Here is a 106,845-nt window from a genome sequence, read left to right on the forward strand (position 1 = left end):
TCCTCTTCAGTGAATAACTGTCTTGATTACGCCACAAACACAGTCACAGCTTCACAGCAGCTTAGTTTTGTTTAACTTCTAAGTGCTTCACACAACAAATAAGGGAGTTGGTTTGCCTGGCTACAAATAAAGACAGTTACTTTTAATTCTCCCAAAATATACTGAGGTTGAACTGGCAGCTCGGGGGCACCCTGCTGACTATGGGGCCCCTATGCATCCACAGAGTCCGCATATAGCAAAAAACGGCCCTGGCTCTGTCTCATCATTTTATCAAACTTTCCTAAATTTAACTCAACAGTAACACCCTGAAGCAGCTGCGCTATAAATGAAGAATGCTTCATAGAAACTTTATGGAGCAACTTTTCAATTTTCTTTATCAATTCAGTGTATTAGAATACTGTCATAGTTATTTGTTAATATCATTATATGTCAATACTAGTACTTTATTATTTTATATAGATTTTTAAATCCCAAATTGAAAGTCCTCAATATGCCTGTATGTTGTTTATTTAATGTGAGTATGTAGTTTACTATCTGTGGTGTTCATTGCCTTTATGATGTTTAATATGGTGCTTTTTGTGTGTAGTTAAATGTTGTTGGTTAGGCTTGACTACATGTGAAGCTATTGCTAATAATAATAATAATAATAATAATAATAATAATTTAACACACATAGGAAGCAAAGAACACATAAAACCCCAGCAATAAACAAATACAAGTATAAACAAATCACATAATAATTAATAAAAATAGCACAACAGCTAAACAGAGTCAAAGCTAGAATCAGCCTTGAATGTAAAGCACTGTCAGAAAGTGACTAAAAGCACAGACACTTTGTCATTCTGCCTCTCACAAGGTTGCTAATGCACCCCATTAAAGCTGCCCAGACACCATTGAGCCAGGTAGCCTTAGATAATAACCATCAGTCAGAGCAGGAAGACACTGGCAGAAATGGTTATCACTGACAATGGTATCAGACCCATCAGTCATAATGCTAAAAAAGGTCCACAGTGCTGTGTTCAGTGACCTATTTGTTTTGTAAAAGTGCTGCAGGCCACCAGAGCATCCCAGAATGGCTGCTGACAACATTGTTGTCAAGACCTTGAAAAGTCCACTTCAAAGAGACGCATCTCCCTGGGGCAAACTCCTGTGAAACTAAAGCAAAATTAATTTTCTGAAAAATCTCTGCCGCACTTCAAAGAATACCAAAAAAGAGAGAGGTGATGTTTCCACTTCTGACTCCCTGACAATTAAGTGATCTGCATAGTGATCGTCTCATCTCATCAAGTCCAGTCTTTCTCATTTGTGGCCAGAGTTTTCACCAAGGCCTTTACTGTCTGCAACGCCTAATATCTATCTAACAATTTATATTATGATTAAACCATAAACCTCAAAAACTTTGCCATATTGTTGCCGTGTTTTAATCATTTATCAACTAAAGCAAATCTTTACAATAACTGTCCAATAATTACTCCTTTGCAATCAATCCAGAATTGGTATAATACAGAATATAATTGTCTATCAGAGTGAATCACAGTTTTATTTTACTAAGTACATCATAAGTACTCATCGACAGCTTTTACCGTTTTTAAACTATCAAGGCTTAAAGTTGAGCAGGTTTTTAGTCAAATTTCAAAAATGCAAAAAATTTCTCATAGGAATGAATGGGAAAGCCAGAACAAAAAATTGGGAGACATTTTCAACAATGGACTGCTCTGGCATACTTTCACCGAGAGACTTCATTTAAACTTTAAAATGTAGGTACTCTTGCCTTCTCTTCAGTGATTTACTTTACTCATCAACAGCGTTTACCGTTTTTAAACTATCAAGGCTTAAAGTTGAGCAGGTTTTTAGTCAAATTTCTGGGTTTATAATGGATGTGTATTGCGCGGAATGTTTGAGCTAGAGTGGATGACATCATCAGCTAGAGTGAGGAGCAGAGAGAAAAATCAGTGAAAAAATAAAACGTATTCGACTACCGTGGCCTCAAATGCCCCACTACAGACATGATTTATACATAGAAACGTAGGAAAATTTGTCTTCTCACTCACATTCGTCTGCTAAAGCTGTCAGCCTTATAGTTTTGGCGTAACACACAAAGATGCGCGAGCAACACCCATCCACAGCCTCATAGACTGCCATGTTAATTTGAAAAGAGAACTTTCCAGAAGGAGCAGGGAGCAGCTGTGCTTTCTCTCACTCCAGAGGCCAAAGTTTATAGAATTTTCGCCCGAGAATCGGCAAGGGAATGGTCCACGAGACGAGGATGCTCATGGTTATTTCGGCTTTTGGATACGCCACACCGTTTGGCCAGAAATCCTTCCTGTTCGAGGGGTGGTCTCAGCATTTTCTCTCGCTCTCTGTCAGCATTTCCAACTGACATTCTAACAGGTGCAGTAACTGCTCTGCTGATTAGGGCCGGCAGTTGGTCCTGGTTGCTTGGCAACCTCAAGCCTGCCTGAAGGAGGAGAGAGGGGAGGGGCTATTTACAAAATAAGAGTCCCTTCAAAATAAAAGACTAAATTAATAAGACTAATTAAATACATGCTAATTGCTAACATGCTAAGACCCCCCGGCAACAGCCCACTCGTCACTCTCAAAATTATTGCTGGAATTTTCTAGTTACATTTATTTTGTACCTTTAGTTACATGTTTTTTACAGAAAATTGAACAGTTTATCGTAAAACCATGGGGTCAGTTTACAGAAAATTGAACAGTTTATCGTAAAACCATGGGGTCAGAGGTCAAAGGAGCAGGATGGGTTCAGAGTGAGGGTGATCCAGAATGATGCAGGACAGCCAAAAGCCTCACACGATACACAAGCTTTATCTTAATGACATCCACTCTTATTTTATGTAGCGCTGCTGTCCATAAGAACCATGTATTTGCTTTTCATGAGCTCAGAAGCTTTGTGACGAAGCACGTTTCAGCTCATCCAAGAGGGTTTTTGATCAGTTTATTTAGCTTAATAAGTAGGAGATTTTTAACAGCTTATCGAGGATCGCTTAATCTTTTTGGTTTATCAGAAAAATCCAAATTCAACATCACCACATTTGAAAATACTGAAGCTAAACCAACTAAACTATGGCTGTGGTGGAGAAGAAACTGTAGTATTTGTACCTTGAATTTGTACTTAAAGTACTTGAGTATCAGTGGTGAGCAGTTCATTATTTGGTGACAAAGCAACATCTGTACGGATACTTCAGGGTCACCAAACGACTTAGTCAGTCAGATGATGTAAGGAGATGCCAGCCTTTTCTTTTTAATATTACTCATATTTCTAATCTCACGCTTCGTGTCGGATCCTGCAGGGTGCGCTGCACGCTCTCAGTGCACACACACACACACACACACACACACACACACACACACAGCCTGCCTCCGTGGCTTGGTTAAGCCGATGCTGCCAAGAACGCGCGTCACGTCTCGGGGAGCTGTCAGATCATCGACGCGCTTAGTGGTGCTGATGTGAAAAGTTAATTACATTTTACCAATCAAGGGTCAAGTGTGCGCTAACTGTAGAAACATGATACTGGTGTAAAGTTGAGAGATTACGCAATGACATTAATGACCGTCCAGCTAATTCCACTCCTTCTGTTTTGTAGCCTGCCACATGCGCATGTGGCGCAAAACGCTTATAGGCTGAACGCTGGGAGTTGGTCCCTTATTTCCAGAGCTGGTGCCTGGTAGTGACAACTGCAGATTCCCGTGTGTGTATGCGTGTGCGTGTGTGTGTGTGTGTGTGTGACTGAGCGACTGTGTGTGTGTGTGGGAGGAGGAGTGAGCGTCGGATCGGTGGCGGTGTGGAGAGATGGAAGCGGAGAAGGCGGATGCAGATAAGACTCGCTCTCACTGTCCCCAAGACTGAGGTCGCAGATAAATCGTCTCCTCTCGGATATTTTCTCGTTTTTTTTTTTTTTTCTCCCTTTCATGTATTTTTCCTGCCAATGTACTATGATCACCGTCGTGCTCGCGGGCACCACCCCTCCAAACGCACCCATCTATCTCTGAGCTGTCAATCATATCACGCCGGGATTTCTACATGTGAGTGCATGGCGCGCCGGGCAGGGCGGATCTGCTCACGGGGTGAAAAAACGCCGGTTAATATGGATGAAAGGTCAACCGTCATCTCAGCGTTTCAATCACTCTGATTAGGTAAGGCGATGTGAAGCTTGAGGATGCACGGGAAATTGAATGCAATGGGGATGGTGCGCGCATCTGCGCTTGCATAGGATGTCCGTTGCTACGGGGCGTTAATAGGCCCTCTTATCAGTTATTGTAAGTCTCTTTACCGGGCTTTGTAACCCACATATCCCCCCCTCTGAATCCCGACAGCGACACTGTCCTATAGCGTTGCCCAGACCACAGAGCAGGAAAGATGATGTGCGAGGTGATGCCGACCATCAGTGAGGGAGACTCGGCCGGTCCTTCGAGAGGCACCGGCGGCGTCCCGAACGGCTCGGAACAGGAGGCCAACTTCGAGCAGCTGATGGTCAACATGCTGGACGAGAGGGATAAACTGCTGGAGTCCCTCAGGGAGACTCAGGAGACCCTCATTCAGTCTCAGACTAAGCTGCAGGGGGCGCTGCACGAGAGGGACGTGCTCCAGCGGCAGATCAACGCCGCGCTGCCTCAGGTGAGCAGCAGTCGGCCTCAGGAGGGGAGGGGAGGGGAGGATGGGAGGAAGGGAGAGGGGGGGGTATCAGACTGTGGTGTTAGGTGAGATGGATAAGATCTTGTCTAAGGGAGCAGCAACCATCGAGGTACAATACTGAATTGGACACCTGTCTTCACTGTAGAACAGTTTGAAGAGATGATCATGCAACCTTTGGTACGACTAGCTGGGAAGAGTGGGCACCTGCAGGGCCCCAGGACTTTATGGCCTGAAAAACTCCAGCTTCAGCTACTGTGTACCACCTGGTCTGTTAAAACGTAATTGAACGTGTGCCATGAAATGGCATTATACGAGCACTAAGGTGTCATAATCTAATTTGAACACCTTCATTATTTCCTGCTTATATCCCCTGTTTATCCACACTTGCATTAATAGGCGTTGAGCACCTTCCTTTGCCCCAGGGACAACTCACGGGTTAATGCGGCCATAGCGGTACTGATCTGGAGCAAATTAAATTCCACCATCCCTTGTTTTTTCATGGATAATGGTGCAAGTGGGTTCAACCATGGCGACGAATCTAAAGGTCTTAACCAGAAAGAAGCTGAATATGATTGTTTAATTAACAAAAAGGAGTATTTCCTCCGCTGGGGAACCTCTCCAACAGTCAGGCTATCACCATGAGAATAACTGTGAAGATGATGGGGATGTACATGCATATAATAAGTGGCAGCGTGCCAAAATGTAGGATGTGAATGTCTAGTAAGTAGAAAGGTAATGCAGTGGGTGGAGATGTTTGAAGGAGGTAGATGGAGTTAGGGTGGTCGAGAGTTTGCTAGAAGAATGTTGACTGATGTCTGGGCCCTGCTGGTCAGAGAAGAGGGCAGTCACTGAAACAGCCTCACCTCTGTATGCGGTGACCTGCCTGTCAGTGGTAATGTGTGCGTACGGAAGTATCTTTGACATCTGTGTGTGTTTAAGTGTGTGTATCCGAAAGAGAAAGAGAGAGGGAGCCGGATAAGGGCTGTTGCAGTTCACCCAGCATGAAGACAATGAAGCCTCAGCACATAAAGCTGTGTTACCCTCTGACCCTCTGGTCTAAATGCGGTGGCATGATGTCACAGTACGGCGTGTGTGTGTGTGTGTGTGTGTGTGTGTGTGTGTGTGTGTGTGCTGCTGACGATGACAGCCTCACTGCAGCCTCTTGTGAAAGAAACATGGCCGCTTGCTAGTGTACATGGCCCTGGGCTGCTTGCTTCCACACATGCATGCATGTCCCCAGTGTGTGTGTGTGTGTGTGTGTGTGTGCGTGTGTGTGTGTGTGTGTCATAGAGAGAGAGGAGAGAGTGGGAAGAGGCTGTCATGCTTGTTTTCTAATCCTGCTTGGTTCAGCGTAATGTTTTATGCTTGCAATAATACAAGTATTAGTTATACAGTCATAGACCTCAGGGACATTATGCAGACATTATGACTGGCGCGCACATGCATAAGCTGTCTCCCTCCCTCTCTCTCTTTCAAAACACTACATAAACTCATGCATGCTCACAACACAGCCGCGGTCTTTTCCACGCCGGCCACACAGCGGAGAGAGATGACGCAACGGACAGTACGTTAGTGAAGCAACACTGAGAAACGAGAAAACCTTCAGTCGGAATTGATTTCCACTCGGTTTTTCTTCGCTCACCTGAGGGATGACGATAGTCTGGCTTCCCTTTATGCGTCAGTAGGAAATTGCATCTTCTAATAATAATGAGGGGGAAGTGTGGAGAAAAAATAACATACTGTATCTGATATATCTCCAGTTTGGGTGTGATGAATACATTAGAGGAATGTTGGCGATGCTACTGACCCCGGCGTCCTACATGTGTCAGCGGTAATTAGGCGGACTCGCAGCTGCGCTCGACATGACCATGGCGTGGTGTGTTTATGCCCTCGACTACAGCACAAATATCACAGCTCCCTGTTTGCTTTTGCCGCCTTTTCCTTTTGCAGCCCTCCAGTCAGTAGTGTCTGTGATGCAGGCTCTGTGTATTTTTCTCTGTGAGTGTTCGGTTCTCTCTGCTCCTAAGGTGTAGACTGATGTATGAGTGTTGGCACAGCAGGAAGGCCTCTTTTTTTTTTTGCACAAATCCAACCACTCTTGTCTTCCCCGTTGCCTAACAAACATTTGTCTTCTTCACGGACTAGGTGTGTGCATGTGTGTGTGTGTTTGTGTTTTGTAATGTCTTCTGTAGGTTTCCGGGCTCCATGGGACTGGTCTGACCCAGAACTGTCAGATCTCTCCTCCACATAGACACAATGAAGCACACACACACACACACACACGCACACACACACGCATACAAACAAAGCGTGTGAGCGATTTCAAATCCAGTGCTCTTCAATGTCGTCATTGTTTCAAATAGATGAACTCACATCACCTTGGCATCAGCGTTCAAGTTTATGTTTGCATCAGCAGCGTCATAAAAATGGGACGACGTTGCCATTTCACGCATCAGCAGCGTCATAAAAATGGGACGACGTTGCCATTTCACCCCCCCACACACACACACACGCACACACACACACACACATACAGAGACTAGGATGGATATGTTCATTAGCTACAGAGAATAGAGTTTCAGATTAACATGTCAGCCCATTACAGTGCAGAATGCCTTTAATACAGCCCTCAGAGATGGCTGTGCCCATAGACAAATTAGGTTTTAAACACACACACACACACAGACTCGCACACAAGCTTATACACAAACACACGTACACACACTCCTGTCAAATATAATGTGTTGTGAGGTGAGTGTGTGTGTGTACATACAGTGTGTGTGTGTGTGTGACACAGAGAGAGCAGACAGTGAGTCAACACTGTCAAGCAAAGCAGGTCACTGCTGCTCTTCCTGTACTATAATTCCCTGTAACATATTTCTATTTTATTCAGTCATATTCTATTAAGAAGCCTTGTACAGTGACTTAGAGACCGGTGTGAATGGCTCACTCCAGTGGTATAGTGTTGTATCTATTGGGCATTTTGTGAGAGACAGGATTTTTTCTTCAGTTAAAAAATGAAAAGACATTTTGGGAAATAAGCTCATGTGCCTTCTTGCTGAGATTTAGATGAAAAGGTCGATACCACTACTGTGAGCGGATCTGAATCCAGGAGGCAATTAGCTTAGTTTAGCATAAAGACCGATGGCAGATGGGAAACAGCTAGCCTGGCTGTGTGTGTGTGTGTGTGTGTGTGTGTGTGTGTGTGTGTGTCTTTAATCCGCGCATGCACAGATAGAAATAAAGAAATGATCATTTGTTGTATGAAGCTGTTGATTACCATTTTTATTATCCGTCTTATGATTAACAGTTCTGCTTGTTTGTGGCACAGAGCCTCCATTAAATCTGTCTGTCAGGTTACACATGAAATAAACGAAGATGCGCCGTGTTAATTACTGAATTTAATAAGTGCTGGTGTGTTTTTGAAGCATGTCCAAAGCCAGCTGTTTCACCCTGCTTCCAGTCTTTAGGCCAAACTAGGGCTAACGGTGTCCCGGCATGAGCTCCATATGTAACACACCGACACACACACTTTCTCCCAAAATATCTAATTACTCCTCAGGCAGAACAACTCATTATGATGACTTAACTGTGAGGGGTACAGCTCGGCCTGTGAAAACAGTTGTATAAGTTCTGAAGTGATGTCATTAGGGTTATTTCAGCTTGGGCTTGAGTTGAGACTTCAGATTATTAACGCTGTGTTATTAAGGATGCCGGGTTTTAAAAAAGCTCGGGTGTTCATCGCATAGGAAGGATGTCAAGGTTTAATTGCATCGTGGAAATTTAGAAAACTTGATCCAGGGACTAAAAGCAAGAGATCTTGACATCTGCTACTTTGATATAAATCTTAGTCGACATGATTTCATTTTTATGAATGATTTTCTTCCGTCGCTTCATTGGCTGGTGACAGGATGATGTAAAGCGGGGGACGTTCACCAGCAGCTTCAACTGGAATCACCAAATGTTTTCTCATTTGAATTTCTCTGTGAGGATCAGTGTCCTTTACGACGGGATGTGTGTGTTCAACAGTGTATCTGAGTGTGTTGTTGTGATGTTTGGACACCTGTTCCAGTCAGACACAACACTGGCTATTTTTGCCAGAGAGAAACACACACACACACACACACACACACACCCCCTTTCCAAAACAACAACTGCCTCTTGTCCTAAATTCTGACCCCGCTGTCCACACGGAAACACATCTACACACACAAACACACACACACACACACACTTTTGTATGTTGTGTAGTTGTACTCGACCTCACGCGTGTCTTTGACCTGTCCTTTGACTTCTCGTTGCTTTACCCTCGTGCAGACACATAAACACAAACTCACGCGAGCATAGCTCGTGCACATACTGTACATTCACGCCGCCTCGATAAAGAGGCACGTGTAGTGTATGTTCATGTGTACGAGGCCTCTGCTCTCAGGTATCAGTGTTTGTAGGTTGGTGTGATCTACATGTTTTTTATTCTTCATTCCTCCCTTGATTGTTCCTTCTGTCTATCTCTTTTTTTTTCACACTCTTGCTCTGTCGATCTAACTCATCAATAACCCAGTAGTCAATTATCTGGTCCCTTAGACGCATCTTGTCCCCTCCTACTCCTGCGGCCGTGACCTTAGACGGCAGTACAACACGGTCCATATGGGAGGGAAGGTGACACAAATTGCTCATTGTTTAAAGCTCTGCAAAGCACCCCGTGTCTGTATGACAACAAAACAGTCAGAGAGGTCATTCCCTCATTTGGAGTTAGATATAATAACCTGACAGATCCATAGCCCCATTTCAGGCTGAATTTATCGTTCTTTATCGTGGCACAGTCCTTGTAGCTCTGCTTGTGTTTAGGTGATATTACAGAGCAACTTAGCAGCAGCTGAAAATCTTCTTTTTGCTGACATGCAGCAGTTTAACTTCTCACCTTGCTGCAGTGATGTATAAGTGTACTCCAGGGTGTGTCAGTACACTGTGACATCCCTTTTATGATCCCGGCCATGAGGAAGAGGACTTCATGAAGATAATGTATCAGTGTAGGCCTAATAAAGGACAAAGAAAGTGAACATAGACCTTAATCAAATCCCAGTGTTGCAATTAATAAATATACAAGCTTAATTCTGTATAGTTGGTTCAGCCAGAAGAGAGCAGAGCATTTCATACTACTTGATCCGAGGCCAGCAGGAGTGGGCCTTGCAGGCTTGGTTCTCAGCCATCTTTGTTACTGTACTAGAGGTGTGTTTTGCTTACAGGTACAAGTGTGCAAGGGAGTGCATGTCAAAGCTAATAGACCTTACAGCAGCAGAGGAAGGAAGAAAGGCTTGAAGGTCCCCCCCTCACAATGTGTGTGGAGGTGGCCTCAGCTTATCATGACACACACACACACACACACACACACTGCCTGTGTTTTCTTAAATGTCAGCATGCGCTGTCTACATGTTGTCCTGAGTGTGTGTGTGTGTGTGTGTGTGTGTGTGTGCAAGCGAGTTAGCATGCCCACGGCTAGTGTTTCTCACGCATGGATGGCCGAGGCAGATTTGTGCACCACGATAGGAGAATATTGAGGAGGGTGGGTGATGTGGTAATCAAATTACCACATCACATCGGTCCGCTGCTGAAGGCTAAATCTTGTGTTACGTGTTATGTAAGAACCAAATAGTGAAATTTGGGTTGATGTGAGAGGAAAGTGGAGCATGAAGTGAGCAGCTGAATGTCACCAAGAAACCCTGTGAGAGTGTCAGACAGAGAGAGAGAGAGAGAGAGGATGAGACTGAAAGAAACAGTCAGGGTAACGTTGTTCTTTACTGGTCCACATTCTTACCCTTTAACCTTTGCTCAACCCTTAGAAATTTACTTGGCTATTGCAAAGATGTTGCCAGTTGCATTGAAGGATGCCTAAACTATGAAAACCAAAAAACCCAAAGTTTTCTTTAATCTTGTTCCTTTGCCTCACCTTTCATTTTAATTGACCAGTCATGGAGCTTCTGCCCACATCCGTGGTCAGCCTCGACATTTTGCAAGAGAGAAAATAAACTTTAATAACCCCAGAAGTGAAGTGAGAAGCGAGTCTAATTAACAACATACCTCCCAGCAGCTGACTGACATCACACCTCTCTCTCTGTCTGTGTCTCTTTCTTATCCTCTCTCCCCCTCCTGCTGCATCATGACAGCTTTACATCATCTGTCAGTCTCTTCTCCTCCTCTCCTCTCCTTCGCCGTTCACTCCACAATCCTCCCCTTCTTCTTCCCGAGTATGGCATCCAGCCTTGATTCAAGAAACAAGCCAAAAAAGCTCCGACCAGGTCAGACCGGACCCTGGCACGAGCTCGTGCACAGCTTTCAGGCCCCTGAGCACTAATAGATTCTTAGTGTGCAAAGCTAGCTCCCCCACACTGCCATGCCACACCACGTCTTCAGCGCTCCATATCTTAGTAGCATCCATCCCTCGCTCCCTCCATCCCTCTGCCAGTACCATCTGGCTCCCAGCACCAGGCACATTTGGCTCAGCCGGGCGCCAATTTGTCCCCCTGGCTGCCTGGGAGAGAGAAGGAGAGTGAAGAAAGGGGGAGGAGTGGGGAAAGAAAGGCATATAGAGAGTAAGATTTAGTAAAGAGAGACAGAAAGATAGTAAGCCGAGAAAGAAAAAGAAAAATCAAGCGTACCTGATGGTCCCCAGCAGGGAGGACATGCTCTGGTAATGGGGAGAACCAACAGTCAGTGTGTATGTGTGTCTGAGGTCCCTCTGCCTGGTAATAAGAGCAGAGTGACTGGAGTCGCAGGACCACCAGAGGGGAAGGCAAGAGTAATGACGGAGGGAGGCAGGGAAGGACAGAATGAAAAAGAGGAGGAGGAGGAGGAGGAGGATCTGAGATGAAGTTTTCCAGCCAGCAGGTAAGCCCGCAGCGGCCCTGCCATGTCTAACAACTACACTATTGGAACTCTGTCAGTTCACTTTCCCTCCTGAAACTCCCTCAGAATATAAGATAAGGCATCGATGGTGGGCAGGAGGAGGTGTGGATGCTGGACTGGGGTCGGGGTGTTTCGGAAAAGTATGGGAGGTTCTCAATCGCCCACATGTGTAATGACACAAACGGAAAAAAAAAACAAAAAACAAGACACACAGTAATAGGGTCGACATCTTCTACACCCGAGTTCTTTCCCAGCAAGAGACTTAAGCAGCAGCAGCAGCAGCAACAGAGGCGGCGACATCAGAAGCTAAGTCCCCGGCTGGACCCTTAAAGGGATTTAAAGAACTTCAAAATGCTTCATCTGCTCCATGAAATACAGCTTGTCAGTGTCTCACAACATAGCACACACACCCCCCGCTGCTGACTGTCAATAACACCCACACACACACACACGCACACACACACACACACACACAGGCGCGTACACAGAGATTTGAGAGAGCGTGGCGATGCAAGTGAAATTCAGGATTTGAGTGGTAGGACAAATATTGCTAATGGCTCCTGTGACGCATATATTGATATGGATCTCTGTGTGTATGTGCATGTTATGTGAAAAGGCTACAGAACAGAATCAAATAAATCAAATGTGCATCTGTGAGTGACATTTACCCATAATAGAAAAAAAAATCTATTGCTATTTTATTGGTAGCCTTCAAGAACTGGCATGATTAAACAGCAAAAAAATATGTTTTTAATTCAAATGAGTACCCAATATAATGAGATAAAATAAAGCCTAAATCTCTACACACATTGTGGTTATGATAACATTACCTGTGATAATATTATCTTAGCATATAGAATATTAAACCATCAGGGGCAAACCTTAACGTTAAGTAGGCACTTATGTTGTAATCATGGATACAATAATAACATTAGTAACAAGTAGTGAACAAGTGAACATCCAAACAATTCAACGTTACTATTCCAAAACTGATTTTCCTAGAACTCAGAAGATGTTGTTCTCCCTTTTTTAAAAAAAAACAAAACAAAACCCATAGATCTGCGATTTTCTTTTGCAGCAGCACAAACCGTTAACACAACGCTGACAAGTTATGAAGACCCAGCAGATTCAGAGCAACAACACTTGCAACAGTTTGGAGTTGTTGTTTTTCTGTCCATAGCTGCTAGATGCTCCATATGCTCCACCAGCTAGTTGCTATAACTTTGTCAGCTGTCTGCTTTGGTGCCGGGCAGGTTGTGTACAGAGAGTTTAACTGGAAATAGCTGCAAAACTGAAACTGAAGAGAGACCCAACCAAAACAGTAACATCGGCAGCTTTAAAACTAGTAAAAAATCAGTAACTAAACATGTGAAAATGTTTTGTAGAGATGAAAACTGATGAGATCGCATAATAATTATCTGTTGGACTGTGACGATGAGTGACACTTTTCATTGTTAATATCCAAAATATTGTTGAGTGCAGCTTTAACCCTTTAACATAAACTACAGAGCCGTGAAGTTTGGGTAATAATTCATGTTCACTTCTGTTTTTTCTTCCAAATAAGTCACATCATCTTCGTTTTAAAGGCACGCATACTGACTGCATATTTAAGTAAAACGTTCATTGATTGGTCGACACTTAAAAAGGAGACCCTGGCTATAAAAACATAGAATCTGATCATTCGATTGTCGAGTACTCAGTTCGTTAATCCGGGTAAACAGGGTTAGATAGAGGCGTTGATATCTTGCGGAACAAAATGATCTAAGTGATGAATTGCCCACACCAAGTCAGCACTTCCTGATATTGTAAGTGTCCAACTGGGCTGATACATCACACACACACACACACACACACACACACACACACACACACATGCAGTCAAACTTGGATGTGTCTCACAGAGAAAGATTTATGTGCTGATGTGAATGAGATGTTAGCCAGCTCAGAGCACTATCATGGCTGGCCAGACACTTGTGTTGTGAGTATGGGCTTTGATGAATACATGTTGACATACAGCAACTTTACACTAACCGAACAGACGCTACCTGAGGCTGATTCGAAACAGCGCGAGTTCACTAAGTACGAGCCAGAGAAACTAATAAGATATTTTTGGAGCATGTGCATCCGCAGAAAGCTCTTAGATCAAATCAAGACTTGTTTATTGAGCGCCACTTACGAACATGCCTCGGTTCTCAGCTGCAGTCTGTTATTCATTTACTTCCAGCTCCATTCACAGACACGTGGGTTGGTGCAGACACTCAGATGTGTGTGTTTTTGCGCACTCGCATTCGAGCTCTTTCCCTGTTTCAGTGTGTGGTGAAGCTGTTCTGATCTGTTTGCATCATCTTTGGTCTAATTAGTTTTTGTGCATCTTTGTTTTTTTTGTCCATAAAGACCTGTTGTTTAAAAATCACTCTGTGACACACTTGAGTTGACTCAGTGAAAATCCAATACGCGTATTGAAATTACAGACGCGCTGATCTGTTCTCGCTCATCAAAGTCCCTTTCCCTCTTCCTCAGTCTCTCCCTGACTCTATCTCCTGTGCTCCCTCACTCTGTCTTATCAGCGCTGATGGCTTTAAGCATGTGTGCTGAGAGGTCTATTAGTTAGCTATCGTTCTGTCAGATAATGCTTCATATCTCTCCACCGGTTCACTGTACTTACAGCTTTGCTCTGGCTGCATGAGGTGGAAGGAAAGCACAGCTGCTAGGATGTCAGATTGGGGGCACGAGCTTCTACAATCTTTGATTGATTTCAGCCTCTTGGTGTTAGATTGATAAGACGAAGCTGGATTCATCTTAAAAAGTCGTTTTATTAAGGAGTTTGTGGAAGTGTATGTACTAATATGTTGTTTAGCAATTGACCTAAATCAGCTCATTAAGCTACGAGGTCTGGCGTGTCTTAATACGTCTATAGTAGTGTGAGAACATTTTGTCTAAATGAGTGCTTATGGGTGTTTGTGTGTGTGTGTGTGTGTTGTACTGTTTCACTGGTGCCGAGGAAACATTTGTTTTATGATTGCGTTGTAAAGTCCATGTAGTACATCCAATTACAACGCTAATAGCCTGCACTGCTCCCGCATATTGTAATTGTATGAATAACGGAGACACACTCGCTGTCGTCTCCGTGGCCAGCGCTGTCTGTCGATGATGAAGGTCAGTAAGCATTGTGGTGCCCCATTAGAATAATGGGGGCTGTGACGTGGTCTGCCCCAGTACGAGAAGTACATCATTCACACTTAGCTGGTTTCCTCTCTCTCTCTCTCTCTCTCTCTCTCTCTCTCTCTCTCTCTCTCTCTCCCTTCCTGTGTGCCCTACACCGCCTTGCTTCTTGCCCTCAATTGCACACTCCAATAGCCTTTTCATTTACTCTAGCAGACACACACACACACACACACACACACACTTAAACACAGTCACACCAGATGCCTTTTAAATGTTTTTGAACACCTTGAATTTGGTTTAAAACTCAATGTACTCAAAGTAAAAACACCCTAGCAGTAGAGGATGTGAACAAAGAACAAAGTTCACTGAGTAACGCTCGCTTCTGACTACTTAATTGGAAAAGGCCTGCAGCATATGCAATTGGGAATGGCCTAGATTTGCATAACTATAATTAGGCACCTGTAGTCAACAGCATTCTGTTTGACTTAAGACTGATGGTAGCTCTGTCTGTTTGCTGTTAACATGCAGCACATTGGCTCTGCCAGGGCGTCTTCAATGGGAGTTCTTTGCAGTTTCTAGATGCATTTTACTATACTAGACTATACTATACAATACTAGACTAGACTAGACTATACTATACTAGACTAGACTAGACTAGACTAGACTAGACTAGACTATACAATACTATACGATACTAGACTATACTATACAATACTAGACTATACTATACTATACTAGACTAGACTAGACTAGACTATACAATACTATACTATACCATACCATACCATACCATACTATTCTATACAATACTAGACTAGACTAGACTATACTATACTATACTATACTATACTATACTAGACTAGACTAGACTAGACTAGACTATACTATACTATACTATACTATACTAGACTAGACTAGACTAGACTAGACTAGACTAGACTATACTATACTATACTATACTAGACTAGACTAGACTATATTATACTATACTAGACTAGACTATACTAGACTAGACTAGACTAGACTATACTATACTATACTATACTATACTATACTAGACTAGACTAGACTAGACTATACTATACTATACTATACTATACTATACTAGACTAGACTAGACTATACTATACTATACTATACTATACTATACTATACTATACTAGACTAGACTAGACTAGACTAGACTATACTATACTATACTATACTATACTATACTAGACTAGACTAGACTAGACTAGACTAGACTAGACTATACTATACTATACTATACTAGACTAGACTAGACTATATTATACTATACTAGACTATACTATACTAGACTAGACTAGACTAGACTAGACTATATTATACTATACTAGACTAGACTATACTAGACTAGACTAGATTAGACTAGACTTGACTACACTAGACTATATTATACTATACTAGACTATACTATACTAGACTAGACTAGACTAGACTAGACTAGACTAGACTAAACTTAACTAGACTAGACTATATTATACTATACTAGACTAGACTAAACTAGACTAGACTAGACTAGACTAGACTAGACTAGACTAGACTATACTGTACACCACAGAGATGAGAGAGGCAGTCTCAGCTCCATACAGAGAAAGTTTTACTCCATTCTTAAATAAATGTAGTGTTCTGCCAGTTAGTATCTACAGTTTAAATTGGTTCACAAATATTTAATGTATGTTTAATGCAAACTTAGAAATAATTGATGGAATGATGTGACTCAAGCTCCCATTTATAGGCTCTGAACATGAACATGATATAATTTTCCTGCAAATAAAAAAAGGGGGGGTTCTGAGGAGTTTTGGAAAGCTCTCAGATCCTAATGGGGCTCTGCATTTAATAAAGTTGGTGCTTTATTAAATGCAGGTGCACAAGAAAGGGCAACCACTTAAGTGCGTGCATGTAAAATATTGTGCTAGTATAATTTATGAGACACATATACACAGTGTGTTGTCTGCCACGTTTTCATTAGAGGTGTGTAAAACACAGAAACGCTGTATTCTCCTGGATAATTTTACATGTCACGGCTGTAGAAGATTTAAAACAGGCTTCATCACTGTAAATGGGCAAAATGATCCCAGTATATTTAAAGATGAATGTTCTATGAAGAGTAATGTTTAGCTTCAAGCATCATTTGAAGCCCTATGATTGGATTGCTCTCTCAACCAAAATAGTGGACTCGAAAGCCTCAAAGACTTTGTGACTTCATGGTGTCTGAAATAACTCCACTCTGTTAAAAACTGTATAGGTCATTTCTAAAATTATCCCACAAGAACTTTCCAGTCCTGTTGTTCATTTTCCTTTCTGAATGTTAATAATTCTCGTAATTTACCACGAGTTCACATTTGACTTGCTTTGTTAACCAGAGTTGTGTTTAATTATAGAATTAGGTGAGTCAGTCTCACAGTGCCAAACAGCACCGCATGCATAACCTTGACACAGTAATGGATTTATACACTTGCCACTTACTCCTGATTGCCACACATGACAGCTGTGAGCTGACAGCTTTTGAGATTTCATAGGGGAAACATAAAAATTAGATTAAAATTTTAATTGCAACTACTGTGAACAATGCTGTGGTAACTACAGGAGGAGGAGTGGGCATGCACTCATCCCCTCTGCTCAAGTTTAGTGAGGGTTTCTAAAAGCCCCCGCGGAAAGCTGTTTTAATTTTGACACCATAAAGCATGTGTCGGGGCGGTGTTTAGTTGGTGGAGCAGCCGCCCCATGTGCGAAGGCTCAGTCCAGGATTCGACTCTTTCTCCATCTCTCTCTCCCCACATTCCTGTCACTCTTCAGCTGTCTCTATCAAAATAAAAGCCTGAAAAAGGCCAAAAAAATAATCTAATGTCCTCTTACAAATGAAAGAAGGAATGAAGGAAGTCAATAAGAGATGGATAGAGAGTGATAGAGAGGAAGTGCTTGTAGTTGAGTTACATAAAGGTCATATATGAAGCTCCTCAGCTTGCATCTGACAGCCCCCTCCCTTCACTTCCGCCGCAATCCACCAGTATTCCTCTCCATCCTGTGCCTCTCCAGTTTCAGTCACATCCTTTTGTCATTGTGATCTGTTCATTTTTGCCTTCTCCTATCTTCTGATCCTCCATTTCCTCTCCCCATGTCTCCGTCTCTCAGCCCTCTCTGAGCGACTGCTGGCATGTCAGCATCTTGTGTCAGCAACGTCTTCTCTTCTCTTCTCTTCTCTTCTCTTCTCTTCTCTTCTCTTCTCCCTGGAGGGAGTGTACACATCACACACACTCGTACACACACACACACACACAGACACGCACACACACACACAGACACACACAGATCTGTGCTTTAATTGGTCCAGATTGGCTGTGGACTTTCTGCCTGGGCAGTGGGTGCATTGTAGCATGTAGCACCCCCTCCACCCCCACCACACACACACACACACACACACACACACACACACACACACAGCACTTTTTTTTTCCTCACAGTGAAAGAATTCGATTCGATATTGCTTTTCCTATTGTCTTTCTTTTAAGCACACATTGTCGTCTGCAGTCTGTTGTTGTGTAACTCTATACTGTTTCCATGGCTGCCAAATTACAGTAATAGACCTCCCTGCTCATAAACAACTCAACATATTGAAGAGCGAGGGTAAGTGATAATAAGAGCATACAGAAAGCAGGATATACTGTAACAGTGATACTGTATATATTTTTAGTTTGCTTTTATGATTGTTGCAATATTGATGTCATCATTTGAGAAGGCCTGTATTTAACAGAGGCCCTGCACACTGATCCATCATTTATGTTTATTATTCCTGCTGCTTGAACAAGCCATCCATCTCTACAGCCAGTTACAGATTAACAGTTAATGCAGCACAACTGCATTCGCTCTTGATTGGCAAACCTCCATAAACAGCTGCTTAAATCCTTCCAGTCTGAGACTGATTTAGAGCATTCGAACTGACACACCCTGGGGGGAAAGCCTCCACAGTTTCTGCAAGCATGAGAGTAGTTCATGCTTTATTTCCATTCATGAAAACGAGCCGTTAAGTAAGCGTTAAACGGCCGCGGTCACTGCTTGCAATGTCAAATGTATGTAGGGCATTTATTATTACCGCAAGATCATCTAAATTGGTCATCGGGGTTATTTTTATTCCCGTCATCTGCAAAAACTCCTTCTTCTCCTGCCCTGCCTGTCTCGAATGACATTTCATACCTACGGTGCGTCGTTGTTATCATACTACACAGACACACATGCTACACACAACACCCCGGTGGGAACAGATCCAGTTGGAGCTTGTTTAATGCTGACCCAACGGAATATGTATCCGTCCCTCCAGTGTTCCCCTCTCACCCCGAGGGCACATCGCCAATGAGTCCCACAGGCACCGACATACATCCACACATACATCCATCGATATATCCTGCAGCCCTTCTGTCTGTGCTTTTTACCTACTCGCCATCTCAGCTTGTCAGACAGTCGGACTCCATGCATGCTTCGTGTGTGTTTGTGTGTGTGTGTGTTTGTGTGTTTACATGCAGACTCAGGGTTTTCGCTCTCCTCCTCACCTCTAGCCCTGCAAATTCAGTCTCCATGGAAACGGGGGGAGGGGGGCGAGAGAGAGGGGATGATGTTGACTTCCTGACACCTTCTGTCCCGTGGGACGCCAACTGTCAGCAACTCTGAATGTTTGTGTGTCTCTGCACATGCGTGTGTGTGTGTGTGCATATTTCCTCACATGTGATTAACATGATGTGTAAACGTGACCTGGATGTGTCCTGGGATGAGACGAAGTTGCGAGTAGCTACAATATGAAAGACTATTTGTCTCTCTCTCTGTATGTGTTGGCTTGTGCAGCTTCAACCTTCATGACTGCTTCTTATCAGCTGCCAAAGCTGAGCCGCTCAGTGTGTTAGTGGGTCTGGCTGAAGGACTATGTGGAGGAATCCCCTGTTCACAGGGACTAGATGATGAAAGCAGTGATGGACCAGGACCGAGCAAACAGGAAGAAGCTAGTGTGGATACTGTCCCGCGTGTTTCATGCTCTGTTTATTTTGTTCTATCACCTTAGGCTAGGCAGTTAAATCACAATGTGTAGAGCAATCCTGTAATGCAAAAGTAGAACAATATGTGATTTCTAATCCTCTATACAAACAGCCAGACACTGTCAGGCAGCGTGTGGAACAGGACGTTAACTAAATCTACTAAAAGCCAGAATCTTATTTTAATAATCAATCATTAAAGTCGTTTTTATCTGTTGGTTTTTCTTTGATAGTAAGCTGAATATTTTAGATATATCTACCAGACAAAACTAGCTATTTAAATGTCAAACAGACTGTGGGAACCTGTGATGTGTGAGGCAACATTGTTCCACGTCAGTCTTAACATGGAAAGATAGGAGATACGACACCACAGTTTGAGAAACTGCCGCTGGGGGCGAGGGTACAGATCAAGAATAGCTGGTACAGGACATGTCAGAGATGTCATCTTCAGTAAAGATGATAGAAAATCAAAATGAAGCTAAATGTATACGCTGTCAAAAACTAGCGGCTTCAAGAGGAAACAAGATCCATCGCCTGGAAAGATGCCAAAGGATTTATTAACTACTGAACATGCACATATTCAGTTCGAGAGGATCTTGTAGGTCAATTTGAAGAACTACAACTAGCAATTACTTTCATCTGATGACTGATAATCATTTTTGAAAGTCTTGTTTTTGTTTCACCAAAAGTTAAATTCAATTTACTCTCATATGAGACGATAAAAACAGAGAGTTTGATTTTTAGATACACGGTTTTAAGAAATAGTTGCTGATTCATCTCGCAGATAGAATAATTGATTATAGAAACTAATGGTTTCAGTTATGCAAGTCATCGTGGTATGGATTTCAGATTTCACCTCACTTTTTTTTCACGTTCCTGCAAATGAACTTCAGGTGAAAAAGGACAGAAGAGTGAGAACAGAAATCCAACACAGGAAGTGAGGACGGGTAACAGGAGAAATGAAGGGAAGGAACGGATACATGGGAAGAAATATCATGAAGGAATGACGGGAGGAAGATCTGAACGCACTGCAGGAAATAAAGGATAGGAACACTGTGGGGGGGATAAAGAAATATAGAAGTTTGAAGATGTTTGAGCTGCTGCTGGATTCATTAAACTAGCCGTGGGCTCTGCATCCCTACCTACCACACCCCAGCGTTGCCATGGATATTAGGCCTTCGCAGCACAGCTGTGTGTGTGTGTGTGTTGGTTAGAGGTGTGCCAGGATGACATCATACAGTAGCTTACTGAGAAGGTCTACTGCAGGCACATGGCACCTACAATATTTATAGAGCCTCAGAACAGATGAGCTCACTCAGTCACTCAGTGTGACACGCACACACACACACACACACACACAAAAAGAGCAAAGAAGTAGCAGAGAAGTTACTCACGCAACCGTGCCACACCCACTCACATAAATATTTCCTCCTCTCTCCTCTTTTTTTTTCCACCGGCTGGCCTTGAAGAGTGCACCGCATACAAGCACAGACATCGCAAGGCATGCAGGAATAATTAAACCACGGTCCTGACACAGTTCAGGATTATTGTTAGTATGAAAATATATGAAAGCACTCATACACACACTGTGACATGAAAAAAGCCGCCGCTGTATGAGTCATACGAGGAGGGAATGGTACTTTGTGAGGGATTAAAGCAGAGGAAAAATAAGGGACTGCTACAGTAAACACACACACACAAACACAGTATAGGCACACACACACACACACGGACACACATTAAATGACCCCATTCCTCCCCAAACATGTTCTTATTATACACACAGGATTTAAATCCTCATATCCCAAAATAAACAAAATCATTTCTCAGTAGAGCAAATACTGTACATCAGTGTAACAGCAAAGTATGATTGAGAGTGACCAGTGTGTGTGTGTGTGTGTGTGTGTGTATGTGTGTGTGTGAGTTTGAGTTACAAGGCTGGAGTGCCCGAGAAAGAAAAATCACATTTCATAAATAAATCATCCATGGCCTTGTGATGGCTGTACGAACACACACACACACACACATTCCTACATCACTAGCAGTGGACACAGGATGCAATCCTTCATACCATGGCCATCGTAGTACAGACCAGATTAGAGACAAATCATTTTTTTAAAAGAGCTGTGTGCTGCTTCCTCGGTGTGTGTTTACTGTTTCCTGTTACAGAACGACAACAAACATCCGCCGAGGTGTTTACCCACAAACGCGAAATGAAGTTCGGGCAACTAGATTTTCGTTAAAGCGTTATATTCCACATCAAACAACACTATGACTTGTAGAAATGTGTGTGTGTGTGGGTCTGTGTGTTTGGAGCTCTTGCTCAGATTTCAATTTAACACTCGCTACATTGTTTTAACATGTGTATCTGAATAAACAAGTGACTCTACATGGGGCCGGTGCGTCATATCCGTGTGCGTGTGTGTGTGTGTGTGTGTGTGTGTGTGTGTGTGTGTGTGTGTGTGTGTGTGTGTGTGTGTGTGTGTGTGTTTTCTGAGCTATGAAAAGAAAAGCTGAGTATTTTAGGAACCTGCATGAGAGAAAGTATTTCGTGATACATTCTCCACGCTCCTCTCTCTCTCTCTCTCTCTCTCATCCTCTCTCACTCCTCTCAAACTCCCTCTAACTCTCTCTCCTCTCTCCTCACTCGCCTCTCTCACTCTTTTCCTTCACTCTTTCACTCCCAAAGGCGATGATGTTGAATGAGCAGTTTTGTTTTTTTTTTCTTTTCCACCGGCTGGATGAGGACTCGAGATGAGGAGGGGGACCCACAGTAGAATCGATGAAGTGATGAAGTGTAGAAGTCAGATAGAGAGACGTAAATTTATGGATGGAGGTGGGGAAAAGGAATAAGGCAGGTTATTTAGCATTAAACCGACAAATCAATTGTAACAAACCAGCACCTATCACACCCCGATGAGCAGGTGCGGAGTGAGAAAATATGTTTTCACACAAAATAGCAGTCTGTGACATGTTTGTGTGACTTGTGGTGTGAATATATACAGTGATATAGATGCTACACCATGAAGTAAAGCAGAATCTCTACAACAAACTAGACTTTTATACGGGAGTGTGAAGATATTAGCTGCCTCCGGCGGATGCGCCACAAAGATATCTACGCGTGCGTCTTTTCTTTTGAGTGTTGAATCTGTTTATCCATTTTATCGTGAAGCAGACTGATCGCGATCTCATATAGTGCACTTAAAACGTCAACTGGAGCAGACGAACGAAGAATGAAATGGACAGATTTACTCCATTTTAAACCCAGTGCACCGCGGTTTATGTTCATTGTAACAAAGCACCAAAAGTGACACCTCTCAGCCTGGATTTGGTTTGGAAAAATGATGCCACTCCTACTGATAGTGTAATAATAGCGTCCCTGCAGAGAACAGAGAAATCTTGTTTACACACTGTGGAGAATGCTGCTTTAAAAAGCAGCTCACCAAATATTTGTTTTGTTCTGTATACTAATTAGTCTTATTCGAGTATAATAACATGAGTTTCAAATGTTTTACCAGTCAATCTACTGCTTGTTATGATTTGGTTTTTTAAATGTGAGTATTAATTAATATATATATATATATATATATACAAGTGTTACAATAAAAGACCTTACATTTATACGTGTACAGTAGAAATATATATTCCAATAATTAGTGTAAAACATCTGTGCATCCCTGACGCGAGATCAAACTCAAGGGTATTGGAGTCCCACGGGATGTGTAGACTGTGTAATGGTGGAGACTTTAATCCTTTAACCCAGCAGAACGTGCCGAAGAGGAGGCCGTGCTGAATTAATTTGTTGCTGATCTCAAGCGTTTACTCACAATTACCATGAGAAAATTACACACATGTATATTAAAGGAAACTTTTCCTCGCCACCGTACCGAGTGGCGAGTGAAGAGTCTCGACCTGAGATAACGTCTGTTATGATGTGGTGCTATATCAAATAATTGGATATGAACTGGAATATTCTTAAAATCATGTCAGCTCTCTCACTAATGTGAAAATTACAGCTTAGTACCAGTGGTGCTTTTATATTTAGAAGGACGGAGACTGCTGGAGAAGGACAGGACAGCAGTGTGACGCCGAGAGGGGCTTGTCATGCCTCTGTCATTACAGTTACAGTTATTGTAGACTTACTGTAGACACACACACACACAAGTTACAGTTATTGTAGACTTACTGTAGACACACACACACACACACACTCACTCCCTCTCAGTGGTGTAGAGTTACATCCTGCCACTGCAGTTCGCACTCTGTGAAGGGCAAGAGCAGCCTTCACGACCTCCACAAACACACACACACACACACACACACAAACACACACACACACACACCTAGGCTGCCCGTTACTCACGATTTTAGCCACATGAAGGATTTGAGAGACGAGAGATTATTGAAACTGATGCTGGATGGATGGAGCAGTTCATTTACTTTGAATATGAGGAGTAATATTAATACAGATGTCTTTGATGCCATCTCCTGCTTTCCTCTAGATACACTTTCATCTGCAAAGCAGAGCATCTGGGACGGACAGAGTGTGTGTGTGTGTGTGTGTGTGTGTGTGTGGTCTCCAGTGTGTGTGTGTCTGTGTACAGTAGGGGTGTATATATTAATGTAACGAGCCAGACTTGTGTGTATCATGGATTGCTTAAGCATTGCTTTTCATGTCGACTTTCTGTTTATTCTGAATAATCAGAATATGATTAACATATTTTAACCTCTGCATGGATAGAAACAGTTTCCCCGGCTGCATGTGCAGCTCACATGTGAGCGTGTATACAATCAGTGTCTGTTGTTTGCGATGATTGTGTGCATTGCGGTAGCAATAGGCTTCCCTCCGGGCTGACCAGGAGCTTGAGGATGAGGAGGAGGAGGAGGAGGACACGGTGAAGGAGAGATGGAGGGAGGTAAGCAGCGCGTTCCAACTGAGTGATGAGGACAGCGGGAGAGATAGACTGAGCTGACACAGGTGCTTTAGACAGGAGGGGCAGGAGGGAGGAGGTGACAGAGGAGACTGAGGGGGGGGAAAGAGGAGAGCAGAAGGAGGAGCAAGAGAATGAGGTGATGAGGAAGGTGGTGACCTAGAAGGATGGATACATCTGCCCAGAGTGATTGTGTCTGATATCTGGGTGGGGAAGCAGCAATATGTGAAGATAAAAAATAAATCCCAGTTTCCAAAGGTGACAGAAGGATCCGAAAATTAAAACTGAAATTATTGATTTGAGCCATTTTTATTCTTGTTAGTGGCACAGTGGGGACAGGAATGCTGGTCAGTCATCTAGATGGTCCACCACTTTGGTTCAGACTCAAACATCTTGACAAATATTATCCATAACATTTTGTATAAACCCCAGAATCAAGCCCACAAACTCCGACTGTTCCTCTAGCGGCAGCACAAGGTTTATTGTTTTTCGTGGAGTAACTATTGAATGGATTATCCTGAAATGTTTCCCTCTTATTAAATTCACCATATTTTCTTTTTTTTGTGTGTGTCCAATACTTTGATGACCAGATATAACATGTACATGCAGATCTAATAACATTCACATCATCCAGTTTAGTGGGAAACAAGACAGTGAACGCCTCGTTAAAACAGTTGTTTTTGGACAAATGTGATGGACGTTTTCCATTTTTTATTTCATCTTCCACTTTTTCACATTCTTTAGAATTGATTGTGAAAAAAACTGATGGATTAATATTGATATTTAATATATCTTGCAGTTGCAATCCCTAAAAAAGGTCATTTACACTTTTGCTGATTTGCAGGTGACAGTGTGTAATTTGAATATCCCAATGAAAACATATAGCTGCAATAGGTGCTGAGGCACCAAAAGACAAGAATTATGTTTTATTACTTATTAGTACATGTACTATTTTTGTATTTTTGTGATTTGTGGCGCAAATGCAGCCACATTGTAGTCTCGGTTCACTTTCCAGTTCCACAGTAGGGTTAGCGTAAGACATTAATAATAAAGAAACGTATTAATTCATCTGTGGTTGTTTGTACAACAGTGGAGGTGTCAGGACGGCTGGACTACCCTCTGCTCCGTGTTATGCTACGATGTAAAATGGCTGCTTTCCCCCGTCGAGGGAAGGTTCAGCTGAGATTAGCAACGCTTGAGAAAAATAGGGGAAGGGAGGAAAAAAAAAGCAAAGGAGGGGAAAAAAGGATGAGAGAGCAAGCATGGAGGAGCTGGAGTGGATAGAGTGTGAAAGAAGTAATCAAGTGGCAGCAGCAAGAGAGGGGAGAGACTAAGGTAGCAAGAAGGAGAGGAAACTGTAAGACTGCCAGATAAAAAAAAAAATTTCTTTTTAAAAAGCCAGAGGTCTCTTCTCCGGCTGCAGAAAATCCTGCTTCCAATGTGTCGAGTTTTTGGAGTTTTTGTCAGCACTGCTGATGTTCATGTGTGTTTTGTGGTGTGTTTGTTTTTTATTCTACTATACTTATTACCATGCATGAAGTCTTAGCAGTGTGTGCAATTAGTATCTCTCTCTGTAAACAACTATCTATCTATATATATATATTTTTTTTGCATGTTTCTGTGCAAAGATATAAACATGTTGGTTTGGTTTGCTGCTACTTTGTGTGAGTACCTCGTGTTTCCAGTAGGGGTCTCTGTCTCACCACTAACCTCAGCAGTGACCAGCGTGTTGGTCTGCTCAGTGGATGTAAAACTAAAGGCTGGAGCCGGCAGTTATTTGCTGTAAGTTAATAGTGGAAGTCACCACAATCACTGAGGAATGTTTTTATGCGTGGGGACTCACTGTTTCATCTCCCTCTTGTGTGAACCCTGTTTCCTTGACAACCAGGTGCAAGCAAGTAGACCTGCAGACAGAAACCATTTTCTTTTTTCTTTTTTTTTTAACTGACTGAACATTGAGTATTAGTGAGTGGGTGAGCCCAGTGAGTGATGAAGCAATGCACAACAGGATGGATGAGAAATTTATGAATCAATAGACGAGAACACAGCAGAATGAAATTAATGAACAGTAAAATTAAGCTGTGAGTGATTAAATCCTGCTCACACCTTTTTGAGCTGAGGTGTGTCTTTGCAGAATTAGAGTGAGTCAAGTATGTTAACAAGTATAAATGCATTATGTTGACAAAGTTAAATATATAACTAAATATAAATACAAGAGCTGGACAATAAACTACCTCTATAGGCAAGATTGTGTACCATGCATGTGCATGAGTTTTTCTTATTTAGAGGTGCACATATTGAGAGCGTGTGTGATGTTTATAGTCTGTGCTCCAGTTATTCTTATAATTCTCTTGATCTGGAATACGTTTGGGCAGATAGGTGAGTCGATGAGGGGGCTTCATGACAGTTTCTCCACATTTGATGTTGTTAGTCTGTGATTTTCTTTACCGTAACTAAACATCAGTGCAGGAAAACAGACTAAAGTTATAACAGCGAATCATGAAATCAGGGTTAAAGGACAGCATTCTGAAGTTTTAGGGCTTGAAAATAGAGAAATGGTCAAAGTCAAAGTAACAGTGGTTGAGATATCTTGACTTTTCTGAGCTTCAAAAAGCTTAGATCCAACAGTTTTCATGATGCTTCAAGGAGTGTTTTGTTGGACCCTCTCCGTCTGGTCAACACCTTTATATTTCAGACTCTGGACAAAGAATCGTCACTCAGGGTTATTTTCTTAGACTTGACGAAGCTCTTTCAGAACCACAGAAGAGATTATACAACTTTACCACGTAAAATCAGTGCTGCTTAATAATGACGCTGCTACTTTAGATAGTGAAAGGACTCAGTGGCTTCATTTTCAACTTATCTTAAACAATCAGGTGTGATTTTGGTGACGCTTTAACCGTGTCACGGCACCAGAAAAGAAATGAATACTCACAAGTCAGATGACACCTATTGTAGTGCAGACAATGCTAACAATATGATGATAAAAAAACGCACTTGATATTCTTTTCCCCGTATGAAAGCAGCGGAAGGTGTTTCAGACTCTAGTCGAGTGCACGCTCTGTGAAATCCAACTGAGAGAGGAGGGACGAAACAGGCTGCCATTTATAAATAGAAAGAATCAGCATGCACAATGTCATGCTGGAGGAAAATGGGTCTCTTGAATTTGTGTCGAGTAAGCAGTGACTGGAGTGTTTTTTTTTCTCTTCCTAAGGAGGAAATAGAGCGTTTAATCTCATGCTAATTCTTGGCATTAGTTCCAAATGTGACTTTAAAAAAACTCCCTCAGAGCGCCTGAACTTCCACGTGAGCTTGTGCATGCATGTGAGTATATACGTGGAGAACAGGTGGCCTGAGCCCCCTGCAGCCTCTTCCTTCCAGCTGATCTTCCTTCAGCTGATCACTATGTGTCTCCTCCTCCTCCTCCTCTTTCTATTTCTCTCTGATCAGAATCGTCCATGTTTGCTCTCCCGCCCCCTTCTTTCCTCCCTCTCTCTCCCTCTCTCTCTCTCCCTCCCTCTCTCTCCTTACCCCTCATCCCCGATGTCTCTCGTCCCGCCTGCACTTAGAGCAGGCTGACTGGCGGAGTGTTGTTGTCCCTGACGGAGGGCAGAGGGAGCAGCACAGGAATCTCAGTGTCGACCACGACTCAGAGGACCCCGCCTCCACCCCGACCCCCTTTCCACCTTCACTGCCCTCTCCTCCTATCACTCCTCTTTCCTTCTCTCTCTTTTTTTTTATGGGGGGTCTGTTTGAGGGATCTGATATGTTTAGCCTTCACCATGAACCCAACAGTGAAGATCCACCTTCAGAATGGGACCCACTTTAACACCTACATGTACCAGGTAGGGACTCAGCTACCCGTACACTTTGTGGATATTCCCGGTGAAGGATTGTTTTCCAGCTCAAATAACTCTCTCTGTGGTCTCCACGTGTCCTTGCCTGAGTATTGATTTCAGTGCTGATGACTCTTTTCTAGGGCTGAGATATGGCCTCCTCTCCTCTCCACCTCTTCCTCCCCTCCCTCCCTCCTTTTTTTCACCACCGTGTCTCAATCAAACTGCGAAAAGAATGATTAATGCTTCGCAGCGATGCAAATTGCATATTGGTTTTTTTAGAAATGTGGGCGCGCCCTCCTCCTCCAGTGGAGGCTTTTCCAGCGGCTGATGTGGCATCATTGCATGTTTTCAACTCCCCCAATTGTCCAAGAAAATAAAGAAGATAAATATCTGTCATGCACCGATGAGGAGTTCTCTCTTCCCTTCAGCGATGGCAGCGTGTTTATTACAGCGTGAGTGCAAGAGGTGGACTCTCTCTCTCTCTCTCTCTCTGATGCACAACAAAAAACTCTTTGTGTTTCTCCTTTCATCCGAGCAGAGGAAGTATTCCCCCTCTCTTCCTTTCCTTTCTGCCTTTGTCCCTCTTTCTGGTGCAGTATTTGTTTCGCTTTAATGAAGAAAACTGGGATACATGAATGGATGCTATTCCTGGCTCAGGCCTTCTTCAGTGGGCAGACAGGGGAGGGGAGGGGGAAAGTTTAGATATGTGCAAGGATTCGACAACTTTTGTTTGCTGAAGCATAAGAAAAGGATATTTTGCAAACCCGAGTGAGAGAGACACAGTTGATGTGTCAGCTGTCGCTGTAAAAAAATGCTTTTGCTGCGTCAATCAACTTTTTGGCCTCTGATCAGGGTATTAAATGACTTTTGATTTGCATGTTTTCACAGTGATGGGTTATTGGGGGCGGGTTTATTGCCAGGTTTCATTTGAAAAACTGGTTAGAACTCTTCTAGATTTACTTCTGCTTGGGGGTTTCACACAGAAATCCCAGCTTTTCCAAGGTGTTCAGGGATTTACCGAGCTGTATTGACGCGGGGCGTATTTGCTGTTGTGTTATCAGCGTTCCAGAAGTGAGTCCAGAGCTGGCGCGGCTTCTGTCAGTCTTGGCGTTATCCCTAATGTGATTCACTTAGGCTGATTTGCTCATGACTCACAGTAATTATTCAGAAGCCTAATTTGAATACATCTGTCTCAGCCTTGAAGAAGAATGGGAAATGTGTGTCTGCTCTTTCCATGTTCTGCACTCAAGCTTTTGGAAAAGTTTGCAGTCAGCTGTGACATCATCGTACAGAGGGACGATCTGTGTTTGTGTTTCTAGCGCGTGCACCCACGTGGATGTGCGTACTGATTTGAACGCTCGTGCAAAGTTTGGATGCCGCTCGAACACTTCCCTTTCCCTAATGAGCCGTCGGCATGGAAACGGCTGCAGTGTGCCCTGTGGCGTCATGGCAACAGATTACTCAATGCCTTCTTAGGGCCAACACCCAGGCAAGGTGTTGTGGTGGTGGTGGTGATGGCGTTTGTCACATTTTCTTGTGTGTGCGTTGACTAAGATTTGTCAGAGGAAGGTCGAGTCCACCTCCATCCTCCACTCTCTCTCTCTGCAGTGGTAAAGAGTTACAGAGCTGTGATATCTGAGTCTCCCCGAGGACTCACTCATTCTCCAGTCCCCGACTCTCTCCGCATTCATCTTCAGTGTGGCACTCCTAAGTGAATTACCACGATTTACATCGGAGTTAATTTAGTGTCTTTTGGTGGCGCGCAGAGTGGAGCAGAGTGATTATATACGATCTCTGATGAGGTGTTTTCTTCTGCTCTGCTTCTTCGCAGCAAATGATTATTTCTGTGGGTGTCCTGGAGATGCTGGATCTTTTCAGGGTTTGCACTGTACGGTTTGTGCCACATTCCCACAAAATCACCCAAATAACCGCTTTTTTATCCTGATTTCTGGGTCTGTTTACAGAATAGACATGCAGTTCTTTCAGTCACACTTTGCTGTGATGCACAATTTCACTGACTGCCCTTTTAAATGTTTATGTGAGCGCGTGTTCACAGATGTAAAACACCGTTGGAGCATCCTCATATTGGCACAAATGATACCGCACATCACATCCCTAACCTGTGAGTCACAGGACGTGTGAATGAGTTAACAGTCTTGTTTACAGTATGCATCTCTTTTTCTTCCTCTTCCTCCCACCGACTGACGTTTGCAGACAGGATGCCCCGCCTCACTGTTGTCATCGATTTATATTTGTTTTGGCTTCAATCTCTCTCGTCTTGTTAATCTACCCACACGCAGCAGAAGTTACCATAAAGTTAAAGAGGCTATTTGTTGTTCAGTGCATTCATCATTTTAAATCTACGCTACTGTATGTGTAATATCTGACACATCCCTGGAGTTGTCAAAGGAGTGTGGATTTATACAAAAAACCCTTTTTGCCTTGTCTGAACCTACTTTTCTATTTTCACCCCAAAAGACCTGCAGAGAAGAAATGAAAGAACATGTTCCACTGTGCCGAGAGTTATACTTTAAGCTAAGAGAGCTAAGAGAAGGGAAGGAAAAAGGAAATATTGCATTCCAAACACAACAGGTTGTCTGCTTGTATTGCAAAACAGTGAACAACTCGTAAACAACATTTAGTCAGTTTCCGAAGAGAAACAGAAAAATAGGTCAGGAAAAAAATAAATAAATATGAGCTCCACTAGTGTTTTGTTAGTACAGCAGTGTTTAAGTGTGATTATGTGGCGTTTAAACGCTAAAACACCTCATAGATAAATCTCTTTTCAGTGGACACTGCAAGTCATGCATTGTTACTGAAATCAACCCTCTTAAAATCAGAAGATATTGGCAGTAACAAATCATGTCATGGCGCTATCAGGAGGATATTTTGTTCTTTCTCTTTTTCTATTGTGCGTCTCTCAGACGCTGTCTTATAATAGAGACGACGATGACAGCTTTCATAGCAACACTCTGAAATGGAGAGGGACTCTCTGGGATTGATGGATTCATAAATAGCTGATCATAGTCGGGATGTTTCGACAGAAGAAATATGATCGGAGATAAGACACACAACACAGAACAGGACGCAGCCAGCCAGCCACACACGAGCGCATGCAAACAACCGCCGGTGACAGACATCTTTCAAAAGATCCAAAATTAAAAGATTCAATTCAGATTCCGGCGGGATCGGACTTTAAAGAAGAGTTCGGGTTCGCTGCTTGCTGTCGGTAACACACAGAAGTACCACGCTTTAAAAGACCTAAACGATTCCTGAAATATCATTTGTAATTCATCCTATTGATAAAACGCAACGTGCTGGAAGGAAGCTCGTCAGTCCTGGGATCCGATATGTTGACTAAGAGTTTTATCTTGTGGAACTCGTGAAGAAGGAATGTAAAACACTGAGGCATCAGTCGGATACATGCAAAGGAATGCAGCTTTTAGTACCATGAAAACTGTTGCAGTGAGTGAACTGAGTGAAGTGTACTTACTAGTCAGTCATTTAACTGACTGACCAAAAAGTTATCACATCATCCGCGATGAATGCTAAAGCACCTGCCTTCCATGAACTCATACACACACACACACACACACACACACACACATACTGTATTGCCATCAGAAGGTCCGGAAGTATTTTTGTTTTACTATGGATATCCACACACTCAGTTTGCTGCATACAGCTCATATTCTTTATCATGTAGTGAGTGAGGGGACAGTTCAGGTTTCATGTGTGTGTGTTGTAGGTGAACAGCTGACCTCTTACAGACACACACACACACAAGGACAAGCACACTCAACTATAAGCACACTCTCATTAAACCTTATATATATATATTTTTGGATTGCATGTATGTGAGAGAGACTTTTTTTTTTATCTGACTGCACTCCACTCTCTTCCCCTCGCTCTCTGCACACACACACACACACACACACACACACACACACACACACAGCATTTCCATCCTTTAATCCCAAACTGCTTAAGGAAGCGAAGGGGGAGAAATCCCTTTACAATGTCTGGGCTCAGCAGTGTTTGGTAACTACTTGCTATCTCACATTGTGGTTGGAGGCAGAAGAACAGCGTTTCCTCCAGACGCCCAGAACCTTTTCTCCGCTCTACACGATATACTCTCTGACAGATGTCGAGGTTGTGTTGTCAAATAGCTGCGTCTGTATCTGACTTTTGTGTGAAGTTGAATAAACATCCTGGGATCTTTTGCATGGTGTGTGTGTGTGTGTGGAGCTGCCACAGGAAGGCGTTAGATAGATCTTCATGAGAAATTAAATAGAACTTTTTTTGTTTTTGTCTAGACAGTGATGTGCTATATTTTATATATAGCACTTCTCTGTTCTATTATATAATATTCCCAACATGTGTTTCATACCTTCATCTATTCTTAGTTATTTGTCAGCACATGCTTCTCACATTTGTTTTTGTTTCTGAGCGCTGAAGCGGTTTGTGGGGCGATACGGAGAGGAGCTTCGGAAAAAGGCTGAAGGGATGAGGAGACGAAGCGGAAAGCGTGAGAGGTGGCCACGATCTGAAAGAGACAGCGAGCTTAAACATCTGTTGGTGGATTTGGGCTGAGCTCCTGTCTATTGGTGCGCCCCTGTGGAATAAGGGAAAGTAAAATGAACATGCTGACCCATTTTTCCTCCCAGCGCTCCTTCCTTTTCTCCCCTCACCAGTTGCTCCCTTCCACCCCAGGGACTTGTTTTTCTTTTTTTGCATGCAGCGTGATGTGCGGGGTGAACAGATAAGTTTGTTTGTTTGTTTGTCTAAGATCTGAATTACGTGATTCAGATTATTATTCACTCAGTTCGGCTGCTGTGTGCGTGTTTTGCCTGTCCCACTTGATGTAATGTTGTTTTTATATTCATACATTTACTCCAGTACAATTTTGAGGTACTTCTACTTAAGTATTTTTACTTTATGCCAATTTTGAGGTACTTCTACTTAAGTATTTTTACTTTATGCTACTTTACATTTCTACTCCACCACATTTCAGATGCATTTGTACTTTTTATTACATTTGTCTTAGATTATATTAGTTATCCTCAGATTTATTTATAATAAAAGATTATTCCAACTATGTATAATTATAATATATAATTATAGGTTACGCTACCCAGCAGTACATAAAGTAATTAAAATGATACAATACAACATTATTTGGAAGTGGACTTTTACTTGTAATAGAGTATTTTTACACTTTAGTATTGCTACATTGACTTAAAGTTGAGTATTTTTACACTTTAGTATTGCTACATTGACTTAAAGTTCTTCTTCCTCCTCTGTCTATAGTAAAGTAAAACATTTTTACGGTTTACAGGACAAACGTTAAAAGTGCAGACATTCAGATTGCTCCTCCGATTGAAACATTATGTGTAAAGCTAGTGGACGCATTACTGCGAAGTGAAAGTCAAAAAGTTCAATCAAATGTTGGAATGTCCAGATCACATTTTGTATATTCGGATTTCTTTTTAGTATCCTGCAGCTGCATACTTGTACACTAGTCTACACTAGTCAGTGTGTGTCCTATGTTCCGGATAACCATTGGCTGTTACAACCAGTTTACCACTGTTAAACTGGAGGCCAAAATATGTCTCATACACGGCATATACAGAACCTAAAACGTATGGTTACAGACACAAAGGTGTATTAAAACACATTTTCAACTAGGCCTGACACAAAATGCATTGTTATCTTTGCTATGGCAAATATATATATGAAGTGTTCGATTTTAAAGAAGCGATTCATGCCCAGCGTTTGTTCGAGTCATCAGTGAGAAATGTGAGACCAAGAGTGCAGTGTCATGGCTTGCAGGGAGTACCAGGACTTCAAAAAATGTGTGTGTGTGTGTGTGTGTGTGTGTGTGCATCTGTGTTTGTGTTTGAGAGAAGCAAAGAGAGCGTGAGCCTCTGGATATTGTTTTGGACTAAAGCCATGCTTACAGGAGATGCCAACAAAGCACCAAGTGACGTTAAAACATGCGTGCACACACACACACACACACACACACACACACACAGCAAACAGCAAACAAAACAAACAGCCACCTAATCCCTGCTCCTGTGTGATCAAACCACACTTAATATTAGAAATGAACTTCCAGAAGAAAGTGTGTGAGTCACAGGCTCGTCCTCTGCTGTGCACGGTGACGTCAGGTTCTCGCCCTTTGTAAATCTAATCGATGGCGGGCAGAATTAGTATGAAGCCGGGAGAGTGGGAAATGCCCTCTGACATAAGAATTGACTGCTTAGATATCAGCAAGACAAATCATGAAATATTGGTCGTACAAGAAGAATAAAAGCACTTTTCTTCCACTGATGTGAAGAGACTTGTGTGAGGACCAATTTTACACTTCTATAATTCATCTGAGCGGGGCAGAATTTGGAGACCTTATAATCTCGGACCAGAGCAGGTGAAACTTATCATTCTCAGCAAAAGACACCTGACATTGGATTTGGATCAGGACATTTTTTTTTAAAGTTATCTTGCAGTGCTGGATGGTAAGGGCCTGCTGCTGATCTCTAGCCAGGTACTGCAGTTTGTCACAGAAAAGCCTCTCATTATATTTTAAAACACACTCTTAAAGGTCACTTGCTTTTTGAAATTAACAGTGTCGTAATATCTTTACAGACCTTTGACCGCTGTGATTTTAAAGGACCGGTTCACCCCAAAATGAAAAATCGCACGGCGAGATGCCGTTAAAGTTTATATACTGTAAAAACCAAACACACAGCAGAATAGCGCTGCAGTTCCATCACATCGTTCTCCCGAACTAATAAAGTTAATGGAGCCATCGCTTTACAGCTCCAAAAGAGCATAAAATGTCCATCAAATGTGCAATATGTGGTTGTTTGCAGAGCTGTGAACTGTGACACTATCTTGAAGTGTGTGGGAGATGGCTGCGATGAAACATGGAAACGGCACGCTCAACAGTACAGAAGTACATTTTTGTATTTTTTCATCGAACATGCCAGAGATATAACGAGGCCATGCTTAAAGGAATAGCACAACATTTGGGGGAAATATACGCGTTCACTTTCTTGCCAGATTGTTTGTATTCAATCTAAATATGATGGTACAAGCGAGTAACCATTGACTCTGGCCAAAAGTAAGCAGCACTTCATTTTACATGTTTTTAATTAGGGAGCTTTGGAGGTGCTGGTAGGAGGATTTTGGACAGAGTCAGGCTCAGCTAATTGGCTGCTGGCTTTAGCTTCATATTTAGTGTACAAGAACGTGAATAAGGATGATTTCCAAAATGGTTTTTTCGACTGACATGGAAACGTGGACAAAATGTCTTGTTCTGCTGCATTGTGGCCATAACGCCTCTGAGCTTTTTCTCACGTCTGCTCAGTACAACTTTGTTATGTTACTGCGACGTCAAAAGTACATATGATATTAACAAGGATAGTCAATAGCATCTGAGATCTGCATCTGTATTCTATGCTGTACAACATGACTGAATGTTAGTCTGGAAATTGCTCGAAACCTGGCATTTCTGACAGACTGAGTGAATTTTCAACAATCCAGAAACCACTGTGGTCCAACTGCAAGCCGTTCATTGGTTGACTTTTCAAAATGTGGGGCTATAAAGGATATCAGGAGAGCCGCAAGTGCTTGAAAGCTTCAGTGAAGTGCGTGCGCCATCTGTCAACATTGAGGAGTGTGAAGAAAGAAACATCAATAAATCAAATGGCTCTTAAGTGAAATACACTTTTCACACGCCGCTAAGAATTCATTTCAAGTAATCTATACTCGCGTTAATAATGAAAAGTCTTTGGGAAATGGATTTTATGGATGTATTGATTGTTGTGTTGAGTAAGGTGACCCTGTTTGTCCTGAAACTACAATCACAGGAGTTCAGAATGTTTTCAAAAGATGAGTTTAGACATTCGTTTAACCTCTTTTTTGCATTAGTCTTCATGGATTTGGCATATTATTTCAACTGGACCTTTGTCAAGGGATAATGTCCAATGAACCAGAGGTGTCCCACGTAACTCCCCATTGTCCATTAATTCCTATAATGGACATGCCAAAGGTGCTTATGCTGCTTATACCATAGTCACATGCCCAAGAAACACATTTATATTTTCATGTTTCAAATTAAAAATCTAAAGTTTTTCTTGAGGTTCTTATGCAGTGAAACTGAGTAAATAGGACAAACCTTAGATCCAGCTTGGCAACATGTGATATTTCTAGTCTAGCCTTCAGCTCAGCTGTGAGCAAGTAAGGACTTACGTTACGACGTTTCAAAGTCAGAAACGTTGCGTACATTTGACAAACTGTAAATATAATTTGACAGTATGTCTAACAACAGGAATAGCTATCCAGCCATGTCAAATCAATATCAAAGGGCATTTTTTCAAGATATATGTTCCATGTCTTTGAAAACCATATATGTCACTGTGACAAATTTCACAATGACAAATATGTGGCAGCATTTACTCTGGTGCTTGAGTCTTTCAGGGCAGGTGACCTTCAATTTACATTTCTTTTCTTGTCCAAGGTATTTATTTCCAACATTTTTTCTGTAAATGTATCTTCCAAATTCTGCAACTCAATAGTCAATATAATGCAAACATGAAGAAGACATCCCAAAAATGTGTCAAACTGTTTTTCATCAGGATAGCAAACAAGTTGAGTATCTATCCAATGATGTTAAAGATTTAAAAAGAAAATATGTTAACAGTGAATTATATTTGTACACACAAGTTTAATTAATTCATTCATTTTTATTATTTAATCAGTACCTTGTAGATCCTCCGTGAGAGCCTCTTGTCTTGCTTCCAGGTAGAGTTTGGGGATTTCCCTCGAACCTTTGATACAATACAGCTGTAGCTTTCATTGAATCGCTGACACACGTTTCCTATTGCTGGATGGATCCGTTCCAACTCGTTGTACAACTACAGGTGAAAAATGTATGAGATTTATTCAGTATCCGAGTCCAAGCTACATGTAACTTTTCATGCCATAAAACCCTTGAAATTAACTGTCATTACTTTAATTACATTATATGGATAAGAATCCCAGCTATCACTTTTTGATGCATTTTCACTTACCACAGCCGGTGTAGGGTATTTCTTGACGGTTTCCTCCACAGTCATGCCATCTGCTATCTCCTTTTGCCACCATGCAAAGGTTTGCTGCATACGGTCTTGTGTAGTCATGGGGTCTGGATGCATCTTCTGGTACTGGCTATGTAACATCTTCACGTGAGCATCAATGGAGGATGGATCCTCACCAAGAACACTTGACGCCTAAAGAGAATTCAAATACACATGCGACTCAAACCAGGAACCATTATGAAATGTTTGTTACTGTTAATGCACACCAAGAAACCGAGAGAACAAGCTGTGGCTGTCTGGGACGAGATGTCAGCCAAGACCTTCTGCTGGTCTTGACTACAACACTGCTGGAGCTACTTAGTAGGTCCTATATCAGGAATTAATGCACAACCTGCAGCCAATCAGAATCAAGTTAATACACTGCGTATGTGTCTCAGCATCAGCAAGCATCCACATCTTGCTCAAAATGCTGTTTCCTCACTTCTTTTTGTACTTGCTACTGTATTTCCATGGCATTGCGGTGGCCACAGTCGCTCAGCTGAGGTTGTGTTTATGCAGATCAGATAGCACAGTGCCATTTGGGGCACTTCCACACACTCAGAGCGCCTCTTATCACAGGCTGGCAGAAAGCACTTCCCTCGGACAACAAGTTTTCTCCTAAGAGAAGCCAGCCTGAACTGCTCGTTATTTAAACCTGCCCCAACAGCTGATAAAGGGAGCAGCAGTGTGAGCATCCTGTGCTGCTCTGCGCCACCAAAATTGTAAAAAAAAACTGGTCAGCCACGCCCGCATGTACTGTAGCTGCATATGTGCTCAGTATCACAGAGGTAAAGAGCCTTATGTTGATCAGTAACACAGCATTAACCTCTGTATGGGTGTGTGTTGTGTGTTGTGTAGGAGTTTGCCACCCTGACGAAGGAGCTGAACATATGCCGGGAGCAGCTGCTGGAGAAAGAGGAGGAAATATCGGAGCTGAAAGCTGAAAGGAACAACACTAGGGTACGTGTGTGTGTGTGTGTGTGTGTGTGTGTGTGTGTGTGTGTGTGTGTGTGTGTGTGTGTGTGTTTGAGTGCATGCATGTGCATACATAATTGCAAGTGTGTGGTGATGCTGATGAAAACAAACAATGTTTCTAAGCTTGAAATTAGTATTCTCTTTGGTCTTGTATGCATGTGTGTGTGTGTGTGTGTGTGTGTGTGTGTGTGTGTGTTTGCTGTAGCTGCTGTTGGAGCACCTGGAGTGTCTGGTGTCTCGTCACGAACGCAGTCTGAGGATGACAGTGGTGAAGAGACAGGCACCCCCACCATCTGGAGTCTCCAGCGAGGTGGAGGTCCTCAAAGCCCTGAAGTCGCTATTTGAACACCACAAGGCTCTGGATGAAAAGGTGGACACACACACACACACACACACACACACACACACACACACACACACACACACACACACACACACATAAGGGCTGCAGTCTGGTCACAGACAGTCACGACTTGATATTTCCATCAGTCCCGTCACACACACCACTTTGCCCTGCCCTCCTTCACTAATTAACTTTGATCAATTACGTTTTGTTGGTTGTTTTCTCAGTGTTTAGCTTTTAATGAACCTTCCTGATTTTCAAAGTAAAAGTTCTCAGTTGAAGGGAAGACATTGTTGCTGAAAGAAGTAAAAGCAAAAAAGTGGTAATTATCAATAAATTAAGACAGAAAATGGGAGTTAAAGTTAAAAACAGGGACAAATTCCTAATAAAATATGAGAATATACTTATACAATTAGAAATAATAAAACTCTTTGCTCTGTTGAGGTAAATGAAATGCTCTTATTTTGTCCTCTGGACTTTGTCTTGATGTGTGTGTGTGTTCCTGGTGTGTTCTTGTCAGGTACGTGAAAGGCTCCGGGTGGCTCTGGAAAGGGTGGCCACCCTGGAGGGACAGCTAGCAACTACCACGCAAGAGGTGAGGTGTGTGAATGTGTGTGTATAAGTGTGTGTGTATAAGTGTGCAGGTGTGTGTTTCTATGTGTAGTTATTGGTAAGTGAAACATCTGTTCGGTCCCTAGCAGACATCTGTTGAAGCCTCAAGTCTGATCTGATATATGCTTCAAGTGTCACGCCGGGTGAGAGGCTCTGTACCCTCAGCCCTCTGTTCATGCACACACACACACACACATACATATATTTAAATATGTCATAAAAGAAATAATTTCAAGATAAAATTATGCTAAATGTTCATAGCAGGTTTCAAGTCAAAGCTTGTAAAGTTGCTCTGATCACACAGTTTTATAAGAGGAGCAGACCCTCCCTCATTTATCCTGAGTCTCTAGTTATGTAAAATACGGTAGAGCATGTTGTCTGAAGCATGCCGGCAGCCTGAGAGCTTCCCTTTTGAGTTTTGTTCTAAGATTCACTGAGGGGAAAAGAAAAGACAGTAAATGTGTGAGTTAGTTCATTGTTCTTTTTTTATTTCTTTTCTTTTCTTTTTTAATCTACATTTCAGTTGAACACGGTGAGACAAAGGAAGGACGGTGACTCAGTGGAGCGAACAGATGGATCCAAGCCTACATGGAAGGTCTTCCTGGCTGTGTGATTGTTTTTCTGCTCTGTGCTTCATCTTACGTCTGCCTGTAGTATCCGTCTGTCTGTCTGTCTTTGTCTCTTAGTTCGGACTTTCTTTCACATACGCACGCACACAGTTATCGGAGCTAAATGTAGCATGAATCCCCCCCTTTCACCTTTCTGGTAGTTCGGATAACATTAAAGCTCTCGCTCTCTATTCAAGCACTGTCTTCTATGGTTTGAGGCCGGCCCTGAAACAAGCACACATTATGTAACTGTGTCTGGGTCCGTCCACAGGGAGTAACAAACCTGCCTGCGATTAAACAGCACAGCCTGTTTGTATCTCAGATGGAAATCGCCTTCCACTGTACCGGTCTGGGCAGATGAGGATGAGCAGTACAAGATCCAATTACTTTGGCTCATATTACTCTGGCTTAAGGATAGAGGAGAGCCAAAAAGAAGTGTCAGTACACAGAAGTTTTATTTAAAGGAATAATTAAATGTGAAAATCAATAAGTTGCCATGAAAAGGGGATGAGAGCAAGAAGACTGTATCAAAGCACAGCCACAGACAGAAAAGATGAAGCGACTATTTCTAGAGAGCATTAGGAGGGACGAGTGTAGCCTAGATGTGCAAGCACACGCTTTGCCAGGACTTTTATCCATGAAAGCCGCTGCCCTGCTGACACTCACTGCCCCCGGATGTTACAACCAGCACTCCTTAGGGGATATTTTTAATTTAAAACACCATAAAACTATCATGACCGCATGTATGTTTTCAGCAGGAACCCTAAACCAAGACTATCTCAGAGCCATGTCATTTCTAAACGCTACACATCGTCAGTCAGATGGGGCTATTTTCCAAAGTCCATGGGAGTAGATCTAATGAGTTTATACGGCTAAACCGGAGTCATGCACAATTGCACAAATCACCAGGTGTCTTATTATTATACGGATTCACACCCGTTAGACCTGTTTCCCCCCAGTGTTTATGTTTCTGTAAGGCGTTCACGAGGAGGCAAAATTGGAACATGAGGGAGTGGAGGGGGTCCCACTAACTTTGGCTGCCCACTGTGTTGCCTGTCTGAGTATGTGTCCCTGATGGTTCGTTTAATTAAGGCCCTGGAATTAACTGCACTCTGAGCTGAAAAGAGAAGAGAAACAACATCAAAACAGCCTAATCTCATACAGCACACTCCTTTTTTATGTAGGCCATCCAACGATATCAGTTCTGCAACTCTCAATAGCCACAGCATGCAAATGTGTCTCTGAAATACATTTTGTGTGAGTCTATATAGATCCATTAATTGTGTGTGTCCACCCTACAGAGACTGCCCAACGGCTCCATAGACGCACACGACGATGGCGGCCGGGTGTCCGAGCTTCAGGAGCTGTTGGATCGGACCAATAAGGAGTTGGCCCAGAGCCGCGAGCACTCTGCCACCCTCAACGCCCGTTTGGCCGAGCTCGAGGCCGAGCTTACGAATGCACGCAGAGAACTGAGCCGCAGTGAGGAGCTGTCAATCAAACAACAGAGGGAACAGAGAGAGGTGAGGGAAAAAAACATGATCTATATTAATACATTACTATATAAAAACTCAAACTAAAGAACTATACATTGAGATATTCTTCTACAGAGAAACAGATGGTTAGGACACACCACACACACACACACAGTATTGTGTTGTGTTCTTGTGTTTTACACTAAAAAAGACTTGATTTGAAAGCGAGACATTGGAAAGGTGTTCAGCGTTACTCAGAAGTAACGCCTGCTTTCCTCGTTGATGCATTGTCACGTAACATGAACTCCATTGACAAGCCAGACGTGCTCAAACTCAGGCTCATCAAACTATGGCTTCATAGCAGACTAGTCCAGCTTTATTTGATGTGGTTGTACTTCATGATGAGTTCCTCCTCAGCACAAGACTGCCCGGGCTAAAGAGCCTCTCCATGGGCAAGGTTGTTGTGGTTGTTGAATTCAGACGCCGACATTAAATATGCAATAATTTCATTTTTTAAAGGAAGCTGCATCCTCCCCATTAAAAGTAAAAAACTGTGCATGAAAAGTTTGATTGACTTCTGTCCATCCATTAAATAACAATCAAACTAGTTCTTCGGTTAACTGTATTATGATTACTGAATTCAGGAACAGTAATGTGATTACAGTGTCTTGTAATGGGTTAGTAGATCCTTTATATTATTCATTAATTATATTAATGATATTATAATTTATATTATAAGGAACTTGGGCCTCATCATGCACATTGGTGCAGGCGTTTCTCTCCTGATTTCCCTGTTAGTGATGTTGATGTTGTTGCATCCGCAGAGAGAGGACATGGAAGAGAGGATAACAACGTTAGAGAAACGCTACCTGGCTGCTCAGCGGGAGACCACGCACATCCACGACCTCAACGACAAACTGGAGAATGAACTGGCCACCAAGGACTCACTGCACCGACAGGTAACACACGCACAACGGGTTGTTTTGTTGTTGTAAAGGGTTGTGCACAAGAGAGAGTAACTTGAAATGTGTTCCTGTACCTGCCTCCCTGCTCTGTTATTGAAGCCTTAAGGCTTAAGGATTATGAATGTGCTGTGTCATTATTCTGCTATGCTCAGGCCTCCTTAGGATGTGTTACAATCCTCAGATGTTGTTAAGTGACACCCTAAAAATGGCACATTTGTCTCGATGCAAGGTCACTTAATGTTCTCTTTCTGTCTCTCTTGCATCAATTTAATATTTCATGCGCCGATGTCGTCCGCCAATAAAGCTGGGACAGTAATAAAGTCAGAAAACCAAAAGTGTGACGATGTACAGTATGTAAGCCACTGAAGAATATTAAAGTCAGTGAGGGGGCGAGCATCCTACTCGAAGGTTCATGTGTAGTTCAGGGTGAATGTGGGTTCAGCTCCAGATAGGGAACATCCACCATTCGTGCCCATCTGTCGTGTCCTTGCAACTCGCTGGCTGCACTACACTGATTACACCTCTCTTGTGATCGCACTAACCTCGCCTCTTTTTTCGTTTTGTGTGTCTGTGTGTGTGTGTGTGTGTGTGTGTGTGTGTGTGTGTGTGTGTCAGAGCGAGGAGAAGGTGCGCCAGCTGCAAGAGATGCTGGAGATGGCAGAGCAGAGGCTGGCTCAGACCATGAGGAAGGCCGAGACGCTGCCAGAGGTGGAAGCTGAACTGGCACAGAGAGTGGCAGCACTTTCCAAGGTAACACACACACACACACAAATAGCAGATGATACTGATGCAACAAAACGAGAATCAGCGATTTAAATAGCGGACAGAATCAGATATACATATCAACACAGATTCAGAGCTCATGCATGGAGGCAGTTGTACTTATATGTAAGTGTCTCCCCCTACAGGCTGAGGAGCGGCATGGCAACGTGGAAGAGCGGCTCAGACAGCTGGAGTCACAACTGGAGGAGAAGAACCAAGAGCTAGGAAGGGTGTGTGTGCATATGTGTGCATATGTGTGTGTGTGGTGTGCACCAGCCCTGCAGGATTTCTCTGACCTCTCACTATATTGTGTGTGTTTGTGTACGGGGGGGTGGCTGGGCTGATGCTTCACAGTCGGACGCCTTGACTCTTGGCTCTGTGCTCCCTCATGCATACCCGCGCATACACAAGCACACAGGACAGACACACACACACATATGAGCTTTTCCGGTGCATCGTTGCATGAATTTGAACCAAATCCACATATTTTGCTGCAACACACGCCCCCTCCCCTCGCTATAAGACTGATTGGCTGCTATCTTTAGACTCTGAATAATTCACGCAAGGCTAATTTCTATCTCCTCGTGTGTGAGCTCATGACTATATTTAGTTAAAGGAGCTCTCCGAGGACGCAGATTTGTGTTTGTCTGCGTTAATTTGCTTTAATGATATTACTGTAGAATGCACATTAAGCACAACGCTCCCCATTGAAGAGAAGGCGTTTAACCCTTTTTCATCATCATGTAAATGACTGTAATTAAATCATTCTGGCTGCGAGATCCATTGTTGGCCAAGAAGACCTATATCTGGCAGCCAGTGATCTTGGGCTGAATACACACTTCATCCTTTTTAATCTATGCAGAGATGCTTGATTAGTTGCATAAATACACGCAAATGGAGTCTCTGTCAAAGAGAAAATTTGATGATCTCCCTTCTCTCTCTCTCTCTCCGCTCATCAGGCTCGTCAAAGAGAGAAAATGAACGAGGAGCACAACAAGCGTTTGTCTGACACGGTGGATCGTCTGCTCACCGAGTCCAACGAAAGACTGCAGCTCCATCTGAAGGAACGCATGGCTGCCCTGGAGGACAAGGCAAGGCCTTCATCTGAGCGGCGGCTCCTATTGCTGTTGTTATTGCCTTGCAGAACTGATGAATATACAGTAGCACATGTTCTGCCCGGACCAGCAGATTTGTTTTTGACACAGTTTCGTGATTTTCCCGTGTAGAACTCCCTCATCCAGGACCTCGAGAACTGCCAGAAACAGCTCGAAGAATTTCACCACACCAGGGTCAGTAAGACGTAAATGAATCAACTCCAATCACTGAAAGTGCACAATATCAGTAATTAAGTACACTTATGTAGTGCTTGTACTCCACTAAACTATTTCCATGTTATGCTACTTTATACTTTTATTCCACTGCAGAGGGAAATATTATATTTTTTTTATCCATTTGATTTGTTCACATCTGTAGTTAGAGGTTATTTAGAAACAACTGAGTTTATAAAATATACAGCAGGATTGTAGGTTAAGCTACCCAACAGTACACACATTGAGTATCTGACATTGGCTTAATTAAACCTTAAAACATAGTTAGACAATATGTGTTCAAGTATTCTGACACGAGAATAGATCTTCTCATCTTTCCCTCAACAAGAAAGCAAATGAGTGTTTCCAACACAAACCCATGAACTGCCCATGATGCCTCTCACTCCCTCAGGAACGGCTGATTGGAGAGATCGAGAAGTTGAGGAATGAGATCGACCATTTGAAACGTCGCAGCGGGGCGTTTGGAGACGGAACCCACCCTCGGTACGCACGGACTCACATACATACACGTCCTGTAACGTGGCACCGCGTTGATTGTTGATGTTTCTCTGCTCTGCGTGACCTCAGGTCTCACCTGGGGAGCTCCAGTGACCTTCGCTTCTCTGTGGTGGAGGGCCAAGACGGCCACTACAGCACAACTGTGATCAGGCGAGCGCAGAAGGGCCGACTGTCAGCGCTACGAGACGACCCAAACAAGGTGCTGATAACGTCTTTATCGGGGGCCGAAACAAGCTCACAGTTCCTCACATACACATACACTTAGCAGGAGGGCCAACTTGCAGATGACAAGGTCACGTGTGGACTGTTCTTCTAACGGCATACAGCTCCTTAACAATAAAGTTCATGTCTGCTTTGCTAATAAGTGTCAGTGCTTGGCTCACGTATGATGATCTTCATACCATTCTCTACTAACCTCTCTGTCTCTCTGTCTCTCTCTCACCTGCTGCCATGGACATGCTGTCTGATGTAAGTTCCCTGTTCATCCATTTCTTCTCATAACTGGCCACACACTCCCGCAAGTGTCATGTTTTTTATATTTTTTACATGTATGCATTTAATTAACGTAGCACGTCCTTGAGGTTAATTTATTTATAATGAAAACTGTTGCATGTTGCATCTAGCACATGGACTGTCAAACACACATTTTAAAGCTTGTGTGCTTGTTGTCTCCAGGTGTGCGCCGTGTTCGAACAGGACTACCCATCTCTGCGTGGGAGCGTCAGCCACCTCCTCGGCAGCGACATCGAGCCAGAGTCAGACCTGGATGATGACGTTAGCTCGGCCCTGCTTTCTCCCAGCGGCCAATCAGACGCTCAGACTCTCGCTCTCATGCTGCAGGAGCAGCTTGACGCTATCAACGAAGAGATAAGGTGCCAAAAATCGCAGGCACATTAGATTACAGCACATGACAGTTTCATGGTCCCCATGTGGGAAATTTTGGATCAGCGCAGCTGCAAGAAACAGGATACAGATAAGAAGAGAACAAAGTATTAAAGATAATACAACAAATAATTACAAGAGGAGGGACATTTTGAAGATGCCACAGCAAATAAAGCTGCCGCTGTTTCCTCTTGTTAATGCAATACACGAAGGCCTGTGGCCAGACAGGATGCACCGGGGCTGATAGTGGCGTTAGATATAGAGACGATGACATGTAGATAAGACTCCTCACTCTTTGGCTCTGTTTCCAGCTGGAAGAGGATGCTGTTTATTGCAGTTTACAGTAAACAAGGTTCTCTTGTGACACCTCAGAATATGCTTCTGGTGAGGAGATGCAAAATAGATGCTGATTATGCTGCAGAGGAGCCAGACTCCCTTGAAGTAATAAAAATAATGCTTGTGCTATAAATTGCATTTTTATATAATCCAATCTTTGCCAGGATCTTCGCATTGTTATGTTTTTACTCAATTGTAAATAATAGAGAAATAAATTCTGATTATCACGCAGAATAAACAAAGTTGTACTCTCTAATCACTAAGTGATTTTATCCAAGCTTTTAACTACATATAAAGACATTCATTCACAGTCATACACAGTGTGTATTGTTGTTTAATGGATGAGTATGTGTGTGTGCATGTTTGCGCCTGTGCAGGATGATCCAGGTGGAGAGAGAGTCAGCAGACCTCCGCTCGGACGAGATTGAATCTCGGGTGAACAGCGGCAGCATGGACGGACTCAACGTGACGCTTCGACCCCGAGCCCTGCCCACCTCCGCCACCGCACAGTCCCTGGCGTCATCCTCTTCCCCGCCCACCAGCGGCCACTCCACGCCTAAACACCACTCACGCAACGCCAGCCACCATCTAGGCATCATGACTCTGGTCAGTCACACACACACAAACAGCAGTATGTTCATCGTAAAACGCTGTATTTGTAACTGTGTGTTGTTTCGTCCGATAGCCAAGTGACTTGAGGAAACACCGCAGGAAAGTAGCAGTAAGTTTGCAGACACGACAACTAAAATTGTATTTTTGTTTTTTTGTCCTGCGGGTGAAAAAAGCTGAATTGCAATTTGTGACTCTTCTTCTAGTCTCCAGTGGAAGTGGACAAAGCTACCATCAAGTGTGAGACATCACCTCCCTCGTCCCCCCGTAGTTTACGGCTGGAAACCAATTTCGCCCAGTTCACAGGCAGTCTGGAGGATGGACGAGGGTAAACACACACACACACACACACACACACACACACACACAGATAGCACAGTGTAATAAATCAACACCAGTAGAGACTCAACTTCAACTTTGAATGGTGATGATTGTAGTGGCTCAAGTGGGATCTAAATAATGAATCTTTGCATTGCACAGCATCATATAACATATCACAGATTATCATTTCTTCTTGCAGCAAGCAGAAGAAAGGCATCAAGTCGTCTATCGGTCGATTGTTTGGGAAGAAGGAGAAGGGGGGTCGAATGGAGCAGACTGTAGGCAGAGACGGACAGCCTCTACCGGCCCTTTCAGGTCCACTTCAGTCCACTAAATACCCGTACACCCACACTGCTGCAGACTGTGTGAGATTATGTGTGATTAATGGGGATATAAATGAACGCTGTTTTGCTGTATTTCAGATTTTGAGATGGGTATCGGTGACACCATGACTCTGGGAAAACTGGGAACTCAGGCTGAGAGAGACCGCAGGATGAAGAAAAAGTAAAATCATTTCTCTCTCTGACTTTGTGTGTTGTTTCTCTCGCCCTTGTAATTTTAATATATTCACAAAGCATTTTCTATGGTAATTCTTCTTCCTTTCTTTGTCCGTTTCTAATTCCCTCGTTAGACACGAGCTTCTGGAAGACGCCAGGAAAAGAGGCCTGGCATTTGCCCAGTGGGACGGCCCTACTGTTGTCTCCTGGCTAGAGGTGCTCCCTTAATCTACTTTTATGTCAGCCAGCCATAAAGTTTAACAAAACCTCCCTGTGTGTTGCTGCCTTTATGTCAAACTGCTGCTTACATCCAGTCCAGTGATGTGAAATCAGACCATTACAGCCTGATCCGCACTCCCTTCGCCCTCCTATCTGACCTTTTATGGCGATAATGGAGGTAATGTTTGAATGTCTTGATGACTCTCACCAGCTGTGGGTGGGTATGCCGGCGTGGTATGTGGCAGCCTGCCGCGCCAACGTGAAGAGCGGAGCCATCATGTCAGCTCTTTCAGACACAGAGATCCAGCGGGAGATTGGCATTAGCAACCCTCTGCACCGACTCAAACTCCGCTTGGCCATCCAGGAGATGGTCTCCCTCACCAGCCCGTCGGCACCACTTACCTCCAGAACGGTAAAAAACTAAATACAGCAAACACACCTCCATGATCACACATACATGGCTTTCTTCATGCATGTCAGCGTGCATACACGACCTGCACCAAAATGTAATCCTGGATTGTATGAAGCTGAACACATTACCACACAAAAACCTCCTTCACTGTTGGGCTTAATGTTCACTCTGCACCTTGGGGTGATTGCCCCTCACTTATTTTTGTTTTCTGACCACAGTGTAGGTGTGGTTTATGCCTTTTCCACTGAGGTTGACTCGTCCTTTGCTGCTGCCATAAATTGCATGATGTTCTGTGGGAAAAACGACACACGAATAGTGCCAGATATAGCGACGAGCTACCTGCCTGAAATACACTCTCTCCCTTGGCGTCACTGAACACAATGTTTGTCTGTGTGTGTGTGTGTGTGTGTGTTTGTCTGCGTCCGTGTGTGTGTGTGTGCGTGTGTGCGGCGGGGGTCGCTACGTGTGAAAATACACACGAGTGCATTTTTGGATGTGTGTGTGCGCGTGTGTGTTTGGGTGTGTTTTCGTCCTCTGAGCAGTCCTCCGGAAATGTGTGGGTGACTCATGAAGAGATGGAGAACCTGGCTTCCTCCACTAAAGCGGTCAGTACCATCTGGGTGCTCCCCTCCCTTCCCCCCCCCCCACCCACCCACCAAACACTCTCTCACACTCACGACGTCCTCACCGCGACACACATATGTCATCTCCCCGAAGACCCCCTACATCACACATACTAACAGCAGTTTGTGCTCGTGCCTGCTATTTGTACGTGGGTGTCGGATGTGAGCGTCATAACCTGTGGTCATGTGGTCTGTGTGTACAGATAGCTGATATGATTGAAGGTTGACTGCAGAGAGAGAGCTGTGTGTGTGTGTGTGTGTGTGTGTGTGTGTGTGTGTGTGTGTGTGTGTTTGTTTCTGAATGTGCAATATGTGTGTCTCACTAACCTTGTATATTGTTTCTACCATGCTGCCACTCAGGACAATGAGGAGGGCAGCTGGGCACAGGTGAGAACTGCTAACATCTGTCTGCACACACTCTTTACTAACACACACACACACACACACACACACACACACACACACACACAAATAGGTGTTTTTGAATAAGCAGCCGTTTCACCTTCAATATGTTCTGTACACAGTAATTGGGAAAGTAGACACGGAGGCAAAGTAGGTGAGACACATAATATTCAGCAGGAACAAAAATGTTCTACAAGGAAACAGAAGAACTGGGTCATCTTTTCTGTAAAGTCACGTAGCTGCCGAGGGCTCAAGTGTCATGTTCTGAGCAACCGCAAACTAAATTCTGCTTGTTGTACTCGACTGTTTGGATAAAGACTAAAGACGAATGATGTAGATTTTATTACCGTTCATCAGCAACATAACCCATCATCTCATATTTGAGCAATTTGCGTCGTCATGGTCCTCCCTCACCATTGTTTTTACTTCATCTACCTGATTAGGCGTCTTCTCAGGACTGTGTGTGTGCAGTTTGATTGACATTTCTCTCACTCTCCTGCTACCTTTGTGGCGTCTATCGGAGGTGGGATAACTAATGCTTTGGTCATTTTTAAAAGGCCCTTTTCACAGCAGACATTTTGACCTCTGTTCACACCTGCTTTTTCCCCTATCGTGGCACGGCCATATGTTGTCTGTGGGCAAAAAAAAAGGTTTGGTGACCTCCTGTAATTCCCAGCTTAATTCTGCCCGACGTCAAACAGAGCCGAGGTCTAGTCAGAGAGAATGAAAACACCTGCAGGACCCTTAAAAATACGAGATGCTCGTGGAAACTCAAAACAAAATGTTTTTTTTAATGTTTGTTACAGAAACATATTTTGACTCAACTGTAAAACTAATTTCAAAACACTTACCTACATAATACCTGGCACATTTTTATTTAGTGACGAGTGCCTACGACACGAGTCAACTATTAATCTTCTGCGGGTTTCTTCCTACTTACTATTCATCTTCTGCCCTTTTTTGACGATTAATGCGGCCTACAGTGGTGAGAGGAGCCCAACATATTATATATCAAAACGTGCGTTTTCATCCCGAATCGAGATTTGCAAGTTTTATGCGAATTTTCACGAAAAACTGCAAAAAATTTCTCATAGGAATGAACGGGGGAAAAAAAATCATTTTCAACAATGAACTGCTCTGGCATACTTTCACTGGGAGACTTCATTTAAACTTTAAAATGTAGGTACTCTTGCCTTCTCTTCAGTGATTCACTACACTCATCGACAGCTTTTACCGTTTTTAAACTATCAAAGCTTAAAGTTGAGCAGGTTTTTACTCAAATTTCTGGGTTTATAATGGATGTGTATTGCGCGGAATGTTTGAGCTAGAGTGGATGACATCATCAGCTAGAGTGAGGAGCAGAGAGAAAAATCCGTGAAAAAATAAAACGTATTCGACTACCGTGGCCTCAAATGCCCCACTACAGACATGATTTATACATAGAAACGTAGGAAAATTTGTCTTCTCACTCACATTCGTCTGCTAAAGCTGTCAGCCTTATAGTTTTGGCGTAACACACAAAGATGCGCCACCAACACCCATCCACAGCCCTATAGACTGCCATGTTAAAAAGGCGGGAACATTTCTGGAGGAAAGCAGAAGTAACGCTTCTTTGAATCGCTCTAAAGGTCACATTTCTTCACTTTATCAACACAAAATAACTATGTACACGTTCAGGAAGGGCTCAGGATGCTCCCAGTGATTTCAGTTCAATGATTGGAAATACGGTTTGGCCAGAAATCCTTCCTGATCGAGGGGTGGTCTCAGCATTTTCTCTCTCTCTCTGTCAGCATTTCCAACGGACATTCTAACAGGTGCAGTAACTGCTCTGCTGATTAGGGCCGGCAGGCAGAAGCCCAGCGGCGGCCATTTTAGCAGTTATTGGCACTTAATTTGAACTTGTCTGTCTAAAATGACAGAGACAGAGACAGCAGAGCAGCTAGCGCGTTAGCTGTAAAGACATGCTAATTGCTAACATTAGCGGCCAATGCTAACATGCTAATGCTGACATGCTAAGACCCCCCAGCAACAGCCCACTCGTCACTCTCAAAATTTCTGCGGGAATTTATGTTTGTTACAGCACATATTTTAACTCAACTGTAAAACAAATTTCAAAACACTTACCTGGCACATTTTTAATGAATTATTAGCACCACAGATTAGTGGCACAGATTAGTATCATTACGTCCTCTTCTCCCTGTAGACTCTGGCGTACGGCGACATGAATCATGAGTGGATAGGGAACGAGTGGCTGCCCAGCCTCGGCCTGCCTCAGTACCGCTCCTACTTCATGGAGTGTCTGGTGGACGCACGCATGCTGGACCACCTGACCAAGAAGGACCTGAGGAGCCACCTCAAAATGGTGGACAGCTTTCATAGGTCGGTCTGTAAGCGAGGGCAAATAGCAAATCAGCCTCACCTGATCACAACGTTAGAACGTGAACGTGAGAAGACTAACGATGCTTGTTTGTCTTGTCATGTTTGTGTGTGTTTGTGTGTGTGTTTGCGTGTGTTCCAGGGCTAGTCTGCAGTATGGGATTATGTGCTTGAAGAGACTCAATTATGACAGAAAAGACCTGGAGCGCCGGAGAGAGGACAGCCAACACGACATGAAAGGTACACTTTACACACACCCTGGTACACACAGTGACCAAAAACACGCACTAGTTTACTAGTGCATCAGGCCAGAGTACCACCTAGTGGTTTCGCCTGATATTGTCAATTTGGCTTGAGCACTGAAACAGCTGCACCAAAGCCAACCGAAGCAGGCCTGCAATCTTATGATCCAAAGCTCCACATACCAAGAGTAGTACACACACACACACACACACACACACATGCACAAACACTTAGATCCAGTGAGCCCTCTCGCCCTTTTGACCTTGAGCTCTGCACATGAACTTGACTCAGCTGTCATGTCAAATCACAATCCTGTCCTGTTTATACACACACACACACACACACACACACACACACACACACACACCGCCTGTTCCAATTTGGAAAGCTGGCTGACAGCTGTGCTTTAAATGAACAAAGGGAGTGTGCCAGTGAGTTGACACTATGTGGACACGCACATTATCTCCTTCTCTCTCTCTCTCTCTGTTTCTTTCTCTTTCTAGCAACTCTCGGTCGAAATCGAGTCACATGTTTCTAACGCCGTGCTGAAGCACCATGAATCTGAGAGAATCTGAGCCGCTCTCTTTTCCTTTTTAGATGTGTTGGTGTGGACCAACGAGCAGGTGATCCACTGGGTCCTGTCCATCGGTTTGAGGGAGTATAGCGGCAACTTGTTGGAGAGCGGTGTCCACGGAGCGCTCATCTCTCTGGACGAGACCTTCGACTACAGCAGCCTAGCGCTCATCCTGCAGATCCCTATGCAGAACACACAGGTGGTTATAGAGGAGAAGACAACTGTTTACACTGAACTGAAGAAGATCAATAAGATTTACCCAGTCAACACTTACTTTCTTCCCCAGTACCTTAAGGTCATGGCAAGCCTTTGGCCTTTCTGCAAACACACCGTCTTCCAGCAAACACAGTTGTCTCTGGTTTTTATGAGCTTGGGTGACGCAGTGTTTTCTGTGCAGTCAGCATTTTCTACTTCTGCTCCTACTGCTGGATGCTTGGTGCCAACATTTACTCCTGCTTCATATTCTGTATCAATGTAAACTCTGATCAAAAACATGCTCTGTTGTCCTCACTTGAAAGACGTTCCCAGTTTCATTACAGATTACTTGAACAAAAAAATCATGAAGGTGACTCCTATCTGTCATTTTCGGGTATTTCCAGAGCTTTCATTGACTCGTTGCCATCAGACTCTGGTTGGTTAAGTCATACCTTCACCTGCTGACAGACGTTGTGTGCGTGCTTCTTTCTTTTCAGGCACGGCAGGTTCTGGAGAGAGAGTTTAACAACCTGTTAGCCTTGGGGACCGACCGTCGACTAGAGGAGGTGACGCCTCAAGCTGCCGCTTTGATCAAAAACAATACTGTTGAAAAATGACCAATCGCCTGACCTCGCTTTCCCCCCCCTCCCTGTAGAGTGGCGACGACAAGTCTTTTCGACGCTCTCCATCATGGCGCAAAAGGTTTCGGGCACGTGAGGGAGGGGCGGGTCTGGGCATGATGGCAGGCTCCATGGAAACCTTGCCTGCTGGCTTCCGCATGCCCTCCATGTCCATGCCGCCCTCTGTGAATTTGATGCCCAAAAAACAGCTGCAGCCTGAAGGTGTGGTACAATACTAACCAAACTCCTCTACCTCAGCTTCTGTATTTTTTTTGTGAGTATCTATGGGCTTCTTTCTGCTTGTCCTGACTGACTAACCGCATGCTGTGTCCTCTCTGTCTTGCTGTGCCCGAACCCCTCTCAAGCTCCTCCCCCGGCGCCCCCGAGACTCGACCCCTCGGCTGTGCGGACCTATTCATGCTAACTTCTCTCTGCTTACTAACAGGAGCGCTAATGCTGACAGGTAAGCTGACAGATCACTACCTGAAACTGCTGAACTTACAGGTCAGTGCGCTTTTAACCAGCATTGTCCAGCTGTGTGGCATGAGGAAGACATGTGGCACTAACTTTGCAGATGCGAGGTAATGTATTGATATGTGTATCTGGCTGATTTGAAGCCTTGTAGCTCGTGAATTATGTGTAAAAATGATGCTTGAAGTGACACACCCACACAGAGTTTTAGCGACTTATGAAAATTATCCATTTAGTTTTTCAGTTTCAGAGACAGATATTTTTCTCAGAAGTTGGTTGAGACCAAAAAAGAGTCAAAAAGTAGAGTGAGTATTGGACTTCATCCACAAAAACGAATGCAAATCGACACTTTCGTTGAACAGTTTCAATAGTGTATGAATGTTATTGTCAAGAAATCCCATGAAAAGACGGAAACCAACAATAAATTCAGCTATTCAACACATTGAACACTGACATTAAAACACATATATAAGCCATATCCTTAGTGACATGTTCCTTTGTTTTTATGAACATGAGCATTTTATTTTAATTGTCAATCACACACACACACACACACACACACATATATATATATATATATAGGCCCAAAATACGAATGCACAATGCGTATAAATCCACAACAGAAAATAGTCACTCCTGTAACTGTTTTAAGAAATTATTATATTTTTTATGGAGGTGAAACTATATATCATAGACTATATATTTGCAACCTGTTTTTACATCTTCAGTCATAATCAGACCGTGTAGGGAAGTTGATTATTGTTAATTGTGACATTTTCATGGAAATTGTTGATAATTGGAAAAATATTTCAAACACAGTGCTACTCGAGTACTCGAGTCCGGTCTCTCTCCGGTCTTGGACTCATTGGTATTTGCACTCTTCTAGTTGGTCTCGACCAACTTTTCTCCTTCAGAACAGTGACATCTGTGCTGCTTAACAGATGCCTGTTATTTGTTTGTATTTGTATTTTCCGTTGGCAGCCCAGGAGACACCAGGAACCATAATTCATTTTCATAATTTATTTTTATTTCTGCTGTTCACACAGTAGACAGTGGAGAGATGGGGGGGGGGAGAGATGTCTGTGAGTTTAAAATAGTTTAATAAATAAGTCCGTGTCATGAAGGGGACCTATTGTTAGGCCATAATAAAAAAGACTCAAAGGTGGTTGTGATTACAGTCGTGTCATTTCAATATCTGCTCGAGATATACAATTTAAGACAAATAAGTAGTCGACACGAAACTCTCTCTCTCTTACTCTCTTCCAGTGCATTCTCATTACCTATACGGACACATGCTTGCGGCCTTTTGAGAGTGATATGCCAAATCTGGAGAGGGAGTCCTGGGTGCCACTTGGGGGGTCTACGCCCCTTTGTTGTCCAGCCTCACCTCCCACCTTTCATCTCTCACTCCTCCTTCGGACACGTGCAATACAGAGGCCAACTCTGACCTTTGAACTCTTGAGAGTGCTCATTGGCTGCGCTCGCTGCTGTAAAAGGAGACTCATCCCTGTCTCTCCCAGTTTACCCCAGTGCTCCCAGTAGCCTTGTTGTTGTGGTGTTGTGCTCCTGCTCCCTTGGTCTCAAAGCTGTGGGTTCTTGTCCTGGTTCTAATCTCTCAACATGGCCAAGCCCAAACCAATCTTCCCGTGTCGTCACATCCCTGGGCACCATAAAAGTTGGTTAATGTGAAAAAAAAAAAAAACATATTTGAAGGCACGGTGGCAAGTCGTTGGTTTGGATTTGGGAGTGATGAATACTTGTATAAATGGCAGATCCCACTGCACATTGCCCCTCTACCGGTTATGCAAGGTATTACTCATTTATCGTCTCTGTACATAAAATGGATGACTTATGTTTTTTATATAAATATTATATATATGGAAATAATATAACATCATTTCGGTATGAAACCCAATGCCCTGTATTCGATAGTGATGTTCTCTCTCTCTCTCTTTCTCTTTCTTTCTCTTTCTCTCGGTGTCGGACTTTTGTGTGTCTTTGCTGTATGCGGTAAGTGTGTGAATCGTTAGTGGGAGTGTCTCACTAAGGAGGGGGTGTGTTTCTACGAGGACTCTTCACAGGTTCATGGGTCCAATTTCAGACTTCTCTTTTTGCCTCTTCTCCTCTTCTTCCCTTCCTTCCTCCTCCTCCTCTTGACACTAGTAGCTGTTACCTTCGCCTCTCCGCCTCCAGTATGACACTATGTAGCTAGAAAGAGAGAATCTTTTAATATGTGGAGTGAGTTGTGTGTGTGTGTGTGTGTGCGCCTGAGTGAGCAAATGAGTCTCTCTGCTCAAAGACTTGTTGAGAGGTTGCGTGTGAAAAGGCCGACCCCAGCCATGTGACCATGACGTTTTTCTTTTTCTGTGGATGGGTAGTGTGAACACCGTAGCTCCTCTCTGTTGATTCCTTACTTTCTCTCAAATCAAAACTGTAAACTGCTGTCAACATCAGCCAATAGATACAACACGTTAAAAAAAAGTGACGGACCCGGTCTTGATCGAACACCTCCCATTTAGTTGCCATGGAGAGTGCCAGCGAGCAGTCAGTACTCTTGGCTGACCAACTCCTCATCCAATGAGAACACAGCATATGAACCAGTGAAGTGCTGAATGGGTGTACAATCTTTTTTTTTTTTTAATTATTATTATTATTTTAATTATTATTTTTTATTTTACAGTTTTTCCAAGGTGTCTAAAAGGTGTAATGTGCTATGTGGCAGCTATGAGTACTGTGTCTTTATTCCAGGTGTGAAACAATGCTGACAAATCAAGATTTTATTATTTGGCTATTTAAAAAGTGAACTGTATTTATGACACTATATAGACATAAGTAAAGCTGTTTTTTAAAGATTTGGATGTTGTGTTCCTTTTTGAGGTTATTGCAGTTGAAATATCAGGATAATCACTATTACACGATGTATTGAAAATGGTCTTTATTGCAAGAATTGGACAGAAAATATCACTTTTCAGAACATCTACAAATACACAACAATCTTAGTTATAAAAGTCAAAAATAAGTTAGCAAAAAATAAAAAATAAAATGGCAAAACCACTCTGTAGAAAAAGGGAACGTATTTACATCACTAGCATTCATAACCAGTTTAAATTAAGCAGATCTTGGTCAAAACTGCCATGGTACATATTGGCCCCACAAATAAACTCAATGTTTTGTTTTTTTTTAAGCATAAAAACACACAAAAAAAGAATGAGAGAAGGTCAGGGAAAGGTTTCGAAAAGAGGAAAAACTTAAATTAAGTAAGGAGAAAACCAGGCTTTATCATTTCTCTGTGGCTTTGTCAGACAGAGCCTAACAGAGATCCACTCTAGTAACTACGTGTTGGGCTCATGCAGTAAAGTCCTTGAATCTCTAGTTAGACTAAGCTCCCGTGGCTCTGACAGAAAGGTCTGGACCACGGGATAAGGCAGGGAATAAAGAGAATAAGGCCTCATTCGGGAACAGGAGGAATTCAGTTTGGCTGACAGACCCATTGATCAGCAGATTTACAATTCAAATAAATCACTCATAATTTAGTATAAGACACTCAGATCAGTAGAGCTAAAAAAAATAAATTAAATCAGAATTTAGGACAGTTTCTCAGCCTGCTTTGCCAATTACCATTTTCCTTTTTGTCTGTGGCTCTCTGTGCACCTATGGGTCCGCAATGTGGAGGCTCTATTTGGGAATGTCCATCGGAAAGGCTACAGCTCCGTCCGCTGCAGTGATGCTGTCCACGATGGAGGTCAGGGCACGCATGTTCCCCTGCTCTGGAGAGTCAGCAGCACTCAGGAGATCTACAAAGAGACGCATTCAGTATCTGAGCGAGGGGTTCACTGATCTGTCTGTGCTGTCTAATGAGTCCGTGTGTGTGAACTGTACTCACCCTCGCTGCTGTAGCTCTGTGTGCACTGCTCGGGAGTGCTGCTCCACTCGGGGCTACTGCAGCAGGTGCTGCCCGAACTGGGCTCGCTTGACGATGACACCTGTTACCATGGAGATACACACACAGAAGTTGCTGTCAGTCACTCTGTGAAGTGCTGTGACACGGCACACCCCGCCCCACACAGAGACACGGCATGCCACACACACACACACACACACACTGTCACACTCACCAGCAATGACCCCCCGTCAGAAGCAGACATACATAATTAACACTATCTCAACAAGAGACACCAGACTTGTCCATCGGAAAATAAAGCTCAACATGAAAGATCTTGTAACAAACCGTTTCACAGAGATATTTTGGCACCTGTTTCAGGTTCTTCGTATCGTCTCTTTGAACCTTCAGACAGACTAAAGCTTTTTATATTCTGGCACCTTACAGAAAAACTGGATCATAATGTTTAAAATCTCTTTAAATAATTGCAAGACAATGACAAAAAGAGTATTGTTCTGTGCCCTAATACATAAATTGCTACAGAAGCGTATCTATCCAATTGAAACCTTAAGACTGAAGCAGACTTTTGGGTAAATCAGTTCATCAAAGTCAAACATTTTTCCAGTTTTTGTCTATCTAGTGTTTCTTTCTTTGCATCGCGTCTTTTCCCTGTTTGCCTTTTGGCTCTGTTCTCGGTATGTGACCTTCTACCTCTAATCATCCCTCTTCTGTCCTACTCACTCTGGGTTGGGTTGCGCTGGGTCGGTAGTGCAGTCCCTGCTGTCCAGTCTCAGTGTCCTGCTGGTTGAGGGAAGACACCAGGGCCTGCAGCCTTTCGATATACTGGATGGCACTCCGCAAGATCTCCACCTTGGGCAGCCTCTGGTTTGGGTTCATCAGGGTGCTCCTCTTCAGAGCATCAAAGGCCTCGTTCACCTTCTTCAGGCGCCTCTTCTCCCTCATTGTGGCCGCTCTCCGACGGTCCATGGTAACCGTCTTCCTTTTGCACAGCTTACAGGCCCAGGGAAGGCACTGGCCCGGGCAATGGGGCTCGGAGTGAGGCGACAGGCTGGACGGGGAGGCTTTGTCCTCTGTTCCTGTCACCCCAACTCCAACACCCCCAGTCAGATTCCCACACAAGCCCATCATGGAGTTTCTATCCTGGTAGGCACCTTGGTCATATGCCCCAGGCAGGCGAGAGGGGAAGTAGCTGTCCCCTCCCTCGTAGAAGCGCTGGTCAGGGAAGAAGTAAGGGTTGGTCTCGAAAAGCTCCATACTGGACAACGCTGTGGTCTGAAAGGGGGACAAAGATTCCTGCTTCCCCTGGAACTGCTCTACTGTATGTGGTCTTCAGTCCTGCGCCTGGAAGCGTGTGTGTCAGAGTGTAGGTGTGTGTGGCTGTCTTGCTTTGGTTTGTGATGAGTGGAAGACGTGTGGAGAACAACTGGTGTGGAGCAACTGTAGGCTGGCATTTAAACCCCTCTGCCTGCTGCAGGATCACAGGGTTAAATTTAGCACGAGCCCCCAGAAACCTGACACGACGTTTAGCTGTTGCTGCACATCTACACTTCACATCTCTGTTGGGCCTTGCTCTCTAGGGCTTTAAGGCCCATTTGTGTGTGTGTGTGTGTGTGTGTGTGTGTGCCCTCGTGTGTGTCTTAAGAGACCAGGATATGATCAAGTTGCCGTGGAAATGGGAGAGATAACCTCAGATCAAAGATGTCCGTCTTGATGAGCTAATCCCAGACTTGCGTCCCCCCCTCCATGACACCAAACGTAAAGTCCCCTGCCCTGCCATGGGGGGCGGAGGAGGGGAGTGGGCAGTAGGGACAGTCTGGAGACAGCTGTCACTTCGACCAGGAGCCAATGATACGCAATGACAACAAGTTGTTTGACTCTTAGTTTTGGATGGGAAGGAAATGAGGTCAGAGATTTGTTTACTGGATACTCGGTCACAGATAAACACAACTACTTCTTGGGTTCAGAATGAGCGTTCAAACTTGATCGATACTAAATATGTAACAGCTCAGTTGATGTGCAAGCTCACGCCATTGTTGGGTCTTGGGTTTTTTTCAGCACATTCATTCCTCCTGACTTTCCCTCTGAGATGATTGCACAGAGTGAAGCAAGTGACCTTCTGGGAGCTAAACTAGTCAGACAGGCCCGTACAGGAACCGACATAGTACAGTAAGTCAAGAACCAAAGTTCACACTGGCTCCCGTTACTCTCGGAAATGAAGGGACAATAATCAGACGCTCACACTGAGGCATGGCCTTCGTTGTCCTGACCTCTTCCAGTCAGTCACAGCGTTAGCTCAGCCACCGGGTGTTAATCCTTCCAGGACATGTTTCACCTCGTAGCTCACCGGCTAATTCTGACCGGCTTCCTCTAGCATGGACATAGAGCCAAAACACACACTTCTGAAGTGGCCTTGGATGACAGGCATAGTGTGGGATGTGTTATATCACCATCATAGTTTTATCACAGTAATATACATATACGGCAGGAAATATAATACCCCAATATGTAATAATATGTGGAGAGGGGCATACGCTGCCAATTACACATCAAGTTAAGAGAAATCTCACTGTGAAGCCCCAAACTGACCAAAGGCAGTAAAAGAGTCTGAAAATAGCATTACATAAATAAATACTATCTAAAATTGAGTGTAAAAAATAAAAAAATAAAGCTATTTATTTTCCTTTAATCTCTAATCAGTTGGTAAATAAATGAAAACTTCTGTGTGAATCATTCACCAGCTCATTTCCAACATTTCCAACCTTCTTTTTTTTAAAGATATTTATTTATATTGAAGTTTTTATATGTGTACCTTCACAAACAAGACACACAAAGGAACAGACATACAAAATCAGAACCCCTCATCTACTCCCACCCTCAACCCTGGTACAGTACACTTAAGATAAATAAGACAATAGCATGAGTTCACCTTCGTTTACATCTAAAAGGCAAAAAAATAAAATAAAATACAATCAAATACTGCATGAGGTCCCAAATAGTCAAAATCCTAGAAGTAGACAAAGTAGTAATGGGGAGCAGGTTATATACTGACATACTAGTTAAACCGATGTAGTGATGGTAGTAAGGACAAGGAAGAGCCTCACATCTTTTCAGACTTCTCTGGGTTTCTCCTCAAACTAATAAGATTTTTTCAGGTGTGCTGTAGGATGTTAATTCATTTCCAACCTTCTTTACGCTAATACAGATAATGAGATCAACACAGGAGAGCTGAGAGGGTTGCATGAAAACTGAACAGCCTTTTCTGCGAGCTACCGTGTACAGCTGTAGCATCACTAAGCTGTGCAATTAGAACATAAGTATGGAGGTATTAATACATGTTGGAAAACGTATATCTTGATTCGTCTGAATTAGGCACAGGTGCGGCAGCTCGGCACCCACTGTTAACTAGTCCCTAGCTGTCATTTGATGTAGAGCACAGTGCTCTATGTTTTTCTGTTCTTTGTGATACATACTTTCAGTCCTGTGAGTAATAACTTTCACTATCTTGGACTGATTTATCCAGCTCTCATGGCGTATTCTTTTTTCTTTTCCTAAGGGGATAGTTTACCAGCACGCCTGGACAGAACAGAGCGGCAGTCATTGTAATTAATTGCACTTGCCTTTTAGAGATCTCTAGTATCTTAATGACTCTTAATTAGTGTTCGACTAAAGGCCTGTGCACAGGGAGCCTAAATCTATGTAGAAACACAATAAAAAGTGTATCAACGGGCAAGATGGCCATACAGCATGTTGTCTGCTACAGGCGCCTAGTTAGACTGATTTACTCTTCTACTTATATTTACGTTCTCTTATGTGTTATTCCTGTACTTTACCTATTCATTCTTGACTTATGTTCCCCAATTTCAGGGTTTGAACAATAAAGTTACAATTACATTCACACCTTGATTATGAATTTCTTGAAATCTGTTTCCTATCCCATTCAGTGTAAGATGAAATGACTCGTTGATACAAACAGAGGGGTTATCTCTGGGATGGGGGGCAGTGGTCTGGATTGTGGTTTAGTCCCGGGCTTTGGCTTTGGGTTTGGGGTTGAGGCAGAGTGCAGAGTCCAAGCTTGGCGCAGGGCTGCGGTGGGCTGTCAGGTTAGTCTGTGATGGATAGTCACTGATGGTGCGAGCGAGTACAAAGACGCCTGTGTTGCTCTCGGGGGTACAGCGGGGAGGGGGTCTGCAGTGTGTCAGAGTCACTCATAACCCTCTGTCATCTTAACCCATTGTCAGCAGAACGAGAGAACTTGCGCGCGTGTGTTTTGTAGTTTCAGGCACACACTTGTGTCTTGTTTGAAGAATAAGTCCCCCTCTCAGCATTTTGAAGTGAACACTTGAGATGCAGTAAACCAGTTGGTGATCGGGTGTTTATTTATTGTTTGCAGATACTGTATGTTCCATCATAAATTCAGTTTAGACTTAGGAAAAAATACAGATTAAATCAAATACTAAAGTGATAGATTGATCCAGCTGTATCTTTTTTTAAGCTGGTATTTTATATTGTAGCTGTTTGTACCCCCATGTAAGACGAAATAAAATACATTTTAATATCTATAATTACATTTGATTTTATTCTAATCTATTGATGTGACAAGTAAAGATTTCAGGGAAACCAAACAAATCGCAATAAACTGATAGAAAACTATAAATAACTGCAATTTATAACAGACAAATTATTTAATTATTAAATATTTATACTCATAATACATTTTGTATGTGTGCCACGTGTGTGTTTATGTGTGTGTGTGTGTGCATGTGTGCAAGCAGGGATTGCCCTGTCACTGGCAACACTGTTCCACTTCTCCTCAGTGACAAGCAGCAGCACATTGTCGGACAGCTGAAAGGAGGAGGATGGGGGGGAAGGGCGGGGGGATCAGTCCGCCTCACCCCAGGTTAGCCTCAAGATCACTGACCTGGAGAGCTGCCATCTGAGCGCAGTCGGGAAATCTCAGATATGTAAGAGGAGAGTAACATAACAGTCAAGTCGTGTTGATTAAAGGTGGATAAACAAGGACAAGTACAGACTATATTCAGCGAAATATACTGTATGTGTTTGGTGACAGAGGTCCTTTATTTTCTTATGTTTCTTATTTCTCATATTTCTTTATTTCCATGACAGAACTATATAATTTGGTAGGTAAAACAAGAGCATTTGTTGTTGAAATCTTATTCATAAATTACTGACATAGATGTAAAAAAGAATATGTTAATATCTAAAAACCTCATTCATCATATTTGCCTGTGGACAAATGTTACATTTTTCTATGAAAAACTAATGAAAGGACTCTCTGGGTTATCTTAATATTAAATTAAGTGTCTTTAATTTTCACTCAGATTAAAACCAAATACATATTCCTCCTCAGATTAGTTTCCAATTAATTCATTCAGTTCGTTTCACAAAACGTTTTATAACTTCTTTTTTTTTTTACCTTAAAGATACATTTTATAGAAATATCATGTCTTCGTTAATTGATGAAAAAAACATGGTCAACTTATAATCCGTTATCAAAACATTTAACTTTTAACAACTAACTTTTTAGAGGACGTACAGTTACGTTAAGGAAAAGTGAAGGATGCTGTGTGTTTCTGTTTTACTCTTGGTGTTCATCTTTCCGGTTGAAGTCTGGATTCATGAAACAATGTTATGGACTGATAAAGTGCCTTCTGGAAAAAAATACATCATGGTCACCATAGTGACAGCAACAGATGCCCAAGTGTGTCGCCATGATAACTGCGAGTCCATTACTGATCCCTTCGATATCAGTTTTTCATACTGCACAATGCAGAGCGCTCTTCTTTCAGATTATGGTGATTTCATACTGACTACACGACATTAATAGTGAAAGATGACAAAGCAGTGTACTCCTCCTAGATGAACATCGACACAATGTGATGAAAGCACATCTATCTGCTCTGGAGCAAATGAATGGGAGCAGTCAGTGCTGATTACCACTCTGCTATGCCCCACTATTTCTGTTGAGTAATGAACCTTACATAAGCAGCAGTGCTGTCGCACTTGACTGATGTCTAAAGGTGATGTGACACTACTACGGCCCGACTAATCATTGGGAGAATACTCCCATTCATTCCCGTTCAGAATGAAGTACCCCCACCTGTGTTTTCACAGGGCTCCGGAGGCCCGGAGAAAGCTTTCTAAGTCAAGGGGGAAACAGTAGTTCTGTAGCCCGGCCATGCTGCTGCTCACTGGGGCTTTTATCGCACAGTAATCCCCTACAACAAACAGAATGGCCGGCATGTGCATACGCAGCTGTCGCAGTCTTAGTGCAAGTGGTGTCATGTTAAATCACAGGAATGGACTGAGCCCCTGAGCCATCCGCTGCCCTTCCCTTCACTGGCATGCCACTCACTGCAAGGCTCCAGCACACATGGACAAACAACCATACATACTCATACCTACATACATAACCCACTTCCCACTAACATACTTTGCAGCACATGGTAGCCGTAAAGCTATTCACTGTAAATAACCTGTGCTCCACTGATACAAAACAACAAGATTATTAACATGACATAATATTCCAATAATGCCAGAAGTCCGATAAGGCCAACAGCATCCATCTTTTTGAGACTGCCAGTTTCTGCTTAAGGCATCTGGCAGCATAAAGTTAGGCCCTCATAAAAATCTATCCGGTTTAATTTGAAGGCAATTTACACCTTGACATCGCCCAAGTGTAAACCACAATCAGCATAGCTCCTCTAGGAGACACGGCTGAATCCTGTCTGAGGTCTACAGGGCTTCAGAGTGTTGTGAGATCTGAGTGGACGGTTATGCGGAAACTATGCCCTGATCCCAGTCAGCCCAGTGGTTCAGTGTCATCTTGCATATCTTGGCCTCCTGCTGTGGCTACAAGGAAAGACAACGTCTATTATGTTTCTCCTCTAATCTCGTCTTAATGTGTCGCATCTCATTACCTCATTTCCTCTCCTGTTTCTACTTTTACTTTAAAATTCTCACTTTCTTTATGCCTTTTTCCATATTCCTATCTTTGTTTTTTCTCCGGCTCCAGTGACCTTCTCCCATGTCACCGGTGGGACAAATTTAGCGGCCTCGTTTCTGGAGCGACCAAATAGTCGGACACAACAGAAGTAAAGTGTGTGTGTGTGTGTGTGTATGGAGGTGAGAAAGAAAGGTCCTGGTCACACAGATACAGTTACAGATATCCAGACACAGAACCAAGAGAAAGGAAAGAAGGGTAAACAGGCCGAGGCTCGCCATCCTTGAGGTATGCCAAGGAAGGGCACAGGAATTGAGTGACGCAGAGTTATTGGGGTGTGTGTGTATTTATAAAGGATCTTCAAAAGTACAAGAACAAAAACAAAAAGATTAAAGTCAGCAGGAGCAATAAAACGATAAGTATGGGCGAAAATATGGGAGCAATGTTCAACACAGAGCTTTCATCCTAACTATTTTCTCTCTAGGAAGTATTGCGTACGCCATAGGGGATAAAGGGAGAATGTGTTAAGTTATTCTGGGATGTTGGGATGGAGGCGCTGTTGCCATGGAAACATGCAGATCCCTTACCACTCCCTAGACTTTGCCATTCTGGAGCTGCCAAGCTCTGGGTGCCATGTCACCGGGGGTGTTATGCCATTCTTCGGCTTTTACGCTCTGTGACGTGCCAGACGGCGCGGACGAAGCAGTATGCCATTCTTGAATTAGATGCCGAGTGAGGGAAAGCATTTTTAGTATGGCTGTTATGAGCATTTCATACTGTAGTGCAAATAACAGGGAGGACAGCAACACCTACACGCCATGTGGCGCTTGCCAGTGGTGGAATGTAACTAAGGACTTTATATAAGTGGCGTAAATTAAAGAAAAATGTGGTTTAGTTTTTGTTGTTATGATTTTAAAAGATGTATTGATGTAGATCTAACAGTATATTCAACTAGAAAATTCCCGCAGAAATTGTGAGTGAGAGTGCCGGGTGGGCTGTTGCTGGGGGTCTTAGCATGTTAGCATTAGCATGTTAGCAATTATTATACTTTAATGCTGTCTCTGTCATTTTAGACAGACGAGTTCAAATTAAGTGCCAATAACTGCTAAAATGGCCGCCGCTGGGCTTCTGCCTGCCGGCCCTAATCAGCAGAGCAGTTACTGCACCTGTTAGAATGTCAGTTGGAAATGCTGACAGAGAGAGAGAGAAAATGCTGAGACCACCCCTCGAACAGGAAGGATTTCTGGCCAAACCGTATTTCCAATCATTGAACCGAAATCACTGGGAGCATCCTGAGCCCTTCCTGAACGTCTACATAGTTATTTTGTGTTGATAAAGTGAAGAAATGTGACCTTTAGAGCGATTCAAAGAAGCGTTACTTCTGCTTTCCTCCAGAAATGTTCCCGCCTTTTTAACATGGCAGTCTATGAGGCTGTGGATGGGCGGTAGTGGTGCAACTTTGTGTGTTACGCCAAAACTATAAGGCTGACAGCTTTAGCAGACGAATGTGAGTGAGAAGACAAATTTTCCTACGTTTCTATGTATAAATCATGTCTGTAGTGGGGCATTTGAGGCCACGGTAGTCGAATACGTTTTATTTTTTCACTGATTTTTCTCTCTGCTCCTCACTCTAGCTGATGATGTCATCCACTCTAGGGCAAACATTCCGCGCAATACACACCCATTATGAACCCAGAAATTTGACTAAAAACCTGCTTGACTTTAAGACTTGATAGTTTAAAAATGGTAAAAGCTGTCGATGAGTGAAGTGAATCACTGAAGAGAAGGCAAGAGTACCTACATTTTAAAGTTTAAATGAAGTCTCTTGGTGAAAGTATGCCAGAGCAGTTCATTGTTGAAAATGTCTGTTGAATTTTTTTAATTTTTTTCGGGCTTTCCCATTCATTCCTATCAGAAATTTTCGCAGTTTTTTGCCGGGTGGTGGCCATTTCTCTGTATTTTGTTAATGAAATAATTAGATGAATCAAAATGGAACTTCATTAGTTACAGCCTTATACAAAATGAAGATTTGCTTTGCTTTAAGTCAAAAAAATCACTACAGTAAAATGCTGCTATATTAAAACATGAGGAATAATAATGTAATCATAAATAATGTGACAGTCACATTTTCACCATTAAATACATCCACATTTTATACGTTTAAGTACATTTTTCTTAAACTAAAGTGCTTTGCCAGACTTTCCCTTTTTCCTCCACTTGTTTAAAAGTACACATATTTAATGGAAATGTCTGTACAGGCTGTTCTGTGGGCTTTAGTGGACCCTTGTGTGTTTTCAGATGGTGAAGAGCTTCACTGGGGACTTTCCACACTCAGAAAATATTCCCTAATGAGTAATCATTACCTAAATAACACCCTGGACTAACATAGCTGCAGTATTTATGCACAAGTTAGATAGCAGCGGTCTTACAGCACTACAGTGTACTGCAGAGGGGACGGGGGTCCGTCTCCCCTTTCTGGACCAGAGGACAAAAATAAGGCGGACACAAGTTAGCCAAACAGTGAGTAAGCAGAGGAGAGTTGCAGGTGCTGGAGCCCAGTCAAAAAGGAGAGGACACATGACAGCTGGCCTGTCATACAATGACTTATTCTTCAGCCAAAACACTCGCACACCACACCCACACATAACTCCGTTCACCAGTGGGTACTGTACATCAACCGTCGCCGTGGACAACAGAGTGAACTAAATGAAACAATTAACTGCAGACTCTTTATTGCTTTAGAAAACAACTTGTTTTATTCCATGACAAGTAGAAAAAAAAACACAACTATATTAGCTGTACCATGTTTAAGTACATTGGTCTGTCAATAATTGCAACAATTAAGTGTCAATCTGAGCCAGCATTAATAGTTTATTTATTACGGCGTCTTTTTGAGGTCTGCATTTAGAGGGAGTTGTTGTTTCTGGATTCACAATGGCGGTAATAAGTACAACAGGCTACATTAATCTTTCATAGGTTTTATATAGCTAATATAGCTCAGACACCAGCTCAGTGCTGGCGCTAGTCACAACAGGAGGCATGCTCTATATACGCATTACATGTTATTGCTGGTACTGTACAGCTTCTGTGGGCACCAGACACAATATTGAGACTTCTCCCCACCTGCTGGCAGAAAGATTAAGCGCAAGTAAAGAGCATTTTCAAAAGAACTATAGCGATATTCCTTCTACGCTAAACAGAGCCTGGTTAGTTAAAGAGTTAAATGCTTACCGTCACTGGACATCTGAGCATTGTAGAGCATACTGTATTTGTAGACAGCTCTCACACACACACACACACACTCTCACACACACACACTCACTCAAAGTAAATAGCATCTACTTGCTCCGGCAACACAATCATCAAATAACGCAGAAACATCTAAATAAAATCAATAATATACAAATTAAAGTTCAGAGTCATTACATGGCAGTGTAACGCTTAATCAAACCTCCAAAGTAAGTAGAGCGCAAACGTTCCCACGGAGGAAACGTTTGGTAACATTATATCTAGTAACAAATGCGGCTTTTTCTGCTTCATTAAGAGGTGAACCATCTTTAAACAATTAAAACTGATTTATAAATAAATTAAATACAAAATATACAGAAATTGTTTCACTTACGTTCAAAGAAAGGGGTGTAAAGTACCCTGTTCTGAACGATAACATTTAAACTTTTACCAACAACTTTTATGACACAGGTTACTGCAGGCATAACTGTCAAAGAGGCTTGGCAATTGTAAATATTCAATGCATATTAATATCAAATTTACTAACCCCCCCGAGAGGAAATTACAGTAAATACTTCAGCTGTGCATTCTCAAGCAAGTTAAATTCAATTCTATGTTTTTTTTAAAATACTATGTTGAGAGAAAACAGGACTCAGGCCACCACGTGTGTATTTTACAGTACATTCACTTATGCTGAGAGAACACGTTTTATAAAGAGCTTAGAGGGGGGGGATACTTTGATGGAGCTGCAGCGGCCGACAACAAAATGACGATTTTAAGACTCTTTCCTGTTTTTTTTCTTCAATCCTCTCTTCATAATTCAAATCTCAGAGCCACAATGGGGGCGAAAGGAGAACGAAAAGGCCTCGAAGATGCTTGAAAAGAAACGTCCTTGTAGTCACATACCTGCTTTGACTTTCCTATTTTTGTCGAGAACAGAGTTCGAACAGAACTGAGGCGAGCAGTACTTGTTTTGTTTTTTTTTTAAATGGCACGTTGAACAGATGCAAAAAAAACTAACGAGAAAGCACAGCCTGAAAAAAAAAAGAAAAAAACAAGCCTTCATGAAATTAAAGCTCACACAATCTGCTCTCTCGTGTGACCTCCTAATAAATAAATAAATACTTCTGCCTTTGTGTCCCTTATTTAAATGTGAGCTCCCTACGGACCAAAACGAACACTCGGCATGACAAAGTCCTGCGTTTCATTTTAACAATACTTCTAGGGCAGTGTGACGCGAAAACAAACCATGCAACCGAAAGCAAGCTTTACCAAGTGCTATACTTTGTGTGTATCTGTGAAGGTTTTAAAGGTAAGGTGCGCGCTTTTTGTGTTTCTACGAGCAGCAAGTGTGTACCAGAGTGCATGCAGCTGTGTATTATTTGTAGTTCAGGTCTCCAGAGCCTGACTGATGTGTGACTACGAGTGTGTGTGTGTGCTTTCTTTAGAGGATAAATATCTTAATAACTTTTTGAATGATCTTCCCACACCCTGGACAAGGAGCCTGGAACTTGTGTAACCTCCTCGCACATGGGAAACAGGTTAGCAGGTGAGCCGTACGTCCGTGTATTATATTTCCGTTACGCGGTCGCACTCGACAGAGCTTGCAAGGCTCCAAAAGAGCCTCAGGCCTAACTTCTTCTACCTCCATGCCCAGATTTTCCTGACTCTCTCCTTCTGAGAGCTGCTCATCCTTGTGGCAGCTGGAGGGCCACGGGCCCTTGCCTCGCACCATAGACATAGTGGGCAGCGGTCGGTCAGCTGTGGAGCAGGAGGGCAGGATGACAGGATCAGACACCGTCCTGCTGCAGTCTGGGACATCGATGCCTGTGTCGCTGTCGTCTTCCTCGTCGTGGGTGGTGAGAGAGCTGCATGCCGGGATGTCGGGAACGGAAAGGGAATGGGCGAGTCGGGGGACGTCTTTGTACCAGTTCTTACGTAAAGCCCAGCAGCGAACACAGTACCTCTGGAGAGGCGTGTTATACTTCCTGCACTCGGTGCACTGCCACGCATCCTGAGGGGTGGACACAAAGTTTAAATCTACAACTACAAGCAAACACTACAACACACAGTGAGAAAAAACATAACGGAAGATATAAACCTGCGTGGAGATCTCCGTATCAGTGTCATCACTCAGACACTGCGAGTCTTCGTCCGGCTCCTCCTGCATCTGGATAAACATACAAGACATTTGATTAAACATCTTGTAAATCCTCACAGAAAATAATTAAATTATTTTTCTTACCTCTCGATCCGCTTTCTCCTCCTTCCCGCCTCCATCGTCATCCTCGGGTGGAGTTTCCCCTTCTCCTCCACTCCATTCTTCCAGCGCTGCCTCCTTCATCTCGACGCTCACCTGCTCGCTCTCGCCCTCGGTGAGGAACCAGAGGTCGTCGGTGGTGTCCGACACGATCGCCGTGTCCTCCTCCTGTGCAGGAGACAGCTGACACATCAGTCAGACCACCACTATTACACTCCAATGTATGCCACACGTCATGGTTAAGCATGTTTTTAAGCTTGAAATCCCCTGAACCAGCTGCTACTAACAACACGGGAGTTTCTTACTTGGTTTGTGTGGATGTCGGTAGAGCCATTGCTCCTGCGGCTGTAGTTACTACGGAGATTACCCAGAAACCACCAGGGCAGGCCAGAGAGGTCCCACTCGTCCAGGGTAACATCCAGTTTGGGCCGTTTGCAGGCTGACCGTGGCAGGCCTTCAAGGGAGTCTGGAGAGGGTTTGGAACCGTTAACTCCAGGTACTGATCATACCGCTCAGTACAACTGCGACAGACAGTTTGCTCACCATCGTCTGGCTCCCGAGGTCGTCTCTGGGAGGGGGTTTGCAGGAGAGGCCCATTACTAACTGCCTCCAGCCCTGCTTTCACCACACCTCCGCACATCTACACAGGGAGGAAGGACAAAAATTAGAACACAGAGCCATAACTGTGTACTTGGAGGACTCGCAGCTCCTTTTCGAGATGGCCTCTGGGTATTGGGTTGTGGTAAAGGGAACAGGGGGGCTGGGCAATTAGGGTACGGGCCAGTGGGGAGGGAGGTAAAAACAAATTTAGGAGATAATAGTGTCACTGAAACTGTGTGGAGGGTAAAAAAAAAAAAAAAAAAGAAGCAGAGAAATTCAGGTAGGAAAGCCAGTGTACTAATTAGCACAGTGATGAAACTTTTAATATGCAGTATGTAGGTCTGTCAGAAGTATCAAGACTTTGATACTTTTTCGATACCACATGTTTAAAACAATGCAATCTCTATTCTTCACACATTTAGTAGTATAAAAACACATTTATTAAACCAGAACGACAATTAACTAACTAACTAATTCTTCATTGTACCCCATTGATTTAACACAGTTACACTGTCATTCTTTGGAAAACACTGCAACTGCTTCTCAATGACTTCAGTTACCAGAAAAAACAAAAAAAATCATCTTACTTTGCATGCCGAGGACTTTTTAACTCGTTGCTGTGGTATCGAAAGACGTATCGAGTATTGTTTTTTTAAAAATTAGTATTGAATCAAATTTTAAAACTCAGGTATCATGACAACCTTAGTCATATGTGCAAAATAAAATCATAGGATTTTAATGACTTAAGATATGATCCATGTGTATACTGTAAGATAAGAAAGAAATGATTGCTTCCTATTAATCACAGCAGATTGCTAGTTTGATTAGACCTTAAATTTAAATCTGATTGTAGCTCAACATCGTTGAGACAAAAGCTTTAAGCTTTAAGGTGGAGTTTGGAGGGAATCGGAGAGAAGGGTGTAGGAACGTGGGGGTGGGTGAAAAGGTTCAGGGGTTACTGTTAGGCCTGTGGCTGGAACGGGAGCTGTGATCCTCCAGTTCGGAGCAGAGAAGAGAACTCTGAGACAGACAGAGAGAGTGACTCTGCCCCCCCATCCACTGGGTGGTGCTGGTGGCTCACAAAAGGAGTGCAGAAAATACCACCAGACCGAAACCAAGGATGGGGTTGTACAGAGACGGTGCCACTCTGTACAAATGCACACCAACGAAGACAGCAGACCTTACCTCCTCTCCTCATTACACACAAGCAGAGAACGGCCGCCTTTATAATCTGTGATTTGGGCCAACAGCGAGGCCTTCTGCTCTAAATGTCTTATCAAAAAAAAAAGCTTTTATCTTGTAGCAGCTTTGCACTTTTAGTCTCTTCCCTTTGTATTCACACGTGTTGTGTGTAGTGAGGTGAGAAAGGTTGGGGGTCTCTGTTTCTCCTGAGCACCATGCTTCAGCTTTACCTGACCACGATCCTCCACTCCGCCCTCTACACATTCACGGCCCACAGAAAGATTCTCTGCAGCGTCTGCATTTCAGATGAGACACAGTAACAGAAAAAAGGACACCCCCACCCTTTAATTATAGCATCATACACTCTCTCACTAAAGGCCTTCTGCGGTGGCTTTGTAGGACAGGTTGGAAAAAAAAGCATTCTTCTGGTCACCACATCCCCGAGAGATGCACATACTATCACAAGCACTCACATACAGGATGGCAACACAGTCACCATATTCGCAGGGATCTTCACTTCAAAAACATGTTAAAGGTGCAAATTAAATGATGAATTCATCAAACACAAAGGGGAAAAGAGAAAAAAAAGACAATTGAATTTCAAATCATCACAAATTTAACTGCACAAAATGTATTCATATATATATTGCTTTCTCTTTGACGATCCCCCAAGACAGAAACATTGTTTCACATACATGATGAATAAAGCGTTAAATAAAATTGGAACTTACCAGAACAACCGAGCACAACTAAGTATTTCTTGAGCATTTCATACACCGGGCTGTAAAATGAGAATATAAAAGTTTAGAATCTTTAGTTCAGATGTGAGTTTATGCATGATGTATAACGTGATGTGTGTGTATACCTCGGGTTTTTGACAGAGAAGCTCTCCACCTCCAGCAGCTCTCCCAAAGGGTCATCCTGGCAGTGGACTATGTGCTGCCTCTGTTTGTCATACAGTTGCCTCCCCATGATGTACTGACCCAAGTAGTGCATCACCTACACAAAAGACCAGGATGTTAGTCATCACAAGGCACCCAGTAAGCTGAACCCTGGGGAGGACCACTCATCAAGGTTACGCCTTCACCTGACAGCTCACCTCTTTGAGCGTGAAGACCTCTTCTTGGGCTCCGGCGACACGCAGAATCTGCAGGAGAGGGGCTTTTGGTTGTACCTGGGGACAAAAAACAAAACAAAAACACTTTCACACTCACTCAAACAAATTACACATGTAATGTTGGATAATTGTACAGACAGAGTAGTCATTGTTTGTGTACCTGATTTCCCTCTCCAGGTAGTGTCCTGCATGACGAGCATGATGCCGGAGGCTGGGCTGATAGGGAGCTCATAGTAAACGAACAAAGTCTGAAATCCAAAATTATAACAAGACAAAACAAGACTTCAATTTGGGGTTTCTCCTTCTCTGCTTAAACACAAAGTACAATTATAATTGCAAAGAAAATGATTTTAAAACTCTGGAAGTCAGATCCTGTGCCTCAGTTTAAGATCTGGTTAAGTGAGCTCATTGGTATACTGCATATGGAGAAAGTTCGGCATGATAGGACAATCTTAAATATAAATTTTCGGATATATGGCAGCCATTTCTGGCTCACCTTGACAAAAAACACTGATCTTGACCAGCAAGGGAGTTCATGGAGTGCCATCCACCTTTACCATCTCTGTTTGTCTCTTTTCTGTGTCTGTTTTTTGTAACTTGTCTTTTACAAAATTCTAATAAAAATATATAATACAAATAAAAAACAAGGCTTCAAATCTCTGATCTAGTGATGGGAAGTTCAGTTTTTTTAGGGAGTTAGATAACTTGACTCCAAGAATAGTCGGCTTTCGGCTCCCAAATGGCTTTTCATTTTACCACTTATGCCTTTCATAATTCAGCCAAATATTTTGCGCTGATTTAACTTGTACTTGATTTGTATCATATGTACACATATATCATTTTTATATATTCAATACATCCTTTGTACTTAAGCATTCAAAAGTAAAAAAATACATTTTCTAATATCAATAAATTGCTGTAGCCAATTGTTTTTTATTGCATGTACAGATCTCTTGTAACTCTCCGAAACCACCCAATGAATGTGCTTTCTTTGAACCGGCTCGTCCACGAACGACACATCACATATATATTTTTTTATAAAGGCTGCACGATGCACGTAATTAACCAACGCCCACGAGGCTAAAAATCAACATCAACTGTCAGATTAATGACAGCTTAAATTATCTAATCAAATCCAAACATTTAAGCGACGTCAAATCCTCTTTATTCATGGTGACTGCGCCAAAGAGGAGTCGTTACACCACCACCACCACTTTCCCCCCTTCAATAACAAGGCCAAGCCGAGCTAACGTCACTGTGAACGGCCGCATAGCTCACGTTAGCACACACAAAGCTTTCTGAACACGCACAGTGAGCCTGCAGGTGAGATTAAAACACCTGGGTAACGTCTGCAGCTGAGTAATCTGCTTCAGTTACTGACAAACGTGTGTTAGCACCAGCGGGCTAGCTGTTTCCTGAAACAAACCGTCGGTTGGGAATTGAACTCACCGCGATGAGTTGACATTACTTCACAGCCGCTACATTGTTGCACGCACGCCGCGTGTGCCCTTAACACACAGCCGACATTGTATAAATACACGCACGGTTTAATTAATTTGTTTCGAAACTAACTCGATCACTGACAAGTGTAGGCGGCCAACTGAACTACAGATTCAAAACGACTGACGACGTCTTCCGGATGCGCAGCTGCCACGTTAGGCCGCACACAGGAGTGTGGCGCCCCCTGCTGGCAGAGAGAGCGAACAGCACCGTCCACACATAGTACTGCAGGCACACAATGTTTGTTTGATGTTTGTCGAGTTCTGTGTGTTTTTTGGAACCACAACTCTGCCCAAACTTGAAAAGGGATGGTAATTGCAAAGAAAATGATTTTAAAACTCTGGAAGTCAGATCCTGTGCCTCAGTTTAAGATCTGGTTAAGTGAGCTCATTAGTATACTGCATATGGAGAAAGTTTGGCATGATAGGACAATCTTAAATATAGATTTTCGGATATATGGCAGCCATTTCTGGCTCACCTTGACAAATATAACACTGGAGTGCCATCTACCTTTACCATCTCTGTTTAAGTACTTGTTTAAGTGCTAAAATGTTTCTTTTCTGTGTCTGTTTTTTGTAACTTGTCTTTAAAAAAATTCTAATAAAAATATATAATACAAATAAAAAACAAGGCTTCAAATCTCTGATCTAGTGATGGGAAGTTCAGTTTTTTTAGGGAGTCAGATAACTTGACTCCAAGAAGTGTCGGCTCTTTAAAAAAAGCTTCATCAACCTTGTAGTCCTTGCAAAGGACAACTCAGATCAACTTATTCTTCCTTTTTTATTTCTTTAACGATGAGTCTGATGGCATAAAATAAATGGTGGGATTGAATAGAATAGAGTAGAATAGGTTGATAACCTTCAAAAACAGAAAAGACATTCATTAGTCTCAAATAAATAAATAAACAGTAAATATTTTTTACTCAAAGTTTCTTGATTCTTCATCAAAGTAATCCAAGTTAGCATCTCAAACCATCTACATAAAGTTTCATTATACTTAATTAAATTCACTTAAATCATAAATAACAATTAGCATATCAGTTATTCAAATTAAACTGTAATTTACTTAATGTTGCATTTACTGCCCTCTTCTGGACTTTACTTGTTTACTACTTCCTTTTTCCCTTTTCCTTTTTTTTAAATTTCTTTTAATTAACCCAGTTAAAACAAGATATCCCATTAAGATTTTCCTCCCTTCTCTACATCTCCCACATTCTATTATACTTTTGAAAACACTCTCCACTGTTCCTGTCCTCCGCAACCCTGCCATCATCTCTTCCCTCTCCCTTTCATATCCCTGACAATCAACAATCACACACTCTGTCTCTGTCTCTCTCTCCCCACAGCTACATAGACCAGTTGGATGTTTTCCTAATATGCTGAGTGTGCTATTTAATCTACTGTGCCCTATTCTTAGTCTGCTCATGGTCACCTGTTCCACTCTGCTACCTCCACAACACCCCACCTCTCCTACTTCATCTTGTAGTTTATATAAATGTCTCCCCTTTTCCTGGATTTTCCAATATTAATTATATTTTCCAATATAACACACTTTTTTTTAAATTGCAGGATTCTGAATAATTATCTCATTTGTAGAAATGGTGCATCAACAGAACACAAACACAACAACTGATGTAAACGAGAAAGTGTTATTTCATTCAATAAATGCAAACATTGTTATAAAACATCTGTGCTACATAATAGTTTCATTCAGAGATACTCATCCCTGACATTCTAGCAAAAAGGTAAAAGAAAATAAGTTGGAATGAAGATCACAACTTGTGGCCCTAACTTTACAAACACAGAGGCACAAATGCAACTTCTTCACAGATCTGTAGATACAGTGCAATGTCTGGGTTTGTTCTTACTGACAGTTGTGTAAATAAAGAAGAATCAAGCATATAAAGTTGCTTTCCTATCCGACATATGTCCACCCAACAGTCCTTGAGAATATGCCTCTATATTAGGCCAGCTTATTACAATAGCTTATTCGCTGGGAAAATTATTGACTCTACTGAAGAAAAACAAGCATTGGCCTTAAGCCAACGCGTGTGTCAAATGTTACAGCTCTTACATCGCAGATAATGGAAATGGTAGCCAGCCGACATCCCGTCTAAACAATTCATGTAACACAGAGTGTCTGCTGGGAAAAAGATATAGCTCAATTAATTTAATAAAAGTTTGCACTGTTTATCAGACAAATGAATCTGATAAATTAGTCCTGTTAATGTGGATATTTTGCAACACCTGTGAAGTTATTAAGTTAGGATGCACCAATACATCAGAAGACTATCAATACTGGCTTATAGTAGCTTCTTCTTTGCTCATATTTAGCTGTATAAACAGCTAAATATGACTATTGTGACTATTTTTCTCTAGCCACATTATGTTGATGATTATGCCTGCACTTGCATTGAGATGATTAGACACATGCATATCGGTATTGGCTGACAAAAATAAAAAAAAACAACAACAACAAAAAACAAAACAAACACAACAGCAACATATTGGTGCATCCCATGGAACAAAGAATATCAGAACGTTCAAGTAAAGGGTTTGGGTTAACATTACCTTCATACTGGGCTTAAGGTTAGGTCTCACCTCTGAAACCTCACCTCTAAAATTAGAAAACTAAACAATAAAAAGTGCTTTGGCAATTATTCAAGTCTTTCATTTTCACCACACATACAGGGGAGCAGAAGAGATTGGTTGTATGAAGCTGCACTGTATAAAAAAAAAAAAAAATACATTTTATGTCTTAACAACAACGGTAGACCCTTTTAACATTTATTCCAACAGTTTCATGATGCACTAAAAAATTCAAGACATTTGTTTCTTTATTGTTCTTCTTGTTATTTAATATATCTGGTAGCTGTTACAAGTTCATCTGGCTTTGGCATCTGGCTTTTACTAATAACGCATGTATTTTTAATAGAAACCGTCTTTGTGCTCATCTTTATGTCACTATTACATTTATGTCTGACTCATCTATCAATTTAAAAATATTTAATAATAACAAACGGTAAAAACAAAATGTTTTTCAAAATGTATTTTTAATTTGTAACTATTTTTAAAAAGGTAAAAGTGGCATTAAGTAAAAAAACAAACAGTCTCTATTAAATAATTATTGCTGTTATATAACAAAAGCCATTATAGTTTACTGAAAGTTTCATATCTAAAGTTTCTTAAGTGCATCACCTGATCTTTTTTTTTTTACCTGTAAAACCACAAAGTGAGTTTAGTAAAAACAGAAACACCATAATAAAAAAATAGTGACTAGTAGCTTTAAAGAAGACAGTACTGCTCTCAGTAGTTGCTGTTAAAATGGAAACTTGAACTTGTGACAATTTGTGTCTAATTTTAGTGACTGCTGAAACTGATAAAATGAACGTTAAAGAGGCCGCCGTGTTAAATTTACTGAGTACAAAAATTACTTAATTGACAACAAACATAATCGCTGAGCTAAAATACTGATTATTACTTCGTGTGTTCTGCTGCTTGGCTTTACCATACCTCTATATAACATTTTCTATATATCCAACTCGTAAACTCCGTGTGGTGACTTCTGCAGTGCATCACGTTATGAATCTTTTCTCAGGTCGGCCTGGAAGGACACATACACAGCACAACAGACTCAAAATTGTCTTCACAGAACTCTCTGTGACAGAAACAACAAAAGCTCTCCAGGGATCGGGAGGCTTTTTTTCTGTTCGGCACTGGGTTTTTATCCCCCTCCCTAAAACCACCGGCTCATCTTCTTTTTTCTTTTTTTTTTTGTAGGCGACACAACAGGAGTGGCCAGGCATCATGAAAGACTGTGTTAAATTTTGTCTTGAAGAGTTGGGGAGGGAGGAGGGACGTCCACCTTATTCTAAGAGGTCCTGTGGGGACACAAACAATGCAAGTTAGTTAATAGATAATCACAAAGTTTAACTAGGAATAGGGCCTTCTACATGGTAACAGATACCTGATCTGAGTCTTCGTTGTACTGTGTTTTTCCTGTCTCCATGTAGTGAGTGTCAACATCATCGACTCCTTCTATTTTATTAGCCTCAACGTGTTCTCTCATAACAGAGTATCGGTGCACAAGGAACCTGGTGAGGACATAAATTCATATTTGAATCCGAGCTGAAATACAGTATGTACAGTTTATCTGTGTGTGTAAAGATGAAACATAGTTAACATACCGTCCTCCGCAGACATACTTCTTAACCAGCCAAACGCCTGTGACCGCGCTTATCAGAAGGATTGCTATGACAACCATCACTATGACAGCAGTGTTCGGTGAGCTGCTTTCAGTCTGTTAAGGATTACAGAAATAAAGGGCTTAAAAAAACAACAAAACAAAACATACACAAGCTCAGGAAATTAGAAATTATATTAGAGGTCGCTGGCTGTTATTATTTGAGCAGGAACCTGAATATTTCAGCTTGGAAAGGAAAATAATTGATAATAGCTCAGGTCATGGGTGTTATGGAATTTTCTATCCTTAGGTTACACAAGGTCACGTGTGGGCCTTGAGGTCCTCGGCAGTATTAGTTGTTTGGCTTTGCTTGTAGGTGCCAGTCTATCTCAACACTGTGGTGGCCAGAGTTGAAGAGACCTGTTGCTGCCTTCCTAGACATAATAGATAGCTGGACGTTGACGTTCCAATCTGCGTAAACAGACATCTGTGTCTCCAGACTAGAATATGCTGACAATAACACCTCCATGAGTAAAGACATTCTCTTTGACTAATTCTGGGCGTGTAGTATTTGTGGTGTTATCTTGGGGTTTAAAGTCGATCCACCAGGATGAGTTGGGCAGAATGTGAGACCGACTCAGGCACTTCTGATGAACTTTGAGAGTGTCTCTAATTCTCCTTGGGCCAAGTGTCAATAAATAATACAGCATAAGACATCAGAGGCTCCTGAACACTTTCTTCCTTCCTGACCTCACCATTGACCTTTGACTTCAGCAGTTTCTCCACAACAATTGTGGAACCTTTTTATGCCTGGCTGAGGTGCAAAGGTTGTCGCATCGATAAAAGCGAAATGTGTAAGTGCAATGGAAATGTCATGAATCGTGTAAAGATGTAACTTAAACATCCACTGTAACCTTCCCCAACAACCCAAAACAAACAGCAATGCCACATTTCTATCTTTCCATCACGTCTTCTTGTCGCATCATCTTCTGCTGCAAATGTTTGGAAGAGAGAATTATCACCACCAATTATCAACATCAATGTTTGCATAACTACAGCGGATGGAAACATTGACTTCATTAGATTTTCCAGAATTTGGTTGTGAACTTTGCTCATGTCACACTGCTACTCGATAACCCATCTGTTGTGGAGAAATTGCTGAAGTCAAAGGTCAATGGTGCGGTCAGGAGGGAAGAAAGTGTGCAGGAGCCTCTGATGTCTTTTGATGTATTATTTATTGACACTTGGCCCAAGGAGAATTAGAGACACTCTCAAAGTTCATCAGAAGTGCCTGAGTCGGTCTCACATTCTACCCCAGTCATGCTGCTGGATCGACTTTAAACCCCAAGATAACACCACAAATACTACACGCCCAGAATTAGTCAAAGAGAATGTCTTTACCCATGGAGGTGTTATACATATTCTAGTCTGTTTACACAGATTGGTACGTCAACGGCAGCTATCTATTATGTCTATGAAGGCAGAAATAGGTCTCTTCGACCCTGGCCACCACTGTGTTGAGATATGGTGGCACCTAGTCAAAGACAAACAATTAATACTGCCAAGGACCCACACGTGACCATGTGTAGCCTAAGGATAGAAAATTCCATCCACAGCTTCAGTGCTGACCACAGTGAAGATCAAAGGTTCCCCTGATATGAAGTCAGTCAGGTAGATAATGTTCCCACGCAGTCGTTTTTTTGTTTTTTTTTGGATGAGCAGAACTGACCAGAGAATTTGGATGAAGGGCGTTACTGGTGCACATCCTCCTCAGGTCTGTCTCCTTCCTGTCTGGCTGGAAACCTCCCTCACACTGGTCGCCTGGAATCTTCCGGTAGCTTAAATGTAAGAAGAGACATGAAAGGCGAGTCCTTGAAAAGGACACAGTGTTGGCCAACACTAATGGAAGGAGACTTAGAGGCACAAGATCCACAGCGATAAAAAAAATACTAACCCCTTTAATGAATTAGGCTGCAACAGACCACATGTTTCCATGTTTACTTTGACCTTTGACAAAACTTAGAAAGCCTTTGATCACGTTTCCTGTATTTTCTTAGTTATTCTTGAACTACATCCTCACAGAACAATGGCTTCGTGCAGGATCCCAAGAAAACATTTGAAATGACTTGTAACCTACATTATCAGAAACATGCAGACACTTTATCTATTTTGCACAAACTCGATTTAGCACTGGCTTATGGATGTATCCCATGTTACCACAGCTTTTTGGAGAAACGAACCTTTAGCAGGTCAACAGACAAGATGGCAATGGCAAATGAGGTTTCGAAGTTCAGACCCTTTAAAGAACACTGTCCAAAAACAACAGCATGCAGAAAATATACAAACAAGCATCCTCACCCGCTGGTCTGTAGCTGTTCGGTGGTCCCATTTAAACAGAACTCCAGAGGACGGCTCTTCATCTCCTCCTGCTCCACACACTCTGAGCTGTTCTCTGGACGGTAATATCCAAAGTCACTGTGAGACACAGGAGAAACTAGTATGGCGTATTCTGTCAAATTTGCTGAGACAAACAGATTCAATCTATTTCACAACAACGACATACCAGTGATAATCATCCACCGTACACGGACAGGGGGACAGCTTCTTAGTGACAGCATAGTCCCTCCCGTTCCAGCAGACGGTGTCTTTCCTCAGGCGTAAGAAGGTCTCTTTGTAGCCCAGCACGCAGCCATCATTAGATCCAGTGGGGTCTGCAGAGTGAGCCAGCCACTGTATATAGTCCCCCTCAGTACCTACACATACATACACGTCAGTACTTCCTGTCACACCCACCAGTCGCCACCCACATCCTCCGATGCACTCACAGTCTCTGGTGAGGAGCTTCCTGAAGTCTATGGTGATCACCACCCATTTGCTGAAATCGTTCCTGTAGCCCCACAGGCTGATGTTCATGGAGCGAGAGCCGGGCTCGCTGTCCATGCCGCTGAAGTGAAGCGGGTCGTTGGTGAAGTTATACGTATGCCAGCACTGCCCCTCGTCCGTGGAAAACCTGAGCGGCGAAATGGGGACGAATGAGGCGAAAAACTACAAAACTACAATAAACAAATGATTTAGTGTACTCGGTTATATTCACTTAATCTGGTTGACAGTTGAATGGGTGTGCTCCATAGCCACCAGCAGCCCTCCAGAGTCCAGTATAGCATAATGATGAGGCCCCTTGAGAGCGAACAGCCATGAGTATCCGCCGTCGTCAGACACATACACGTCAGGGGAGAGAGCGGACTCTGCGTCCCCGACGCTGCCTGGAGAAATAGAGGGCACCAGCGTTAATGGATGTTAAACCATGCAGTGAAATGATTTCTGTTTTTGTTTTTTGTTTTTACCATGGGCCAGAATGAGGCCTACGGCGTTGGACTGTGAGAGAGGCAGCATGGGGACGTTCATCTTCATGGTGGTGCTATAAGCGGCGTGGATGTGAAGCCTGCACTGTTAGAGACACAAAAATGAGTGTAACGTTGGTACTAAGTCTCACGTTCACTGCAAACACTCGTGAATATTAAGACTAATCACTGAAAAACACATGTTGATAATAAATCTCTCACTCTGTTAGGCCTGTTCGTAGAGGTCTCAGCGTCACAGTGACCGTTCTGAGGTCTGCGCAGCGTCTGCCATCTGGCTCCTTGGTCAAAAGTGATCACCGTCTCCACCGCACCATCTGCAAAAAGAACGCGATGAATCCCAAACGAAGGATCCCGGCGGATATTTTATATATTTAGATATATCTAGCTTGTCTGATGTTTAAAGTCCTTCATGGACTGGCACCGCCGCCACTAAATGATAATATTAAACTGAGGGTAGTCAGCCACTCCACTACTCGAGTCACCAGAGGCGACTGTGAGGTTCCTCTTCGACGAACTACATTTGGCCAAAATGTCCTTTCACATAAAGGTAGTATACTGTGTTACAGCCTACCCACCTCAATTAGAGAGAGTCCCAGTATATTAACATTCAAGGGACATTTGAAGGTGTGGCTTCGATCTAGTCAGATTTGCAATCACATCGGGCTTTTGTGAAACTTTTATTACTATACAAATCTTTATACAATTCTGGGTTAATGTGCAATGTCCCTGTTTGTAGTAATGTCTGTTGTTCTTTTTTCTTTTCCTCTCGTCTGTTTTCTTTTGCTGAGTTTTTTCCGTCCTTCTTTTCCTCTTTTTTAACATCAACCTGCCAAGGGACTACGGTTGGAAATTCGCCTGTGGCTATAAACCGGCATATTTACATGTAAATCTTTATTAATATGCACTGTCCCTTTTAAATAAATGAATAATAAAAGAAATATATATATATTTTGCATGTTTAGCTCATAGATGGCAGACAATAAAATACAAACTTTACTGATGTTCTCATGATTGGATGCTGGTGTTTCCCCACAGTATTGTACATGCAGGAAAAGCACCTGCTGCCTCCTTGTATCTGCGTTACCATGCAACAATACGATGCCAACCATAAGATTCCTCTTAAACACGTCAGTACATACTGAACAGTGTGTGTTGACCCACCCTCTGTGAGTACGCTGGTCATGTAGACGCCTCTGAGTGAAGAAATGACGGTGAAGTCAGTGTCACTTCCTGTAGTCGTGTAAAGGTGGCGCTCCAGAGACTTGGAGAACACGGCTCCTCTGTCGTCTGACACGTAGATGGTTCCAACACCGGAGTCTGTCCGACACAGCACACACGAAAAACACAGAGCGACTTCAGCTTCAGTATCTTTTTTTCTCTGTGCTCGATTCTCTGTTATCAACATTGTCATTAATCATTAGCATCATCTATAACTTCAACACTGTCAACATCATCTTCATCCACATCAATCATTACTATCTGCATCCTCACTGGCTCTGACCTCCGGGGTCATCCACATGCATGAATATCATGTCCTGATTGGCTGACAGGATGGAGTAGAACTGCTCGTGGTTGACTGTGGGAAGCTGAGCCATGTTCCACACCTCACCTCCGTCTACCGACACATGGATCATGCGCTCTGTACCCTAAACACACACAAACATAATGATTAGAAGATAGAGTTGTGATAACTCTATGTATGTGTCTACTGTACGTTCATTACTTTATTTACTATATATGGAACGCATGAACATGTTAGAGATGCAGCTTATTAACTTCCAGAATATTTCCAAGAGGTGGATGTTAAAGGGTCAGCAACTTCTTTTCCCTGCATGATATGAAACATAAGCATATACATACTATTAACATGTACTAGTAAATGTCTGGACAATGACACACAAAATGGGAAACTTTCCATGGGAATTTATGGAAATAACTGGGAATAAACCGGGAATTTACAAAACTGAAGGTTGACCTTTAACAGGGAACTTATATACAGTTGGGGAAACTATATTTTTTTGACTAAAACAACCAGATTTCATGCAAGTACACTTGAATATCTGCTATTCCTTCGTCACATGCACAGATGGTTTCTACAACCTGGGCCACACTTTAGAGCCCAGAGCACACAGAGAGTAATGAAGCCACACATTTGAGCCCGTGGACGACATAAAGTGAAGTAAGTGTTGATGATATTCGGGGGGTAAATATATTTGACGTATGGTATTAATGTTTAACTTGCAAATGTATTCATACAGTAGATAGCTAGCTGATAAGTTACATGCTAAATAAGCTATAGCCCCCAATTTCCATAACTCCTATAAATTCCTATTAATTCCCATGGAAAGTTTCCAATTCTCACATCTCAGTACATCTCAATATGCCGTTATGTGTGTCTGGTGGACTTGCACGGTTCGTCTCAGGTCATGAAAAGCAACGCTCATTTTTAAAATCACGTTTGGACAGGGAGCATGCACTTACTTGCTACGGCCTCTAAATGCAGCTTTCGCCTTGCATCTTAAAGCCAGCCGCCGTCCACAGGATTGCGGTTCACGTTGTACGGATTGCTTTCATACCTGGCTGAGATCTGATCACAATACGAGCCAAACCAACACCCATATGTGGTCTGGCTCATCCGATCACCTTTTGATCACAATGCATACTGCATGCATTTACAGCTGGCACTAACATGTGTTTTTACTTATCCACGTAGGATATCAGGATACACAACTCGTGCTACTGCCAGGTATGAATGAGGTCAAAACTATTTGAATGGCTGGATAAGTGAGAAAATATGTTTTTTGTAATCCGGGTAAACTTGAGCATTTTATCTTAGAAATGCAGGGAGGGAACGTTTCTGAGTACCAAAATATTATTACCTTTATCATCTATAAAGATTCACACACACACTCTTACCGTGCCCGTCATGATAGAAGCGAAGACAAAGCGCCCTCCAAGCACAAAGGAGTAAACTCTTGTTGCAATGGTCTGGAAACTTCGACCATAGTCTGTTGTCTTCCTTAACTCCAACATTCCTCTGTCATCTAACAGAGAGGAAGAAGTTACTCAATGTATTTGGTCATTTTATACACATATATGTATATGTGGGAGCCTATTCTCTTCACTTACTGCATGATCCATTGTAGTTTGTTGTGAAGTAGATGCTGTTCTTTGGACCCCTGTACACGAGAGAAAAGAGAAACAGTGAAGGAAGGAATCTGGAAAGATCTAATTGTGCGCACATTTTTTTTTTGAACATCTGAGAGTTGTCTGAGTTCAAATGTAAATCCACTTTTGGAATTTGTAGAGATCACAGATTATGGTCGTGGTTTCTTCTAAGTGCTGTGTGAGCGAGGCGCACACCGACCCCCGGGCGGCACTCCAAGTCTCTCTGGTTTTGTTCTCTGCCAAAGGGGACGAAGGTTTTCACACTGCAAAGATTCTGCTGCTTCAAGGACTGTGGGCTGAATAAGAATGTCGTTGCTGACTCATGATTCACTCTGACAGCAGCAGTCTCAGCGCCCTTGCTCTGCAGTCAATTTAAATTGGGGCCTAAATGACAGCTGTGGTCACGCAGAGCTATCGCAATGTTCCCACAGCGCTAACAACCGCGGGCTGACACCGCAACCTCATGTGAACTCTGGTGTCCAAAGGAAACTAGAGTCGGGAGAGTGATCCAAACTGTGGTGAGAAAGACAGCTGGAATAACAACAATGGACAAAGAACACACACACACACACTAACACACACACACAGTCCTGTTATACCAAGATGCACATGAAAGCTGTATGGAAACAAACATGGACAAAGCTGTTTCACACCCTGTCAGCGATGGACAGTGTCTTATGTCCCTTTTAACAACTTCCATTCACACTAAATCAAATCACACACAGACGGCTGACATATAAAAGGATGCTGAAGGTACGTAGTCTGCTAGACGTTATGTTAAATGTATGCAAAAAGGAGTATTCATCTATTCAGGGACTGTATGGAAATTATTAGGGAGGATGGAGCCAAAGAAAGGGAGGGCTGTATATTTTGTTAAAGGGAATGTCGTCTATTTTTTTGGGGATTTTTACATACTCCAGATAAATATTTCACTTCATCCTCATCTAGAGAGATTTATTCCTGATGTGTACAACAATCATGTCTCTGTATCAGGACATAATAGCACAGTAGAAACAGTAGATGTGATTTTTTACGGTTAGGGATTATCTCATTAAAGAGTGCACAATTTTTACACAAGCCAACCTTCTCTTTATTCTGGATCATAACAAAGAGATATCCTATAATATCATGCATGTTTAATAACTATTTCTCAGTACACGGTTCAAATATAGAGAGCAGGAATGCTGGGTAAATGAAGCACACCACTTGTTAAGTTAAGAATAATTTTGGCAAGTGCTTATTTACGCTTGTGCAACTTGGATACTATCAACATCTTTAGCTTGAAATTACAGCGGTCAAGGGGAAAGTACCCCTCCCCAACCTCAACGGTTTTCTTACAGTCCCTGATGTTTGTCTGTTGTAATGTTGTTTGTTTCTTATCATGTCATCTGCTGCATATTTAGCACCACTTGTATTGTGTGTTTAGACTTTATTTTTTTTAAATGAGTGGGGGATGATTCTCACCATCGGACCAAACAAACACTGTCATGGATCTTCCTCCAGGTGGCGCCAAAGTCTTCAGACAGCCACAGGTCCAACTGGAGGGAAAAGGCTCAGTTAGTTAAAAAAGTTAAAGCCTAATCGAGGATTTAGGAGCTTGGAGTAGAAATCCAGAACCCAATTAAGAGTGGTGAGAGGGTCCAGTTTAGTTTGGTACCTTGATACTGAGCGTCACAAGTGTGTTGCTGTCTCCAGGGTTGTACAGCATCTGAATGAGCGGATCGAACGGCAGGTCAGTGGGAACGAAGGTCATGCCAAAGTCCTGTGAGCGAAACAGTCTGTAGCCATCGACTTCTGACACGTCACCTGTGAGCATCACCTGACAAACAAACACAGACAGGAGCTGTCAGAGAAGACCGTTCATGTTGTATATGTACCACTCGGATAACAGGCTCACCTTGCCAGAGTGGTCAGGGCTGATGGCGATGCCGAACTCGGTCTGGATGAAGGTGTGGTTGATCAGGTGAGTCACATCTTTGAACGTCTTCCCATAGTCTTCACTGACGCAGTGACAAAGTTGCAGTTAGACCACACCCATGACAAATAACTACTCCATTACTACTCGGTGTGCGACAATCGACCACCGGGGGCATTTCTCACCTCCTGTACAGGTTAGACTGGCCGAAGCGCATCAGGAACGGCGGCACCTGAAATGTCGTCAAGACCAGCAGCACCTGGGAGACGAGAGCAGGGATTACACAACAACAATCCCTCGTCTCTCTTGGACTTTCTTTTTTTTTTTTTTTGGTTATCGAAATCTCACCCCTGTGTACAAAACTGTGGTGAGACCAGCGTTGATGTTGTTTGGTCTAGAGAAAATGCCACTGAGGAAAAGACAGGAGGCAGAGCTGGAGGTAGCAGAGATGAAGATGCTGAGGTTCTCTTTGGGAGTGACCAAGATGGATAGGATCAGGAATGAGTACATCAGAGGGACAGCACATGTTAGAGGTTCTGAAGATAAAAGTCAGAGAGGCCAGACGGTTCGGACATGTCCAGAGGAGAGATAGTGAATATATTGGTGGAAGGATGCTGAGTTTTGAACTGCCAGACAGGTGGAGGCCTAGAGGAAGACCAAAGAGGAGGTTTATGGATGCAGTGAAAGAGGACATGAAGGTAGTTGGTGTGAGAGAAGAGGACGCAGAAGACAAGGTTAGATGGAGGCAGCTGATTCGAAAGGGAAAATCCAAAAGGAGAAGAAGAAGAAATCTCACCCCTGATCCATCTCCCACCCAGGCCAGTGACAGTGAACCCATAGTCCTCACTTTGAAGACGAACTGGGGAAAAAACAAAGAGAAGAGAGAGATTTTAGAAAACAATGAATGAGAAACCACCGTGTAGGATTATTTGAAACATTTGATGAGCAAACACACACAAACATGCAAGAAGTAAATAGACACCTTCATTCAAATTTAAATTAAAGGTGTCTCTTTACTTTCTATTCTTAAACTTTGTTGTCCAAAATAACATCAGTGCACTGAAACAGTAAATGTAATAATTACAAATAACTACAAATCAAAACAAAAATAGAATATAATTAATAATTATAAGTACGATTTTAATATCACAAGCATCTTTCCTTTACAAAACATCAGTGACACACCAATACTGGCCTCTAGTTTTACTTCTATCTTGCACCTGCATGTTGCATGTTAAATGTGTCAGACTGATTAATGTATTTTCTCTGCTGTGCATGCTTCTTATGCGTGTGCTTTTTGCTTTGCATGCCTCAGAGAAAACAATGCAGCGCGCTGTCATCTTTACTCCACGTTTCTATTAACCGGCATTTTATAGTTTTGTACGTTCATCGGCATAACGAGCCTCTCAGAGTTTGGTCTAAAACACACACACACACACACACAACACAAGAGAATGTGTGTTTTCCGTCAACGGCTGCTGAGAGAATGAATTGTCCTTACTGTCCGAAGTAACTCTGCCATTTGGATGCACTCTGCGTGTGTGACCTACATTCCTGCCTAAATGACAAAGCTGAGGCGCAGAGAACAAGACAATTACTGATGCCCCGAGCACAGCGAGAACACACATACAGTGGGTGCAGAGTGAAAGAGTTCAAAAATGTTTTTGTTATTAACACACATCTCAGTCTAAGAGATAAATAACTCAGTGATTTCACAAGTGCACATTCCAGTCTATTTACCCAGAGTGACGTTCAAGTGTTTGGTCATTTCACCAACACATTTAGCCACAGCCCAAATTGTTTGGAAGGTTTCTACCCTCCTCTCTGTCGGGGCAAAGATGTTTACAAGGTGAGCCCAGGCCTGGAGAGTCGACATGCAGCTCTATAAAGCCACAGGAGGAGGGAGGGCCAGGTCTGCCTGTTGGAAACTCTTTGTAAATAAGTCCAGTGGAAACCGGCCTGCCCCGGGCCGTCCAAGTGTGTGAACACAACTTTCCATCTCTCCACTACATTAATCATTTCATCACACCCTTGCAGCAGTATCCATCTTTTCTTTCATCCCCTCGATCGCTTGACAGATTTTCTTCCCTTCCTCTGCGGTCATCTGTTTAAATGGTTGATCTATTTAAAAAACGTGAAGTGTGGATGTGTCCTGTCCTCTCAACAGTCTCGTACCATTAAACCACAGCGTTTTGGATTCAGACCTGTTACAGGAACATTATTCTCCCTTTTCGTCTCTCCTCTCTCTCTTCTTCTTTTCTCTCTCTAGAATTAAACTAAACAAATTCCTTGTCTTAGTCTGATAATCTGTGCTTCATTATGAAGGTTACAACTGTTTTTCTAATGTGTTTGTCTTTGGCTATGTCAATGAAACTGCTGATGGTGCTGATTAAAAGTCCAGACTTCTACTAAACTGACTGATTACACACTGAATATAAACAGACAGAGAGCTGTCAGCTCTGGCTTCAGATGACGGATACTACATTATGAATACCAGAGCTCTAATTATGCCTTTAAGTGAAGTCAAATGACATTCAAGTGATTGTTAAAGATGATGACACTGAAAGATTATATAAAATATTCAACTAGATTAGAATAAATAGCCGTGTTTGCCGTTCTGGGAGGTTGCAGAACTTTCAGGGTATGCAAGAACCTGCAGAAACTCCCGAAATCCTGTAATCTAATTTAAAAAAAAAAAACATTTTGAAATCACAATGACAACAGGCGTCGAGGTCGCTGCAGGTTTCAACAGGTTTCAGGCCTTTGCCAATGTTTCTGCCAGCTGCGTGTACACCTGCGTTAAATCTAACCAGCGTCTGCTCCTCCTGACACCCTCATCACCGGACAAACGCTGACTCGCCCCGGCTACAGTTCACCTGATCCGGAATCCAAACAATCAACATTTTAAAAAAGGAGGTCAGCTGAACTAAAGGCTGAGAAAGCTGCGTCTGGGTGGAAACTGTGCTGTTTTTTAGCCAACTCTAAAGAGAAGCGTAATACAGGATCATGTGGCAGGGACAGGAAAAGGGAGTCGATGTAAAGCTGGAGTTTACTCTGTCCTGCTCTGTGATGGGGAAAACAGATGGGTAGAAAGAGATGGTGAAGGGAAGAAAAGATACTTATTAGTCAGCTAAATCTGAAGATAAATGCCTGACCCGGTTGGACAAACCAGACACGACCTCATGCTGTATCACATGTTGAATTTAAGGGTTGACATCTGCTTTTAAAAGACTCTTCTAAGCTCCATCTGCAGCTCAGATCATGAAACTCTGACATTCAAGGTGTGCAAGCATGTGAAGTTTTCAACAATGCTGCACAAGTGAGTGTCGCACACAGGCAAACAGACAAATATCTCCATGCAGACTCAGTAATGCGCAGTATTGGTGGGTGGGAGCACAGTGAAGTCTTCTCTCAGAGGACGGGCGGCAACAATGAGCTCCTTATTCCCTCTGCTCCGGGTTTGAAACTTTTCTGCTGTGGCTGTGTTTACACACATAAAACTTCAGAAGAGGAGGTCAAACACTCTTGGCTCTGATCTGACCCGTGAAGCTGTGTAGACCTCTGATGCCGGGCAGTCTGCAAGTTTTGCAGGCAAGAGGCATGAGCATGAGCTGGGTTGTATTAACTATGAATTTAATTAAAAAGCAGAGCAGGAGATTATCAGTGATTTGTTGATTAACCGCTTAATTCGTAAAATGTATCAATCACAACTTTAATCCAGTGCTGAAATGATTTAATTGATTAATTTGATAATTCATTTTTTGTTTTTAGACAAGTCATTAAATTCAGTAGACACGTTCATCAGGATAATAACTGTATTTCAGTCACTTCAGTCAGCATCTAACAGCATAGTTGCTGCAACTGCAACCGTCAACATGTGAAACATGTGAAAAATGCATAACCCGTTATCCAGAACCAGCGTTTAGTTTTGTCTGTTCTCAGCTACTGTAGAAACATGGCAGACTTCACATAACAGGACCCCCCACATGTCTGTAGATACAAAAGGTTTATTCTAAGGGAACGAAATCCAAAACATAGTTATGAATATTATTATATTACATTCCTGACATATTCCCCCTGAATCTGACACACTGGACCTTTAAAATGTCATTTATGAGTGTGGATTATACGTATACTATCATTCCTCCACTTCCTTTGACGGTAAATGAGAAATTTCATGTTTCAAGTCTACTTCAGATTCCACAAACGCGTCTTTATTTTCACTAGTTTGTTGATCTCATTGCATGTCTCTCACTGTACATCAACAAACCCATATTTTCCATAACTCTCTGTCTCCCCGCATCTCTCTCTCTCTCACCATGTGGAACATCAACTCTGCTGCTTTTCTTGGTACTCAAACAGCTGGCTGCGACCCAGTTACGCTTCACCCTGAAAACAGAACATGTTTTTTTGGCCAGAGGGGACAGAGGACAGGCTTGACTGAGGAGGAGGAGGAGAAGAAGTAAAAAGAAACAGCAAGCCGGTTTGTAAATCAAACAGGGCCAGCTAAATGAACCTTAGATAAACATGCAAAAATAAGGCAAAGCCTGATAAAACACATCCTGTGTACGCTCTAAAATAGCCTAAAAAAAAGAAAGCGTAGGAGCAGATTAGACTTATTGGATCTGCTCGTTTACAAGCGTGTACCACTGATCTAAATGCTCACACGACCTTGTCTGATCCAGCCCTGCAGCTCGGACCAAGTCCGGCGGAGAGAAAGAAAAAAAAAACGTGGTGAAGAGAAGAGGAGACGGGAGGAGTCTGCTCTCTGTGAGCACGCCAAATCGTTTTCATGCTCAAAAGCTGGTCCAGGTGCCTGAGCCATAAAAATGATGTAACGTCCACTTCTTCCATCACTCACACACACATACAACAGGAAGACTGTCCTGTGGAGCTCTGTAGCTTTGGACCAAGTTGTTATTCTTGAACATTCCTCTGGACATCTGGGTTGTTCTTGTTGTGCTTCCTATGACAATATGTTCAGTATTAAAATAACAGAAGGTGTCGCCTTGGACTATTGGGAGGTAGGATCAGGTTTAAGATGAGTTTAGCCCTGAAAAATGAAGACGAGCACCTGAGTGCTCCTGTAACCGGACTGAAGAACACAAATAAATGAATATATTCTGCATCCAGCCTGCATCATCAGTCCATCAGAGTGTGATAACTCGGTCAGCAGGTCTAGAACGGGTTTGACCCAGACTGACGACCTACATTAATTCAGATCAATTAAAAAAGAAGCATAACAACACATGCATAAAATCAGCATCTGTTCCGACAACGGATTATTTAAAAAGAGCCAGTTTGTGGGATTCAGTAGCATCTAGCGGCGTAGTCGCTGATTGCAAACCTCTCGTTTCACCCTCTCCATGCACGAGACCCGATCTAGACGCAGTGTTCAAAGGTTCATTCTGAGGTCATAAAAACAAAACGGTGCTTATTTTCATGTGATTACACACTGATCAAAACATAAATGTGAATATATTCTGTTATATTATGTTATGAGTTGTGAATATTATACTTAATTTCAGCCATATTCTGTAAGAGTTCCACCTTTTACAATATTTTCTTTCCTATTCATATCACTGTGATTTGGATTAGATCTATAATCAGCAGTGTTATTAATCAACGAGAAATTGAATCACCAACTATTTGGGATAACTGATTCATAATTTTTCATGTAAAACTTCCAAACATTCTCTCTTCTAATGGAAAACCGATTGAATATATTTAGGTCTTGTAAAGTTGTGCAGACAAAACAAACAAATTTAATTTATATAACCCAATTAAAGTTACTGTACTCTTAAGACAAAGAAAGTATTTGAATATTTGATGAGCTTGAACCATCAGAGTGTTTTTAAATGTGACTTTTCCAATGATTTATCAGTTAATCCACTAATTGTTTACAAGTCATGCACTGCAGAGGCGTTTCTCGTGTCTCCTCGGGACATCTCAATGATCTGAGAGGTTGAGGATGTCTCTGGAGTGTGCTGAAGTTGTTTACAGTGTGGACATTATGAGCTGCTCCATGCGCTCAATGACCACACACACAGATTCAGCAAAAACCAACAAACAAAGACTGCCTCACCTCTGCAGAGTTTCAGGTTTTACCATAATAAACTGTGTGAGGAGAAGCCTGGATGAGTCACTCACAGAATGGGTGTTGTTCTGCAGGGTTGTCTCCACTCCATGCAGACTTGCGCACGTCTGTTCATTCAGTCCTGCGCTGCGCTTCGACACCTCCGACTCCTCCAAACTTTGTGGCTCCTCATCCCTGTGCAGCCTCCTCAGACCTGACATGTTCCCTCCTCGGTGGAGATCTGAGCCCAGCGCAGAGGAGAACAACCCGAGCGCCAGGATGCAAGACACGGGGATCATGTTTACCATGAGACTGCCCAACTTTGGACTCAGCGAGCAACTCCTGTGCCCCCAACAACTCTTCTTGGCTCCACATGCCCCCCTCATCATCACCACCACCAAATGCATCTCCAATGACGGCCCATCCACCGCGGCAGAAGATTGGTCCGGACCAGAATAACCTGCAATCTCATTGGACAGCAGGCATCTCCCTCTGCAGGCGCGTCAGATGTTTCCTGGTGCTGTGCTGCCTTCTGGTGGAAAGATTGCGCAAAAAACAGAAGTTTATTGTTTTTTTTAAAAAGTTGCATAACTAAATCAAGTTTATTCTGTGAATTTCTTAATGGTTCCGAGAAACGGAAGAGAAACCAGAACAAATAGTCTGGAGGAGAAACTTTTCTCTCCCACAGCAGGAGCAGTTTTTACTCTCCAAGAGCTTCAGATGTATTTGTTATTGTTACACCTGAATCAGTCCTCACACTTCTTTAATATTGGCTTTTATTTATTGTAACAAAAATGATTAAATATCATGTATGTATGATCTATTTTTTGCACATTTCTGTTCATTGTTGTCTATTTCTGTTTGTTTGTTGTTGTTTTTTTGTTCTGTGAAGCAACAAAGTTTAATATAAACAATAAATAATATAAACAATACAAATAATTGTAATCATTCTTTTGGTTGTTTGGTTTCTTTCCATGTTTTTATTTATTAGTGGTTTTAATATAGTTTTTTTTTTTGTTTTTATTATATGGCTAAATGTCATATATGTATTATCTATTTTTTGCACATTTCTATTCATTGTTGTCTATTTATGATTGTATTTTTTGCTCTGTGAAGCAATAAAAGTTCAATATAAACACATTTTAATCATTGTTTTGGTCTTTTGGTTTCTATGCCCTAGATTTTAAACTTTCCCCCCTCCATGTTTTTAGTTCTTAGTGGCTTTAATATACCTTTTTTTGTTTTCATTACATGACCAAATGTCATTTATGTATTATCTATTTTTGCTAATTTCTATTAATTGTTGTCTATTCCTGTTTTTACTCTTTACTCCGTGAAGCACTCTGGTCTACATGTCTGCATGAAAAGTTCTATATAAATAAATGAGATTAGCTGATTACGCAGACAGAAGCTGATCATAAACAATGTTATGGAATAAAAATGGAGTGTAAAGAAAAGATCATTATAACGTTTTTATCTGCAATCAGTTGTTTAAAAAGTAAAACGTCGGTGTTGTGTAGAAACAGACAAATGATTGTAATAAAATTAGTTATTGAAAAATGCAGAGGAGTAAAACTGATACGTATTGTTTAATATGTGTTGTGGAGAAATTGCTGAAGTCAAAGGTCAATGGTGAACTCAAAGTGTTCAGGAGCCTCTGATGTCTTATGCTGTATTATTTATTGACGCTTGGCCCAAGGAGACACTCTCAAAGTTCATCAGAAGCGCCTGAGTCGGTCTCACATTCTGCCCAACTCATCCTGGTGGATCGACTTTAAACCCCAAGATAACACCACAAATACTACACGCCCAGAATTAGTCAAAGAGAATGTTTTTACCCATGGAGGTGTTATTGTCAGCATATTCTAGTCTGTTTATTATGTCTAGTAAGGCAGTAACAGGTCTCTTCAACCCTGGCCACCACAGTGTTGAGAAACTGGTACCTACTGTTCCCAACCAAAGCCAAACAACTAATACTGCCGAGGACCTCAAGGCCCACACGCGACCTTGTGTAACCTAAGGGTTGAAAACTCCATAACAGATATTACAGGGGGGCATTTTTTTTTACCTTTATTAGAAACATGGAAAGAAAGAGACGCAACAATTACATGGATCGCGTCTGAAACTGTTAAAATGTTTCTTCTTCCTGATAAATGATGATTCAGTATCACTGTGTAACGTGCTGTGACGGGGAGTGTTTTTTTTAATATATATATGATATATATATAGATATATCATCTGAAAAAAGACAACACAAGAAATACACAAAAAAAAACTGAAAGAGTCAGACCGCTTTCTGAATACAAGTTTAATTGTACTGATTCGTAACAAAAAATACCCCCCCACACCGCCCTCCCCCTGCCGTCTTCCTGCTGCTCAGTTGTAAGTGCTGGTCAGACTCGTGCACACAAGTTGTACAGATACCGAGAGACACAAGAAGTAAAAATTAGCACATCTTCCAAAAAAAAAAAAATAATAATAATCTTGAACGCAGCGAGGAAAATGTGCTGATGGAAAGTTGTGGTTGTGTTGTGACATTTAGCCCAGGTGCGCTTCCACGTCGTCTCCTGACCAGAACTCAAACGAAGACTTTCAAGTCTTTTCTGCTCTAGATGTCCTTGATTACATCCTCCAGCTCCTCTTTGGAATACATGTGGAAGGTCTTCCCGGGCTCTACCGTTGCCAGCTACAGAAGAAAACACGGATTAGGAAAGTCTGCATGAAACTCAGGGATGGAATCAGAAAGTGGGTGAGAGCCGAGGAACAAACCTCGATGTTGGTGGCGTTGAGCTTTTCCTCCATCACCTGCTTCAGAATGGTGAGAGAGGACTTGATGGCGTCTTTTAATGTCATGGACTGACAGGAGCGGAGGGAGGGACAAAGAAAAGATACGACTTCAATCCAGGCTGATTTACATTAGACAACAAAACATGTTGCAGAAAGCAAACAAGAGCTAATGTTCCCGTTAAACATAAACCTCCAGCGGTCTGTACCTTGTGGTAGACCTCTTGCAGAGAGCTCTGTGCTCCCTCAGACGCCGAGCCGATGGCCCGAGCATCACACTGGACAAAGGTCCCTGATGGGTCCATGTGGTACCTGCGGCCACAGACAGATAACACTCAAGTGTCTGGAGTTGAACATAAAGCTGAACATGCTTCTGTTTAAGATTAAAAGTACGTAAGAGTAAATCTTTACGTACAGCTGCGGCCCTTTTTCATCAACTCCTCCGAACAGAAGCGCTACACCGAATGGTCGACTCTGCACAGAGGAACAGAGCAGAGAGAGAGAACAGCACAGGTTTACTCAAACACCATAAAACATTTCATCCTGAGGTTTGAATGTATGGACGAGTATCTCAGCATGTGACCGACCATGGCGCCGGGGTCTGCGTCCTCCTCTCCAAACTGCAGCGCCAGGTTGGACACAGCCTGGGTCACACTCTCCACCGTCATCGTCTCGTTATAAGTGAACCAGTGATTCTGAGGAGGAACACATGAGGGTCAGTCGTAGGTAAGACACAAGGTCGGTGAGTGAACCTCTTCTATCACAGTGTGCTCAGCATTCATACCTGCGTTTCCACTCTCGCTTTGTCAATTAGAGTCTTGGCATCGGCTATCAAGCCACTCATGGCGCAACCTTTTTAGGAAGACAGAAAATTAATTAACTGCAGGTCCTGCACATGCTGCAGCCTCAAGCAACGATCAGCAGTCCAACTGGAAGAAATGTGATGTCACTGCATGCCATCTAAGGAAACTGGTGTGATCGTAATCACCTGATCAGACTTTGAAGTCACGAGTTGGGATACAAGCACTCTTAAAATCGACTGATTGATACGTGATGATTTGTGATGCCCCCAGGGTCAAATCCAAGTGTATTTAAATAATTACAACTCATACTGAATGCTAAGCAAACAGCAAACACACTTACTCAACATGTCTGTCCACTTACCGATGTGACTGTCAATCTCCACGATCTTTTCAATGCTGTTGGGCTCCATCAGCGGAGAGGTGATCCTCTTCTCCACAGCCAGACACACGCCCTCTGACGTCTGGATGCCGATGGCCGTGGAGCCCAACTGGAGAAGCAAAAACAAAACAAACAAACAAAAAAAACGTTAAGCTTAGAGCTTTAGTTTTAAATATCAAGATGATTCAGAGTGTAAAACTCACCTTTATAGCCTCTATGGCATATTCAACCTGGAACAATCTTCCTTCAGGAGAGAATGTGTTCACACCTCTGAGAGACAGACAGATCGATATTAGGTCATCATAACAGCCAGGTATATTTATGTACAATAAAAATACAATAGAATAAAATGTTAGGATTATACACTGCTATTCAGATGTTTTAAATCATATGTATTACATGTCCTGAGGACGCTTTTATTAAAGTTTTGCTGAGGCTGGCAGGTAAAGTTCAGGTTACTGTAGAAATAGAGGAATTACAGAACAGAGAGGTGACATTTAGATCGGGGACATGCTGAATACTGATTAACGGGAAAAAAAAAACGTTTAGATGCTAATATATGCAAAATGTCTGTTAACAAATTGCAGAGGTTTAAGAACAGCCCGTTATCGATTGTATAAAAACTAAACTTAATTAAACTTTGACACTTTGAATCCTCCTTATTTAAGGGTTTCTCTTTAAAATTCCTGTAACATAAAATACTAAAGGTAGAAAAAATAAAAACACAGAAAGGGACACTTAAAAAAACACAAGATAAACAGGTGGATAAGGTGCATGTTATTATTATTATTAATAATAATTTTAATGTGTGTTTACACGCTGCTACTGGATACTTGAGTTTCTTTCGGGATCAATGAAGTATTTTTCTCTCTCTCTCTCTCACGTGTGTTTACATGTTTTCTACATGTATAAATAATACAAATAATTTTGACAGACCTGTTTATACTGTAAATTCTGTCCATACTGACATATTTATATTCATACTGATAATTCTGTTTATACTTAGACTGTTGTTTTTTACATCTTTTACTTATACTTATTGTAGAAGTATGTATATAATAACAATAATAATACATTTCATTTAAAAGCGCTTTTCAAGGTACTCAAAGACACTTTACAAAGAAGAACATCAAACCATCAAAACAATATAAGATAGTACACTAAAAACTCATTAGACATTAAAAGCTATTTTAAAAAGGTGTTTTTTTGTCAGAGATTTATGTGTCATGTTTATGCTGTTTGCACCGGGATAAGAGGGAAACATGCACATGTGGCAGCGTTGATAATAAAGTACAAACCGTCTAGTTGTACCCTCGCCTCTCGCAAAGCGAGGTCACTCTAAACTCTTCTCTGTGGTCGTCCCCAAATGGTGGAATGACCTACCAACGGCTACTAGAACAGCAACATCCCTTTCGACCTTTAAAACACTTGTAAAAACCTTTCTGTTTCCAGAATGCTTCCCTGCCTAACAAAACTAACAACTACTCTGTGCTCCTTTACACCTTTCTCAGCTTAGGTCCTCCTCTGTAAGTCGCTTTGGATAAAAGCGTCTGCTAAATGTAATGTAATGTAATGTAATGTTGACTTAAAGACAGGTGAGACAGGGTCAACGCAGAAACAGAAGGTGACTCAGGTTTGAATAAATAAATAAATAAATGAATAAATAAATAAATCAGGTCTGACATGATGTGACATCCCATAAATCAGAAGGTGACACCTGGCTTCACTGTCAGCTGCTCTCTGTGGTTATAACAACATTACAAACACACAGATAACGTTCAGATAACGTTCAGATAACGTTCAGATAACGTTCTGCTAACAGATTTGTCTCAGTCAGGATTTCCTGGTTTAATAAAGGTTCATAAAAAAAAAGATATCGAAAGTGAAAGTATGATGAGACTCTGCTACAAACAGCTACAAAGATACAAACTTTGAGAAGCTCAGCCACAGAAACAAAGAGAAGCTGTTTGTAAACAACATGTTGTTTACAAACTGTTTGTTGTTGTTGTTTGTTTGTTTAAGTTTGAGCTCAAACGTGACGAAGCACTTTGTGTTGTTGTGTCTCACCTGTCATACTCCGACCGGGTCAGAAACATCTTGTAATGTTGAACACGGGGACCTGCAACAAACAGAGGAGATTACACATGTAAGCCAGGTCTGTAACGTCGCGTTACTCCGTGTAACGACGTTACTCATTAGCAGCAGCTAGCTGCCACAGTTAGCCGCACGCTAGCTAACGGCTAACCGGTGAAACACTCTCAAAGAGTCAAAACATCCACAGTTAAACCTCAGGTTTGTGTTTAAAGCAGCATGTATCTATGATCCCGTCCCTTCTGCCACATAAACGCTGTTTTTTAGCTGTTTTTCAGCCTGTTTTACCTCCTTTAGCTGCAGCTCGAAGCTTCAATGAGTTCGCTGGTTTCGAGCGTCTGAGGGGTGTAACACCAGAAAGGCGCCGGTTGGCTCAACGGATCGGGACAACTAAAGTTCCGCGCCCGTGCAGCGGTGTGATCATTATAAATAGCAGATTTATAAATAATCTGAAGTCACAACACTCAGTGATTATATTTGAAAATGTCTGTTTAAAGCTGCAGTGTGTAAGATTTTTTTTAATTTTCATAATAAGGCAGACATGGAATAATATTCATAACTATCAGATTTCAGATTTTAGTTGCATAGCCCAAAGTCACAAAGTACATTTTGCCTCAGAGGGCTTTTATTTACAATCTGTACAGGGAGTGACACCCTCTGTCCTTAGACCCTCGGTTCGAGTGAGGAAAAACTTGCCCACAAAAAACTTTTAACAGGGAAAAAAATGTGGAAGAAACCTCAGGAAGAGCCACAGAATCAGAAGTACTTTATTAATCCCTATAGGGAAATTGTTTTTGTTACCGCAGCTCCCAAACGGCACTTAATTACCGAACTGTCATTGGTCCAGGCTGTCATGGGGACCGCATGCACATTGAATGGTGCATGGTCCAGGTGAGTGGGTGAAACTACTTTTTCAGAGACCAGGAGAATAATAAACCAAGCTTGTATAATTTACATTGTTGTTTTTTTTTTTTTGTTTTTTTTTTTGTATTATAGGTCTGTACAATTATTTTATACATAGAATAACGTGAAGGATAAATCAGCTGATTTCTCTCAGCAGGCGGTCTCATTACGTTGTACCGGTCCCATATGGTCTAGCGGTTAGGATTCCTGGTTTTCACCCAGGCGGCCCGGGTTCGACTCCCGGTATGGGAACTAGCTTTTGAGATAAGACCGATAAGATAAGACGCTCTGTCAGCCTGACACCGACGGAGAAGTCTGCGATATGTCTATGTATATATGTCTATGATTGTGACTGTCTGTCATGATGTTGATGACTTGGACATCCTCGTGTCCGCTGTCATTCAGCGGCTCATCTCCTGATCCAGAGCCGGCCTGTGTCACAGGTCGTAAGAGGAGATCCATGCAGGGGGCGCCACAAAGGGGGGAAGATGTAATGTAACTTTCACTATTCTTATACTACAACTAGTTGGTACTATATTTCTTAATACGAAAATAATAAGCACACATCACTTTAACTGCATAGAAAAGCCAATTTAATAACAATAATAATAATATTTTCCTAACCCCCATCTGTTCAGCAGGTGCTATACATTTATCATATACATGTTGAAATGTCCTTCCTTTTCCACCTCTTCACATTTTACAGTTATAAGCCGACTTTTTTTGTCTGTGTTTATAGTGTTAAACTTCACATCAGTGCCCATCATTAATGTTAACACTCAGCATTCCTATATAATATATTATACTGCGACAATCAGCATTTCACTGCTTTCTTTACAGGACAGGAACTTTCCAATGAGGTGAAATCTTTGCTCTGTGTGTGAAGGAAAAATGATTTCATGTTAATTTGCATATTCATTTTTCTGAGTTCCATTTGGAATGAGACAGGTTCTGTGTTCTGAATATATTTGCATATAAAAGAGAGAGAGACAGAGAGATCAGCACTCATTCCTGGATCATCTTCGAAGAGGAAGGACTGCCCTGCAGCTGGTTGAACAAATCGATTCTTCAATATGCTTCTTCTGAACGGCATCGTCTTGGAGAAGGAGCACATGTGTTTTTTTCCTGCATTTTACGCAAGTAACTTTCACAGATTGCATTTTAGATAAGAAGGAGGTGCAACTGAACTCTCACAATGATGTCTTTAAACTTTGCCTCACTCACTGCACGTGTGCAAAATGGACTGCATGCAACGTCTTTCTTTACAGGACAGGAACTTTCATGTGAGGTGAAAGCTTTGCAGTCATTGCTCTGTGTTTTCTCAGCTCTTTCAAATAAACAGAAGGAAAGATTATTTCATGTTAATTTGCTGAATATGACTGAAACTGAGCTCTCTTACCTAAATAACTTCAGCAGGTTACATTCCCAATAAGCAGGAGGTAGATCTTTGGAGCTGCAACTGTGCTCACAATGATATCCAAACCAAGGACTGACACACCTGCAAGGTGCACAACCCAGGTAATGAGGAGGAAGAAAAGGACCTGGAAGAGACAATGAAAATGTCCATTGTCCAGAACTACAAAGAGAAGGCAGAGTCCTTTGCAGGAGTGGGCCAGGATGAAGGAGGAACAGCAAAGAATGAGGAACGAAGAGAACGTGATGAAGATGAAGAATTACCGGTCTGTCGTACAAGAGTGGACCAGCAGAAAGTAGCAATTCCTCGGTAAGGGAAGGTGGATGATCAGGAGGAGAAACAGTCTGCTGTCCAGGAGTAAAACAAGAGACAAGTGGAGAGAGGGAAAAGGCAGAAGACAGACGCAAGAGACAAACGAGTCAGAAGCCAGCAGAGGGAGGAGAAGAAGGAGCGAGAGACACAGAAGAGTTCAAAGAAAGAGGGAAAGGGGAGAGGAAGGACAGAGCAAACCAGGAAAGAAGAAGCTCCAAATGTCGGCCAGCTTTCAAAACTCAACACATGGTGGAGCAGGAGTTGCTGTAAGTGGAGCCACTGAGCGAGGACGAGGTCAGAGGTACAGAGGTAGGCTGCAACTTATCCACTGTCATGCTGTCAATGTTCTGATGTGCACAAAATGCAGCTCGGTGTGCTTGTCGCTGGGACAGCCAGGTAACGTTGTGGTTTCTTAGTCAGGTGGTTGTTACATGGTGTTGGATGAAAGGCACTGATGACACGTTGTCTACAGTGCTCAACTGAAAACAAGTACAATACATTTCATTCAATGCATTCACATTTAATTGTGCCTCTGTCTACAGCTGAACGTCTCCACTACAACTTATTACTGACACCAGCAGGAAATGTATGTCCTCGTCCTCGTCCTCAACCTCAACCCCTAACCCTTCAGCGCCTGAACTGTCTCCTCTGCACCTGCTAATGTCCTCAGCCTCCTTCAGCGCCTGAACTGTCTCCTCTGCACATGGTTCTTGACAGCAGGAGCAAAGTAATGTCCTCAGCCTCCTCTGCACGTGATTGTTATGTGTTTCCAGGTAGTGGGGGTGGGAGTGTGTCTTCTTTTTCCGGGGTGGTGTTGCTGTTCTCCCTCGTTTCTTTCTCCACCGGCGGCAGTCAACTTGACAGTCAGGGAGGGCTTTGGTTCATTACTGCTAATTCATCAATAAAGAATCATTTTTTTGCAAACTTTGAAACTTTTGTGTGGCATCCTTTACATGTTGTGGACTGATTGAGCCAGCATTAAGTCAAGTTAATTAATTTAACAGTGATAATAGACAGCAGGAGTAAATGAATGTCCTCAGCCTCCTTCTGCACCTGAAATGTCTCGTCTGCACCTAAAACTTGCACGTGATTCTTGACAAAAACAGACTGGATGACCCAGACAGTGATGCAAGGATCTGTGATACGTTAGATTTCATTTCAAGTCAACTCACTGAACATTTAAAGAAGTAGCCTCATCCTGTTAGCACATAAAACGCACTCTGATCTAAACTAACCTCAATGATGTAAAAGAAAAAAGACAGCACAGGCTGTGACAGGAGATACAGAGAGAGAGAAACAAGTCGATCTTCATTTTAAAAATCCACAGTCACTTTTTAGTAAAATGTATAGAAGAGAATAGTAAAAGGAAAATAGTTACAGGAACTAGGAACTTCCTGGAGTTGAAAGCTTTGCAGTCATTGCTTCTGTGTTGTTCTCAGCTCTAATTCAAATAACAGAAGGAAGAATGATGTTCTCATGTTAATTTTGCTTGAATATGACGTGAACTGAAGCACTCTACCTAAATAACTTCAGCAGGTACATTCCCAATAAAGCAGGAGGTAAGAATCTGTTGAGCTGCAACTGTGGCTCACAATGATATCCAAACCAAGGACTGACACACCTGAAGTTGCACAACCCAGGTAATTGAGGAGGAAGAAAGGACCTGGAGAGACAATGAAAAATGTCCATTAGTCCACAACTAACAAAGAGAAGGCAGAGTCCTTTGGGCAGGAGGGGGCCAGGAGGAAGGAGAACAGCAGAAAGAATGAGGAACGAACAGAACGGATGAAGAATAGAAGAAAAATTACCAGCCTGTCGTACAAGAGTGGTACAACAGACATAACTAATAGCAAAATTGCCTCGTAAGAAGTAAGGTGGATAAATCAGGAAGTAGAAAGCACCTGTACTGCTGTCCAAGCGTAAAACATAAGACAAGAAAATGGAGAGAGAGAGCAAAGAAAGACTAGAGACACACGAGAAATCAGAAGGGGAAGAAAGGAAGAAGAAGAGGATCCGGGAGGGAGTGGATTTGAAAAGCCACACCTGGCGGGGCCACATGTGTTCTAGGTGTCCCTTCATGCCTCTGCAACCGTTGCTTTTGTGGCTTGCTGCTGGCCAACTCAACAACCCCTGTAAAGCGTTACATACCAACGGAAAACAACCAGGTCTGTTTCCATGTTCTTTCAAAACAAAATAAAGATTAAGTAAAAGGATCTAAAAAAACAGAAATTTCACACCATGTATTGACCCAACTGTGCGGCAAAAAGACAAACTGACAACAACAATGAGGGAACATGGAAGATGAGGGATCAATATGAATGCCCGGGTGATGGACATGCCGATGCACAGTGATATTACAACACAAAACCAACACCAGAAAAAACATCTTGTCTAGTTGAGATCAGTTTTTATTTTATTACAATGTAGCACACACAAAATAACAGGGAGGGGGTAGGGTAAGAAGACCATAATGACTGTTAATATTGAAGGATGCCAGTTCTTTCTATGTTCTGCTGTGAAGTTAGAGGAATGTACACAACCACTACAAACAAGGCTTTCGTTTCTGTGAAAACCCTAGTCCATTTTATTTTTTATTTTTTTTTATTATTTTTAAACAAAGGAAGGGAGGTGGTGTTGGTAAGAAACATAAATGACTGGTAATTAAATGCCAGTTTCTTTTCTGTGATTTAGATGGAGACAACCACTCAAACAAAAGAGGCTTTGTTTTCTTTGAAACGTCCATTTTTTAAACGCAGTAATGTTTATAAAAGGGCAACAAATCTGCAATATGGGGTCGCTTTCTCTTTTTTCCTGTTTCTGTCCAAAAAAATTAAACCTTTTAATGTAATCCAAGCAATTCAAAATGCAGAAGCATTTAACGTAAACCGCAGGTCTGGGGGATTCTGTGCTGGATCGCAGTAACCTGGCTTATCGATGATCTGTTTCTGCTGTATCTGTTCTGTTTGTCAAGTTGCTTCACAAACTTCACAAGAAGAAGGACTGATTAATCGGCAGCAACAATGTTTGGCTTGTGGCCTAGTGTGGCAGTGTTTTTTTTTGAAATGCATATTTATAACTAAGGTTCAGGAACCTGAACAGTCAAAGAACTGCGAAAAAAGCCATTAAAAAATATTCTGCCGCAACCACAGATGAATTGGCTTTGAAATGGAAGCCTAAAATCGGTGAATATGCTGCTGCTCCCCCAAGCCTTGGTGCTGTCCAGGCAAACAGTTTAATTACAGTATGGTTCAAACCCAGCTGTCCCTCAATCTTTTTTTTTTTTTTTTTCTTTCTTTTTTTTTTTTTTTTTTTTTTTTTTTTTGTCATTATTAGCACAACGGGCTGACTGGTGGTCCATAGCAACTCAACTTTCTTCTCTGGTATGTGAGAGGAAAATAAGATGAGCTCCGTCTGTTCCTGTTGTGTGAGGAAAGTGGCACAGTGCGTAATCTGCCACAGGCCCTCCTCACCTCTAATGAAGCTGTGAAGAGCCCTTTTAAAATTAGGGCAGGGGCTGGGGTCGATGCCTCGCTCCCGTCTCCTTCTTTCAAGTAGAAGAAAGGATTGCTCCCGTCTCAACAACTGCCAATGATGGGGTGCGTGGCGGTGGACACACGCCCACTTTTCAAATTCAACGGTCCGCAGTCAAATACGAAAGAGAGTAGGAGGAGGTTGAAAGAGTGGGGGAAACTAGGTTTAATGCAGATGTTGCCCTCTTGAATCCAGATGTGAGATTGTCACAGCTCTCTGCCGCTTGGGAAGGTACTTAATTATAATCCAGAGGCAATGTGAGGCAAGTGTCCACCAGCTTAACGAAGATACCTTTCTGATAGGAGGGCACTCATACTTTCTTGGTGTAGACTCCGCTGGTTATTGAACGCACAAAAAGCCATTGTGCCCATGCGAGGAAAGGTTAGCAGCCCTAGCAGAGGGAGGAGAAGAAGGACGAGAAGAGTAAAAGAAAGAGGGAAAGAGGAAGGAAGGACAGAGCAAACCAGGAAAGAAGAAGCTCCAATGTCGGCCAGCTTTCAAAGCTGAACACATGGTGGAGCAGGAGTTGCTGTAGTGGAGCACTGAGCGAGGACGAGGTCAGAGGTACAGAGGTAGGCTGCAACTTATCCACTGTCATGCTGTCAATGTTCTGATGTGCACAAAATGCAGCTCGGTGTGCTTGTCGCTGGGACAGCCAGGTAACGTGGTGGTTTCTTAGTCAGGTGGTTTGTTACATGGTGTTGGATGAAAGGCACTGATGACACGTTGTCTACAGTGCTCAACTGAAAACAAGTACAATACATTTCATTCAATGCATTCACATTTAATGTGCCTCTGTCTACAGCTGAACGTCTCCACTAACAACTATTACTGACACCAGCAGGAAATGTATGTCCTCGTCCTCAACCTCACCCCTAACCCTTCAGCGACCTGAACTGTCTCCTCTGCACATGGTTTCTTGACAGCAGGAGCAAAGTAATGTCCTCAGCCTCCTCTGCACGTGATTGTATGTGTTCCAGGTAGTGGGGTGGGAGTGTGTCTTCTTTTTCTGGGGGGTGTTGCTGTTCTCCCTCGTTCTTCCTCCACCGGCGGCAGTCAATTGACAGTCAGGGAGGGCTTGGTTCATTACGGCTAATCATCAATAAAGAATCATTTTTTTGCAAACTTTGAAACTTTTGTGTGGCGTCCTTTACATGTTGTGGACTGATTGGAG

At 42.5% G+C, this 106,845-nt stretch overlaps 5 protein-coding genes and 1 non-coding gene across 15 annotated transcripts; 2 read left to right on the forward strand and 4 right to left on the reverse strand.

Annotated features, from left to right (window-relative positions):
• Window positions 1-3,656: 3,656 nt before the first annotated feature.
• ppfia4 (PTPRF interacting protein alpha 4) lies at window positions 3,657-55,879 on the forward strand. Of its 9 annotated transcripts, none has more exons than XM_027279829.1 (31): window positions 3,659-4,155; window positions 4,336-4,636; window positions 38,515-38,616; window positions 38,837-39,001; window positions 39,495-39,569; window positions 40,110-40,181; window positions 41,496-41,717; window positions 42,494-42,628; window positions 43,250-43,384; window positions 43,543-43,626; window positions 44,356-44,487; window positions 44,623-44,685; window positions 45,116-45,207; window positions 45,292-45,421; window positions 45,898-46,094; window positions 46,818-47,046; window positions 47,126-47,161; window positions 47,256-47,377; window positions 47,570-47,685; window positions 47,793-47,874; window positions 48,002-48,083; window positions 48,298-48,498; window positions 49,041-49,103; window positions 49,482-49,508; window positions 51,727-51,902; window positions 52,042-52,139; window positions 52,740-52,915; window positions 53,409-53,477; window positions 53,567-53,753; window positions 53,897-53,994; window positions 55,269-55,879. In XM_027279829.1, exons 2-30 carry the CDS (start codon window positions 4,379-4,381, stop codon window positions 53,953-53,955), a joined length of 3,585 nt encoding a protein of 1,194 aa, XP_027135630.1. In that variant the 5' UTR covers window positions 3,659-4,155; window positions 4,336-4,378; the 3' UTR covers window positions 53,956-53,994; window positions 55,269-55,879. The 9 variants fall into 9 exon arrangements, with proteins under 9 accessions (XP_027135634.1, XP_027135631.1, XP_027135633.1 ...); XM_027279831.1 differs by having other exon boundaries at window positions 3,660-4,155; window positions 45,919-46,094; XM_027279830.1 differs by lacking the exon at window positions 53,897-53,994 and having other exon boundaries at window positions 3,658-4,155.
• A 1,502-nt stretch (window positions 55,880-57,381) lies between these two features.
• On the reverse strand, window positions 57,382-59,804 carry myog (myogenin). Its single transcript, XM_010738811.3, has 3 exons — window positions 58,624-59,804; window positions 57,886-57,985; window positions 57,382-57,796 (listed from the first exon to the last, which is right to left on the reverse strand). The coding sequence occupies exons 1-3, from the start codon at window positions 59,155-59,157 to the stop codon at window positions 57,678-57,680; spliced, it is 753 nt and encodes a 250-aa protein (XP_010737113.1). The 5' UTR covers window positions 59,158-59,804; the 3' UTR covers window positions 57,382-57,677.
• Window positions 59,805-67,593: 7,789 nt separating this feature from the next.
• mdm4 (MDM4 regulator of p53) lies at window positions 67,594-74,905 on the reverse strand. Of its 2 annotated transcripts, none has more exons than XM_010738809.3 (11): window positions 74,701-74,905; window positions 73,412-73,499; window positions 73,234-73,308; window positions 73,000-73,133; window positions 72,866-72,915; window positions 72,365-72,429; window positions 70,896-70,992; window positions 70,658-70,818; window positions 70,338-70,520; window positions 70,194-70,262; window positions 67,594-70,106 (listed from the first exon to the last, which is right to left on the reverse strand). In XM_010738809.3, the coding sequence occupies exons 2-11, from the start codon at window positions 73,481-73,483 to the stop codon at window positions 69,537-69,539; spliced, it is 1,476 nt and encodes a 491-aa protein (XP_010737111.2). In that variant the 5' UTR covers window positions 73,484-73,499; window positions 74,701-74,905; the 3' UTR covers window positions 67,594-69,536. The 2 variants fall into 2 exon arrangements, with proteins under 2 accessions (XP_010737111.2, XP_010737110.2); XM_010738808.3 differs by having other exon boundaries at window positions 70,338-70,535.
• Window positions 74,906-76,380: 1,475 nt separating this feature from the next.
• LOC104925228 (sortilin) lies at window positions 76,381-93,963 on the reverse strand. The gene is made up of 20 exons (XM_027279701.1): window positions 93,529-93,963; window positions 88,175-88,237; window positions 87,564-87,637; window positions 87,361-87,463; window positions 87,121-87,282; window positions 86,928-87,001; window positions 85,425-85,474; window positions 85,212-85,339; window positions 83,797-83,941; window positions 83,457-83,612; window positions 82,497-82,609; window positions 82,278-82,380; window positions 82,028-82,196; window positions 81,759-81,943; window positions 81,497-81,686; window positions 81,292-81,408; window positions 80,663-80,771; window positions 78,938-79,050; window positions 78,718-78,844; window positions 76,381-78,631 (listed from the first exon to the last, which is right to left on the reverse strand). Exons 1-20 carry the CDS (start codon window positions 93,859-93,861, stop codon window positions 78,617-78,619), a joined length of 2,529 nt encoding a protein of 842 aa, XP_027135502.1. The 5' UTR covers window positions 93,862-93,963; the 3' UTR covers window positions 76,381-78,616.
• A 1,856-nt stretch (window positions 93,964-95,819) lies between these two features.
• Window positions 95,820-99,913, reverse strand: psma5 (proteasome 20S subunit alpha 5). The gene is made up of 10 exons (XM_019256562.2): window positions 99,800-99,913; window positions 99,488-99,539; window positions 97,624-97,690; window positions 97,403-97,529; window positions 97,023-97,090; window positions 96,826-96,933; window positions 96,654-96,712; window positions 96,448-96,550; window positions 96,224-96,310; window positions 95,820-96,140 (listed from the first exon to the last, which is right to left on the reverse strand). The coding sequence occupies exons 2-10, from the start codon at window positions 99,514-99,516 to the stop codon at window positions 96,063-96,065; spliced, it is 726 nt and encodes a 241-aa protein (XP_019112107.1). The 5' UTR covers window positions 99,517-99,539; window positions 99,800-99,913; the 3' UTR covers window positions 95,820-96,062.
• Window positions 99,914-100,594: 681 nt separating this feature from the next.
• Window positions 100,595-100,666, forward strand: trnae-uuc (transfer RNA glutamic acid (anticodon UUC)). Its single transcript has one exon. It is a non-coding gene; the product is annotated as a tRNA-Glu (tRNA).
• Window positions 100,667-106,845: the final 6,179 nt, after the last annotated feature.

The sequence above is a fragment of the Larimichthys crocea genome, chromosome VI (genome assembly GCF_000972845.2).
Source record: "Larimichthys crocea isolate SSNF chromosome VI, L_crocea_2.0, whole genome shotgun sequence".
NCBI lineage: Eukaryota > Metazoa > Chordata > Actinopteri > Sciaenidae > Larimichthys > Larimichthys crocea.

What these genes read in the sequence shown, in the direction of transcription:
- psma5 (XM_019256562.2), bottom strand. Translation starts at nt 99,516, where the DNA reads ATGTTTCTGACCCGGTCGGAGTATGACAG. An exon ending in ACGCAGACCCCGGCGCCATG is followed by an intron (nt 96,713 to 96,825) that starts GTCGGTCACATG and finishes TCCTCTGTGCAG; the next exon opens with AGTCGACCATTCGGTGTAGC. An exon ending in GATGAAAAAGGGCCGCAGCT is followed by an intron (nt 96,551 to 96,653) that starts GTACGTAAAGAT and finishes CTGTGGCCGCAG; the next exon opens with GTACCACATGGACCCATCAG.
- mdm4 (XM_010738808.3), bottom strand. Translation starts at nt 73,483, where the DNA reads ATGAGCTCCCTATCAGCCCAGCCTCCGGCATCATGCTCGTCATGCAGG. An exon ending in TTCTCTGTCAAAAACCCGAG is followed by an intron (nt 72,916 to 72,999) that starts GTATACACACAC and finishes CTCATTTTACAG; the next exon opens with CCCGGTGTATGAAATGCTCA. An exon ending in ATACGGAGATCTCCACGCAG is followed by an intron (nt 70,107 to 70,193) that starts GTTTATATCTTC and finishes TCCACCCCTCAG; the next exon opens with GATGCGTGGCAGTGCACCGA.
- ppfia4 (XM_027279829.1), top strand. Translation starts at nt 4,379, where the DNA reads ATGATGTGCGAGGTGATGCCGACCATCAGTGAGGGAGACTCGGCCGGT. An exon ending in AGGACTCACTGCACCGACAG is followed by an intron (nt 42,629 to 43,249) that starts GTAACACACGCA and finishes TGTGTGTGTCAG; the next exon opens with AGCGAGGAGAAGGTGCGCCA. An exon ending in CACCACTTACCTCCAGAACG is followed by an intron (nt 48,499 to 49,040) that starts GTAAAAAACTAA and finishes TCCTCTGAGCAG; the next exon opens with TCCTCCGGAAATGTGTGGGT.
- LOC104925228 (XM_027279701.1), bottom strand. Translation starts at nt 93,861, where the DNA reads ATGCATTTGGTGGTGGTGATGATGAGGGGGGCATGTGGAGCCAAGAAG. An exon ending in GCCCTGACCACTCTGGCAAG is followed by an intron (nt 87,283 to 87,360) that starts GTGAGCCTGTTA and finishes TTTGTTTGTCAG; the next exon opens with GTGATGCTCACAGGTGACGT. An exon ending in AGTGTTTGTTTGGTCCGATG is followed by an intron (nt 85,475 to 86,927) that starts GTGAGAATCATC and finishes TCTCGTGTACAG; the next exon opens with GGGTCCAAAGAACAGCATCT.
- myog (XM_010738811.3), bottom strand. Translation starts at nt 59,157, where the DNA reads ATGGAGCTTTTCGAGACCAACCCTTACTTCTTCCCTGACCAGCGCTTC. An exon ending in CCAGCGCAACCCAACCCAGA is followed by an intron (nt 57,986 to 58,623) that starts GTGAGTAGGACA and finishes CCATGGTAACAG; the next exon opens with GTGTCATCGTCAAGCGAGCC. An exon ending in ACAGAGCTACAGCAGCGAGG is followed by an intron (nt 57,797 to 57,885) that starts GTGAGTACAGTT and finishes GTCTCTTTGTAG; the next exon opens with ATCTCCTGAGTGCTGCTGAC.